The sequence below is a fragment of the Oncorhynchus nerka genome, linkage group LG19 (genome assembly GCF_034236695.1).
Source record: "Oncorhynchus nerka isolate Pitt River linkage group LG19, Oner_Uvic_2.0, whole genome shotgun sequence".
Lineage (NCBI taxonomy): Eukaryota > Metazoa > Chordata > Actinopteri > Salmoniformes > Salmonidae > Oncorhynchus > Oncorhynchus nerka.
This window is the reverse complement of record NC_088414.1, coordinates 50,559,128-50,696,627: the sequence shown is the minus strand read 5'-3', so window position 1 is coordinate 50,696,627 and position 137,500 is coordinate 50,559,128. Positions and strand designations below refer to the sequence as shown.

At 44.6% G+C, this 137,500-nt stretch overlaps 3 protein-coding genes across 4 annotated transcripts in view; 1 reads left to right on the top strand and 2 right to left on the bottom strand.

Moving 5' to 3' along the window:
- Positions 1–17,869, bottom strand: part of LOC115125678 (dixin-A-like) — a 98,696-nt gene extending 80,827 nt beyond the window's left edge. The window contains exons 1-5 of the mRNA XM_065005069.1: positions 17,756–17,869; positions 16,004–16,133; positions 8,389–8,514; positions 7,950–8,163; positions 7,633–7,737 (exon numbers count right to left, since the gene is read on the bottom strand). Coding sequence (XP_064861141.1) covers positions 7,633–7,737; positions 7,950–8,163; positions 8,389–8,514; positions 16,004–16,133; positions 17,756–17,869 — 689 coding nt within the window. The remainder of the gene's footprint in view (positions 1–7,632; positions 7,738–7,949; positions 8,164–8,388; positions 8,515–16,003; positions 16,134–17,755) is intronic.
- A 19,531-nt stretch (positions 17,870–37,400) lies between these two features.
- On the bottom strand, positions 37,401–61,208 carry ufc1 (ubiquitin-fold modifier conjugating enzyme 1). 2 transcript variants are annotated; one of them, XM_065005024.1, is made up of 7 exons: positions 61,071–61,208; positions 60,774–60,902; positions 59,740–59,807; positions 55,285–55,348; positions 49,970–50,046; positions 49,806–49,896; positions 37,401–37,906 (listed from the first exon to the last, which is right to left on the bottom strand). In XM_065005024.1, the coding sequence occupies exons 1-7, from the start codon at positions 61,182–61,184 to the stop codon at positions 37,826–37,828; spliced, it is 624 nt and encodes a 207-aa protein (XP_064861096.1). In that variant the 5' UTR covers positions 61,185–61,208; the 3' UTR covers positions 37,401–37,825. The 2 variants fall into 2 exon arrangements, with proteins under 2 accessions (XP_064861096.1, XP_064861097.1); XM_065005025.1 differs by having other exon boundaries at positions 61,010–61,100.
- On the top strand, positions 61,138–102,536 carry si:dkey-71l1.1 (uncharacterized protein LOC569883 homolog). The gene is made up of 8 exons (XM_065005023.1): positions 61,138–61,261; positions 64,633–64,826; positions 74,588–74,655; positions 74,918–75,010; positions 87,750–87,851; positions 88,177–88,282; positions 88,415–88,537; positions 102,217–102,536. Exons 2-8 carry the CDS (start codon positions 64,646–64,648, stop codon positions 102,222–102,224), a joined length of 681 nt encoding a protein of 226 aa, XP_064861095.1. The 5' UTR covers positions 61,138–61,261; positions 64,633–64,645; the 3' UTR covers positions 102,225–102,536.
- Positions 102,537–137,500: the final 34,964 nt, after the last annotated feature.

Sequence of the window (137,500 nt, the reverse complement as noted above, 5' to 3'; positions counted from 1 at the left end):
AGATAGCCAGGGGTACACTCCTACACTCAGACATCATTACATATAGCCAGGGGAACACTCCAACACTCAGACATCATTACATATAGCCAGGGGAACACTCCAACACTCAGACATCATTACAGATAGCCAGGGGAACACTCCAACATCATTACAGATAGCCAGGGGAACACTCCAACACTCAGACATCATTACAGATAGCCAGGGGAACACTCCAACACTCAGACATCATTACAGATAGCCAGGGGAACGCAATAACACTCAGACATCATTACAGATAGCCAGGGGAACACTCCAACACTCAGACATCATTACAGATAGCCAGGGGAACACTCAGACATCATTACAGAGAGCCAGGGGAACACTCCAACACTCAGACATCATTACAGATAGCCAGGGGAACACAATAACACTCAGGCATCATTACAGATAGCCAGGGGTACACTCCAACACTCAGACATCATTACAGATAGCCAGGGGAACACTCCAACACTCAGACATCATTACAGATAGCCAGGGGAACACTCCAACACTCAGACATCATTACAGATAGCCAGGGTACACTCCTACATTACATATCAGACATCATTACATATAGCCAGGGGAACACTCCAACACTCACATCATTACTCAGACATCATTACAGATAGCCAGGGAACACTCCAACACTCAGACATCATTACAGATAGCCAGGGGCAACACTCAGGGGAACACTCCAACATCATTACAGATAGCCAGGGGAACACTCCAACACTCAGACACTCAGGCATCATTACAGATAGCCAGGGGTACACAATAACACACAAATATCATTACAGATAGCCAGGGGAACACTCCAACACTCAGATATCATTACAGATAGCCAGGGGAACACAATAACACTCAGACATCATTACAGATAGCCAGGGGAACACTCCAACACTCAGACATCATTACAGATAGCCAGGGGAACACTCCAACACTCAGACATCATTACAGATAGCCAGGGGAACACTCCAACACTCAGACATCATTACAGATAGCCAGGGGAACACTCCAACACTCAGACATCATTACAGATAGCCAGGGGAACACAATAACACTCAGACATCATTACAGATAGCCAGGGGTACACCATAACACTCAGACATCATTACAGATAGCCAGGGGAACACTCCAACACTCAGACATCATTACAGATAGCCAGGGGAACACTCCAAAACTCAGACATCATTACAGATAGCCAGGGGAACACTCCAACACTCAGACATCATTACAGATAGCCAGGGTAACACCCCAACACTCATATATCATTACAGATAGCCAGGGGAACACTACAACACTCAGACATCACTACAGATAGCCAGGGGAACACAATAACACTCAGACATCATTACAGATAGCCAGGGGAACACAATAACACTCAGACATCATTACAGATAGCCAGGGGAACACTCCAACACTCAGGCATCATTACAGATAGCCAGGGGTACACTCCAACACTCAGACATCATTACAGATAGCCAGGGGAACACTCCAACACTCAGACATCATTACAGATAGCCAGGGGAACACTCCAACACTCAGACATCATTACAGATAGCCAGGGGTACACTCCTACACTCAGACATCATTACATATAGCCAGGGGAACACTCCAACACTCAGACATCATTACATATAGCCAGGGGAACACTCCAACACTCAGACATCATTACAGATAGCCAGGGGAACACTCCAACATCATTACAGATAGCCAGGGGAACACTCCAACACTCAGACATCATTACAGGTAGCCAGGGGAACACTCCAACACTCAGACATCACTACAGATAGCCAGGGGAACACAATAACACTCAGACATCATTACAGATAGCCAGGGGAACACCCCAACACTCAGATATCATTACAGATAGCCAGGGCAACACTCCAACATCATTTACAGATAGCCAGGGGAACACTCCAACACTCAGACACTCAGGCATCATTACAGATAGCCAGGGGTACACAATAACACACAAATATCATTACAGATAGCCAGGGGAACACTCCAACACTCAGATATCATTACAGATAGCCAGGGGAACACAATAACACTCAGACATCATTACAGATAGCCAGGGGAACACTCCAACACTCAGACATCATTACAGATAGCCAGGGGAACACTCCAACACTCAGACATCATTACAGATAGCCAGGGGAACACTCCAACACTCAGACATCATTACAGATAGCCAGGGGAACACTCCAACACTCAGACATCATTACAGATAGCCAGGGGAACACAATAACACTCAGACATCATTACAGATAGCCAGGGGTACACCATAACACTCAGACATCATTACAGATAGCCAGGGGAACACTCCAACGCTCAGACATCATTACAGATAGCCAGGGGAACACTCCAAAACTCAGACATCATTACAGATAGCCAGGGGAACACTCCAACACTCAGACATCATTACAGATAGCCAGGGTAACACCCCAACACTCATATATCATTACAGATAGCCAGGGGAACACTACAACACTCAGACATCACTACAGATAGCCATGGGAACACAATAACACTCAGACATCATTACAGATAGCCAGGGGAACACTCCAACACTCAGATATCATGACAGATAGCCAGGGGAAGACTCCAACATCATTTACAGATAGCCAGGGGAACACTCCAACACTCAGACACTCAGGCATCATTACAGATAGCCAGGGGTACACAATAACACTCAGATATCATTACAGATAGCCAGGGGAACACTCCAACACTCAGATATCATTACAGATAGCCAGGGGAACACAATAACACTCAGACATCATTACAGATAGCCAGGGGAACACTCCAACACTCAGACATCATTACATATAGCCAGGGGAACACTCCAACACTCAGACATCATTACAGATAGCCAGGGGAACACTCCAACATCATTACAGATAGCCAGGGGAACACTCCAACACTCAGACATCATTACAGGTAGCCAGGGGAACACTCCAACACTCAGACATCACTACAGATAGCCAGGGGAACACAATAACACTCAGACATCATTACAGATAGCCAGGGGAACACTCCAACACTCAGACACTCAGGCATCATTACAGATAGCCAGGGCAACACTCAAACATCATTTACAGATAGCCAGGGGAACACTCCAACACTCAGATATCATTACAGATAGCCAGAACACAATAACACTCAGACATCATTACAGATAGCCAGGGGAACACTCCAACACTCAGACATCATTACAGATAGCCAGGGTAACACCCCAACACTCAGATATCATTACAGATAGCCAGGGGAAGACTACAACACTCAGACATCATTACAGATAGCCAGGGGAACACTCCAACACTCAGACATCATTACAGTAGCCAGGGAACACTCCAACACTCAGATATCATTACAGATAGCCAGGGGAAGACAACAACACTCAGACATCATTACAGATAGCCAGGGAACACTCCAACACTCAGATATCATTACAGATAGCCAGGGGAACACTCCAACATCATTTACAGATAGCCAGGGGAACACTCCAACACTCAGACACTCAGGCATCATTACAGATAGCCAGGGGTACACAATAACACTCAGATGTCATTACAGATAGCCAGGGGAACACTCCAACACTCAGATATCATTACAGATAGCCAGGGGAACACACCAACACTCAGACATCATTTACAGATAGCCAGGGGAACACTCCAACACTCAGACATCACTCAGAACACTCCAACACTCAGACATCATTACAGATAGCCAACACTCAGACATCATTACACAATCCAACACTCAGACATCATTACAGATAGCCAGGGGAACACTCCAACACTCAGACATCATTACAGATAGCCAGGGGAACACTCCAACACTCAGACATCATTACAGATAGCCAGGGGAACACTCCAACACTCAGACATTATTACAGATAGCCAGGGGAACACCCCAACACTCAGATATCATTACAGATAGCCAGGGGAACACTCCAACACTCAGACATCATTACAGATAGCCAGGGGAACACTCCAACACTCAGACATCATTACAGATAGCCAGGGGAACACTCCAACACTCAGATATCATTACAGATAGCCAGGGGAACACTCCAACACTCAAACATCATTACAGATAGCCAGGGGAACGCAATAACACTCAGACATCATTACAGATAGCCAGGGGAACACTCCAACATCATTACAGATAGCCAGGGGTACACTCCAACACTCAGACATCATTACAGAGAGCCAGGGGAACACTCCAACACTCAGACATCATTACAGATAGCCAGGGGAACACTCCAACACTCAGACATCATTACAGATAGCCAGGGGAACACTCCAACACTCAGACATCATTACAGATAGCCAGGGGAACACTCCAACACTCAGACATCATTACAGATAGCCAGGGGAACACTCCAACACTCAGACATCATTACAGATAGCCAGGGGTACACCATAACACTCAGACATCATTACAGATAGCCAGGGGAACACTCCAACACTCAGACATCATTACAGATAGCCAGGGGAACACTCCAACACTCAGACATCATTACAGATAGCCAGGGGAACACCCCAACACTCAGATATCATTACAGATAGCCAGGGGAACACTCCAACACTCAGACATCATTACAGATAGCCAGGGGAACACTCCAACACTCAGACATCATTACAGATAGCCAGGGGAACACTCCAACACTCAGATATCATTACAGATAGCCAGGGGAACACTCCAACACTCAAACATCATTACAGATAGCCAGGGGAACGCAATAACACTCAGACATCATTACAGATAGCCAGGGGAACACTCCAACATCATTACAGATAGCCAGGGGTACACTCCAACACTCAGACATCATTACAGAGAGCCAGGGGAACACTCCAACACTCAGACATCATTACAGATAGCCAGGGGAACACAATAACACTCAGACATCATTACAGATAGCCAGGGGAACACTCCAACACTCAGACATCATTACAGATAGCCAGGGGAACACTCCAACACTCAGACATCATTACAGATAGCCAGGGGTACACTCCTACACTCAGACATCATTACATATAGCCAGGGGAACACTCCAACACTCAGACATCATTACAGATAGCCAGGGGAAAACTCCAACACTCAGACATCATTTACAAACGCTGCATGTGTGTTTAGTGAGTCCTCCAGATCAGAGGCTGTAGTTATGACCAGGGATGTTCTCTGTTTAGTGAGTCCTCCAGATCAGAGGCAGTAGGGATGACCAGGGATGTTCTCTGTTTAGTGAGTCCGCCAGATCAGAGGCAGTCGGGATGACCAGGGATGTTCTCTGTTTAGTGAGTCCTCCAGATCAGAGGCAGTAGGGATGACCAGGGATGTTCTCTGTTTAGTGAGTCCTCCAGATCAGAGGCAGTAGGGATGACCAGGGATGTTCTCTCTTTAGTGAGTCCGCCAGATCAGAGGCAGTCGGGATGACCAGGGATGTTCTCTGTTTAGTGAGTCCTCCAGATCAGAGGCAGTAGGGATGACCAGGGAGGTTCTCTGTTTAGTGTGTGAATTTGACCATTTTCCTGACCTGCTAAGCATTGAAAATGTAACAAGTACTTTGGGTGTCAGGGAAAATGTTTTGAGTAAAAAGTACATTATTTTCTTTAGGAATGAATTGAAGTAAAAGTAAAAACTGTCAAAAATATAAATAGTAAAATACTGATACCCCCCAAAAATATGTTTTACTGAAGTACTTTACACCACTGGCCATTAGGGTGTCCACCCACGGTGTTCAGAATAACAGAAATCACATTTAGATTATGGTAATTCATATTAACAGAACATTTAGATTATGGTAATTCATATTAACAGAACATTTAGATTATGGTAATTCATATTAACAGAACATTTAGATTATGGTAATTCATACTAACAGAACATTTAGATTATGGTAATTCATACTAACAGAACATTTAGATTATGGTAATTCACATTAACAGAACATTTAGATTATGGTAATTCATATTAACAGAACATTTAGATTATGGTAATTCATATTAACAGAACAGTTAGATTATGGTAATTCATATTAACAGAACAGTTAGATTATGGTAATTCATATTAACAGAACAGTTAGATTATGGTAATTCATACTAACAGAACATTTAGATTATGGTAATTCATACTAACAGAACATTTAGATTATGGTAATTCATATTAACAGAACATTTAGATTATGGTAATTCACATTAACAGAACATTTAGATTATGGTAATTCATATTAACAGAACATTTAGATTATGGTAATTCATATTAACAGAACATTTAGATTATGGTAATTCATATTAACACAACATGCACATCAAGGATCCATTCTTTTTTTCTTTCCTCATAATTCTGATGAAGATGTTAGAATTTCCTCAGCCAACAAGATGAGTAACGAACAGCTAAATCGCTAGCCTGTCAATCTACTATAGAATAACTAGATGAGTAACAGACAGCTAAATCACTAGCCTGTCAATCTACTATAGAATAACTAGATGAGTAACAGACAGCTAAATCACTAGCCTGTCAATCTACTATAGAATAACTAGATGAGTAACAGACAGCTAAATCACTAGCCTGTCAATCTACTATAGAATAACTAGATTAGTAACAGACAGCTAAATCACTAGCCTGTCAATCTACTATAGAATAACTAGATGAGTAACAGACAGCTAACTCACTAGCCTGTCAATCTACTATAGAATAACTAGATTAGTAACAGACAGCTAAATCACTAGCCTGTCAATCTACTATAGAATAACTAGATGAGTAACAGACAGCTAAATCACTAGCCTGTCAATCTACTATAGAATAACTAGATGAGTAACAGACAGCTAAATCACTAGCCTGTCAATCTACTATAGAATAACTAGATGAGTAACAGACAGCTAAATCACTAGCCTGTCAATCTACTATAGAATAACTAGATGAGTAACAGACAGCTAAATCACTAGCCTGTCAATCTACTATAGAATAACTAGATGAGTAACAGACAGCTAAATCACTAGCCTGTCAATCTACTATAGAATAACTAGATGAGTAACAGACAGCTAAATCACTAGCCTGTCAATCTACTATAGAATAACTAGATGAGTAACAGACAGCTAAATCACTAGCCTGTCAATCTACTATAGAATAACTAGATGAGTAACAGACAGCTAAATCACTAGCCTGTCAATCTACTATAGAATAACTAGATGAGTAACAGACAGCTAAATCACTAGCCTGTCAATCTACTATAGAATAACTAGATGAGTAACAGACAGCTAAATCACTAGCCTGTCAATCTACTATAGAATAACTAGATGAGTAACAGACAGCTAAATCACTAGCCTGTCAATCTACTATAGAATAACTAGATGAGTAACAGACAGCTAAATCACTAGCCTGTCAATCTACTATAGAATAACTAGATGAGTAACAGACAGCTAAATGAGGGGGATAGGAGTGTGTGGGGGAGGATGTGTGGGGGAGGATGTGTGGGGGGGAGGATGTGTGGGGGGGTAGGAGTGTGTGGGGGGGATAGGAGTGTGTGGGGGGTATGAGTGGGGGGGAGGATGTGTGGGGGGGTATGATTGTGTGGGGGGATATGAGTGGGGGGGGTATGAGTGTTACCTGCTTGGTGTTGTGTCAGGATCGTCTGGCGGTCGTCTCTCGTACTGCTGGACCAGAGCACGAACACACACACCTCCATCCTCATCTACAAGCATACCCCAACCACTGGAGAGACATTACACACACACACAATTATACATGCATGCACACACACACTGAATAGAGGAGTGTGTGTGTGTACCTGTGGAGGTGTGTGTACCTGTGGAGGTGTGTGTGTGTATACTTGTGGAGGTGTGTGTACCTGTGGAGGTGTGTGTATGTACCTGTGGAGGTGTGTGTACCTGTGGAGGTGTGTGTGTGGAGGTTGTGTGTGGTACCTAGCTGTTCCCTCTGCGTCGTGTCGTGCGGCTGCCAATGCTGTTGCTGCGCTCTGCGCCATGGCAACTGTGGAGAGTGTCCTGTGGTTGGCTGCGGCTCCCGCCATGCTCCATCCACCCCTGGACGCTGCTCTCTGATTGGCTGATGGTTTGAAGTGGGCGGCTAGAGCCAGAATCAACCTCATCACTGACTTCAGATCACCTTCTACTATATCTACACACACAGGAGAAAGAGAGGTTATGTGAGAACTGTGGGACAGGTGTCGGTGTGTGTGTCGGTGTGTGTGTCGGTGTGTGTGTTACCCCAGGCAGAGGTGTGAGGTCTGTCGGTTTGTGACTGTGTTTTAGTGTGTTTTGTGTGTGTGTTAGTGTGTGTGTTAATGTGTTAATGTGTGTGTGTTAATGTGTTAATGTGTGTGCGTGTGTGTGTGTGTGTTACCCCGAGCAGAGGTGTGAGGCATGCGTATGCGTCTGGAGGTGATGAAGTTGAGGACTCGCTCCACGTTCTCCCTGCTCTCCTCTCGGTCCCTGGGAGCCTGATGTACCCCCTCCAACTCCTCCCCCGCTGCAGGGGGAGACGGGGTGGAGACGGGAGGAGACGGGGGGACGGGGGGAGACGGGGGGACAGGGGGAGACAGGGGGAGACAGGGGGGGCGGGGGAGACGGGGACGGACGGGGGGAGACAGGGGGAGACGGGGGGGACGGGGGGAGACGGGGGGGGAGACAGGGGGAGACGGGGGAGATTCCACAACGGTAATCATACTGGTAAATGGTATTCCCCCCAGAAGTAAAACAAGTGGCAAACTTTCACAAGATAATTTAACTTCTGGGTAAGTGAGATGATCATTTATTGAAAGTGCATTTCCTGTCTCAACACAAAACAAATTAAAAAGGAGAAAATAAAAACAAACATACTATAATTTAAACAGTTTAATATCAGATGATGAATTTCAGAAATAACAGCTATTGTTTGTATTGTGTGGTGTAGTATAGTGTGGTGTAGTGTAGTGTAGTATGGTGTAGTGTGGTGTAGTGTAGTGTAGTATGGTGTAGTGTGGTGTAGTGTAGTGTGGTGTGGTGTAGTGTGGTGTGGTGTGGTGTAGTGTGGTGTAGTATAGTGTGGTGTAGTGTAGTGTGGTGTGGTGTAGTGTGGTGTAGTGTGGTGTGGTGTAGTGTAGTGTGGTGTGGTGTAGTGTAGTATAGTATAGTGTGGTGTAGTGTAGTGTGGTGTGGTGTAGTGTAGTGTAGTATAGTGTGGTGTAGTGTAGTGTGGTGTGGTGTAGTGTGGTGTGGTGTGGTGTAGTATAGTGTGGTGTAGTGTAGTGTGGTGTGGTGTAGTATAGTGTGGTGTAGTGTGGTGTAGTGTGTTGTAGTATAGTATAGTGTGGTGTAGTGTAGTGTGGTGTGGTGTAGTATAGTGTGGTGTAGTGTGGTGTAGTGTAGTGTAGTGTGGTGTAGTGTAGTGTAGTGTAGTGTGGTGTAGTATAGTGTGGTGTAGTATGGTGTGGTGTAGTGTGGTGTAGTATGGTGTAGTATAGTGTGGTGTAGTGTAGTGTGGTGCAGTATAGTGTGGTGTAGTGTGGTGTAGTATAGTGTAGTATAGTGTGGTGTAGTGTGGTGTAGTATAGTGTGGTGTAGTGTGGTGTAGTATAGTGTGGTGTAGTGTGGTGTAGTATAGTGTGGTGTAGTATAGTGTAGTATAGTGTGGTGTAGTGTGGTGTAGTATAGTGTGGTGTAGTATAGTGTAGTATAGTGTGGTGTAGTGTGGTGTAGTATAGTGTGGTGTAGTGTGGTGTAGTATAGTGTGGTGTAGTGTAGTGTAGTATAGTGTGGTGTAGTGTAGTGTGGTGCAGTATAGTGTGGTGTAGTGTGGTGTAGTATAGTGTAGTATAGTGTGGTGTAGTGTGGTGTAGTATAGTGTGGTGTAGTGTGGTGTAGTATAGTGTGGTGTAGTGTGGTGTAGTATAGTGTAGTATAGTGTGGTGTAGTGTGGTGTAGTATAGTGTAGTGTAGTGTGGTGTAGTGTGGTGTAGTATGGTGTGGTGTAGTGTAGTATAGTATGGTGTGGTGTAGTGTAGTGTAGTATAGTATAGTATGGTGTGGTGTAGTGTAGTGTAGTGTAGTGTGGTGTAGTGTGGTGTAGTGTAGTGTGGTGTAGTGTAGTATAGTATAGTGTAGTGTAGTGTAGTGTAGTGTAGCGTAGTATGGTGTAGTGTGGTGTAGTGTAGTATAGTATAGTGTGGTGTAGTGTGGTGTAGTGTAGTGTAGTGTGGTGTAGTGTAGTATAGTATAGTATGGTGTGGTGTAGTGTAGTGTAGTGTAGTGTAGTGTAGTATGGTGTAGTGTAGTGTGGTGTGGTGTAGTGTGGTGTAGTGTGGTGCAGTGTGGTGTGGTGTAGTGTAGTGTAGTGTAGTGTAGTATAGTATAGTGTGGTGTAGTGTGGTGTAGTGTGGTGTAGTGTGGTGTAGTGTGGTGCAGTGTGGTGTAGTGTAGTGTAGTATAGTATAGTGTGGTGTAGTTTAGTGTAGTGTAGTGTAGTATAGTATAGTGTGGTGTAGTGTAGTATAGTGTGGTGTAGTATAGTGTAGTATAGTGTGGTGTGGTGTAGTATAGTATAGTGTGGTGTAGTGTAGTATAGTGTGGTGTAGTATAGTGTAGTATAGTATAGTGTGGTGTAGTGTAGTGTGGTGTGGTGTAGTGTAGTATAGTGTGGTGTAGTGTAGTGTAGTATAGTATAGTGTGGTGTAGTGTAGTGTGGTGTGGTGTAGTATAGTATAGTGTGGTGTAGTGTAGTATAGTATAGTGTGGTGTAGTGTAGTGTAGTATAGTGTGGTGTAGTGTAGTGTAGTGTAGTATAGTGTAGTGTAGTGTAGTATAGTATAGTGTGGTGTAGTGTAGTATAGTGTGGTGTAGTATAGTGTAGTATAGTATAGTGTGGTGTAGTGTAGTGTGGTGTGGTGTAGTATAGTATAGTGTGGTGTAGTGTAGTACAGTATAGTGTGGTATAGTGTAGTGTAGTGTAGTGTAGTATAGTGTATAGTATAGTATAGTGTGGTGTAGTGTAGTGTAGTGTAGTGTAGTGTAGTGTAGTGTAGTGTGGTGTATAGTGTAGTGTGGTGTGGTGTGGTGTAGTGTAGTGTAGTATAGTAGTGTGGTGTAGTGTAGTGTATAGTATAGTGTAGTGTAGTGTAGTATAGTGTGGTGTAGTGTAGTATAGTGTGGTGTAGTAGTGTAGTGTGTAGTATAGTGTGGTGTATAGTGTGGTGTAGTGTAGTGTAGTATAGTATAGTATAGTGTGGTGTAGTGTAGTGTAGTGTAGTGTAGTATAGTATAGTGTGGTGTAGTGTAGTATAGTGTGGTGTAGTATAGTGTAGTATAGTATAGTGTGGTGTAGTGTAGTGTGGTGTAGTATAGTATAGTGTGGTGTAGTGTAGTATAGTGTGGTGTAGTATAGTATAGTGTGGTGTAGTGTAGTGTGGTGTGGTGTAGTGTAGTATAGTATAGTGTGGTGTAGTGTAGTGTAGTATAGTATAGTGTGGTGTAGTGTAGTGTAGTGTAGTGTAGTATAGTGTGGTGTAGTGTGGTGTAGTATAGTGTGGTGTAGTGTAGTGTAGTGTAGTATAGTGTAGTATAGTATAGTGTGGTGTAGTGTAGTGTAGTATAGTATAGTGTGGTGTAGTATAGTATAGTGTGGTGTAGTATAGTGTAGTATAGTATAGTGTGGTGTAGTGTAGTATAGTATAGTGTGGTGTAGTGTAGTGTAGTGTAGTATAGTATAGTGTGGTGTAGTGTAGTATAGTGTGGTGTAGTGTGGTGTAGTGTGGTGTAGTGTAGTGTAGTGTGGTGTAGTATAGTATAGTGTGGTGTAGTGTAGTATAGTGTGGTGTAGTATAGTGTAGTATAGTATAGTGTGGTGTAGTGTAGTGTGGTGTAGTATAGTATAGTGTGGTGTAGTGTAGTGTAGTATAGTATAGTGTGGTGTAGTGTAGTGTAGTGTAGTATAGTATAGTGTGGTGTAGTGTAGTACAGTGTGGTGTAGTATAGTGTAGTATAGTATAGTGTGGTGTAGTGTAGTGTGGTGTGGTGTAGTGTGGTGTAGTATAGTGTGGTGTAGTGTAGTGTAGTGTGGTGTAGTGTGGTGTAGTGTAGTGTGGTGTAGTGTAGTGTAGTGTAGTGTAGTATGGTGTAGTGTGGTGTAGTGTAGTGTGGTGTGGTGTAGTGTGGTGTGGTGTGGTGTAGTGTAGTGTAGTATGGTATAGTGTGGTGTAGTGTAGTGTGGTGTGGTGTAGTATAGTATAGTGTGGTGTAGTGTAGTATAGTGTGGTGTAGTATAGTGTAGTATAGTATAGTGTGGTGTAGTGTAGTGTAGTGTAGTGTAGTAGTATAGTGTGGTGTAGTGTAGTGTAGTATAGTATAGTGTGGTGTAGTGTAGTGTAGTATAGTATAGTGTGGTGTAGTGTAGTATAGTGTGGTGTAGTATAGTGTAGTATAGTATAGTGTGGTGTAGTGTAGTGTGGTGTGGTGTAGTGTGGTGTAGTATAGTGTGGTGTAGTGTAGTGTAGTGTGGTGTAGTGTGGTGTAGTGTAGTGTGGTGTAGTGTAGTGTAGTGTAGTGTAGTATGGTGTAGTGTAGGTGGTGTAGTGTGGTGTGGTGTAGTGTAGTGTGTGTGTGGTGTAGTGTAGTGTAGTATGTATAGTGTGGTGTAGTGTAGTATAGTGTAGTATAGTATAGTGTAGTGTAGTATAGTGTGTAGTGTAGTGTAGTATGTGGTGTAGTGTGGTGTGTGGTGTAGTGTGGTGTGGTGGTGTGTGTGGTGTGGTGTGGTGTAGTATGGTGTGGTGTAGTGTGGTGTAGTGTATAGTGTAGTGTAGTGTAGTATGGTGTAGTGTGGTGTAGTGTAGTGTGGTGTGGTGTAGTGTGGTGTAGTGTGGTAGTGTAGTGTAGTGTAGTGTAGTGTAGTGTAGTATAGTGTGGTGTAGTGTGTGTAGTGTAGTGTAGTGTAGTGTAGTATAGTGTAGTGTGGTGTAGTGTGGTGTGGTGTAGTGTGGTGTAGTGTAGTGTGGTGTGGTGTAGTGTAGTGTAGTGTGGTGTAGTGTGGTGTGGTGTAGTGTAGTGTGGTGTAGTGTGGTGTGTTGTAGTATGGTGTAGTGTAGTGTGGTGTGGTGTAGTGTAGTGTGGTGTAGTGTGGTGTAGTGTGGTGTGTTGTAGTGTGGTGTAGTGTAGTGTAGTGTAGTGTGGTGTGGTGTAGTGTAGTGTGGTGTAGTGTGGTGTGTTGTAGTATGGTGTAGTGTGGTGTAGTGTGGTGTGGTGTAGTGTGGTGTGTTGTAGTATAGTGTAGTGTGGTGTAGTGTGGTGTGGTGTGGTGTAGTGTGGTGTGTTGTAGTATAGTGTGGTGTAGTGTAGTGTGGTGTGGTGTAGTGTGGTGTAGTGTAGTGTGGTGTGGTGTAGTGTAGTGTGGTGTGGTGTAGTGTAGTGTAGTGTGGTGTGGTGTGGTGTAGTGTAGTGTGGTGTAGTGTGGTGTAGTGTGGTGTGTTGTAGTATGGTGTAGTGTAGTGTGGTGTGGTGTAGTGTAGTGTGGTGTAGTGTGGTGTAGTGTGGTGTGTTGTAGTGTGGTGTAGTGTGGTGTAGTGTGGTGTGGTGTAGTGTGGTGTGGTGTGGTGTAGTATGGTGTAGTGTGGTGTGGTGTAGTGTAGTGTAGTGTGGTGTGGTGTGGTGTAGTGTAGTGTGGTGTAGTGTGGTGTGGTGTGGTGTAGTGTAGTGTGGTGTGGTGGGGTGTGGTGTGGTGTAGTGTAGTATGGTGTAGTGTAGTGTAGTGTAGTGTGGTGGGGTGTAGTGTGGTGTAGTGTAGTATGGTGTGGTGTGGTGGGGTGTGGTGTAGTGTAGTGTGGTGTGGTGTGGTGGGGTGTGGTGTAGTGTAGTATGGTGTAGTGTAGTGTAGTGTGGTGGGGTGTAGTGTGGTGTAGTGTGGTGTAGTGTGGTGTAGTGTGGTGTAGTGTGGTGGGGTGTAGTGTGGTGTAGTGTGGTGTAGTGTAGTATGGTGTAGTGTGGTGTGGTGTAGTGTGGTGTGGTGTAGTGTAGTATAGTGTAGTATAGTGTGGTGTAGTGTGGTGTGGTGTGGTGTAGTGTAGTGTGGTGTGGTAGGGTGTGGTGTGGTGTAGTGTAGTGTAGTGTGGTGTAGTGTGGTGGGGTGTAGTGTGGTGTGTAGTGTGGTGTGGTGTAGTGTGGTGTAGTGTGGTGGGGTGTAGTGTGGTGTGGTGTAGTGTGGTGTAGTGTGGTGTGGTGTAGTGTGGTGTGGTGTGGTGTAGTGTGGTGGGGTGTAGTGTGGTGTAGTGTGGTGTAGTGTGGTGTAGTGTGGTGGGGTGTAGTGTGGTGTAGTGTGGTGTAGTGTGGTGTGGTGTGGTGTAGTGTGGTGTGGTGTAGTGTGGTGTGGTGTAGTGTAGTATGGTGTAGTGTGGTGTGGTGTAGTGTGGTGTAGTGTAGTGTGTTGTAGTATGGTCTAGTGTAGTGTGGTGTGGTGTAGTTTGGTGTAGTGTGGTGTGGTGTGGTGTAGTGTAGTATGGTGTAGTGTGGTGTAGTGTAGTGTGGTGGGGTGTAGTGTGGTGTAGTATGGTGTGGTGTAGTTTAGTATAGTGTGGTGTAGTATGGTGTTGTGTGGTCTGCAGTGGTGGGTGCGGTGATGTGTGGTGTGTGTATTGTGGTAGGTGTGGTGTGTTTGTGTTGTGGTAGGTGTGGTGGTGTGTGTTCTGGTAGGTGTGATGTGTGTGTTGTGGTGTGTGATATGTTAGGTGTGGTGTTATGGTAGATGTGTGCTGTGGTGATGTGTGTGTTGTGGTAGGTGTGGTGGTGTGTGTTGTGGTGGTGTGTGTGTTGTGGTAGGTGTGGTGGTGTGTGTTGTGGTGTGTGTGTGTTGTGGTAGGTGTGATGTGTGTTGTGGTAGGTGTGGTGTGTGTTGTGGTGGTGTGTGTGTTGTGGTGGTGTGTGTCTTGTGGTAGGTATGACGTGTGTGTTGTGGTAGGTGTGACGTGTGTGTTGTGGTAGGTGTGATGTGTGTGTTGTGGTAGGTAGGGGTGTGTGTGTGTGTGTGTGTGTGTGTGTGTGCGTGTGTGTGTGTGTGTGTGTGTGTGTGTGTGTGTGTGTGTGTGTGTGTGTGTGTGTGTGTTGTGGTGGTGTGTGTATTGTGGTAAGTGTGGTGGTGTGTGCTGAGGTAGGTGTGATGTGTGTGTTGTGATGTGTGTGTTGTGGTGTGTGTGTTGTGATGTGTGTCTTGTGGTAGGTATGACGTGTGTGTTGTGGTAGGTGTGACGTGTGTGTTGTGGTAGGTGTGATGTGTGTGTTGTGGTAGGTAGGGGGTGTGTGTGTGTGTGTGTGTGTGTGTGTGTGTGTGTGCGTGTGTGTGTGTGTGTGTGTGTGTGTGTGTGTGTGTGTGTGTGTGTGTGTGTGTGTGTGTGTGTGTGTGTGTGTGTGGTGGTGTGTGCTGAGGTAGGTGTGATGTGTGTGTTGTGATGTGTGTGTTGTGATGTGTGTGTTGTGATGTGTATGTTGTGGTAGATGTGTTGTGGTGTGTGTTGTGGTGGTGTGTGTTTTGGTGTTGGTGGTGTGTGTTGTGGTAGGTGTGGTAGGTGTGTGTGTGTGTGTGTGTGTGTGTGTGTGTGTGTGTGTGTGTGTGTGTGTGTGTGTGTGTGTGTGTGTGTATGTGTGTGTGTGTGTGTTGTGGTGGTGTGTGTGTGTTGTGGTAGGTTTGGTGGTGTGTGTTGTGGTGGTGTGTGTGTGTGTTGTGGTAGGTGTGGTGGTGTGTGTTTTGGCGGTGTGTGCTGTGGTAGGTGTGATGTGTGTGTTGTGGTAGGTGTGATGTGTGTGTTGTGGTAGGTGTGGTGTGTGTGTTGTGGTGGTGTGTGTGTTGTGGTAGGTGTGATGTGTGTGTTGTGGTAGTTGTGACGTGTGTGTTGTGGTAGGTATGATGTGCGTGTTGTGGTAGGTGTGATGTGTGTGTGCGTGTATGTGTGTGTGTGTGTATGTGTGTGTGTGTGTGTGTGTGTGTGTGTGTGAGTACTAACCCACTATCTCCACCAGGTGTGATAACACCACTCCATCCTGCAGGTCTACTCTGAGGTCTGTGATGGGCTTCAGGCCTGGTCGCCTCTTCAACTGGCTGTTCACCCACAACACATAGGTTGATAGCTGCTGCTACACACACACACACACACACACACACACACACACACACACACACACACACACACACACACACACCCAAAAACACAGCTTCAAAATATGTTTAAAGTTGTAATTTTGACTTCATATCATGTTGATATTATAGATAGTAATTCCTTACATCCAGAGCTCTATCAATACATTTGACAGTATTATGGTTAGTGTTGGGGTAAGACCCAGGGATCCACACTAGTCTGGTGATGTAACAATATAAAACAACTATTGAGTTACCTTGAAGTAGAGCTGTGACGATAAACCCACCACTTACTATGAAGTAGAGCTGGGACGATAAACCCACCACTTACTATGAAGTAGAGCTGGGACGATAAACCCACCACTTACTATGAAGTAGAGCTGGGAAGATAAACCCACCACTTACTATGAAGTAGAGCTGAGAAGATAAACCCACCACTTACTATGAAGTAGAGCTGGGAAGATAAACCCACCACTTACTATGAAGTAGAGCTGGGAAGATAAACCCACTACTTACTATGAAGTAGAGCTGGGAAGATAAACCCACCACTTACTATGAAGTAGAGCTGGGAAGATAAACCCACCACTGACTATGAAGTAGAGCTGGGAAGATAAACCCACCACTGACTATGAAGTAGAGCTGGGAAGATAAACCCACCACACAGACCAAACCCACTACTTACCATGAAGTAGAGCTGGGAAGATAAACCCACCACTTACTATGAAGTAGAGCTGGGAAGATAAACCCACCACTGACTATGAAGTAGAGCTGGGAAGATAAACCCACCACTTACTATGAAGTAGAGCTGGGACGATAAACCCACCACACAGACCAAACCAAACATTTATTGTGGACATCTTTCTGATATCATTCATTACGATAAATAACCTATAGGGCCCTTCTAGAGAAATGTGAAATTTGAAATGAAATTGAAATACATTTTGTAATATGGGTGATTGTTAATTGGGACAATTGATAGCTACAACGCTTCATGTAGTAGTAGTTTTTTTTTTCAACTGCGGTGACCATTAATGTCATAAACGTATCGTTCATCGTTATTGTGATAATTCAGTCAATTTACAGTGGAGGGCTCTACAGTGGGACCATTTAACTCCCTTATTGTTTCTAAATATTTTGCTGTGCTAACAGCCATTTTCATTTAGAAGCAGCAGAGCGCCTAGAAGAATGAAGGATTCCAGCTGTATTACCTGAAATAGGTTCACTGTGCTCCTTAATGTCTTTAGAAGCAGCAGAGTGCCTAGAATAATGAAGGATTCCAGCTGTATTACCTGAAATAGGTTCACTGTGCTCCTTAATGTCTTTAGAAGCAGCAGAGTGCCTAGAAGAATGAAGGATTCCAGCTGTATTACCTGAAATAGGTTCACTGTGCTCCTTAATGTCTTTGTTTGTGCCTACTTTTTCAATGTGCTTAAGATTAAGATGGCGTCCGAAGGCCATGGCTGACGTTTTCCATTCTCCCAACCAATTGTGCTATTTTTGATATTTTGATCATTTTTTTGGCATTTTGTGTAACTTCTTTTTGAACTTATTGTGTACATAATGTTGCTGCTACCGTCTCTTATGACCGAAAATAACTCCTGGACATCAGAAAAGTGATTACTCCCCGCAGACTGGAAGTAACTTTTTCCTTTAACGAGTCCGAAAAGAAGGGTATCCTGCTTTCACTGGAACAGGCCCAGATCCATGCCTTTCCCTGGAACAGGCCCAGATCCATGCCTTTCCCTGGAACAGGCCCAGATCCATGCCTTTCCCTGGAACAGGCCCAGATCCATGCCTTTCATTGGAACAGGCCCAGATCCATGCCTTTCACTGGAACAGGCCCAGATCCACGCCTTTCACTGGAACAGGCCCAGATCCATGACTTTCACTGGAACAGGCCCAGATCCATGCCTTTCACTGGAACAGGCCCAGATCCATGCCTTTCACTGGAACAGGCCCAGATCCATGACTTTCACTGGAACAGGCCCAGATCCACGCCTTTCACTGGAACAGGCCCAGATCCATGCCTTTCACTGGAACAGGCCCACATCCATGCTTTTCACTGGAACAGGCCCAGATCCATGCCTTTCACTGGAACAGGCCCAGATCCACGCCTTTTGCGTGAAGAAAAGACGCCGGAAAAGGGGACGCAGATCGGGGATCCTTCTGAGAAGCCGGAGGCGAGCAAGTAAACAACCAATACCTTCTATTCTACTTGCTAACGTGAAATCGTTAGAAAATAAAATGTAAACCTAATATTAAGATTATCCTACCAACGGGACATTATGTTTCACTGAGACGTGGCTGAACGTTCTTGATGATCCGATAAATGGTTGATTTAGGTGCAATCTTACTGGCAGCAATATCCTTGCCTGTGAAGCCCTTTTTGTGCAAAGCAATGATGACGGCACAAGTTTCCTTGCAAGTAATCATGGTTGACAGAGGAAGAACAATGATTCCAAGCACCACCCTCCTTTTGAAGCTTCCAGTCTGTTATTCTAACTCAATCAGCATGACAGAGTGATCTCCAGCCTTGTCCTCGTCAACACTCACACCTGTGTTAACGAGAGAATCCCTGAGATGATGTCAGCTGGTCCTTTTGTGGCAGGGCTGAAATGCAGTGGACATGTTTTTGGGGGATTCAGTTCATTTGCATGGCAAAGAGGGACTTTGCAATTAATTGCAATTCATCTGAACACTCTTCATAACATTCTGGAGTATATGCAAATTGCCTTCATACAAACTGAGGTAGCAGACTTGGTGAAAATATATATATGTGTCATTCTCAAAACGTTTGGCAACGACTGTATAGGGAGGAGGTCAGAGAACTGGCAGTGTGGTGCCAGGACAACATCCTCTCCATCAATGTGAGCAAGACAAAGGAGCTGATCGTGGACTACAGGAAATGGTGGGCCCAACAGGCTCCCAGTAACATTGTAGTGGAGCGGGTTGAGAGTTTCAAGTTCCTTGGTGTCCACATCACCAACGAACTAACATGGTCCAAACATACCAAGACGGTCGTGAAGAGGGCAAGACAAAACCTTTTCCGCCTCAGGAGACTGAAAAGATTTGACATGGGTCCCCAGATCCTCAGAAGGGTCTACAGCTGCACCATCGAGAGCATCCTGACCGGTTGCATCACCGCCTGGTATGGCAACAGCTCGGCATCTGACAGTAAGGTGCTACAGAGGGTAGTGCGAACGGCCCATTACATCACCGGGGCCAAGCGTCCTGCCATCCAGGACCTATATAATAGGCGGTGTCAGAGGAAAGCCCAGAAAATTGTCAGAGAAGCCAGTCACCCAAGTTATAGACTGTTTTCCCTGCTACCAAACGGCAAGTGGTACCGGATCACCAAGTCTAGGACCCCCTCCCCCCCCCACCCCTTGTACACTGCTGCTACTCGCTGTTTGTTTGTTACCAATGCATAGTCACTTTGCCCCCACCTACGGGTACATGTAAAAATGACCTCAACTAGCCTGTACCCCTCCACACTGACTCGGTACCGATGCCCCCTGTATATAGCCTCCACACTGACTCGGTACCGATGCCCCCTGTATATAGCCTCCACATTGACTCGGTACCGATGCCCCCTGTATATAGCCTCCACATTGACTCTGTACCAGTACCCCCTGTATATAGCCTCCACACTGACTCGGTACCGATGCCCCCTGTATATAGCCTCCACATTGACTCTGTACCGATGCCCCCTGTATATAGCCTCCACATTAACTCTGTACCAGTACCCCCTGTCTATAGCCTCCACATTGACTCTGTACTGTAACACCCTGTCTATAGCCTCCATATTGACTCTGTACCGTAATACCCTGTATGTAGCCTCCACATTGACTCTGTACCGGTAGCCCCTGTTTATAGCCTCCACATTGACTCTGTACCGGTACCCCCTGTATATAGCCTCCACATTGACTCTGTACCGGTACCCCCTGTATATAGCCTCCACGTTGACTCTGTACCGTAACACCCTTTATATAGCCTCCACATTGACTCTGTACCCCTGTATATAGCCTCCACATTGACTCTGTACCGGTACCCCCTGTATATAGCCTCCACATTGACTCTGTACCGGTACCCCCTGTATATAGCCTCCACATTGACTCTGTACCGTAACACCCTGTATATAGCCTCCACGTTGACTCTGTACCGGTACCCCCTGTATATAGCCTCCACACTGACTCGGTACCAGTACCCCCTGTATGTAGCCTCCACACTGACTCGGTACCGATGCCCCCTGTATATAGCCTCCACATTGACTCTGTACCGTAACACCCTGTATATAGCCTCCACACTGACTCGGTACCGATGCCCCCTGTATATAGCCTCCACACTGACTCGGTACCGATTCCCCCTGTATATAGCCTCCACACTGACTCTGTACCGGTACCCCCTGTATGTAGCCTCCACACTGACTCTGTACCGGTACCCCCTGTATATAGCCTCCACAATGACTCTGTACCGATGCCCCCTGTATGTAGCCTCCACATTGACTCTGTACCGGTACCCCCTGTATATAGCCTCCACATTGACTCTGTACCGGTACCCCCTGTATATAGCCTCCACACTGACTCTGTAGCCACATTGACTCCGGTACCCCTGTATATAGCCTCCACATTGACTCTGTACCGATGCCCCCTGTATATAGCCTCCACATTGACTCTGTACCGATGCCCCCTGTATATAGCCTCCACACTGACTCGGTACCAGTACCCCCTGTATATAGCCTCCACATTGACTCTGTACCGTAACACCCTGTATATAGCCTCCACATTGACTCTGTACCGTAACACCCTGTATATAGCCTCCACACTGACTCGGTACCGGTACCCCCTGTATATAGCCTCCACACTGACTCGGTACCAGTACCCCCTGTATATAGCCTCCACACTGACTCGGTACCAGTACCCCCTGTATATAGCCTCCACACTGACTCGGTACCAGTACCCCCTGTATGTAGCCTCCACACTGACTCTGTACTGTAACACCCTGTATATAGCCTCCACATTGACTCTGTACCGATACCCCCTGTATATAGCCTCCACACTGACTCGGTACCAGTACCCCCTGTATATAGCCTCCACACTGACTCGGTACCAGTACCCCCTGTATGTAGCCTCCACACTGACTCTGTACTGTAACACCCTGTATATAGCCTCCACATTGACTCTGTACCGATACCCCCTGTATATAGCCTCCACACTGACTCGGTACCAGTACCCCCTGTATATAGCCTCCACATTGACTCTGTACCGTAACACATTGTATATAGTAACACCCTGTATATAGCCTCCACATTGACTCTGTACCGGTACCCCCTGTATATAGCCTCCACACTGACTCGGTACCAGTACCCCCTGTATGTAGCCTCCACACTGACTCGGTACCAATGCCCCCTGTATATAGCCTCCACATTGACTCTGTACCGGTACCCCCTGTATATAGCTTCCACACTGACTCGGTACCAGTACCCCCTGTATATAGCCTCCACATTGACTCTGTACCGTAACACCCTGTATATAGCCTCCACATTGACTCTGTACCGGTACCCCCTGTATATAGCCTCCACACTGACTCGGTACCAGTACCCCCTGTATGTAGCCTCCACACTGACTCGGTACCGATGCCCCCTGTATATAGCCTCCACATTGACTCTGTACCGTAACACCCTGTATATAGCCTCCACATTGGCTCTGTACCGTAACACATTGTATATACCCTCCACATTGACTCTGTACCGTAACACCCTGTATATAGCCTCCACATTGACTCTGTACCGGTACCCCCTGTATATAGCCTCCACACTGACTCGGTACCGATGCCCCCTGTATATAGCCTCCACACTGACTCGGTACCGATGCCCCCTGTATATAGCCTCCACACTGACTCTGTATACCGGTACCCCCTGTATGTAGCCTCCACACTGACTCTGTACCGGTACCCCCTGTATATAGCCTCCACACTGACTCTGTACCGATGCCCCCTGTATATAGCCTCCACATTGACTCGGTACCAGTACCCCCTGTATATAGCCTCCACACTGACTCGGTACCGATGCCCCCTGTATATAGCCTCCACACTGACTCGGTACCAGTACCCCCTGTATATAGCCTCCACATTGACTCTGTACCCCCGTATATAGCCTCCCCCCCTGTATATAGCCTCCACATTGACTCTGTACCTGTATATAGTGACTCTGTACCCCTGTATATAGCCTCCACACTGACTCGGTACCAGTACCCCCTGTATGTAGCCTCCACACTGACTCTGTACTGTAACACCCTGTATATAGCCTCCACATTGACTCGGTACCAGTACCCCCTGTATATAGCCTCCACACTGACTCTGTACCGTAACACCCTGTATATAGCCTCCACATTGACTCTGTACCGTAACACCCTGTATATAGCCTCCACATTGACTCGGTACCAATGCCCCCTGTATATAGCCTCCACATTGACTCTGTACCGGTACCCCCTGTATATAGCTTCCACACTGACTCGGTACCAGTACCCCCTGTATATAGCCTCCACATTGACTCTGTACCGTAACACCCTGTATATAGCCTAAGTCTACTAATGATAATGGCATGGTGGTTCTATACTAAGTCCACTAATGATAATGACATGGTGGTTCTATACTAAGTCTACTAATGATAATGACATGGTGGTTCTATACTAAGTCTACTAATGATAATGGCATGGTGGTTCTATACTAAGTCTACTAATGATAATGACATGGTGGTTCTATACTACTAATGATAATGACATGGTGGTTCTATACTAAGTCTACTAATGATAATGACATGGTGGTTCTATACTAAGTCTACTAATGATAATGACATGGTGGTTCTATACTAAGTCTACTAATGATAATGGCATGGTGGTTCTATACTAAGTCCACTAATGATAATGACATGGTGGTTCTATACTAAGTCTACTAATGATAATGACATGGTGGTGCTATACTAAGTCTACTAATGATAATGACATGGTGGTTCTATACTACTAATGATAACGACATGGTGGTTCTATACTAAGTCTACTAATGATAATGACATGGTGGTTCTATACTAAGTCTACTAATGATAATGGCATGGTGGTTCTATAATAAGTCTACTAATGATAATGACATGGTGGTTCTATACTAAGTCTACTAATGATAATGGCATGGTGGTTCTATACTAAGTCTACTAATGATAATGACATGGTGGTTCTATACTACTAATGATAATGACATGGTGGTTCTATACTACTAATGATAATGATGTGGTTCTATACTAAGTCTACTAATGATAATGGCATGGTGGTTCTATACTAAGTCCACTAATGATAATGACATGGTGGTTCTATACTAAGTCTACTAATGATAATGACGTGGTGGTTCTATACTAAGTCTACTAATGATAATGGCATGGTGGTTCTATACTAAGTCCACTAATGATAATGGCATGGTGGTTCTATACTAAGTCTACTAATGATAATGGCATGGTGGTTCTATACTAAGTCTACTAATGATAATGACATGGTGGTTCTATACTACTAATGATAATGATGTGGTTCTATACTAAGTCTACTAATGATAATGACATGGTGGTTCTTTACTAAGTCTACTAATGATAATGACATGGTGGTTCTATACTAAGTCTACTAATGATAATGACATGGTGGTTCTATACTAAGTCTACTAATGATAATGACATGGTGGTTCTATACTACTAATAATAATGACATGGTGGTTCTATACTACTAATGATAATGACATGGTGGTTCTATACTACTAATGATAATGACATGGTGGTTCTATACTAATTCTACTAATGATAATGGCACGGTGGTTCTATACTAAGTCCACTAATGATAATGACATGGTGGTTCTATACTAAGTCTACTAATGATAATGACATGGTGGTTCTATACTACTAATGATAATGACATGGTGGTTCTATACTAAGTCTACTAATGATAATGACATGGTGGTTCTATACTAAGTCTACTAATGATAATGACATAGTGGTTCTATAATGAGTCTACTAATGATAATGACATGGTGGTTCTATACTAAGTCTACTAATGATAATGACATGGTGGTTCTATACTAAGTCTACTAATGATAATGACATGGTGGTTCTATACTAAGTATACTAATGATAATGACATGGTGGTTCTATACTAAGTATACTAATGATAATGACATGGTGGTTCTATACTACTAATGATAATGACATGGTGGTTCTATACTAAGTCTACTAATGATAATGACATGGTGGTTCTATACTAAGTCTACTAATGATAATGACATGGTGGTTCTATACTAAGTCGATTAATGATAATGATGTGGTTCTATACTACTAATGATAATGACATGGTGGTTCTATACTACTAATGATAATGACATGGTGGTTCTATACTAAGTCCACTAATGATAATGACATGGTGGTTCTATACTAAGTCTACTAATGATAATGACATGGTGGTTCTATACTAAGTCCACTAATGATAATGACATGGTGGTTCTATACTAAGTCTACTAATGATAATGACATGGTGGTTCTATACTAAGTATACTAATGATAATGACATGGTGGTTCTATACTACTAATGATAATGACATGGTGGTTCTATACTAAGTCTACTAATGATAATGACATGGTGTTTCTATACTAAGTCTACTAATGATAATGACATGGTGGTGCTATACTAAGTCTACTAATGATAATGACATAGTGGTTCTATACTAAGTCTACTAATGATAATGACATGGTGGTTCTATACTACTAATGATAATGACATGGTGGTTCTATACTACTAATGATAATGACATGGTGGTTCTATACTAAGTCCACTAATGATAATGACATGGTGGTGCTATACTAAGTCTACTAATGATAATGACATGGTGGTTCTATACTAAGTCTACTAATGATAATGACATGGTGGTGCTATACTAAGTCTACTAATGATAATGACATAGTGGTTCTATAATGAGTCTACTAATGATAATGACATGGTGGTTCTATACTACTAATGATAATGGCATGGTGGTGCTATACTAAGTCTACTAATGATAATGACATGGTGGTTCTATACTAAGTCTACTAATGATAATGACATGGTGGTTCTATACTAAGTATACTAATGATAATGACATGGTGGTTCTATACTACTAATGATAATGACATGGTGGTTCTATACTAAGTCTACTAATGATAATGACATGGTGGTTCTATACTAAGTCGATTAATGATAATGACATAGTGGTTCTATACTAAGTCTACTAATGATAATGACATTGTGGTTCTATACTAAGTCTACTAATGATAATGACACAGTGGTAATATACTAAGTCTACTAATGATAATGACATGGGGGTTCTATACTAAGTCTACTAATGATAATGACACAGTGGTTATATACTAAGTCTACTAATGATAATGACATGGGGTATGGTGGTTCTATACTAAGTCTACTAATGATAATGACATAGTGGTTCTATACTAAGTCTACTAATGATAATGACATGGTGGTTCTATACTAAGTCTACTAATGATAATGACACAGTGGTTCTATACTAAGTCTACTAATGATAATGACATGGGGGTTCTATACTACTAATGATAATGACATGATGGTTCTATACTAAGTCTACTAATGATAATGACATGGTGGTTCTATACTACTAATGATAATGACATGGTGGTTCTATACTACTAATGATAATGACATGGTGGTTCTATACTAAGTCCACTAATGATAATGACATGGTGGTGCTATACTAAGTCTACTAATGATAATGACATGGTGGTTCTATACTAAGTCTACTAATGATAATGACATGGTGGTGCTATACTAAGTCTACTAATGATAATGACATAGTGGTTCTATAATGAGTCTACTAATGATAATGACATGGTGGTTCTATACTACTAATGATAATGGCATGGTGGTGCTATACTAAGTCTACTAATGATAATGACATGGTGGTTCTATACTAAGTCTACTAATGATAATGACATGGTGGTTCTATACTAAGTATACTAATGATAATGACATGGTGGTTCTATACTACTAATGATAATGACATGGTGGTTCTATACTAAGTCTACTAATGATAATGACATGGTGGTTCTATACTAAGTCGATTAATGATAATGACATAGTGGTTCTATACTAAGTCTACTAATGATAATGACATTGTGGTTCTATACTAAGTCTACTAATGATAATGACACAGTGGTTATATACTAAGTCTACTAATGATAATGACATGGGGGTTCTATACTAAGTCTACTAATGATAATGACACAGTGGTTATATACTAAGTCTACTAATGATAATGACATGGGGTATAGTGGTTCTATACTAAGTCTACTAATGATAATGACATGGTGGTTCTATACTAAGTCTACTAATGATAATGACATGGTGGTTCTATACTAAGTCTACTAATGATAATGACACAGTGGTTCTATACTAAGTCTACTAATGATAATGACATGGGGGTTCTATACTACTAATGATAATGACATGATGGTTCTATACTAAGTCTACTAATGATAATGACATGGTGGTTCTATACTAAGTCTACTAATGATAATGACATGGTGGTTCTATACTAAGTCTACTAATGATAATGACATGGTGGTTCTATACTAAGTCTACTAATGATAATGACATAGTGGTTCTATACTAAGTCTACTAATGATAATGACATGGTGGTTCTATACTAAGTCTACTAATGATAATGACATAGTGGTTCTATACTAAGTCTACTAATGATAATGACATAGTGGTTCTATACTAAGTCTACTAATGATAATGACATGGTGGTTCTATACTACTAATGATAACGACATGGTGGTTCTATACTAAGTCTACTAATGATAATGACATGGTGGTGCTATACTAAGTCTACTAATGATAATGACATGGTGGTTCTATACTACTAATGATAATGACATGGTGGTTCTATACTACTAATGATAATGACATGATGGTTCTATACTAAGTCTACTAATGATAATGACATGGTGGTTCTATACTAAGTCTACTAATGATAATGACATGGTGGTTCTATACTAAGTCTACTAATGATAATGACATGGTGGTTCTATACTAAGTCTACTAATGATAATGACATAGTGGTTCTATACTAAGTCTACTAATGATAATGACATGGTGGTGTCTACTAATGATTCATAGTGGTTCTAAGTCTACTAATGATAATGACATAGTGGTTCTATACTAAGTCTACTAATGATAATGACATGGTGGTTCTATACTACTAATGATAACGACATGGTGGTTCTATACTAAGTCTACTAATGATAATGACATGGTGGTGCTATACTAAGTCTACTAATGATAATGACATGGTGGTTCTATACTACTAATGATAATGACATGGTGGTTCTATACTACTAATGATAATGACATGATGGTTCTATACTAAGTCTACTAATGATAATGACATGGTGGTTCTATACTACTAATGATAATGACATGGTGGTTCTATACTAAGTCTACTAATGATAATGACATGGTGGTTCTATACTAAGTCTACTAATGATAATGACATGGTGGTTCTATACTAAGTCTACTAATGATAATGACATGGTGGTTCTATACTAAGTCTACTAATGATAATGACACAGTGGTTATATACTAAGTCTACTAATGATAATGACATGGTGGTTCTATACTAAGTCTACTAATGATAATGACATGGTGGTTCTATACTAAGTCTACTAATGATAATGACATGGTGGTTCTATACTAAGTCTACTAATGATAATGACATGGTGGTTCTATACTACTAATGATAATGACATGGTGGTTCTATACTACTAATGATAATGACATGGTGGTTCTATACTAAGTCTACTAATGATAATGACATGGTGGTTCTATACTAAGTCTACTAATGATAATGACATGGTGGTTCTATACTACTAATGATAATGACATGGTGGTTCTATACTACTAATGATAATGACATGGTGGTTCTATACTAAGTCTACTAATGATAATGACATGGTGGTTCTATACTAAGTCTACTAATGATAATGACATGGTGGTTCTATACTACTAATGATAATGACATGGTGGTTCTATACTACTAATGATAATGACATAGTGGTTCTATACTAAGTCTACTAATGATAATGACATGGTGGTTCTATACTACTAATGATAATGACATGGTGGTTCTATACTACTAATGATAATGACATGGTGGTTCTATACTAAGTCTACTAATGATAATGACATGGTGGTTCTATACTAAGTCTACTAATGATAATGACATGGTGGTTCTATACTACTAATGATAATGACATGGTGGTTCTATACTACTAATGATAATGACATGGTGGTTCTATACTACTAATGATAATGACATGGTGGTTCTATACTAAGTCTACTAATGATAATGACATGGTGGTTCTATACTACTAATGATAATGACATAGTGGTTCTATACTAAGTCTACTAATGATAATGACATGGTGGTTCTATACTAAGTCTACTAATGATAATGACATGGTGGTTCTATACTAAGTATACTAATGATAATGACATGGTGGTTCTATACTACTAATGATAATGACATGGTGGTTCTATACTAAGTCTACTAATGATAATGACATGGTGGTTCTATACTAAGTCGATTAATGATAATGACATAGTGGTTCTATACTAAGTCTACTAATGATAATGACATTGTGGTTCTATACTAAGTCTACTAATGATAATGACACAGTGGTTATATACTAAGTCTACTAATGATAATGACATGGGGGTTCTATACTAAGTCTACTAATGATAATGACACAGTGGTTATATACTAAGTCTACTAATGATAATGACATGGGGTATAGTGGTTCTATACTAAGTCTACTAATGATAATGACATAGTGGTTCTATACTAAGTCTACTAATGATAATGACATGGTGGTTCTATACTAAGTCTACTAATGATAATGACACAGTGGTTCTATACTAAGTCTACTAATGATAATGACATGGGGGTTCTATACTAAGTCTACTAATGATAATGACATAGTGGTTCTATACTAAGTCTACTAATGATAATGACATGGGGGTTCTATACTACTAATGATAATGACATGGTGGTTCTATACTAAGTCTACTAATGATAATGACATGGTGGTTCTATACTAAGTCTACTAATGATAATGACATAGTGGTTCTATACTAAGTCTACTAATGATAATGACATGGGGGTTCTATACTACTAATGATAATGACATGATGGTTCTATACTAAGTCTACTAATGATAATGACATGGTGGTTCTATACTAAGTCTACTAATGATAATGACATGGTGGTTCTATACTAAGTCTACTAATGATAATGACACAGTGGTTATATACTAAGTCTACTAATGATAATGACATGGTGGTTCTATACTAAGTCTACTAATGATAATGACATGGTGGTTCTATACTAAGTCTACTAATGATAATGACATGGTGGTTCTATACTAAGTCTACTAATGATAATGACATGGTGGTTCTATACTACTAATGATAATGACATGGTGGTTCTATACTACTAATGATAATGACATGGTGGTTCTATACTAAGTCTACTAATGATAATGACATGGTGGTTCTATACTAAGTCTACTAATGATAATGACATGGTGGTTCTATACTAAGTCTACTAATGATAATGACATGGTGGTTCTATACTACTAATGATAATGACATAGTGGTTCTATACTAAGTCTACTAATGATAATGACATGGTGGTTCTATACTACTAATGATAATGACATGGTGGTTCTATACTACTAATGATAATGACATGGTGGTTCTATACTAAGTCTACTAATGATAATGACATGGTGGTTCTATACTACTAATGATAATGACATGGTGGTTCTATACTACTAATGATAATGACATGGTGGTTCTATACTAAGTCTACTAATGATAATGACATGGTGGTTCTATACTAAGTCTACTAATGATAATGACATGGTGGTTCTATACTACTAATGATAATGACATGGTGGTTACTAATGATATGACATGGTGGTTCTATACTACTAATGATAATGACATGGTGGTTCTATACTAAGTCTACTAATGATAATGACATGGTGGTTCTATACTACTAATGATAATGACATAGTGGTTCTATACTAAGTCTACTAATGATAATGACATGGTGGTTCTATACTACTAATGATAATGACATAGTGGTTCTATACTAAGTCTACTAATGATAATGACATGGTGGTTCTATACTAAGCCTACTAATGATAATGACATGGTGGTTCTATACTAAGTCTACTAATGATAATGACATGGTGGTTCTATACTAAGTCTACTAATGATAATGACATGGTGGTTCTATACTAAGTCTACTAATGATAATGACATGGTGGTTCTATACTAAGTCTACTAATGATAATGACATGGTGGTTCTATACTAAGCCTACTACTATTAAAAACTAACAATCTATATTGATGACAATTTGAAACAGTGTCAACAACACTAAATAAATGATAAATAATACCAGAGAAGCTGTTCTGACAAAACAAAAAGGAAAGCCTTTATTTCAGCAAAGACTAAAAAACAGCCGCATTTGTGAACTTGTTTATCCAACATGTTGTGGTTGTGTGAGTCTTGGTGCTCAGGGAATCAGTAGGCTATTAAACAAACACTCAAACAGGCAACAGAAGCAGGATCTGTCTTATTTCTGTAGAAAAAATACAGATGCTTTATAAACCCATTTTAACAGTTAGACTATTGATTCTAGACCTAATTAAGTTATGGTTTCCTCTCTCGTCACTTTTCTTAGACAATTTAAGGAAATGGCTGTTTCCTCGCCTCCTAACTCCACTGCTGCCTCATTGTTGGGCGGCAGGGTAGCCTAGTGGTTAGAGCGTTGGACTCGTAACCGGAAGGTTGCAAGTTCAAACCCCCGAGCTGACAAGGTACAAATCTGTCATTCTGCCCCTGAACAGGCAGTTAACCCCACTGTTCCTAGGCCGTCATTGAAAATAAGAATTTGTTCTTAACTGACTCGCCTGGTTAAATAAAGGTAAAATAAAAAAATTGTTCTCAACACCAATATACTGGTTCACTATTATGCAACATGGTCTAGGACAGGGGTACTCAAGTCTTACCCTACGAGGTCCAGAGCCTGCTGGTTTTCTGTTATACCTGATAAATGCACAATTAAAAAATGCAGTGGAACTGGCTTCGAGGTCCAGATTTGAGTTTGAGGGGTCTAGGAAAAGGTACCAATTCAACAGTCCACTGATGTGTTTCAGAACCATGGACAGCGACCACTATCCAACGCTGGCTAAAATCATATTTATTAATGATTCACCATTGTTGTTACGTAATGTAACATGTTAATATAACCATATACCATTTCAATAGCACGTCTTAGACTGATGGACTGTGCCATCCCCACGGCCTCTACAATGGATCAGTCCACTCAGACAGGAGCCAATCAGAAAGGTGTCTTAGACTGATGGACTGTGCCATCCCCACGGCCTCCACAATGGATCAGTCCACTCAGACAGGAGCCAATCAGACAGGTGTCTTAGACTGATGGACTGTGCCATCCCCACGGCCTCCACAATGGAGTAGTCCACTCAGACAGGAGCCAATCAGACAGGTGTCTTAGACTGATGGACTGTGCCATCCCCACGGCCTCCAGAATGGAGTAGTCCACTCAGACAGGAGCCAATCAGAAAGGTGTCTTAGACTGATGGACTGTGCCATCCCCACGGCCTCCACAATGGATCAGTCCACTCAGACAGGAGCCAATCAGACAGGTGTCTTAGACTGATGGACTGTGCCATCCCCACGGCCTCCACAATGGAGTAGTCCACTCAGACAGGAGCCAATCAGACAGGTGTCTTAGACTGATGGACTGTGCCATCCCCCACGGCCTCTACAATGGAGTAGTCCACTCAGACAGGAGCCAATCAGACAGGTGTCTTAGACTGATGGACTGTGCCATCCCCACGGCCTCTACAATGGATCAGTCCACTCAGACAGGAGCCAATCAGACAGGTGTCTTAGACTGATGGACTGTGCCATCCCCACGGCCTCTACAATGGATTAGTCCACTCAGACAGGAGCCAATCAGACAGGTGTCTTAGACTGATGGACTGTGCCATCCCCACGGCCTCTACAATGGATTAGTCCACTCAGACAGGAGCCAATCAGACAGGTGTCTTAGACTGATGGACTGTGCCATCCCCACGGCCTCTACAATGGATTAGTCCACTCAGACAGGAGCCAATCAGACAGGTGTCTTAGACTGATGGACTGTGCCATCCCCACGGCCTCTACAATGGATTAGTCCACTCAGACAGGAGCCAATCAGACAGGTGTCTTAGACTGATGGACTGTGCCATCCCCACGGCCTCTACAATGGATTAGTCCACTCAGACAGGAGCCAATCAGACAGGTGTCTTAGACTGATGGACTGTGCCATCCCCACGGCCTCTACAATGGAGTAGTCCACTCAGACAGGAGCCAATCAGAAAGGTGTCTTAGACTGATGGACTGTGCCATCCCCACGGCCTCTACAATGGAGTAGTCCACTCAGACAGGAGCCAATCAGAAAGGTGTCTTAGACTGATGGACTGTGCCATCCCCACGGCCTCTACAATGGATCAGTCCACTCAGACAGGAGCCAATCAGACAGGTGTCTTAGACTGATGGACTGTGCCATCCCCACGGCCTCTACAATGGATTAGTCCACTCAGACAGACATGTATTATTTATTTTTTGCTACTGCTTGACTAAAGAAATCTAGGTCGACCAACAGCCTATCAACCAAACAATCAACCAGTTGATTAAATGGGGTCAGCCCTCAGCCTTTGTTAACAAGAAATCTAAGTTGGGCCAGTCTGAACCGTTGGTTTGGTGTTGATAGATTGAAACAGTGTTATTCAAACTTTTTCAGCAGGGACCCCATTTCCCCCTAATCATTTCTGGGGACCCAATTTTTTCCCAAATAATTTATTGCACTCCCACCCCAAATCTAATGACAAGCTTGACATCGGTCATGTAGATTTTTACATCAACAAATAACGTTAACTTTCAATTCATTGCATTTTCATCTCTTATCAAAATGAAAATAAAACAAATGCATTTACTCATTAACATTTTCTTTCAAATGATCTTTCTCAACAACCTTTTTATATTGTCCTATACAGTAATATGTACAGTTGACATTTTGGCGACCCCACTGCAGTTCCCAGGGTCGCGACACTTTGAATACCACTGCTTTAGTCTCATCAGGCTAACTTCTGAACCCTGAAAACAGACCCAGAACTAAACCTCTACTGATCTACTAAACCAACCAGCTAAACTAACTAACTAACTAACTAACTAACTACTTAACAAGCTAGAGGAGAGTAACTTAGCTAAGAAAGAGCCCAAATAATCTTACAGACAGAAACAAGCACACACGACTCTCCCAGCACGGTAGTGGTATCTAGGTTGTAACGGTACCTCGTTGAAGCCCTCCTGGAGAACAGCGTCCAGCCGGATGCCTTTAGAGAGAGACGCCTTCATCCTTCCTTCTGCAACCGGACACAACGCACACACCCGAACCGGGCGACAGGCCGGCCGTTATGTTAAACTACCGCTAGAGAACATACAAAGCAAGTGTACCAGATGAGGAAGCTGCACTGGGTAAAGTTAACGGTTAGCTATCTGAGACATCGTAAATTTACATCTCCCGTGGGAAAACGTGAGAACAACATTAGCCTCTCGCTTCCAGCATTCTCTCTGCTCCTGAAACGGGACACAGAGAGAACCACTGCGCAGGCGCATCCCTCCGCGTCCCTGTCGCCATGGTTACAGCGGGCGGATCCTGAGATCAGTCTCGGCTGAAGTCCAAATACGTCACTTCCTCCCTCGGCCCCTAGAAAACGGATGCTGTTTGTCCAAAATCACAAACGTTGCCCCCTCGGCCCTTGATGTGGCTAGTGAAGTATTTTGATATTATGGGGTTGGTATGACCCACAATTCAATGCAAACTGTCGTCAAGTGTCAAACTCCGGTGGCCTGGAAAGTGTCTAACTAAATCAACACAGCTGCATTTTTGGTATGTGAGATAAAAAAAAATCTTTTTTTTCTTTCTTTTTTTTTATTAACAACAAATCAATACATAAAGCACATGAGGGAACACAAGCATACATAGATTACAAACAATGGACAATCGAGCTAGGGGGTACAATTTCACATTACAATTACACAAGGACCTTAAGGGACATGCATATACTTACAATTCTAACAGCTTTTTTGTTAGTAGAGCATTTAACCGTCTTAAAATACAGTTCAATTTCTTTTTGTAGGATACGAAAATGTGGTTTTCTGTTTGTAAATTTACATTTGTGTATATGAAATTTGGCCAAAAGAATAATGAAATTAATTACATAAAAATGATTCCGCTTATTTCTATTGTATGTAAAGAATCCAAACAGTACATCTCTCCACAATAGTGTAAAATCTTCATAAATGTGTTCAATTATAAACCTACTGATGTCTTGCCACAGTTTTCTTACATGCATACAATGCCAAAAAAGATGCACAACTGTTTCTGGGTGGTCATTACAAAAGGAGCAATTTGAGTTGATGTTTTCCTTAAACTTCTTCATATAGTGGTTGGCAGGATAGTATTTATGAATAATTTTAAAGGAAACTTCCTTAATTTTGTTAACAAGTAGGTATGTTTGTGGCAACATCCAAACTTTTTTCCAACAGATATTATCAATAAAAGGTATGTGAGATAATGGCTGCGTTTCAAACACATAAAAGACACACCCTCCTCCACTTACCCTCACATTGTGGCCTTGAGGGAATCCCCGCAGCCATCTAATCAAACAATTAGCCAACAAGGGAAGTTGGAAATGTAAGCTCCTCAGCCCTGGTTTGTGATCGAGTGTATAATTATTTTCACTCCAGGGCCTGAAACGCCCCATAATTCAATTTGCAATGATTGTACATCCGCTAAGAAAGTCAGCCAAAACGTAAAACCAACAACAATATGGAGAAGTCAACATACAAGTTTATGTAAAATCGAATGTAAATAAGTTAGAAATGTTGCTACTAATGGACATGGCAAAAACACATAACCTAAAAGTAATTCTGTTTTTGTTTGGGTAGCTATTGGAAACGTTAGCTAGCGAATACAAATTTCCCTGACATCACACATTGTAATTTTCAATTTACCTGATATAGTCGGATGGCTAGTATTTCATGTCGGATGCATTGCCTTCTAGCCAAGATATGAAATGCAATAATAATTGACTGTAATACATATAAAGCATAAACAACAGCTACAGGTGGTTTCATGATGACTGAAAACACAATCGTGGGACAAATGAGTGATGAATTTCTGGGCAAGGGCGATCCATTGAAAATCATGAATTCTTCCCTCGCCCTACACTCATCACACCTTGTGATATGTGATTTGAAGTGTCCACTTAATTTGAGGGCTGAGGGTGTGTCTTTTACATGTTTGGAATGCAGCCAAAATTATGAAGCTAAATTACCAAACTATAAAACTAGCTAGCCAGATATTGGTAACTAGCTAGCTACCTGACACTTCACAAAATAGATGGCATCGTGAGGATGGAAAATGATGTGGATATATTGAAGAAACATCTCACGACATCAGACAGGAAGTTAACGCTTGGTGGCAAATGAGTCTTCCAAATGGACAATGACCCCAAGCATACTTCCAAAGCTGTGGCAAAATGGCTTAATGACAACCAAGTCAAGGTATTGGAGTTGCCATCACAAAGCCCTTACCTCAATCCTTTATAAAATTTGTGGGCAGAACTGAAAAAGTGTGTGCGAGCAAGGAGGCCTACAAACCTGACTCAGTTACAACAGCTCTGTCAGGAGGAATGGGCCAAAATTCACCCAACTTATTGTGGGAAGCTTGTGGAAGGCTACCTGAAACATTTGACCCAAGTTAAACAATTTAAAGTCAATGATCCCAAAAACAAATTGAGTGTATGTAAACTTCTGACCTACTGGGAATGTGATGAAATAAATCACTCTACTATTATTCTGACATTTCACATTCTTAAAATAAAGTGGTGAGCCCAACAACTTTTTTGTAGGATTACATTTCAGGAATTGTGAAAAACGGAGTTTAAATGTATTTGGCTAAGGTGTATGTCAACTACGACTTCAACTGTAAATATGAGATGAGTAATGCCAGATATGTAAACATTAAGTGACTAAAATACCGTAGAATAGAATACAGTACATATGAGATGAGTAATGCCATTAATAAAGTGACTAGTGTTCCATTCCTTAAAGTAGCCAGTGATTCCTAGTCTATGCCTATAGGCAGCAGCCTCTGATGTGCTGGCTAATGGTGGCTGTTTAACAGTCTGATGGCATTGAGATAAAAGCTGTTTTTCAGACTCCCGGTCCCAGCTTTGATGGGTAGACCGCACCACACTCTGGAGAGCCTTGTGATTGCGGGCAGTGCAGTTGCTGTACCAGGCTGTGATACAGCCCGACAGGATGCTCTCAATTGTGCATCTGTAAAAGTTTGTGAGGGTTTTAGGTGACAAGCCAAATTTCTTCAGCCTGAGGTTGAAGAGGTTCTGTTGGGCCTTCTTCACCACATTGTCTGTGTAGGTGGACTATTTCAGTGATGTATACACTGAGGAACTTGAAGCTTTCCACCTTCTCAACTGCTGTCCAGTCGATGTGGATAGGGGGGTGCACCCTCTGCTGTTTCCTGAAGTCCACGATCATCTCCTTTGTTTTGTTGACATTGAGTGAGAGGTTGTTTTCCAGGCACCACACTACCAGAGACCTCACCTCTCTGTAGGCTGCCTTGTCATCGTTGGTAATCAAGCCTACTACTGTATTGTCATCTGCAAACTTGATTGAATTGGAGGCGTGCATAGCCATGCAGTCATGGGTGAACAAGGAGTACAGGAGGGGGCTAAGCACGCACCCTTGTGGGGCCCCATCAAAACACAGACATAAAACACATGACAGGTATCAAATCAGAACACATGACAGGTATCAAATCAGAACACATAAAACACATGACAGGTATCAAATCAGAACACATAAAACACATGACAGGTATCAAATCAGAACACATAAAACACATGACAGGTATCAAATCAGAACACATAAAACACATGACAGGTATCAAATCAGAACACATAAAACACATGACAGGTATCAAATCAGAACACATAAAACACATGACAGGTATCAGACATGTTTTATTACAGGAGACACAGGAGCAACATTCTGTCAACTCAAACACTGAAGTTTGCTTCTCAGCCATGTGACTAAATATCGTAAAACACCCGTTTTCTAGTGGAATCTAGGCTGAGATTCAATCCAACATGGTGTTATCCTGTTTTCTAGAGGAATCTAGGCTGTGATTCAATCCAACATGGTGTTATAGTGCGACATTTAAAAGGTCATTTCTGATTGAGCCGACAACTGCAGAGTTTAACTTGAATGTGAACGCAGGAACATTGCCTTTTAAAGCAACAGAAGAGTGAGTGGTCACATGTCGGTAGCCACATCATTAGTCTGTTTTCTGGTTCTCAGAACAAACAGCAGCATCACCTTCACTGGGACCACACCAGTAAACATGTTCCCAAAGAGGGAAGGGGGGGTCTCAGCTTCCCTGCTGCTCTCTGTGTGTGATCAGTCCTTTAGAGATCAGGTCTGGAATCTCCACCGCCAACCACGGACCCAACTACACACACAGAGAGAGAGGTCGTCAGTTAGGTTGTTAGTTACTGGACATAGAGCTGTGAAGAAGTAAGTATGCCCCTTGAAAGTTGAGTCTGTGTGTCTCTGTGTGCTACAGTTCTCTGTGTGTGTGTGTCTCTGTGCTATAGTTCTGTGTGTGTGTGTCTCTGTGTTATAGTTCTGTATGTGTGTGTCTGTGCTGTAGTTCTGTGTGTGTGTGTGTGTGTGTGTGTCTCTGTGCTGTAGTTCTGTGTGTGTGTGTGTGTCTCTGTGCTATAGTTCTGTGTGTGTGTGTGTGGGTCTCTGTGCTGTAGTTCTGTGTGTGTGGGTCTCTGTGCTGTAGTTCTGTGCTGTAGTTCTGTGTGTGTGGGTCTCTGTGCTGTAGTTCTGAGTGTGTGTGTATGTGTGTCTCTGTGCTGTAGTTCTGTGTGTGTGTGGGTCTCTGTGCTGTAGTTCTGTGTGTGTGGGTCTCTGTGCTGTAGTTCTGTGTGTGTGTGGTCTCTGTGCTGTAGTTCTGTGTGTGTGTGTGTGTCTCTGTGCTGTAGTTCTGTGTGTGTGTGTGTGTCTCTGTGCTGTAGTTCTGTGTGTGTGTTTGTGTCTCTGTGCTGTAGTTCTGTGTGTGTGTGTGTGTGTGTGTGTGTGTCTCTGTGCTGTAGTTGTGTGTGTGTGTGTGTGTGTGTGTGTGTCTCTGTGCTGTAGTTCTGAGTGTGTGTGTATGTGTGTCTCTGTGCTGTAATTCTGTGTGTGTGTGGGTCTCTGTGCTGTAGTTCTGTGTGTGTGGGTCTCTGTGCTGTAGTTCTGTGTGTGTGGGTCTCTGTGCTGTAGTTCTGTGTGTGTGTGTGTGTCTCTGTGCTGTAGTTCTGTGTGTGTGTGTGTGTGTCTCTGTGCTGTAGTTCTGTGTGTGTGTGGGTCTCTATGCTGTAGTTCTGAGTGTATGTGTGTGTGTGTGTGTTATAGTTCTGAGGGTCTCTGTGTTATACAATACAGTGTTACTCCAAGCAGTTTAGTCACTTCAACTTGCTCAATTTCCATATTATTCATTATGAGATGTAGTTGAAGTTTAGTGAATGATTTGTCCCAAATACAATGCTTTTAGTTTTTGAAATATTTAGGACTAACTTATTTAATTGTAATTTTTCAGTGTTATATGTTAACTTTCTGTCAATAGTATTGACATGAAGATCGAATATCCATATGTCCAAAAACAACCTTATAGGGGGTGTACATATTTCCTCACAGCGCTGTGAATAGTCCAGTCAGTAGTACAGCCTAGTAACACAGAGCTATAACACAGAGCTATAACACAGAGAGACACAGAGCTATAACACAGACACACACAGAGCTATATCACAGAGCTATAACACAGAGCTATAACACAGAGCTATAACACAGAGCTATAACACAGAGCTATAACACAGAGCTATAACACAGAGCTATAACACAGAGCTATAACACAGAGCTATAACACAGAACTATAACACAGAGCTATAACACAGAGCTATAACACAGAGCTATAACACAGAGCTATAACACAGAGAGACACAGAGCTATAACACAGAGCTATAACACAGAGCTATACCACAGAGCTATACCACAGAACTATAACACAGAGCTATAACACAGAACTATAACACAGAGCTATAACACAGAACTATAACACAGAGCTATAACACAGAACTATAACACAGAGCTATAACACACAGAGCTATAACACAGAGCTATAACACACAGAGCTATAACACACAGAGCTATAACACAGAGCTATAACACAGAGCTATAACACAGAGCTATAACACAGAGCTATAACACAGAGCTATAACACAGAGCTATAACACAGAGCTATACCACAGAGCTATAACACAGAGCTATAACACAGAGCTATAACACAGAGCTATAACACAGAACTATAACACACAGAGCTATAACACAGAGCTATAACACAGAGCTATAACACAGAGCTATAACACAGAACTATACCACAGAGCTATAACACAGAGCTATAACACAGAGCTATAACACAGACACACACAGAGCTATAACACAGAGCTATAACACAGAGCTATAACACATAACTATAACACACAACTATAACACAGAGCTATAACACAGAGCTATAACACAGAGCTATAACACAGAGCTATAACACAGAGCTATAACACAGAGACACAGAGCTATAACACAGAGCTATAACACAGACACACACACAACTATAACACAGAGCTATAACACAGAGCTATAACACATAACTATAACACAGAGCTATAACACAGAGCTATAACACAGAGCTATAACACAGAGCTATAACACACAACTATAACACAGAGCTATAACACAGAGCTATAACACAGAGCTATAACACAGAGCTATAACACAGAGCTATAACACAGAGCTATAACACAGACACACACAGAGCTATAACACAGAGAGACACAGAGCTATAACACAGAGCTATAACACAGACACACACACAGCTATAACACAGAGCTATAACACAGAGAGACACAGAACTATAACACAGAGCTATAACACAGAGCTATAACACAGAGCTATAACACAGACACACACACAACTATAACACAGAGCTATAACACATAACTATAACACAGAGCTATAACACAGAGAGACACAGAGCTATAACACAGACACACACAGAGCTATAACACAGAGAGACACAGAGCTATAACACAGAGCTATAACACAGAGCTATAACACAGAACTATAACACAGAGCTATAACACAGAGCTATAACACAGAGAGACACAGAGCTATAACACAGACACACACAGAGCTATAACACAGAGAGACACAGAGCTATAACACAGAGCTATAACACAGAGCTATAACACAGACACACACACAGCTATAACACAGAGCTATAACACAGAGCTATAACACAGAGCTATACCACAGAACTATAACACAGAACTATACCACAGAACTATACCACAGAGCTATAACACAGAACTATAACACAGAACTATAACACACAGAGCTATAACACAGAGCTATAACACAGAGCTATAACACAGAGCTATAACACAGAACTATACCACAGAGCTATAACACAGAGCTATAACACAGACACACACATAGCTATAACACAGAGCTATAACACACAACTATAACACAGAGCTATAACACAGAGCTATAACACAGAGCTATAACACAGAGCTATAACACAGACACACACACAACTATAACACAGAGCTATAACACAGAGCTATAACACATAACTATAACACAGAGCTATAACACAGAGCTATAACACAGAGAGACACAGAGCTATAACAGACACACACAGAGCTATAACACAGAGAGACACAGAGCTATAACACAGAGCTATAACACAGAGCTATAACACAGACACACACACAGCTATAACACAGAGCTATAACACAGAGCTACACAGAGCTATAACACAGAGCTATAACACAGAGCTATAACACAGAGCTATAACACAGAGCTATAACACAGAGCTATAACACAGACACACACACAACTATAACACAGAGCTATAACACACAACTATAACACAGAGCTATAACACAGAGACACAGAACTATAACACAGAGCTATAACACACAGAGCTATAACACAGAACTATAACACAGAGCTATAACACAGAGCTATAACACAGAGCTATAACACAGAGAGACACAGAGCTATAACACAGACACACACAGAGCTATAACACAGAGAGACACAGAGCTATAACACAGAGCTATAACACAGAGCTATAACACAGACACACACACAGCTATAACACAGAGCTATAACACAGAGCTATAACACAGAGATACACAGAGCTATAACACAGAGCTATAACACAGAGCTATAACACAGAGCTATAACACAGAGCTATAACACAGAGCTATAACACAGAGAGACACAGAGCTATAACACAGAGAGACACAGAGCTATAACACAGAGCTATAACACAGAGCTATAACACAGAGCTATAACACAGACACACACACAACTATAACACAGAGCTATAACACAGAGACACAGAACTATAACACAGAGCTATAACACAGAGACACATAACTATAACACAGAGCTATAACACAGAGCTATAACACAGAGCTATAACACAGAGACACAGAACTATAACACAGAGCTATAACACACAGAACTATAACACAGAACTATACCACAGAGCTATAACACAGAACTATACCACAGAACTATAACACAGAACTATACCACAGAGCTATAACACAGAACTATACCACAGAACTATAACACAGAACTATAACACAGACACACACAGAGCTATAACACAGAGACACAGAACTATAACACAGAGCTATAACACAGAGACACAGAACTATAACACAGAGCTATAACACAGAACTATAACACAGAGCTATAACACAGACACACACAGAGCTATAACACAGAGCTATAACACAGAACTATAACACAGAGATACACAGAACTATAACACAGAGCTATAACACAGAGCTATAACACAGAGCTATAACACAGAGCTATAACACAGACACACACACAACTATAACACAGAGCTATAACACACAACTATAACACAGAGCTATAACACAGAGACACAGAACTATAACACAGAGCTATAACACAGAGCTATAACACAGAGACACATAACTATAACACAGAGCTATAACACAGAGCTATAACACAGAGCTATAACACAGAGACACAGAACTATAACACAGAGCTATAACACACAGAACTATAACACAGAACTATACCACAGAGCTATAACACAGAACTATACCACAGAACTATAACACATAACTATACCACAGAGCTATAACACAGAACTATACCACAGAACTATAACACAGAACTATAACACAGACACACACAGAGCTATAACACAGAGACACAGAACTATAACACAGAGCTATAACACAGAGACACAGAACTATAACACAGAGCTATAACACAGACACACACAGAGCTATAACACAGAGCTATAACACAGAGCTATAACACAGAGCTATAACACAGAGCTATAACACACAACTATAACACAGAGCTATAACACAGACACACACAGAGCTATAACACAGAGCTATAACACAGAGCTATAACACAGAGCTATACCACAGAACTATAACACAGAGCTATAACACAGAACTATAACACAGAGCTATAACACAGAACTATAACACAGAGCTATAACACAGAACTATAACACAGAGCTATAACACACAGAGCTATAACACAGAGCTATAACACACAGAGCTATAACACAGAGCTATAACACAGAGCTATAACACAGAGCTATAACACAGAGCTATAACACAGAGCTATAACACAGAGCTATACCACAGAGCTATAACACAGAGCTATAACACAGAGCTATAACACAGAGCTATAACACAGAGAACTATATAACACAGAGCTATAACACAGAGCTATAACACAGAGCTATACTATATAACACAGAGCTATAACACAGAGCTATAACACAGAGCTATAACACAGACACACACAGAGCTATAACACAGAGCTATAACACAGAGCTATAACACATAACTATAACACACAACTATAACACAGAGCTATAACAGAGCTATAACACAGAGCTATAACACAGAGCTATAACACAGAGCTATAACACAGAGACACAGAGCTATAACACAGAGCTATAACACAGACACACACACAACTATAACACAGAGCTATAACACAGAGCTATAACACATAACTATAACACAGAGCTATAACACAGAGCTATAACACAGAGCTATAACACACAACTATAACACAGAGCTATAACACAGAGCTATAACACAGAGCTATAACACAGAGCTATAACACAGAGCTATAACACAGAGAGACACAGAGCTATAACACAGACACACACAGAGCTATAACACAGAGAGACACAGAGCTATAACACAGAGCTATAACACAGACACACACACAGCTATAACACAGAGCTATAACACAGAGAGACACAGAACTATAACACAGAGCTATAACACAGAGCTATAACACAGAGCTATAACACAGACACACACACAACTATAACACAGAGCTATAACACATAACTATAACACAGAGCTATAACACAGAGAGACACAGAGCTATAACACAGACACACACAGAGCTATAACACAGAGAGACACAGAGCTATAACACAGAGCTATAACACAGAGCTATAACACAGAACTATAACACAGAGCTATAACACAGAGCTATAACACAGAGAGACACAGAGCTATAACACAGACACACACAGAGCTATAACACAGAGAGACACAGAGCTATAACACAGAGCTATAACACAGAGCTATAACACAGACACACACACAGCTATAACACAGAGCTATAACACAGAGCTATAACACAGAGCTATAACACAGAGCTATACACAGAACTATAACACAGAACTATACCTATAACACAGAACTATACCACAGAGCTATAACACAGAACTATAACACAGAACTATAACACACAGAGCTATAACACAGAGCTATAACACAGAGCTATAACACAGAGCTATAACACAGAACTATACCACAGAGCTATAACACAGAGCTATAACACAGACACACACATAGCTATAACACAGAGCTATAACACACAACTATAACACAGAGCTATAACACAGAGCTATAACACAGAGCTATAACACAGAGCTATAACACAGAGCTATAACACAGACACACACACAACTATAACACAGAGCTATAACACAGAGCTATAACACATAACTATAACACAGAGCTATAACACAGAGCTACACAGAGCTATAACACAGAGAGACACAGAGCTATAACAGACACACACAGAGCTATAACACAGAGAGACACAGAGCTATAACACAGAGCTATAACACAGAGCTATAACACAGACACACACACAGCTATAACACAGAGCTATAACACAGAGCTATAACACAGAGATACACAGAGCTATAACACAGAGCTATAACACAGAGCTATAACACAGAGCTATAACACAGACACACACACAACTATAACACAGAGCTATAACACACAACTATAACACAGAGCTATAACACAGAGACACAGAACTATAACACAGAGCTATAACACACAGAGCTATAACACAGAACTATAACACAGAGCTATAACACAGAGCTATAACACAGAGCTATAACACAGAGAGACACAGAGCTATAACACAGACACACACAGAGCTATAACACAGAGAGACACAGAGCTATAACACAGAGCTATAACACAGAGCTATAACACAGACACACACACAGCTATAACACAGAGCTATAACACAGAGCTATAACACAGAGATACACAGAGCTATAACACAGAGCTATAACACAGAGCTATAACACAGAGCTATAACACAGAACTATAACACAGAGCTATAACACAGAACTATAACACAGAGCTATAACACAGAGCTATAACACACAACTATAACACAGAGCTATAACACAGAGCTATAACACAGAGCTATAACACAGAGCTATAACACAGAGCTATAACACAGAGCTATAACACAGAGCTATAACACAGAGAGACACAGAGCTATAACACAGACACACACAGAGCTATAACACAGAGAGACACAGAGCTATAACACAGAGCTATAACACAGACACACACACAGCTATAACACAGAGCTATAACACAGAGAGACACAGAGCTATAACACAGAGCTATAACACAGAGCTATAACACAGACACACACACAGCTATAACACAGAGCTATAACACAGAGCTATAACACAGAGATACACAGAGCTATAACACAGAGCTATAACACAGAGCTATAACACAGAGCTATAACACAGAGCTATAACACAGAACTATAACACAGAGCTATAACACAGAGCTATAACACAGAGCTATAACACACAACTATAACACAGAGCTATAACACAGAGCTATAACACAGAGCTATAACACAGAGCTATAACACAGAGCTATAACACAGAGAGACACAGAGCTATAACACAGACACACACAGAGCTATAACACAGAGAGACACAGAGCTATAACACAGAGCTATAACACAGACACACACACAGCTATAACACAGAGCTATAACACAGAGAGACACAGAACTATAACACAGAGCTATAACACAGAGCTATAACACAGAGCTATAACACAGACACACACACAACTATAACACAGAGCTATAACACATAACTATAACACAGAGCTATAACACAGAGAGACACAGAGCTATAACACAGACACACACAGAGCTATAACACAGAGAGACACAGAGCTATAACACAGAGCTATAACACAGAGCTATAACACAGAACTATAACACAGAGCTATAACACAGAGCTATAACACAGAGAGACACAGAGCTATAACACAGACACACACAGAGCTATAACACAGAGAGACACAGAGCTATAACACAGAGCTATAACACAGAGCTATAACACAGACACACACACAGCTATAACACAGAGCTATAACACAGAGCTATAACACAGAGCTATAACACAGAGCTATACCACAGAACTATAACACAGAACTATACCACAGAACTATACCACAGAGCTATAACACAGAACTATAACACAGAACTATAACACACAGAGCTATAACACAGAGCTATAACACAGAGCTATAACACAGAGCTATAACACAGAACTATACCACAGAGCTATAACACAGAGCTATAACACAGACACACACATAGCTATAACACAGAGCTATAACACACAACTATAACACAGAGCTATAACACAGAGCTATAACACAGAGCTATAACACAGAGCTATAACACAGAGCTATAACACAGACACACACACAACTATAACACAGAGCTATAACACAGAGCTATAACACATAACTATAACACAGAGCTATAACACAGAGCTATAACACAGAGAGACACAGAGCTATAACAGACACACACAGAGCTATAACACAGAGAGACACAGACTATAACACAGAGCTATAACACAGAGCTATAACACAGAGCTATAACACAGACATAACACAGAACTACACAGCTATAACACAGAGCTATAACACAGAGCTATAACACAGAGATACACAGAGCTATAACACAGAGCTATAACACAGAGCTATAACACAGAGCTATAACACAGACACACACACAACTATAACACAGAGCTATAACACACAACTATAACACAGAGCTATAACACAGAGACACAGAACTATAACACAGAGCTATAAGCTATAACACAGAGCTATAACACAGAACTATAACACAGAGCTATAACACAGAGCTATAACACAGAGCTATAACACAGAGAGACACAGAGCTATAACACAGACACACACAGAGCTATAACACAGAGAGACACAGAGCTATAACACAGAGCTATAACACAGAGCTATAACACAGACACACACACAGCTATAACACAGAGCTATAACACAGAGCTATAACACAGAGATACACAGAGCTATAACACAGAGCTATAACACAGAGCTATAACACAGAGCTATAACACAGAGCTATAACACAGAGAGACACAGAGCTATAACACAGAGCTATAACACAGAGCTATAACACAGAGCTATAACACAGAGCTATAACACAGACACACACACAACTATAACACAGAGCTATAACACAGAGACACAGAACTATAACACAGAGCTATAACACAGAGACACATAACTATAACACAGAGCTATAACACAGAGCTATAACACAGAGCTATAACACAGAGCTATAACACAGAGACACAGAACTATAACACAGAGCTATAACACACAGAACTATAACACAGAACTATACCACAGAGCTATAACACAGAACTATACCACAGAACTATAACACAGAACTATACCACAGAGCTATAACACAGAACTATACCACAGAACTATAACACAGAACTATAACACAGACACACACAGAGCTATAACACAGAGACACAGAACTATAACACAGAGCTATAACACAGAGACACAGAACTATAACACAGAGCTATAACACAGAACTATAACACAGAGCTATAACACAGACACACACAGAGCTATAACACAGAGCTATAACACAGAACTATAACACAGAGATACACAGAACTATAACACAGAGCTATAACACAGAGCTATAACACAGAGCTATAACACAGACACACACACAACTATAACACAGAGCTATAACACACAACTATAACACAGAGCTATAACACAGAGACACAGAACTATAACACAGAGCTATAACACAGAGCTATAACACAGAGACACATAACTATAACACAGAGCTATAACACAGAGCTATAACACAGAGCTATAACACAGAGACACAGAACTATAACACAGAGCTATAACACACAGAACTATAACACAGAACTATACCACAGAGCTATAACACAGAACTATACCACAGAACTATAACACAGAACTATACCACAGAGCTATAACACAGAACTATACCACAGAACTATAACACAGAACTATAACACAGACACACACAGAGCTATAACACAGAGACACAGAACTATAACACAGAGCTATAACACAGAGACACAGAACTATAACACAGAGCTATAACACAGACACACACAGAGCTATAACACAGAGCTATAACACAGAGCTATAACACAGAGCTATAACACACAACTATAACACACAACTATAACACAGAGCTATAACACAGAGCTATAACACAGACACACACAGAGCTATAACACAGAGCTATAACACAGAGCTATAACACAGAGCTATAACACAGAGCTATAACACAGAACTATAACACAGAGCTATAACACATAACTATAACACACAACTATAACACAGAGCTATAACACAGAGCTATAACACAGAGCTATAACACAGAACTATAACACAGAGCTATAACACAGAGCTATAACACAGAGCTATAACACAGAACTATAACACAGAACTATAACACAGAGCTATAACACAGAGCTATAACACAGAGCTATAACACAGAACTATAACACAGAGCTATAACACACAACTATAACACACAACTATAACACAGAACTATAACACAGAGCTATAACACAGAGCTATAACACAGACACACACAGAGCTATAACACAGAGCTATAACACAGAGCTATAACACAGAACTATAACACAGAACTATAACACAGAGCTATAACACACAACTATAACACAGAGCTATAACACAGAGCTATAACACAGAGCTATAACACACAACTATAACACAGAGCTATAACACAGAGCTATAACACAGAGCTATAACACAGAGCTATAACACAGAACTATAACACAGAGCTATAACACACAACTATAACACAGAGCTATAACACAGAGCTATAACACAGACACACACAGAGCTATAACACAGAGCTATAACACAGAGCTATAACACAGAACTATAACACAGAACTATAACACAGAACTATAACACAGAACTATAACACAGAGCTATAACACACAACTATAACACAGAGCTATAACACAGAGCTATAACACAGAACTATAACACAGAGCTATAACACAGAGCTATAACACAGAGCTATAACACAGAGCTATAACACAGAGCTATAACACAGAGCTATAACACAGAGCTATAACACAGAGCTATAACACAGAGCTATAACACAGAGCTATAACACAGAGCTATAACACAGAGCTATAACACAGAGCTATAACACAGAGCTATAACACAGAGACACAGAGCTATAACACAGAGCTATAACACAGAGACACAGAGCTATAACACAGAGCTATAACACAGAGCTATAACACAGAGCTATAACACAGAGCTATAACACAGAGACACAGAGCTATAACACAGAACTATAAAACACAGACAACTTTTCAGGGGGTGTACTTACTTCCTCACAGCTCTATGAATAGTACAGTTAGTAGTACAGCCTAGTCTAGTGTAACAGAACTCACACACACACTCACACACACACACACACACACACACACACACACACATCAGACAAACATACACACACACAGCACGTACCCCCAGGGCCATCAGGTGAGCCAATCCAAACTTCGGTACGTTTCGCGCCCACAGGGGTTTGAAGTGGTCCGTCAGACAAATCTTCCCCCCCCTGCAACAAGACAGGAACCATGTCACCCTGCAACACCCTTCATCACAGTGGGCCGTCTGTGTGTGTTTCTTACCTGTACATTTTGGCCGTTTTCCCGTCCAGCTCTGGGATGGCGACCTCAGGGGCGGTGGACGGGTACGTTACAGGAATCTGACCAGTCAGGAGAGACAGGAGTGTGTCAGGGCTATAGGATGGTGTGTGTTCAGGCTGGTGTGTGTACAGGCTGGTGTGTGTCAGGGCTATAGGATGGTGTGTGTTCAGGATGGTGTGTGTTCAGGCTGGTGTGTGTCAGGGCTATAGGCTGGTGTGTGTTCAGGCTGGTGTGTGTTCAGGCTGGTGTGTGTCAGGGCTATAGGATGGTGTGTGTTCAGGGCTATAGGATGGTGTGTGTCAGGGCTATAGGATGGTGTGTGTTCAGGATGGTGTGTGTCAGGGCTATAGGATGGTGTGTGTTCAGGATGGTGTGTGTTCAGGATGGTGTGTGTCAGGGCTATAGGATGGTGTGTGTTCAGGATGGTGTGTGTTCAGGCTGGTGTGTGTCAGGGCTATAGGCTGGTGTGTGTTCAGGCTGGTGTGTGTTCAGGCTGGTGTGTGTCAGGGCTATAGGATGGTGTGTGTTCAGGGCTATAGGATGGTGTGTGTCAGGGCTATAGGATGGTGTGTGTTCAGGATGGTGTGTGTCAGGGCTATAGGATGGTGTGTGTTCAGGATGGTGTGTGTTCAGGATGGTGTGTGTCAGGGCTATAGGATGGTGTGTGTTCAGGATGGTGTGTGTTCAGGCTGGTGTGTGTTCAGGGCTATAGGATGGTGTGTGTCAGGGTTATAGGATGGTGTGTGTCAGGGCTATAGGATGGTGTGTGTTCAGGATGGTGTGTGTTCAGGATGGTGTGTGTCAGGGCTATAGGATGGTGTGTGTTCAGGCTGGTGTGTGTCAGGGCTATAGGATGGTGTGTGTTCAGGGCTATAGGATGGTGTGTGTTCAGGATGGTGTGTATCAGGGCTATAGGATGGTGTGTGTCAGGGCTATAGGATGGTGTGTGTTCAGGATGGTGTGTGTCAGGGCTATAGGATGGTGTGTGTCAGGGCTATAGGATGGTGTGTGTCAGGGCTATAGGATAGTGTGTGTCAGGGCTATAGGATGGTGTGTGTTCAGGCTGGTGTGTGTTCAGGATGGTGTGTGTCAGGGCTATAGGATGGTGTGTGTCAGGGCTATAGGCTGGTGTGTGTCGGGGCTATAGGATGGTGTGTGTTCAGGATAGTGTGTGTCAGGGCTATAGGATGGTGTGTGTTCAGGTTGGTGTGTGTCAGGGCTATAGGATGGTGTGTATCAGGGCTATAGGATGGTGTGTGTCAGGGCTATAGGCTGGTGTGTGTTCAGGCTGGTGTGTGTCAGGGCTATAGGATGGTGTGTGTTCAGGCTGGTGTGTGTCAGGGCTATAGGATGGTGTGTGTTCAGGCTGGTGTGTGTACAGGCTGGTGTGTGTACAGGCTGGTGTGTGTCAGGGCTATAGGATGGTGTGTGTTCAGGATGGTGTGTGTTCAGGCTGGTGTGTGTTCAGGCTGGTGTGTGTTCAGGATGGTGTGTGTTCAGGATGGTGTGTGTCAGGGCTATAGGATGGTGTGTGTTCAGGGCTATAGGATGGTGTGTGTCAGGGCTATAGGATGGTGTGTGTTCAGGATGGTGTGTGTCAGGGCTATAGGATGGTGTGTGTTCAGGGCTATAGGATGGTGTGTGTCAGGGCTATAGGATGGTGTGTGTTCAGGATGGTGTGTGTCAGGGCTATAGGATGGTGTGTGTCAGGACTATAGGATGGTGTGTGTTCAGGATGGTGTGTGTCAGGGCTATAGGATGGTGTGTGTTCAGGATGGTGTGTGTCAGGGCTATAGGATGGTGTGTGTTCAGGATGGTGTGTGTCAGGGCTATAGGATGGTGTGTGTCAGGGCTATAGGATGGTGTGTGTCAGGGCTATAGGATGGTGTGTGTCAGGGCTATAGGATAGTGTGTGTCAGGGCTATAGGATGGTGTGTGTTCAGGCTGGTGTGTGTCAGGGCTATAGGCTGGTGTGTGTTCAGGATGGTGTGTGTCGGGGCTATAGGATAGTGTGTGTCAGGGCTATAGGATGGTGTGTGTTCAGGCTGGTGTGTGTCAGGGCTATAGGATGGTGTGTGTTCAGGCTGGTGTGTGTCAGGGCTATAGGATGGTGTGTGTTCAGGTTGGTGTGTATCAGGGCTATAGGATGGTGTGTGTCAGGGCTATAGGCTGGTGTGTGTTTAGGCTGGTGTGTGTTCAGGATGGTGTGTGTCAGGGCTATAGGATGGTGTGTGTTCAGGCTGGTGTGTGTTCAGGCTGGTGTGTGTCAGGGCTATAGGATGGTGTGTATCAGGGCTATAGGATGGTGTGTGTTCAGGCTGGTGTGTGTCAGGGCTATAGGATAGTGTGTGTTCAGGATGGTGTGTGTCAGGGCTATAGGATGGTGTGTGTCAGGGCTATAGGCTGGTGTGTGTTCAGGCTGGACTATAACAAGGCAGTAGGGCTATAACAAGGCAGTAGGGCTATAACAAGGCAGTAGGACTATAACAAGGCAGTAGGGCTATAACAAGGCAGTAGGGCTATAACAAGGCAGTAGGGCTATAACAAGGCAGTAGGGTTATAACAAGGCAGTAGGGCTATAACAAGGCAGTAGGGCTATAACAAGGCAGCAGGGCTATAACAAGGCAGCAGGGCTATAACAAGTCAGTAGGGCTATAACAAGGCAGTAGGGCTATAACAAGGAGGTAGGGCTATAACAAGTCAGTAGGACTATAACAAGGCAGTAGGGCTATAACAAGGAGGTAGGGCTATAACAAGGCAGTAGGGCTATAACAAGGCAGTAGGACTATAACAAGGCAGTAGGGCTATAACAAGGCAGTAGGGCTATAACAAGGCAGTAGGACTATAACAAGGCAGTAGGGCTATAACAAGGCAGTAGGGCTATAACAAGGCAGCAATGCACACAAGGCAGTAGGGCTATAACAAGGCAGTAGGGCTATAACAAGGCAGTAGGACTATAACAAGGCAGTAGGGCTATAACAAGGCAGTAGGGCTATAACAAGGCAGTAGGGCTATAACAAGGCAGTAGGACTATAACAAGGCAGTAGGGCTATAACAAGGCAGCAATGCACACAAGGCAGTAGGCTACATGCAAATGTTCGTTCCATAGGGAAACCACGGTTGTCAAAAGAGCACTACGCATGCGAGCGGTTTCATGAGACAGATGAAATGATCCGTTAGAAATGTAGACAGAGGAGATAAACTAGCATGGGTTGGTATTATGACTAGAATTGTTCCTTTGGCTTCTGAACAATGAAAGAAAGTCGATAACCAATAGAACACGAAGGAAAAGGGCTACTGGTTTCAATGGTATATAGAAGTCTTTATTAAATAATAGACTACTGGTTTCAATGGTATATAGAAGTCTTTATTAAATAATAGACTACTGGTTTCAATGGTATATAGAAGTCTTTATTAATTAATAGACTACTGGTTTCAATGGTATATAGAAGTCTTTATTAATTAATAGACTACTGGTTTCAATGGTATATAGAAGTCTTTATTAAATAATAGACTACTGGTTTCAATGGTATATAGAAGTCTTTATTAATTAATAGACTACTGGTTTCAATGGTATATAGAAGTCTTTATTAAATATTAGACTACTGGTTTCAATGGTATATAGAAGTCTTTATTAAATAATAGGCTACTGCTGCTCCAGTTTCAACTGTTCTGCCTTATTATTATTCGACCATGCTGGTCATTTATGAACATTTGAACATCTTGGCCATGTTCTGTTATAATCTCCACCCGGCACAGCCAGAAGAGGACTGGCCACCCCTTATAGCCTGGTTCCTCTCTAGGTTTCTTCCTAGGTTTTGGCCTTTCTAGGGAGTTTTTCCTAGTCACCGTGCTTCTACACCTGCATTGCTTGCTGTTTGGGGTTTTAGGCTGGGTTTCTGTACAGCACTTTGAGATATCAGCTGATGTACGAAGGGCTATATAAATACATTTGATTTGATTTGATTTGGTTTCAATGGTATATATAAGTCTTTATTAAATATTAGACTACTGGTTTCAATGGTATATATAAGTCTTTATTAAATAATAGACTACTGGTTTCAATGGTATATAGAAGTCTTTATTAATTAATAGACTACTGGTTTCAATGGTATATAGAAGTCTTAATTAATAGGCTACTGGTTTCAATGGTATATAGAAGTCTTTATTAAATAATAGACTACTGGTTTCAATGGTATATAGAAGTCTTTATATAATAATTGCCTGCCTGTTTGGTCTGGTTCTGGCTACTTTGAAGCAAGGTGAGACATGCCTCATAATATGTAGTAAAACGCTCAGGTTTCAAACCATTTGTTTTTTAAAACGGTCTCCTGCTCATTGCAATGTGGGGTGTGACGTGCTGATGAAGCCTGGCTCGTTGAATTGCTGTTTTTAAATCATGCTTTGCATTTAGCCTGTTTCACTCCAGCAGCAACCCCCAGGTGATTGATGACCTGTAGCAGCAGCTCTCACTGACTAGTACTTCAGGCTAAAATGGTACTTCAGGCTAAAATGGTACTTCAGGCTAAAATGGTACTTCAGGCTAAAATGGTACTTCAGGCTAAAATGACCTGTAGCAGCAGCTCTCAGTACTTCAGGCTAAAATGACCTGTAGCAGCAGCTCTCAGTACTTCAGGCTAAAATGACCTGTAGCAGCAGCTCTCAGTACTTCAGGCTAAAATGACCTGTAGCAGCAGCTCTCAGTACTTCAGGCTAAAATGACCTGTAGCAGCAGCTCTCAGTACTTCAGGCTAAAATGACCTGTAGCAGCAGCTCTCAGTACTTCAGGCTAAAATGACCTGTAGCAGCAGCTCTCAGTACTTCAGGCTAAAATGACCTGTAGCAGCAGCTCTCAGTACTTCAGGCTAAAATGACCTGTAGCAGCAGCTCTCAGTACTTCAGGCTAAAATGGTACTTCAGGCTAAAATGGTACTTCAGGCTAAAATGGTACTTCAGGCTAAAATGGTACTTCAGGCTAAAATGGTACTTCAGGCTAAAATGGTACTTCAGGCTAAAATGGTACTTCAGGCTAAAATGGTACTTCAGGCTAAAATGGTACTTCAGGCTAAAATGGTACTTCAGGCTAAAATGGTACTTCAGGCTAAAATGGTACTTCAGGCTAAAATGGTACTTCAGGCTAAAATGGTACTTCAGGCTAAAATGGTACTTCAGGCTAAAATGCATTATTTTGCAAAAGGGATTATTATTATTTTTCGAACAATTTGATTGATCTGCTTTATTTTTTTGCCCAAAAGCCGGCTAACTGAAACCTTGGTGTGGTGCGTGTGTGTACTTACATCAAACTCCATGTCGAACTCGTACTTCAGAAGGTCATGAATGTACCAGCACTTCCCAAACCACCTGGCAACAACACCACCCAAAATTGGTCAGACGACAACGACACAGGATTGGTCAGACGACAACGACACAGGATTGGTCAGACGACAACGACACAGGATTGGTCAGACGACAACGACACAGGATTGGTCAGACGACAACGACACAGGATTGGTCAGACGACAACGACACAGGATTGGTCAGACGACAACGACACAGGATTGGTCAGACGACAACGACACAGGATTGGTCAGACGACAACGACACAGGATTGGTCAGACGACAACGACACGGGATTGGTCAGACGACAACGACACAGGATTGGTCAGACGACAACGACACGGGATTGGTCAGACGACAACGACACAGGATTGGTCAGACGACAACGACACGGGATTGGTCAGACGACAACGACACAGGATTGGTCAGACGACAACGACACAGAGGTTTGACTGAAATGACGGACTAAAACTAAACTAAAACAAATTGTCGACTCGTAATAACTAAAACTAACAAAGGATTAAATGACTAAATTGTAACTAAGACTAAAAGTGTGTGTGTGTTAGTGTTGCACGGTAAACCGAAACATTGGTACTTTTCCGATACTAGAAAATAAAAAACGGTTCTGGACTAGAATTTGTTTTATTTTTCGAAACTTCTGTTAAATGGGTCTCACGTCGTATACTGATTGAGAGGGTCAAGTCTAGCAGTGCAGCCGATGTCCCCTAGCATGAACACCACCTCTTCCCTGATCAACTTTCTCATTGCTAGAGCTAACTCTTAAGCCTGTCCTCAGGAAGAACCACTGCACTGGGAGTCTGGGCTGAGTTGTTAGCTCTCTGGCCTGTCCTGAGGAAGAACCACTGCACTGAGTCTGGGCTGAGTTGTTAACTCTCTGGCCTGTCCTGAGGAGGAACCACTGCACTGGGAGTCTGGGCTGCATCATGTTAGCTCACTAGCCTGTCCTGAGGAGGAACCACTGCACTGGGAGTCTGGGCTGCATCATGTTAGCTCACTAGCCTGTCCTGAGGAAGAACCACTGCACTGGGAGTCTGGGCTGCATCATGTTAGCTCACTAGCCTGTCCTGAGGAAGAACCACTGCACTGAGTCTGGGCTGAGTTGTTAACTCTCTGGCCTGTCCTGAGGAACCACTGCACTGGGAGTCTGGGCTGCATCATGTTAGCTCACTAGCCTGTCCTGAGGAGGAACCACTGCACTGGGAGTCTGGGCTGCATCATGTTAGCTCACTAGCCTGTCCTGAGGAAGAACCACTGCACTGGGAGTCTGGGCTGCATCATGTTAGCTCACTAGCCTGTCCTGAGGAAGAACCACTGCACTGGGAGTCTGGGCTGCATCATGTTAGCTCACTAGCCTGTCCTGAGGAAGAACCACTGCACTGGGAGTCTGGGCTGCATCATGTTAGCTCACTAGCCTGTCCTGAGGAAGAACCACTGCACTGGGAGTCTGGGCTGCATCATGTTAGCTCACTAGCCTGTCCTGAGGAAGAACCACTGCACTGGGAGTCTGGGCTGCATCATGTTAGCTCACTAGCCTGTCCTGAGGAAGAACCACTGCACTGGGAGTCTGGGCTGCATCATGTTAGCTCACTAGCCTGTCCTGAGGAAGAACCACTGCACTGGGAGTCTGGGCTGCATCATGTTAGCTCACTAGCCTGTCCTGAGGAAGAACCACTGCACTGAGTCTGGGCTGAGTTGTTAGCTCCCTAGCCTGTCCTGAGGAGGAACCACTGCACTGAGTCTGGGCTGAGTTGTTAGCTCACTAGCCTGTCCTGAGGAAGAACCACTGCTCTGAGTCTGGGCTGAGTTGTTAGCTCACTAGCTTGTTCTGAGGAAGAACCACTGTTATCTTCTGTGCAGCATGAGTGGAGAGCTAACATGCTTGAATAATGCAACACATCATGTAGAAATGTTGAGACTGTAAATTACCGTTCGCAACACAATGTCCATCCATACAGGCTTCAACACTTTACAATGCAAGAAGATACCGGTAGCTTCCAGCTTTGCAGGCTAACTTCCCTTTCTAGTATACAGCTGATGCTAACATCAATTTACTAACCTAGAACTTTGTTTTGGACCATAACGCAAAATAATGCTGATTTTCACAACTTTGTTCTACATGACCAAAAGTATGTGGACACCTGCTCGTCAAACATCTCCTTCCAAAATTATGAGCGTCAATATGGAGTTAGTCCCCACCTTTGCTGCTGTAACAGCCTCCACTCTTCTGGGAAGGCTTTCCACTAGATGTTGGAACATTGCTGCTATAACAACCTCCACTCTTCTGGGAAGCCTTTCCACTAGATGTTGGAACATTGCTGCTATAACAACCTCCACTCTTCTGGGAAGCCTTTCCACTAGATGTTGGAACATTGCTGCTATAACAACCTCCTCTCTTCTGGGAAGGCTTTCCACTGGATGTTGGAACATTGCTGCTATAACAACCTCCACTCTTCTGGGAAGGCTTTCCACTAGATGTTGGAACATTGCTGCTATAACAGCCTCCACTCTTCTGGGAAGGCTTTCCACTAGATGTTGAAACAATGCTGCTATAACAGCCTCCACTCTTCTGGGAAGGCTTTCCACTAGATGTTGGAACATTGCTGCTATAACAACCTCCACTCTTCTGGGAAGGCTTTCCACTAGATGTTGGAACATTGCTGCTATAACAGCCTCCACTCTTCTGGGAAGGCTTTCCACTAGATGTTGGAACATTGCTGCTATAACAGCCTCCACTCTTCTGGGAAGGCTTTCCACTAGATGTTGGAACATTGCTGCAGGGACTTGCTTCCATTCAGCCACAAGGGCATTAGTGAGGTCGGTTTGGATGGTTCTTCAACACCATCCAAACCATTTCTGTATGGACCTTGCTTGTGCATGGAGGCATTGTCATGCTGAAACAAGACCGGGCCTTCCCAAACTGTTGCCAAAGTCTAGAATGCTGTAGCATTAAGATTTCCCTTAACTGGAACTAAGGGGCCCGAAGCATGAAAAACAGCCCCAGACCATTATTTCTCCTCCACCAAACTTTACAGTTGGCACCATGCAATCGGGCAGGTAGTGTTCTCCTGGCATCCACTAAACCCAGATTCATCTGTCGGACTGCCAGATGGTGAAGCGTGATTCATCACTCCAGAGAACGTGTTTCCACTGCCCCAGAGTCCAATGGCGGTGAGTTTTACTCCAGTCCAGCTGACGCATGACATTGCGCTTAGTGATCTTAGGCTTGTGTGTGGCTGCTCGGCCATGGAAACCCATTACATGAAGCTCCCAACCAACAGTTATTGTGCTCATTATGTGAGCTTGTGTGGCCTACAACCTTGTGGCTGAGCTGTTCTTGCTCCTAGATGTTCCCACTTCACAATAACAGCACTTACAGTTGACTGGGGCAGCACTAGCAGTGCGGAAATTTTAGGAACTGACTTTTTGGAAAGGTGGCACCCTATGAAGGTGCCACGTTGACAGTCAATGAACTCTTCAGTACGGGCCATTTTACAGGCAATGTTTGTCTATGGAGATTGCGTGGCTGTGTGCTCAATTTTATACACCAGTCAGCAATGGGTGTGGCTGAAATAGAAACCACTAATTTGAAGGGGTGTCCACATATACTTTTGGCCACGTAGTGTCTCTGCCTCACGTCTCCTTCTTCACCGAACCAACGGACTCCGTTTGCAAAGCTGTGAACGAAGTCATTACTGCTGCACTTTTAGAAAAGATATTGCTTCTTCCAAATGGAGGGGAAACAGATTGTTTTTCCTTCTGTAGCCTTGTGAAATGAGCCAAAACAAGCTCAATAACTCAATTAACGTCCAAACTCCTATTGAATATGCATTCACCTGTATTGTGAATAGACCTAGGCTACATCTTGATTTACCCAGTTTATCAATAGACTTACCATTCAAATAAATGATTACCATTAATGTAATTAGATTGTTTTGACCAAAGTCAAATGAATTGTTTGATTGATTGATGCATACTTTTTTTTTTAAATGTCAAAGGTAATGATATTGAACTCTACAGATCTGTCTGGATCAAGTCCTACGCTGTGACTTTGGCTAATAAGCCTTCTTTATTTGTCTTGGTATCGTGATGGTATTGAGTATCGTGATGGTATCGAGTATCGTGATGGGTATCGTGATGGTATCGAGTATCGTGATGGTATCGTTGTGGTATCGAGTATCGCAATGGTATCGAGTATCGTGATGGTATCGTTGTGGTATCGAGTATCGTGATGGTATTGTTGTGGTATCGAGTATCGTGATGGTATCGTTGTGGTATCGAGTATCGTGATGGTATCGTTGTGGTATCGAGTATCGTGATGGAGTATTTTGATATTAAACCTAGTAACAAAGTAAAAATGCTGGTATCGTGACAACACCAGTGTTTGTGTGTCAGACCTGGTTCCCTCCTTGTTGGACTCCAGGCGGAACCAGTCGTTGTCTGCTGTCTTGTTGTTCTCCACATACTGTCAACAACAAACAACATATTGTAAACACCAACCAAACAGCAGGATTCATATAGTGTGGGAAAAATAATGCCTTCAAGGTATGTAGGTAGGTAGGCTAGCTATAGCTCCGTCTTCAGTAGGCAGGCTAGCTATAGCTCTGTCTTCAGTAGGCAGGCTAGCTATAGCTCTGTCTTCAGTAGGCAGGCTAGCTATAGCTCTGTCTTCAGCAGGTAGGCTAGCTATAGCTCTGTCTTCAGCAGGTAGGCTAGCTATAGCTCTGTCTTCAGCAGGTAGGCTAGCTATAGCTCTGTCTTCAGCAGGTAGGCTAGCTATAGCTCTGTCTTCAGTAGGCAGGCTAGCTATAGCTCTTTCTTCAGTAGGCAGGCTAGCTATAGCTCTGTCTTCAGCAGGCAGGCTAGCTATAGCTCTGTCTTCAGTAGGCAGGCTAGCTATAGCTATGTCTTCAGTAGGCAGGCTAGCTATAGCTATGTCTTCAGTAGGCAGGCTAGCTATAGCTCTGTCTTCAGTAGGCAGGCTAGCTATAGCTCTGTCTTCAGTAGGCAGGCTAGCTATAGCTCTGTCTTCAGCAGGCAGGCTAGCTATAGCTCTGTCTTCAGTAGGCAGGCTAGCTATAGCTCTGTCTTCAGTAGGCAGGCTAGCTATAGCTCTGTCTTCAGTAGGCAGGCTAGCTATAGCTCTGTCTTCAGTAGGCATAGCTGTAAATCATAGCAGCTGGTTAGTTAGTAGCTGGGTGGATAGCAGCTGGTTAGTTAGTCGCTGGTTAGTTAACAGCTGGTTAGTTAACAGCTGGTTAGTTAACAGCTGGTTAGTTAACAGCTGGTTAGTTAGCAGCTGGTTAGTTAGCAGCTGGGTGGATAGCTCAGCTCCGGCGGGTGACACGTCGTTAGTTAGCTAGAAACTCTCCTGTTCGGCTTCCGGGTTTCTGTTTCACCGGCCCCTGTCCGTGTCCCGTCCCGGTCCTACCTTGATGAGGGCCAGGTACTCCTCTCGGAGCCGCTGCACCCAGAGCTCCTTGTCCCGGGGACCGGAGTTGGTCTTGAGCAGCGGGATCTCCGACACCGCCCTCCGAGTCGCGTCGTCCGCCATCGCGCTCTGGAAGGGAGAAAAATGACAGATTGGAAATAACACCAGTCCAGTGCTCAGAAAAATACTATTTGATGTATATACAATAACGAGACCGTCCAAAATAACCCCGTTACCACTGTTTAAAACACAAATCTGGGTGTTTCTGAGCTGTAAATAAAAACACGTCGTCGGTACCAAAACTACTTGTTCCGTGTTTTTAGAGGGAAGTATGTGGCTGCGGACATTCTGGGGAATGAAGTTGCGGTTGCACATCTTTTGGAGGTGGACCTCGGCACTCAGCATCTTCATCCCCCACCCAAAACCTTCATCTGTTTCGGCACCTTTTGTTTCTCTACTCTCCGTTCCTCCGGTTCGTCGCATCGGACGTAAGTAGGACCGCAGAGAGAGAGATGGTGTGTGTTTATATGACAGCCTCGCTACAAGCTACTATACTTTCACAGTACTGGTAAGGTCACAGGAGCTGCTCCGGCAGGAGGAGCCTTCAGAGCAGAACCTCTAGTCCAGGGGTATTTACATCTTACCCTAGGAGGTCCGAGCTACTGCTAGTTTTCTATTCTAATTCATTACAATCACTTGTTGCACCACGTCTAAATAAATCCTGAAAACGGGAGCTGGCTTTGACGTTAAGATTTTAATTTAAGAGCTGTTGTCTACTGGATGCCTGCTCTATAATACCACCTATATTATTAATTTAAGAGCTGTTGTCTACTGGATGCCTGCTCTCTACCCTATAATACCACCTATATTATTAATTTAAGAGCTGTAGTCTACCTGATGCCTGCTCTATAATACCACCTATATTATGAATTTAAGAGCTGTTGTCTACTGGATGCCTGCTCTATAATACCACCTATATTATGAATTTAAGAGCTGTTGTCTACTGGATGCCTGCTCTCTACCCTATAATACCACCTATATTATGAATTTAAGAGCTGTAGTCTACTGGATGCCTGCTCTATAATACCACCTATATTATTAATTTAAGAGCTGTTGTCTACTGGATGCCTGCTCTCTACCCTATAATACCACCTATATTATGAATTTAAGAGCTGTAGTCTACTGGATGCCTGCTCTATAATAACACATATATTATGAATTTAAGAGCTGTTGTCTACTGGATGCCTGCTCTATAATACCACCTATATTATTAATTTAAGAGCTGTTGTCTACTGGATGCCTGCTCTATAATACCACCTATATTATGAATTTAAGAGCTGTTGTCTACTGGATGCCTGCTCTATAATACCACCTATATTATTAATTTAAGAGCTGTTGTCTACTGGATGCCTGCTCTCTACCCTATAATACCACCTATATTATTAATTTAAGAGCTGTAGTCTACTGGATGCCTGCTCTATAATAACACATATATTATGAATTTAAGAGCTGTTGTCTACTGGATGCCTGCTCTCTACCCTATAATACCACCTATATTATGAATTTAAGAGCTGTGGTCTACTGGATGCCTGCTCTATAATACCACCTATATTATGAATTTAAGAGCTGTAGTCTACTGGATGCCTGCTCTATAATACCACCTATATTATGAATTTAAGAGCTGTTGTCTACTGGATGCCTGCTCTCTACCCTATAATACCACCTATATTATTAATTTAAGAGCTGTAGTCTACTGGATGCCTGCTCTATAATACCACATATATTATGAATTTAAGAGCTGTTGTCTACTGGATGCCTGCTCTATAATACCACCTATATTATTAATTTAAGAGCTGTTGTCTACTGGATGCCTGCTCTATAATACCACCTATATTATGAATTTAAGAGCTGTTGTCTACTGGATGCCTGCTCTCTACCCTATAATACCACAATACCACCTATATTATGAATTTAAGAGCTGTAGTCTACTGGATGCCTGCTCTATAATACCACCTATATTATGAATTTAAGAGCTGTAGTCTACTGGATGCCTGCTCTATAATACCACCTATATTATGAATTTAAGAGCTGTTGTCTACTGGATGCCTGCTCTATAATACCACCTATATTATTAATTTAAGAGCTGTTGTCTACTGGATGCCTGCTCTACCCTATAATACCACCTATATTATTAATTTAAGAGCTGTAGTCTACTGGATGCCTGCTCTATAATACCACATATATTATGAATTTAAGAGCTGTTGTCTACTGGATGCCTGCTCTCTACCCTATAATACCACCTATATTATGAATTTAAGAGCTGTAGTCTACTGGATGCCTGCTCTATAATACCACCTATATTATGAATTTAAGAGCTGTAGTCTACTGGATGCCTGCTCTATAATACCACCTATATTATGAATTTAAGAGCTGTTGTCTACTGGATGCCTGCTCTCTACCCTATAATACCACCTATATTATTAATTTAAGAGCTGTAGTCTACTGGATGCCTGCTCTATAATACCACATATATTATGAATTTAAGAGCTGTTGTCTACTGGATGCCTGCTCTATAATACCACCTATATTATTAATTTAAGAGCTGTTGTCTACTGGATGCCTGCTCTATAATACCACCTATATTATGAATTTAAGAGCTGTTGTCTACTGGATGCCTGCTCTCTACCCTATAATACCACCTATATTATGAATTTAAGAGCTGTAGTCTACTGGATGCCTGCTCTATAATACCACCTATATTATGAATTTAAGAGCTGTAGTCTACTGGATGCCTGCTCTATAATACCACCTATATTATGAATTTAAGAGCTGTTGTCTACTGGATGCCTGCTCTATAATACCACCTATATTATGAATTTAAGAGCTGTTGTCTACTGGATGCCTGCTCTCTAATACCACCTATATTATGCCATACTGACATTACCTGCTCATGTATGTGGCTATATAATACAACTTCTATAAGAAATGCATGAGTTTTGTATAAATGCTTGTTCTAAGTGCATGATGTTTTACCCAGTCTAAATGTTCTATAATAAAAGGCTCTATCTGGTCAAGTCCACGTCTGCAGTGACCGTGCAACGTGTACAGTGCTTCAGCCTCTGCAGATGTCAGGCCATTTATACTTCTTGGCTTCGAGGAGCAGTGCAGAGCTGTTGAGTAGACCTGTTGTGAAGGAAGTTGCCAAGGAAGTGAGATTGTGTTTATACAGGATCTCCCACTCCCACCTTCCTTCGACCAATCATGTCAATGCAGAGCTATACGGAGCCCTCCGCATTGTTACAACATTTGCACCGTGATGCGGTACGGAGCTGAATTTGGCCTCTGCGTGCCTCTTGGTGGATCCACAATTGCGTCACACCCTCTATACGAAGCCCACAACCACATTTTCGGATCAAGCATAAATTGGCTTTTACTGCTCAGTAATAGGCCAGTGTTGATGCCGTGGGGAGGGCAGTGGCTGTCTGTTTATACAGGTTAGATAAAGACCTGAGGTTGTGTGTGTGTCATGGTGTGTGTGTTATCGCTGGACGTGTTTAACTATACTTGTGGGGACCACAAGAACATTAAACTAACAAACATTTGACCAACTGGGGACATTTTGTTCGTCCCCACAGGGTCAAATGCAATTTCTAGGTGGTTTAGGGTTAAGGTTAGAATTAGTGTTCGAGTTAGGAGCTAGGGTTAGTTTTAGTGTTAAGGGTACAGGTTAGGGAAAATAGGATTTTGAATGGGAGTGAATTGTGTGTCCCCACAAGGTTACTTGTACAATACTGTGTGTGTGTGTGTGTGTGTGTGTGTGTGTGTGTGTGTGTGTGTGTGTGTGTGTGTGTGTGTGTAGGTGTGGAGCCCTCATGGGCAGTGTTCTGGCCTTAGCTGGTGCGGGCCGTCAGAACTGGCCTTTCTCCTCGGACACACCCCCTACCCAGTGGGACACGCCCCTTCCTCACTGGGATACGCCCCCTCGCTGGGAGAGGAGGGACGGACGCCTCCCCAACCCCGGGAGCTTCCATGCCCTGCATCACTCGTGCAAGGGTAATATTACTACTACTATACTACTAGTACTACTACTACTACTGTTATTACCACTACTATACTACTAGTACTACTACTATACCGTAACTACTATACTATTACTATTACTACTACTGTACTATTACTACTATACTGCTATTACTACTGCTATACTATAACTACTAATACTACTATTATTAACCACTACTATACTAGTACTACTATACTGCTATTCCTACTACTATACTACTAGTACTACTACTATACCGTAACTACTACACTATTACTATTACTACTACTGTACTATTACTACTATACTGCTATTACTACTGCTATACTTTTACTACTACTACTACTACTACTACTATTATTACCACTACTATACTATTACTACTATACTGCTATTAGTACTGCTATACTATAACTACTACTACTACTACTATTATTACCACTACTATACTATGACTACTATACTGCTATTACACTACTATACAATAACTACTAATACTACTAATACTACTATTATTAACCACTACTATACTAGTACTACTATACTGCTATTACTACTACTAGTACTACTACTATACCGTAACTACTACACTAGTACTATTACTACTACTGTACTATACTGCTATTACTACTGCTATACTTTTACTACTACTACTAGTACTATTATTACCACTACTATACTATTACTACTATACTGCTATTACTACTGCTATACTATAACTACTACTACTACTACTACTATTATTACCACTACTATACGATAACTACTAATACTACTAATACTACTATTATTAACCACTACTATACTAGTACTACTATACTGCTATTACTACTACTAGTACTACTACTATACCGTAACTACTACACTATTACTATTACTACTACTGTACTATACTGCTATTACTACTGCTATACTTTTACTACTACTACTAGTACTATTATTACCACTACTATACTATTACTACTATACTGCTATTACTACTGCTATACTATAACTACTACTACTACTACTACTATTATTACCACTACTATACGATAACTACTAATACTACTAATACTACTATTATTAACCACTACTATACTAGTACTACTATACTGCTATTACTACTACTATACTACTAGTACTACTACTATACCGTAACTACTACACTATTACTATTACTACTATACTGCTATTACTACTGCTATACTATAACTACTACTACTACTACTACTACTATTACCACTACTATACTATTACTACTATACTGCTATTACTACTGCTATACTATAACTACTACTACTACTACTACTACTATTATTACCACTACTATACTGCGATTACTACTGCTATACGATAACTACTAATACTACTAATACTATTATTAACCACTACTATACTATTACTACTATACTCCTAGTACTACCACTACTAATATACTACTATTATTACTACTGCTATCACCACTACTATACTATAACTACTATTACTACTATTATTACTACTGCTATTACCACGACTACACTATAACTACTATTACTACTATTATTACTACTGCTATCACCACTACTATACTAGAACTACTATTACTACTACTGCTATCACCACTACTATACTATAACTACTATTACTACTATTATTACTACTATACTATAACTACTATTACTACTATTATTACTACTATACTATAACTACTATTACTACTATTATTACTACTATACTATAACTACTATTACTACTATTATTACTACTATACTATAACTACTATTACTACTATTATTACTACTATACTATAACTACTATTACTACTATTATTACTACTGCTATTACCACGACTACACTATAACTACTATTACTACTATTATTACTACTGCTATCACCACTACTATACTATAACTACTATTACTACTATTATTACTACTGCTATTACCACGACTACACTATAACTACTATTACTACTATTATTACTACTGCTATCACCACTACTATACTAGAACTACTATTACTACTACTGCTATCACCACTACTATACTATAACTACTATTACTACTATTATTACTACTATACTATAACTACTATTACTACTATTATTACTACTATACTATAACTACTATTACTACTATTATTACTACTATACTATAACTACTATTACTACTATACTATAACTACTATTACTACTATTATTACTACTATACTATAACTACTATTACTACTATTATTACTACTATACTATAACTACTATTACTACTATTATTACTACTGCTATTACCACGACTACACTATAACTACTATTACTACTATTATTACTACTGCTATCACCACTACTATACTATAACTACTATTACTACAATTATTACTACTGCTATTACCACGACTACACTATAACTACTATTACTACTATTATTACTACTGCTATTACCACGACTACACTATAACTACTATTACTACTATTACTACTACTGCTATCACCACTACTATACTATAACTACTATTACTACTACTGCTATCACCACTACTATACTATAACTACTATTACTACTATTATTACTACTGCTATCACCACTACTATACTATAACTACTATTACTACTATTATTACTACTGCTATCACCACTACTATACTATAACTACTATTACTACTACTGCTATCACCACTACTATACTATAACTACTATTACTACTATTATTACTACTGCTATCATGACTACTATACTATAACTACTATTACTGCTATCATGACTACTATACTATAACTAATATTACTACTATTATTACTACTATACTATAACTACTATTACTACTATTATTACTACTGCTATCACCACTACTATACTATAACTACTATTACTACTATTATTACTACTGCTATCACCACTACTATACTATAACTACTATTACTACAATTATTACTACTGCTATTACCACGACTACACTATAACTACTATTACTACTATTATTACTACTGCTATTACCACGACTACACTATAACTACTATTACTACTATTACTACTACTGCTATCACCACTACTATACTATAACTACTATTACTACTACTGCTATCACCACTACTATACTATAACTACTATTACTACTATTATTACTACTGCTATCACCACTACTATACTATAACTACTATTACTACTATTATTACTACTGCTATCATGACTACTATACTATAACTACTATTACTGCTATAACTAATATTACTACTATTATTACTACTATACTATAACTACTATTACTACTATTATTACTACTGCTATCACAACTACTATTACTACTATTATTACTACTGCTATCACCACTACTATACTATAACTACTATTACTACTACTATTACTACTGCTATCATGACTACTATACTATAACTACTATTACTACTACTATTACTACTGCTATCACCACTACTATACTATAACTACTATTACTACTATTATTACTACTGCTATCACGACTACTATACTATAACTACTATTACTACTTTTATTACTACTGCTATCACGACTACTATACTATAACTACTATTACTACTATTATTACTACTGCTATCACCACTACTATACTATAACTACTATTATTACTATTATTACTACTATACTATAACTACTATTACTACTATTATTATTACTACTGCTATCACCACTACTATACTATAACTACTATTACTACTATTATTACTACTATACTAGAACTACTATTACTACTATTATTACTACTGCTATCACCACTACTATACTAGAACTACTATTACTACTATTATTACTACTGCTATCACCACTACTATACTAGAACTACTACTACTACTATTATTACTACTGCTATCACCACTACTATACTATAACTACTATTATTACTATTATTACTACTATACTAGAACTACTATTACTACTATTATTACTACTGCTATCACCACTACTATACTAGAACTACTACTACTACTACTATTACTACTGCTATCACCACTACTATAATATAACTACTATTACTACTATTATTACTACTGCTATCACCACTACTATACTATAACTACTATTACTACTATTATTACTACTGCTATCACCACTACTATACTATAACTACTATTACTACTATTATTACTACTGCTATCACCACTACTATACTATAACTACTATTACTACTATTATTACTACTGCTATCACCACTACAATACTATAACTACTACTACTACTATTATTACTACTATACTATAACTACTACTATTATTACTACTATACTATAACTACTACTATTATTACTACTATACTATAACTACTACTATTATTACTACTATACTATAACTACTACTATTATTACTACTATACTGTAACTACTATACTAGAACTACTACTACTACTATTATTACTACTATACTATAACTACTACTATTATTACTACTATACTATTACTACTATTATTACTACTATACTATAACTACTACTATTATTACTACTATACTATAACTACTACTATTATTACTACTATACTATAACTACTACTATTATTACTACTATACTATAACTACTACTATTATTACTACTATACTATAACTACTACTATTATTACTACTATACTAGAACTACTACTATTATTACTACTACTATACTAGAACTACTACTATTATTATTACTATACTATAACTACTACTATACTATTACTACTATTATTACTACTACTATTATTACTACTATACTATAACTACTACTTTTATTACTACTATACTATAACTACTACTATTATTACTACTATACTATAACTACTACTACTACTACTATTACTACTGCTATCACCACTACTATACTATAACTACTATTACTACTATTATTACTACTGCTATCACCACTACTATACTATAACTACTATTACTACAATTATTACTACTGCTATCACCACTACTACTACTACTACTACTACTACTATTATTATTACTGCTATACTAGAACTACTACTATTATTACTACTATACTATAACTACTACTACTACTATTATTACTACTATACTATAACTACTACTACTACTATACTATAACTACTACTATTATTACTACTATACTATTATTACTACTATACTATAACTACTACTATTATTACTACTATACTATTACTACTACTATCATTACTACTATACTATTACTACTACTATTACACTACTAGTACTACTACTATACCGTAACTACTACACTATTACTACTACTGTACTATTACTACTATACTGCTATTACTACTGCTATACTATAACTACTACTACTACTACTACTATTATTACTACTATACTATAACTACTACTACTATTACTACTACTACTATAACTACTACTACTACTATTATTACTACTATACTATAACTACTACTATTATTACTACTATACTATTACTACTACTATTATTACTACTATACTATTACTACTATTATTACTACTATACTATAACTACTACTATTATTACTACTATTATTACTACTATACTAGAACTACTACTACTATTATTATTACTACTATACTAGAACTACTACTACTACTACTACTACTGCTACTATTATTACTACTACTACTACTACTACTATTATTACTACTATACTAGAACTACTACTATTACTATTATTACTACTATACTAGAACTACTACTACTACTACTACTATTATTATTACTACTATACTATAACTACTACTTTTATTACTACTATACTATAACTACTACTATTATTACTACTATACTATAACTACTACTATTATTACTACTAATACTACTATTATTACTACTACTATACTATTATTACTACTACTATACTAGAACTACTACTATTATTATTACTATACTATAACTACTACTATACTATTACTACTATTATTACTACTACTATTATTACTACTATACTATAACTACTACTTTTATTACTACTATACTATAACTACTACTATTATTACTACTATACTATAACTACTACTACTACTACTATTACTACTGCTATCACCACTACTATACTATAACTACTATTACTACTATTATTACTACTGCTATCACCACTACTATACTATAACTACTATTACTACAATTATTACTACTGCTATCACCACTACTACTACTACTACTACTACTACTATTATTATTACTGCTATACTAGAACTACTACTATTATTACTACTATACTATAACTACTACTACTACTATTATTACTACTATACTATAACTACTACTACTACTATACTATAACTACTACTATTATTACTACTATACTATTATTACTACTATACTATAACTACTACTATTATTACTACTATACTATTACTACTACTATCATTACTACTATACTATTACTACTACTAGTACTACTACTATACCGTAACTACTACACTATTACTACTACTGTACTATTACTACTATACTGCTATTACTACTGCTATACTATAACTACTACTACTACTACTACTATTATTACTACTATACTATAACTACTACTACTATTACTACTACTACTATAACTACTACTACTACTATTATTACTACTATACTATAACTACTACTATTATTACTACTATACTATAACTACTACTATTATTACTACTATACTATTACTACTACTATTATTACTACTATACTATTACTACTATTATTACTACTATACTATAACTACTACTATTATTACTACTATTATTACTACTATACTAGAACTACTACTACTATTATTATTACTACTATACTAGAACTACTACTACTACTACTACTGCTACTATTATTACTACTACTACTACTACTACTATTATTACTACTATACTAGAACTACTACTATTACTATTATTACTACTATACTAGAACTACTACTACTACTACTACTACTATTATTATTACTACTATACTATAACTACTACTTTTATTACTACTATACTATAACTACTACTACTACTACTATTATTATTATTACTATACTATAACTACTACTATTATTATTATTACTATACTATAACTACTACTATTATTATTACTACTATACTATAACTACTACTATTATTATTATTACTATACTATAACTACTACTACTACTACTACTATTATTATTATTACTATACTATAACTACTACTACTACTACTACTATTATTACCACTACGATACTATTACTATTACCACTACTATACTACACCTACTATGCTATTATTACTACTGCTACTATACTATTACTACTTCTATACTATTACTACTATACTATTGCTACTACTATTATTACTATTCTATTACCACTACTATACTATTACTACCACTATTATACTACTGCTGCTACTACTACTACTACTACTACTACTACTAAAACTACTACCACTATACAACTACGACCACTACTATACTACTACTACCACTAATATACTACTACTACTACTACTACTACTATTCTACTACTACTATATTACTGCTACTATTCTACTACTTGTCACGAACGATTCATAGTCACTTCCAACGATTCATAGTCACTTCCAACGATTCATAGTCACTTCCAACGATTCATAGTCACTCCCAACGATTCATAGTCACTTCCCACAATTCATAGTCACTTCCCACAATTCATAGTCACTTCCCACAATTCATAGTCACTTCCCACGATTCATAGTCACTTCCCACGATTCATAGTCACTTCCAACGATTCATAGTCACTTCCAACGATTCATAGTCACTTCCCACGATTCATAGTCACTTCCCACGATTCATAGTCACTTCCCACGATTCATAGTCACTTCCCACGATTCATAGTCACTTCCAACGATTCATAGTCACTTCCCACGATTCATAGTCACTTCCCACAATTCATAGTCACTTCCAACGATTCATAGTCACTTCCAACAATTCATAGTGACTTCCAACGATTCATAGTCACTTCCAACGATTCATAGTCACTTCCAACGATTCATAGTCACTTCCCACGATTCATAGTCACTTCCAACGATTCATAGTCACTTCCCACGATTCATAGACACTTCCCACGATTCATAGTCACTTCCAAAGATTCATAGTCACTTCCAACGATTCATAGTCACTTCCAACGAAACAGAATTTCACTAATTTCAATCATTTAAGCTTGTAGTGTTCAGCGATCTTCAACAGCTGTTCTTAAGTACATAATTCTAACAGGTCCTCTGATGGAAAGCGAATTAACTTGTATACATGAGACACATAGTCATAAGTAAATAATCTTGCTCAACCCCTCTGCTGAGCACATCACACCACAACCAGAGAAATGACAATCACCCTGAGCACCACAGAAGAGAGATGAGATACGGAGCTTCCCCAAAACCTACAATAACACAACCCTAGTCTTCGTGCAGATTTGCGGTGGGTATTTACGCACTGTAGCCCGCTGGCAAGGAAATAGAACTCCCCAGCATGCTGGCAAATTCCACCAAGCCACGGATGTGCCCCCGAGACAACTGCTCAGGCCACAGACACCACACAAAAATAACAAACATTTAACCATGCCCAACATGTCCAAAATTGAAACACGTCGCTAAGCCTATCAGGGGAAAAAAGCTATAGCTCCAGGTAGCAAGTTCCACTACCCTACACAAATCTCCTACCGAGGTAGACAGCCGATTTACTCACCTCCTCAGACTGACTTCCCAACAGAAAGTAGAACAAGAGTTTCCAGGCTGGGCAGGGCCTGGAAACTAACCATTATCTTTCTCCAACGCAGCACACAAACCAAACAACAAAGGCAACCAATACTGGGCATATCAAACTCAAACACAATATGCAAACCAAACACGTACCTCCACGGTCTCCCAAACCAATAGTTCAAAGATCCCGGATGAGCCCCCACTTGTCACGAACCGGCTCAAAGCCTGTAACAACGGGAGACAACGTGGAGATAAGGAGTAACAAAATATATATTTATTAACTAAGGAAAATATACAATGGTGTGTGTAATCAGTAGTGTAAGTGAGTGTTTTGCATGAATGTGATAATGCAGGGTGTTGAAAGGTGCCAAAGCAAACAAACAAAAGGCAAGAACCACAACACAATCTACAAAGGTGTCTGCATGGAGAGAGTCTCCTCCATGAATGTGGAAGAGGTCTATTTATCCTAGGACACACCTGACCCAGGTGTGTCTGCATGGAGAGAGTCTCCTCCATGAATGTGGAAGAGGTCTATTTATCCTGGGAGACAACGGGCCCAGGTGTTCCCCATGTAGCTGACGACCCTCCCAAATCCGCCCACCGGCATCCTAATAAGGAAACAAGAACAAAGAGAGAATACGGCAGACAGAGTGGGAGGGTCGTCACAATATTCTACTACTACTAGTATACAACTACTACCACTACTATACTACTACTACCACTACTATACTACTACTACCGCTACTATACTACTACTACCACTACTATACTACTACTACCACTACTATACAACTACTACCACTACTATACTACTACTACTACTACTATTCAACTACTGTTGCTACTATACTACTACTACCACTACTATACTACTACTACCACTACTATACTACTACTACCACTACTATACAACTACTACCACTACTATACTACTACTGTTGCTACTATACTTTTACTATTGCTATTACTACTATGCCATAACTACTATGAGTACTACTCTTACTACTACTATACAGCTACTACCACTACTATACTACTACTACTACTACTACTACTATACTACTACTATACAGCTACTACCACTACTATTTATATTATACTTTTAAATTATTACTACTATACCATAACTACTGTTAATACTACTACTACTAACACCATGCTGCAGAGACCATGTGTCCTAATCTCTCTGTCTCTCTCTAGATGTGTTCCCACAGCAGATTGAAGGAGTAAAGATGATGGTCAACAAAACCCTTAGCAGCTTCTTCAAAGTTAGTAGTACATAATAATACATGGGATTGAATACAACACAAACACACACTTCTCACCCCATTTTTATGATTTTGATTCTCTGTGTAATTAATTGGATCGTCTGTGCGTGTGTGTGTGTGTCTGTGTGTGCGTGTGTCTGTGTGTGTGCGTGTGTCTGTGTGCGTGTGTGTGTGTGCGTGTGTCTGTGTGTGTGTGTGCCTGTGTGCACGTGTCTGTGTGTGCGTGTGTCTGTGTGTGTGTGTGTTTGTCTGTCTGTGCCAGGCCAGTCATACCTTCCACCTCAGTGCAGTGAGTCCGTCTCAGTACCGCTTCCATGTGGAGCACCGTCAGTCTGACAGTCACGGCAAAGATACGGTTAGTCACCTAACTACCTGTCTACCTACCTGTCTACCTGTCCTCTGAACTACCTATCTACTTGTCTACCTGTCTACCTACCTGTCTACCTGTCCTCTGAACTACCTACCTACTTGTCTACCTGTCTACCTACCTGTCTACCTACTTGTCTACCTGTCTACATACCTGTCTACCTACTTGTCTACCTGTCTACCTACTTGTCTACCTACCTGTCTACCTGTCCTCTGAACTACCTATCTACTTGTCTACCTGTCTACCTACCTGTCTACCTGTCCTCTGAACTATCTACCTACTTGTCTACCTGTCTACCTACCTGTCTACCTACCTGTCTACATACCTGTCTACCTACTTGTCTACCTGTCTACCTACTTGTCTACCTACCTGTCTACCTACTTGTCTACCTGTCTACATACCTGTCTACCTACCTGTCTACCTACTTGTCTACCTGTCTACCTACCTGTCTATCTACCTGTCTACCTGTCTACATACCTGTCTACCTACTTGTCTACCTGTCTACCAACCTGTCTACCAACCTGTCTACCTACCTGTCTACCAACCTGTCTACCTACCTGTCTACCAACCAGTCTACCTACCTGTCTACCTACCTGTCTACCTACTTGTCTACCTGTCTACCAACCTGTCTACCAACCTGTCTACCAACCTGTCTACCTACTTGTCTACCTGTCTGTCTACCTGTCTACCTACCTGTCTACCTACTTGTCTATCTACCTGTCTACCTACTTGTCTACCAACCTGTCTAACTACTTGTCTACCTGTCTACCTACTAGTCTACCTGTCTACCTACTTGTCTACCTACTTGTCTACCTACTTGTCTACCTACCTGTCTACCTACCTGTCTACCTACCTGTCTACCTGTCTACAACAATGTTGTTGTTGTTTTGGCTCTGTACTGCAGCACTTTGGATTTGAAATGATCAAATCAAATTTTATTAGTCAAATGCGCTGAATACAACAGGTGTAGACTTTTCAGTGAAATGCTTACTTACGAGCCCCTAACCAACAATGCAGTTAAAAAAAAAAATGGAATAAGAAATCAAAGTAACAAGTAATTAAAGAGCATCATTAAAATAACAATAGCGAGACTAGTTACAGGGGGTACCGGTACAGAGTCAACGTGTGGGGGCACCGGTTAGTTGAGGTAGTGTGTACATTTAGGTATAGTTATTAAAGTGACTATTCATAGATAACAACAGAGAATAGCAGCTCTGTAAAATAGGGGGGGAGGGGCAATGCAAATAGTCTGGGTAGTCAGTTGATTAGGTGTTAAGGAGTCTTATGGCTTGGGGGTAGAAGCTGTTTAGAAGCCTCTTTGACCTAGGCGCTCCGGTACTGCTTGCTGTGCGGTAGCAGAGAAAACAGCCTATGACTAGGGTGGCTGGAGTCTATGACAATTTTTAGGGCGTTCCTCTGACACCGCCTGGTATAGAGGTCCTGGATGGCAGGAAGCTTGGTCCCAGTGATGTACTGGGCCGTACGCACTACCCTCTGTAGTGCCTTGTGGTCGGAGGCCGAGCAGTTGCCATACCAGGCAATTATGTAACCAGTCAGGATGCCCTCGATGGTGCAGCTGTACAACCTTTTGAGGATCTCAGGACCCATGCCAAATCTTTTCAGTCTCCTGAGGTCTCCTGAGGCGGATTAGCTTTTGTCGTGCCGTCTTAATGACTGTCTTGCTGTGCTTGCACCATGTTAGTTTGTTGGTGATGTGGACACCAAGGAATTTGAAGCTCTCAATCTGCTCCACTGCAGCTCTGTCGATGAGAATGGGGGCGTGCTCAGTCCCCCTTTTCTTGTAGTCCACAATCATCTTCTTTGTCTTGGTCATGTTGAGGGAGAGGTTGTTGTCCTGGCACCACATGGCCAGGTCTCTGACCTCCTCCCTATATGCTGTCTCGTCGTTGAGGGAGAGGTTGTTGTCCTGGCACCACATGGCCAGGTCTCTGACCTCCTCCCTATATGCTGTCTCGTCGTTGTCGTGGGATCCGGCCTACCACTGTTGTGTCATCGGCAAACTTAATGATGGTGTTGGAGTCGTGCCTGGCCGTGCAGTCATGAGTGAACAGGGAGTACAGGAGGGGACTGTCACGCCCTGACCATAGAGAGCTTTTTATTCTCTATGTTGGTTAGGTCAGGGGTGTGACTAGGGTGGGTCATCTAGGTGATTTATATTTCTATGTTGGTCTGGTATGGGTCCCAATCAGAGGCAGCTGTTTATCGTTGGGGATCATATTTTGGCAGCCATTTCCCCTTTGTGTTTTGTGGGATCTTGTCTTGCCTACTTTTGAGCTTCATGTTTCGTTTTACGCTTTATTGTTTTTGTCTTTGAGTTTCTCTTTCTAAAATAAAGAGGATGGAAACATACCACGCTGCATCTTGGTCCACTCCTTATAACGATCAGCGTGGCGGATGTGTTGTTACCTACCCTTACCACCTGGGGACGGCCCGTCAGGAAGTCCAGGATCCAGTTGCAGAGGGAGGTGTTTAGTTCCAGGGTCCTTAGCATATTGATGAGCTTTGAGGGCACTATGGTGTTGAACGCTGAGCTGTAGTCAATGAACAGCATTCTCACATAGGTGTTCCGTTTGTCCAGGTGGGAAAGGGCAGGGTGGAGTGTTGGGGTGGTATGCAAATTAGAGTCGGTGTAGGGTTTCTGGGAAATGGAGTTGATGTGAGCCATGACCAGCCTTTCAAAGCACTTCATGGCTACAGACGTGAGTGCTGCGGGTCGGTAGTCATTTAGGCAGGGTACCTTAGTATTCTTGGGCACAGGCACTATGGTGGTATGCTTAAAACATGTTGGTATTACATACTCGGTCAGGGAGAGGTTGAAAATGTCAGTGAAGACAATTGCCAGTTGGTCAGCGCATGCTCGCAGTACACGTCCTGGTAATCCGTCTGGCCCTATGGCCTTGTGAATGTTGACCTGTTTAAAGGTCTTACTCACATCAGCTGCAGAGAGCGTGATCACACAGTCTTCCGGAACAGCTGGTGCTCTCATGCATGTTTCAGTGTTATTTCAGATCAAATTTTATTTGTCACAAACACATGGTTAGCAGATATTAATGCGAGTGAAGCGAAACGCTTGTGCTTCTAGTTCCGACCATGCAGTAATATCTAACAAGTAATCTAACCTAACGATGAGTCAGTATGTTGGCAGCAGCCACTCAATGTTAGTGATGGCTGTTTAACAGTCTGTTGGCCTTGAGATAGAAGCTGTTTTTCAGTCTCTCGGTTCCCGCTTTGATGCACCTGTACTGACCTCGCCTTCTGGATGATAGCGGGGTGAACAGGCAGTGGCTCGGGTGGTTGTTGTCCTTGATGATCTTTATGGCCTTCCTGTGACATCGGGTGCTGTAGGTGTCCTGGAGGGCAGGTAGTTTGCCCCCGGTGATGCGTTGTGCAGACCTCACTACCCTCTGGAGAGCCTTACGATTGTGGGTGGAGCAGTTGCCGTACCAGGCGGTGATACAGTCCGACAGGATGCTCTCGATTGCGCATCTGTAAAAGATTGTGACTGTTTTTGGTGACAAGCCAAATTTCTTCAGCCTCCGGAGGTTGAAGAGGCGCAGCTGTGCCGCAGAGGAACTTAAAACTTTCCACCTTCTCCACTACTGTCCCGTTGATGTGGATAGGGGCCAGCTCCCTCTGCTGTTTCCTGAAGTCCACGATTATCTCCTTTGTTTTGTTGACAGAGTGTGAGGTGATTTTCCTGACACCACACTCCGAGGGCCTTCACCTCCTCCCTGTAGGCCGTCTCGTCGTTGTTGGTAATCAAGCCTAGCCTTTAGCTCAGTGCGGATGCTACCTGTAATCCATGGCTTCTGGTTGGGGTATGTACGTACAGTCACTGTGGGGGGGACGTCATCGATACATTTATTGATGAAGCCAATGACTGATGTGATGTACTCAATGCCACCGGAGGAAGCTCGGAACATATTCCAGTCTGTAGCTTAGCATCAGCTTCATCTTCTTTTTTATTGATCTAGTTACTGGTGCTTCCTGCTTTCATTGTAGCTTGTAAGCAGGAATCAAGAGGATAGAATTATGGTCAGATTTGCCAAATGGAGGGCGAGGGAGAGCTTTTGTACGCGTCTCTGTGTGTGGAGTAAAGGTGGTCCAGAGGTTTGTTTTTTCCTCTGGTTGCACATTTAACATGCTGATAGAAATGAGGTTAAATGGATTTAAAGTCCCCGGCTCTGGGTGAGCGTTTTCTTAAGTACCAGAGGCTAACATGGTGTTCAGAGGTAACTACCAGAGGCTAACATGGTGTTCAGAGGCTAACATGGTGTTCAGAGGCTAACATGGAGTTCAGAGGCTAACATGGAGTTCAGAGGCTAACATGGTGTTCAGAGGCTAACATGGTGTTCAGAGGGAAGTACCAGAGGCTAACATGGTGTTCAGAGGCTAACATGGTGTTCAGAGGGAAGTACCAGAGGCTAACATGGTGTTCAGAGGCTAACATGTTGTTCAGAGGCTAACATGGTGTTCAGAGGCTAACATGGTGTTCAGAGGGAAGTACCAGAGGCTAACATGGTGTTCAGAGGTAACTACCAGAGGCTAACATGGAGTTCAGAGGCTAACATGGTGTTCAGAAGTAACTACCAGAGGCTAACATGGAGTTCAGAGGGAAGTACCAGAGGCTAACATGGTGTTCAGAGGGAAGTACCAGAGGCTAACATGGTGTTCAGAGGGAAGTACCAGAGGCTAACATGGAGTTCAGAGGCTAACATGGAGTTCAGAGGCTAACATGGTGTTCAGAGGCTAACATGGAGTTCAGAGGGAAGTACCAGAGGCTAACATGGTGTTCAGAGGGAAGTACCAGAGGCTAACATGGAGTTCATAGGCTAACATGGTGTTCAGAGGGAAGTACCAGAGGCTAACATGTTGTTCAGAGGCTAACATGGTGTTCAGAGGCTAACATGATGTTCAGAGGGAAGTACCAGAGGCTAACATGGTGTTCAGAAGTAACTACCAGAGGCTAACATGGAGTTCAGAGGGAAGTACCAGAGGCTAACATGGAGTTCAGAGGGAAGTACCAGAGGCTAACATGGAGTTCATAGGCTAACATGGTGTTCAGAGGGAAGTACCAGAGGCTAACATAGTGTTCAGAGGCTAACATGTTGTTCAGAGGTAACTACCAGAGTCTAACATGGAGTTCAGAGGCTAACATGGACTTCAGAGGCTAACATGGACTTCAGAGGCTAACATGGTGTTCAGAGGCTAACATGTTGTTCAGAGGTAACTACCAGAGTCTAACATGGAGTTCAGAGGCTAACATGGACTTCAGAGGCTAACATGGACTTCAGAGGCTAACATGGTGTTCAGAGGCTAACATGTTGTTCAGAGGGAAGTACCAGAGGCTAACATGGGGTTCAGAGGCTAACATGGAGTTCAGAGGCTAACATGGTGTTCAGAGGCTAACATGTTGTTCAGAGGTAACTACCAGAGGCTAACATGGAGTTCATAGGCTAACATGGTGTTCAGAGGGAAGTACCAGGGGCTAACATGGTGTTCAGAGGCTAACATGTTGTTCAGAGGCTAACATGTTGTTCAGAGGTAACTACCAGAGGCTAACATGGAGTTCAGAGGGAAGTACCAGAGGCTAACATGGAGTTCAGAGGGAAGTACCAGAGGCTAACATGGAGTTCATAGGCTAACATGGTGTTCAGAGGGAAGTACCAGAGGCTAACATAGTGTTCAGAGGCTAACATGTTGTTCAGAGGTAACTACCAGAGTCTAACATGGAGTTCAGAGGCTAACATGGACTTCAGAGGCTAACATGGACTTCAGAGGCTAACATGGTGTTCAGAGGCTAACATGTTGTTCAGAGGTAACTACCAGAGTCTAACATGGAGTTCAGAGGCTAACATGGACTTCAGAGGCTAACATGGACTTCAGAGGCTAACATGGTGTTCAGAGGCTAACATGTTGTTCAGAGGGAAGTACCAGAGGCTAACATGGGGTTCAGAGGCTAACATGGAGTTCAGAGGCTAACATGGTGTTCAGAGGCTAACATGTTGTTCAGAGGTAACTACCAGAGGCTAACATGGAGTTCATAGGCTAACATGGTGTTCAGAGGGAAGTACCAGGGGCTAACATGGTGTTCAGAGGCTAACATGTTGTTCAGAGGCTAACATGTTGTTCAGAGGTAACTACCAGAGGCTAACATGGAGTTCAGAGGCTAACATGTTGTTCAGAGGTAACTACCAGAGGCTAACATGGTGTTCAGAGGCTAACATGTTGTTCAGAGGTAACTACCAGAGGCTAACATGGAGTTCAGAGGCTAACATGTTGTTCAGAGGGAAGTACCAGAGGCTAACATGGTGTTCAGAGGCTAACATGTTGTTCAGAGGTAACTACCAGAGGCTAACATGGTGTTCAGAGGCTAACATGTTGTTCAGAGGTAACTACCAGAGGCTAACATGGAGTTCAGAGGCTAACATGTTGTTCAGAGGTAACTACCAGAGGCTAACATGGAGTTCAGAGGCTAACATGTTGTTCAGAGGGAAGTACCAGAGGCTAACATGGTGTTCAGAGGCTAACATGTTGTTCAGAGGTAACTACCAGAGGCTAACATGGAGTTCAGAGGCTAACATGTTGTTCAGAGGGAAGTACCAGAGGCTAACATGGAGTTCAGAGGCTAACATGGAGTTCAGAGGCTAACATGGAGTTCAGAGGCTAACATGGTGTTCAGAGGCTAACATGGAGTTCAGAGGCTAACATGGTGTTCAGAGGCTAACATGGAGTTCAGAGGGAAGTACCAGAGGCTAACATGGAGTTCAGAGGGAAGTACCAGAGGGTAACATGGTGTTCAGAGGGAATTACCAGAGGCTAACATGGAGTTCATAGGCTAACATGGTGTTCAGAGGGAAGTACCAGAGGCTAACATGTTGTTCAGAGGCTAACATGTTGTTCAGAGGCTAACATGTTGTTCAGAGGCTAACATGATGTTCAGAGGGAAGTACCAGAGGCTAACATGGTGTTCAGAAGTAACTACCAGAGGCTAACATGGAGTTCAGAGGGAAGTACCAGAGGCTAACAGTTGGAGTTCAGTTCAGAGGGGAAGTACCAGAGGCTAACATGGGTGTTCAGAGGCTAACATGTTGTTCAGAGGAACTACCAGAGGCTAACATGGAGTTCAGAGGCTAACATGTTGTTCAGAGGAAGTACCAGAGGCTAACATGGAGTTCAGAGGGGAAGTACCAGAGGCTAACATGGAGTTCAGAGGTAAGTACCAGAGGCTAACAAGTTCAGAGGCTAACATGGTGTTCAGAGGCTAACATGGTTCAGAGGCTTCAGAGGCTAACATGGAGTTCAGAGGGGAAGTACCAGAGGCTAACATGTTCAGAGGAAGTACCAGAGGCTAACATGGTGTTCAGAGGGAAGTTCAGAGGCTAACATGGAGTTCATAGGCTAACATGGTGTTCAGTTCAGAGGCTAACATAGTGTTCAGAGGCTAACATGTTGTTCAGAGGGTAACTACCAGAGGCTAACATGGAGTTCAGAGGCTAACATGTTCAGAGGCTAACATGGACTTCAGAGGCTAACATGGTGTTCAGAGGCTAACATGTTGTTCAGAGGAAGTACCAAGCTAACATGGGGTTCAGAGGCTAACATGGGGGTTCAGAGGCTAACATGGAGTTCCAGAGGCTAACATGGAAGTACCAGAGGCTAACATGTTGTTCAGAGGTAACTACCAGAGGCTAACATGGTGTTCAGAGGCTAACATGTTGTTCAGAGGTAACTACCAGAGGCTAACATGGAGTTCAGAGGCTAACATGTTGTTCAGAGGGGAAGTACCAGGGCTAACATGGTGTTCAGAGGCTAACATGTTGTTCAGAGGTAACTACCAGAGGCTAACATGGTGTTCAGAGGCTAACATGTTGTTCAGAGGTAACTACCAGAGGCTAACATGGAGTTCAGAGGCTAACATGTTGTTCAGAGGTAACTACCAGAGGCTAACATGGTGTTCAGAGGCTAACATGTTGTTCAGAGGTACCAGAGGCTAACATGGTGTTCAGAGGCTAACACCAGAGGCTAACATGGTGTTCAGAGGCTAACATGTTGTTCAGAGGAAGTACCAGAGGCTAACATGGTGTTCAGAGGCTAACATGTTGTTCAGAGGCTAACATGGTGTTCAGAGGCTAACATGGAGTTCAGAGAGGCTAACATGGTGTTCAGAGGCTAACATGGAGTTCAGAGGCTAACATGGTGTTCAGAGGCTAACATGGAGTTCAGAGGGAAGTACCAGAGGCTAACATGGTGTTCAGAGGGGCAGAGGGTAACATGGTGTTCAGAGGGAAGTACCAGAGGCTAACATGGTGTTCAGAGGCTAACATGTTGTTCAGAGGGAAGTACCAGAGGCTAACATGGTGTTCAGAGGAGAGGCTAACATGTTGTTCAGAGGCTAACATGATGTTCAGAGGGAAGTACCAGAGGCTAACATGGTGTTCAGAAGTAACTACCAGAGGCTAACATGGAGTTCAGAGTACCAGAGGCTAACATGAGTTCAGAGGGAAGTACCAGAGGCTAACATGGTGTTCAGGGGGAAGTACCAGAGGCTAACCAGAGGCTAACATGGTGTTCAGAGGGAAGTACCAGAGGCTAACAACAGAGGAAGTACCAGAGGCTAACATGGTGTTCAGAGGCTAACATACCAGAGGCTAACATGGAGTTCATAGGCTAACATGGTGTTCAGAGGGAAGTACTTCAGAGGCTAACATGGTGTTCAGAGGCTAACATGTTTGTTCAGAGGTAACTACCAGAGGCTAACATGGTGTTCAGAGGCTAACATGGACTTCAGAGGCTAACATGGACTTCAGAGGCTAACATGGTGTTCAGAGGCTAACATGTTGTTCAGAGGGAAGTACCAGAGGCTAACATGGGGTTCAGAGGCTAACATGGGGTTCAGAGGCTAACATGGAGTTCAGAGGCTAACATGGTGTTCAGAGGCTAACATGTTGTTCAGAGGTAACTACCAGAGGCTAACATGGAGTTCATAGGCTAACATGGTGTTCAGAGGGAAGTACCAGGGGCTAACAGATGTTGTTCAGAGGCTAACATGTTGAACTACCAGAGGCTAACATGGAGTTCAGAGGCTAACATGTTGTTCAGAGGTAACTACCAGAGGCTAACATGGTGTTCAGAGGCTAACATGTTGTTCAGAGGTAACTACCAGAGGCTAACATGGAGTTCAGAGGCTAACATGTTGTTCAGAGGGAAGTACCAGAGGCTAACATGGTGTTCAGAGGCTAACATGTTGTTCAGAGGTAACTACCAGAGGCTAACATGGAGTTCAGAGGCTAACATGTTGTTCAGAGGTAACTACCAGAGGCTAACATGGAGTTCAGAGGCTAACATGTTGTTCAGAGGGAAGTACCAGAGGCTAACATGGTGTTCAGAGGCTAACATGTTGTTCAGAGGGAAGTACCAGAGGCTAACATGGTGTTCAGAGGCTAACATGTTGTTCAGAGGCTAACATGTTGTTCAGAGGGAAGTACCAGAGGCTAACATGGGGTTCAGAGGCTAACATGGATTACAGAGGCTAACATGGTGTTCAGAGGCTAACATGTTGTTCAGAGGGAAGTACCAGAGGCTAACATGTTGTTCAGAGGCTAACATGTTGTTCAGAGGCTAACATGGAGTTCAGAGGCTAACATGGTGTTCAGAGGCTAACATGGAGTTCAGAGGCTAACATGGTGTTCAGAGGCTAACATGGAGTTCAGAGGGAAGTACCAGAGGGTAACATGGTGTTCAGAGGGAAGTACCAGAGGCTAACATTGAGTTCATAGGCTAACATGGTGTTCAGAGGGAAGTACCAGAGGCTAACATGTTGTTCAGAGGCTAACATGTTGTTCAGAGGCTAACATGGTGTTCAGAGGCTAACATGATGTTCAGAGGGAAGTACCAGAGGCTAACATGGTGTTCAGAAGTAACTACCAGAGGCTAACATGGAGTTCAGAGGGAAGTACCAGAGGCTAACATGGAGTTCAGAGGGAAGTACCAGAGGCTAACATGGTGTTCAGAGGGAAGTACCAGAGGCTAACATGGAGTTCATAGGCTAACATGGTGTTCAGAGGGAAGTACCAGAGGCTAACATAGTGTTCAGAGGCTAACATGTTGTTCAGAGGTAACTACCAGAGGCTAACATGGAGTTCAGAGGCTAACATGGACTTCAGAGGCTAACATGGACTTCAGAGGCTAACATGGTGTTCAGAGGCTAACATGTTGTTCAGAGGGAAGTACTAGAGGCTAACATGGGGTTCAGAGGCTAACATGGGGTTCAGAGGCTAACATGGAGTTCAGAGGCTAACATGGTGGTCAGAGGCTAACATGTTGTTCAGAGGTAACTACCAGAGGCTAACATGGAGTTCATAGGCTAACATGGTGTTCAGAGGGAAGTACCAGGGGCTAACATGGTGTTCAGAGGCTAACATGTTGTTCAGAGGTAACTACCAGAGGCTAACATGGAGTTCAGAGGCTAACATGTTGTTCAGAGGTAACTACCAGAGGCTAACATGGTGTTCAGAGGCTAACATGTTGTTCAGAGGTAACTACCAGAGGCTAACATGGAGTTCAGAGGCTAACATGTTGTTCAGAGGGAAGTACCAGAGGCTAACATGGTGTTCAGAGGCTAACATGTTGTTCAGAGGTAACTACCAGAGGCTAACATGGAGTTCAGAGGCTAACATGTTGTTCAGAGGTAACTACCAGAGGCTAACACAGAGTTCACAGGCTAACATGTTGTTCAGAGGGAAGTACCAGAGGCTAACATGGTGTTCAGAGGCTAACATGTTGTTCAGAGGGAAGTACCAGAGGCTAACATGGTGTTCAGAGGCTAACATGTTGTTCAGAGGCTAACATGTTGTTCAGAGGGAAGTACCAGAGGCTAACATGGGGTTCAGAGGCTAACATGGAGTACAGAGGCTAACATGATGTTCAGAGGCTAACATGTTGTTCAGAGGTAACTACCAGAGGCTAACATGGAGTTCAGAGGCTAACATGTTGTTCAGAGGTAACTACCAGAGGCTAACATGGTGTTCAGAGGCTAACATGGTGTTCAGAGGGAAGTACCAGGGGCTAACATGGTGTTCAGAGGCTAACATGTTGTTCAGAGGCTAACATGTTGTTCACAGTAACTACCAGAGGCTAACATGGAGTTCAGAGGCTAACATGTTGTTCAGAGGACTACCACAGGCTAACATGGTGTTCACAGGCTAACATGTTGTTCAGAGGTAACTACCAGAGGCTAACATGGAGTTCAGAGGCTAACATGTTGTTCAGAGGGAAGTACCAGAGGCTAACATGGTGTTCAGAGGCTAACATGTTGTTCAGAGGTAACTACCAGAGGCTAACATGGTGTTCAGAGGCTAACATGTTGTTCAGACACAGACTACCAGAGGCTAACATGGAGTTCACAGGCTAACATGTTGTTCAGAGGTAACTACCAGAGGCTAACACAGAGTTCACAGACTAACACAGTTGTTCAGAGGGACTAGACCAGAGGCTAACACAGGTGTTCAGAGGCTAACATGTTGTTCAGAGGGAAGTACCAGAGGCTAACATGTTGTTCAGAGGCTAACATGTTGTTCAGAGGCTAACATGTTGTTCAGAGGGAAGTACCAGAGGCTAACATGGGGTTCAGAGGCTAACATGGTGTTGTCAATAAATGTCATTAGTAGCATATTCAATGTGCAGGCTATTCTATTTTGCTCTAGTATACTTCAATAAGATGTGGGGATTGATTGGTTTATTTATTGTGGAAACAGATGACTCCTGAGGATAACACATTAAAGTGATTCCACTTGATCCACCGTGGTACCTGATGGATTACACACAGACTAGGCACAGACTAGACACAGACTACACACAGACTAGACACAGACTAGACACAGACTAGGCACAGACTAGACACAGACTACACACAGACTACACACAGACTAGACACAGACTAGACACAGACTAGGCACAGACTAGACACAGACTAGACACAGACTAGACACAGACTACACACAGACTAGACACAGACTAGACACAGACTAGACACAGACTACACACAGACTAGACACAGACTAGACACAGACTAGACACAGACTAGACACAGACTAGACACAGACTACACACAGACTAGACACAGACTAGACACAGACTAGACACAGACTACACACAGACTAGACACAGACTAGACACAGATTACACACAGACTAGACACAGACTACACACAGACTAGACACAGACTAGACACAGACTACACACAGACTAGAAACAGACTAGACACAGACTAGACACAGACTAGACACAGACTACACACAGACTAGACACAGACTAGACACAGACTAGACACAGACTACACACAGACTACACACAGACTACACACAGACTAGACACAGAGTAGACACAGACTAGACACAGACTAGACACAGACTAGACACAGACTAGACACAGACTAGACACAGACTACACACAGACTAGACACAGACTAGACACAGACTAGACACAGACTACACACAGACTACACACAGACTAGACACAGACTAGACACAGACTACACACAGACTACACACAGACTAGACACAGACTAGACACAGACTAGACACAGACTACACACAGACTACACACAGACTACACACAGCAAAGCAACATCCCTACAGTACAAAACAGCTTAGAAAAACAAAGAAAGAAAGAAATGTTAGTATTACCACAAACTTTCCATTTTCAGGACTCCCCCGTGCTGATCGGTGAGATGGACTCCTCCGGCAGTCTGAATGCTCATTCGCTGCTGCATCTTAGCGAGCGAATCAGGGCCAAGGCTGTGTTTCAGGTGGGTGGTTCAGATCTACCAGTAGGCCATCATTGTAAATAAAACATTTGCTTAGTTAAATGTTAAATAAAATCAAATAAATTGAAAAAATGAATAAACCCCAGTGCTAGACTGGCTTGTTTCAATGCGTACTCCTAGAACTCCAAGAACAGTTGCCCGTGGTTACACAGCCAGTCAGACCCAGGTCCTCCAGTCTCTAAGACGTCTTAGTTGCATGTAAAACAAATTAACAAAGTCTCAGGAATACTTTACATAGCGTGTGTGTGTGTGTGCGTGTGTGTGTGTTTGTGTGCGTGTGTTTTTGTGTGTGTGTGTGTGTGTATAGACCCAGCAGGCTCAGTTCATGACGTGGCAGTTTGAAACGGAGTACAGAGGAAGTGACTTCACAGCTGCTGTTACCATGGCGAACCCTGATGTCCTACGGGAGTCAGGTAGCTGAGTGTATTTCTATGATAATGTGTATCTCATCATAATATATATGATAATGTCTGTCTCATATATATGATAATGTGTGTGTGTGTGTGTGTGCGTGTGTCTGTGTGTGTGTGTGTGTGTGTGTGTAGTGATCCTGGTTGCCCACTTCCTCCAGAGTGTGTGTTCAGGACTGGTGTTGGGAGGAGAGCTGGTCTACCACAGAGGAAGACATGAAGAGGGAGGCATTCTCACCCTGGCTGGGCAGTACTCAGGTATTATATATATATATACATTATATAATATATATATATAGACATTATATAATATATATATATAGACATTATATAATATATATATATAGGCAGTCTCCACACACTGCTTTATTATACACTGTCGTTAAAAGGTTGGGGTCACTTACAAATGTCCTTGTTTTCCATGAAAACATACATGAAAAAAGTTGCAAAATTAATAGGAAATAGTCAAGACACAAGGCTATAAATAATGATTTTTAATTGAAATAATTGTGTCCTTCAAACTTTGCTTTCGTCTGAAGCACCTCCCATTTGGCTTCTAGTTGCAATTTGTTGAGGTAATCAGCTATGCTTTGCAGACCTTTGGCATGGCTTCTAGTTGTCAATGTGTTGAGGTAATCTGAAGAGATTTCACCCCCATGCTTCCTGAAGCACCTCCCACAAGTTGGATTGGCTTGATGGCTTCTAGTTGTCAATGTGTTGAGGTAATCTGAAGAGATTTCACCCCATGCTTCCTGAAGCACCTCCCACAAGTTGGATTGGCTTGATGGCTTCTAGTTGTCAATTGGCTTGATGTTGAGTTGGTAATCTGAAGAGATTTCACCCCATGCTAGTTTCCTGAAGCACCTCCCACAAGTTGGATTGGCTTGATGGCTTCTAGTTGTCAATCTGTTGAGGTAATCTGAAGAGATTTCACCCCATGCTTCCTGAAGCACCTCCCACAAGTTGGAGTTGGAGTTGTCAATGTGTTGATGGGCACCTCTTACGTACCCTACGGTCAAGATTTCACCCCTGCTCCCACAACTTGATGGCTCAATAGGGTTGAGATCTGGTGACTGTGCTGGACACTCCATTGTTGAGACAGAATTTCACCCCATGCTTCCTGCACCTCCCACAAGTTGGATTGCTTCTTCTAGTTGTCAATGTGTTAAATCTAGTTCTTGCATAGTTTGGATTGGCTTGATGCTTTGGGTCTGAAAGCTGTCCTGTTGTAGGAGGAAACTGGCTCCAATTAAGCACCGTCCACAGGGTATGGCATGGTGTTGCAAAATGGAGTGGTAGCCTTCCTTTTACCCCGTACAAATCTCCCACTTTACCACCACCAAAGCAGCCCCAGACCATCACATTGCCTCCACCATGCTTGACAGATGGCGTTAAACACTCCTCCAGCATCTTTTCATTTTCTCTGCATCTCACGAATGTTCTTTGTGATCCGAACACCTCAAACTTAGAATGGAAGACCCAGAGTTACAGGAATGGAAGACCCAGAGTTACAGGAATGGAAGACCCAGAGTTACAGGAATGGAAGACCCAGAGTTACAGGAATGGAAGACCCAGAGTTACAGGAATGGAAGACCTAGAGTTACAGGAATGGAAGACCTAGAGTTACAGGAATGGAAGACCTAGAGTTACAGGAATGGAAGACCCAGAGTTACAGGAATGGAAGACCCAGAATTACAGGAATAGAAGACCCAGAAGACCCAGAGTTACCTCTGCTGCAGAGGATAAGTTCATTAGAGTTACCAGCCTCAGACTGCAGCCCAAACAAATGCTTCAGAGTAACAGACAGTAACAGTTCCAGTACCAGACACATCAACTGTTCAGAGGAGAATCAGGCCTTCATTGTGAAATGCTGCAAAGAAAACACTACTAAAAGACACCAGTAAGAAGAAGAGACTTGCTTGGGCAAAGAAACACAAGCAATGGACATTAGAAGTACAGTGAGTCAGAGAGAGTCAGCACGTCATCAACACACACAGTACAAGACTAGAGACTTGGTTTGTTTTACTTTAACAAACTACCTAGTTAGCTAATAAAAGTTCACAATAGTTTTCCTTTTCATATCTGGTTCCTGGGACGCAGTTAGTGTTAACGCTGGGTCGCTAATATATGTCCAGGGATCCGTGCTCAAACAAGGTGGTAATACATTGGCAAAGCAGCTATCCTAGCTGCTAGCTATGAAGCTAGACAGCCTTGGCTACTATTGCTGGATACCAAGCACGCTAAACGGTTAGCCCTTGTGGCTAGGGCCGCACTTCTAGTTGTCTTGGTTTTAGGACTAGCCATTTCCAGAGTTTTCTACTGCCGGCATCTCTCATTTCACAGAGTGAATAGCGGGCTCGTCCTACTGTTAGTACAGTCATGCCTCCGAAAAAAGACAAGGATCACATCTCTGCTGGGCATCACATCTCTGCTGGGCATCACATCTCTGCCGGGCATCACATCTCTGCCGGGCATCACATCTCTGCCGGGCATCACATCTCTGCTGGGCATCACATCTCTGCTGAGCATCACATCTCTGCAGGGCATCACATCTCTGCCGGGCATCACATCTCTGCCGGTACGTCTTGGAGAAGCAGAACGTGTTCTATAAGGAAATGATACTTCAGCAGGAAAATAACTTTAAAAGCTTCATACAAAACGATCATGGAGTCCAACAAACGGCTGGATGACCTGACTAAAGATGTACAAGATTTTTAAACAAGCCTTCTGTTCACACAGAAGGATGTGGGTGTATTGAAGACCACACAGGATGCACTTCCCAGAAACGGTTCCTCTATACGGAATGAAATCCCCACAGTCAGGGAGGACCTCCAGCACATCTCTGGGAAGGCAGAATGAAATCTCCACAGTCAGTGGGGGCCTCCACAACATGTCTGGGAAGGCAGAATGAAATCACCACAGTCAGGGAGGGCCTCCAGAACATCTCTGGGAAGGCAGAATGAAATCACCACAGTCAGGGAGGGCCTCCACAATATCTCTGGGAAGGCAGAATGAAATCACCACAGTCAGGGAGGGCCTCCACAACATCTCTGGGAAGGCAGAATGAAATCCCCACAGTCAGGGAGGGCCTCCACAACATCTCTGGGAAGGCAGAATGAAATCCCCACAGTCAGGGAGGCTGATTACCTGGATGGACAATCGAGGAGAAATAATCTTGTAATAGATGGTATCCAGGAGAGCCAAAGTGAGACATGGGCTGAATCAGAGGACAAAGTTCAAAAGCTGTTTTCTGAGGAGCTACAACTGGATCAACAGGTAGAGCTGGAATGTGCTCACCGGTCTGGGAAACCAGGGGTCACTAGGGGTGAGAATGGAACCAGACACCGGTCTGGGAAACCAGGGGTCACTAGGGGTGAGAATGGAACCAGACACCGGTCTGGGAAACCAGGGGTCACTAGGGGTGAGAATGGAACCAGACACCGGTCTGGGAAACCAGGGGTCACTAGGGGTGAGAATGGAACCAGACACCGGTCTGGGAAACCAGGGGTCACTAGGGGTGAGAATGGAACCAGACCCAGGCCAATTGTAGTGAAATTCCGCAGGTTCAAGGATCATCTTTCAGTCCTTGAAAAAGCCAGATGCCTTAAAGGGTCTTTCATCTTCATCAATGAGGATTTATCAGATTCAGTCCGTCAAATAAGAAAGGAACTAATACCAGATATGAAGGCTGCAAGAGAACGAGGTGACATTACCAGATATGGAGGCTGCAAGAGAACGAGGTGACATTACCAGATATGGAGGCTGCAAGAGAACGAGGTGACATTATCAGATATGGAGGCTGCAGGAGAACGAGGTGACATTATCAGATATGAAGGCTGCAGGAGAACGAGGTGACATTATCAGATATGAAGGCTGCAGGAGAACGAGGTGACATTATCAGATATGAAGGCTGCAAGAGAACGAGGTGACATTATCAGATATGAAGGCTGCAGGAGAACGAGGTGACATTATCAGATATGAAGGCTGCAGGAGAACGAGGTGACATTATCAGATATGAAGGCTGCAAGAGAACGAGGTGACATTATCAGATATGAAGGCTGCAAGAGAACGAGGTGACATTATCAGATATGAAGGCTGCAAGAGAACGAGGTGACATTATCAGATATGAAGGCTGCAAGAGAACGAGGTGACATTATCAGATATGAAGGCTGCAGGAGAACGAGGTGACATTATCAGATATGAAGGCTGCAAGAGAACGAGGTGACATTATCAGATATGAAGGCTGCAAGAGAACGAGGTGACATTATCAGATATGAAGGAGCAGGAGAACGAGGTGACATTATCAGATATGAAGGCTGCAAGAGAACGAGGTGACATTACCAGATATGAAGGCTGCAAGAGAATGAGGTGACATTATCAGATATGAAGGTAAAACCCAGATGCAGACCACATCGGATAACCAATAGTTTAATAGTCCCACAGGGTCAGGCAGGGTCAGGTCAGGGTCAGGCAGAGGTCAATAGTCCAGAGAAGTAGGGGAAAGGTACAGGACAGCAGGCCAGGCAAGGGTCAAAACCAGGAGGGCAAGAAAGAGAGACTGGGGGAAAGCAGGCGCTGAGACAAACCGCTGGTAGGCTAGAACAAACAAGACGAACTGGAAACAGACAAACAGACAACACAGGTATAAATACACAGGGGATAATGGGGAAGATGGGCTACACCTGGAGGCAGGTGGAGACAATAACGAAGACAGGTGAAACAGATCAGGGTGTGACAGACATAGCATACCTGAGGTATGACAAACTGATTGTTCACCCTCCCTCCCAAGGAGTTAGGAGGAGTGACAGACACAAGTCAATCCAGCCGCACGCACGCACGCACACACACACACACACACACACACACACACACACACACACACACACACACACACACACACACAGACTGAGTATCTCTCTCTCACATTCCAACTGCTGATTCATGTTTGGACGTATAAATACTGTTATTCTAGCAGAGAAAGGTCTGTTCATTGCTCACTTGAATATATGCAGTTTTATTAAGGAACAAAATTCATGAAATACACTGTCTGGTGCAGTCAAACAATATTCATGTATTGGCAATATCAGAGACTCCCTTGGACTCTTCTATTGAGGGAGCTGAGATCTCTATACCTTTATACAATATGTTCAGGAGGGACAGAAATAGATATGGGGGTGGAGTTGCAGTTTTTTTATTTATTTAACCTTTATTTAACCAGGTAGGCAAGTTGAGAACAAGTTCTCATTTACAATTGCGACCTGGCCAAGATAAAGCAAAGCAGTTCGACACATACAACGACACAGAGTTACACATGGAGTAAAACAAACATACAGTCAATAATACAGTATAAACAAGTCTATATACAATGTGAGCAAATGAGGTGAGAAGGGAGGTAAAGGCAAAAAAGGCCATGGTGGCAAAGTAAATACAGTATAGCAAGTAAAACACTGGAATGGTAGTTTTGCAATGGAAGAATGTGCAAAGTAGAAATAAAAATAATGGGGTGCAAAGGAGCAAAATAAATTAATTAATTAAATACAGTTGGGAAAGAGGTAGTTGTTTGGGCTAAATTATAGGTGGGCTATGTACAGGTGCAGTAATCTGTGAGCTGCTCTGACAGTTGGTGCTTAAAGAGCGGGCGATCATCTGGAGCAAGCGGTCGCATCCGCGCTTCGGTCTGCTTCGGTCTGCAGGTTGTATAACTTTTCATTACATTTCATTATAGTACAACGGTTTGATTTGTCTAATCTTAGCAATATCTTCATAGCTAGCTACATTGCCGTCTTTGTATCAAAGATAATTGCGTAATTATCGTATTTCGTCGTCCTCCTATCTGCCCAGCAGCTAGCCAGCTAGCAAACGTTCACCGTCTACCGTAGCACTGTAGTAACTATCACACTCAACTGAACGACTTGATTAGTGTAGTGTTAGCTAGCTACATAGTTGTCTTTGCTGTCTTCGTATCCAAGATAATTGTGTAGTTTAGAGTGTGTAGTCTTAGAGTGATAATTGCGTAATTATCGTATTTCGTCGTCCTCCTATCTGCCCAGCAGCTAGCCAGCTAGCAAACGTTCACCGTAGCACTGTAGTAACTATCACACTCAACTGAACGACTTGATTAGTGTAGTGTTAGCTAGCTACATAGACATAGTTGTCTTTGCTGTCTTCGTATCCAAGATAATTGTGTAGTTTAGAGTGTGTAGTCTTAGAGTGATTATCTTAATTTACCGAGGTTAGCTAGCCAGCTATTTGTCGTCCTTAACGTAGGAGTCACTCCTAGCTAGCCAACAGCTAGCCAACGTCTACTGAATAGAACTTTCGCATTCCGGTCGCATTCCGCTTCGCTCCACAGGTAGTATCACATTTTCATTTCATTTCATTACAGTCCCAACAGTGTGATTTGTTTGATCGTAGCTAGCTACATAGCTAGCTACATAGCCGTCTTTGTTTCAAAGATAATTGTGTAGTCTAGAGCGATTTTCTAGGTTAGCTAGCCAGCTATTGTCGTTCTTTTAACGCAACGTAACGTAATCAACACTGCTAGCTAGCCAGCTAGCCACCGAATAGCAGCATTGTAGAAACTTTACACTCAACGGAACGACTTGATTAGTGTAGTGTCAACAACGCAGCCACTGCCAGCTAGCCTACAAAGTCAACAACGCAGCCACTGCCAGCTAGCCTACCTCAGCAGTACTGTATCATTTTAATCATTTTAGTCAATTAGATTCTTGCTACGTAAGCTTAACTTTCTGAACATTCGAGACGTGTAGTCCACTTGTCATTCCAATCTCCTTTGCATTAGCGTAGCCTCTTCTCTAGCCTGTCAACTCTCTGCACAGACCATACAAACGCTCCACACCGCGTGGCCGCGGCCACCCTAATCTGGTGGTCCCAGCGCGCGCACGACCCACGTGGAGTTCCAGGTCTCCGGTAGCCTCTGGAACTGCCGATCTGCGGCCAACAAGGCAGAGTTCATCTCAGCCTATGCCTCCCTCCAGTCCCTCGACTTCTTGGCACTGACGGAAACATGGATCACCACAGACAACACCGCTACTCCTACTGCTCTCTCTTCGTCCGCCCACGTGTTCTCGCACACCCCGAGAGCTTCTGGTCAGCGGGGTGGTGGCACCGGGATCCTCATCTCTCCCAAGTGGTCATTCTCTCTTTCTCCCCTTACCCATCTGTCTATCGCCTCCTTTGAATTCCATGCTGTCACAGTTACCAGCCCTTTCAAGCTTAACATCCTTATCATTTATCGCCCTCCAGGTTCCCTCGGAGAGTTCATCAATGAGCTTGATGCCTTGATAAGCTCCTTTCCTGAGGACGGCTCACCTCTCACAGTTCTGGCGACTTTAACCTCCCCACGTCTACCTTTGACTCATTCCTCTCTGCCTCCTTCTTTCCACTCCTCTCCTCTTTTGACCTCACCCTCTCACCTTCCCCCTACTCACAAAGCAGGCAATACGCTCGACCTCATCTTTACTAGATGCTGTTCTTCCACTAACCTCATTGCAACTCCCTCCAAGTCTCCGACCACTACCTTGTATCCTTTTCCCTCTCGCTCTCATCCAACACTTCCCACACTGCCCCTACTCGGATGGTATCGCGCCGTCCCAACCTTCGCTCTCTCTCCCCCGCTTCTCTCTCCTCTTCCATCCTATCATCTCTTCCCTCTGCTCAAACCTTCTCCAACCTATCTCCTGATTCTGCCTCCTCAACCCCTCCTCTCCTCCCTTTCTGCATCCTTTGACTCTCTATGTCCCCTATCCTCCAGGCCGGCTCGGTCCTCCCCTCCCGCTCCGTGGCTCGACGACTCATTGCGAGCTCACAGAACAGGGCTCCGGGCAGCCGAGGCGGAAATGGAGAAAACTCGCCTCCCTGCGGACCTGGCATCCTTTCACTCCCTCCTCTCTACATTTTCCTCCTCTGTCTCTGCTGCTAAAGCCACTTTCTACCACTCTAAATTCCAAGCATCTGCCTCTAACCCTAGGAAGCTCTTTGCCACCTTCTCCTCCTCCTGAATCCTCCTCCCCCTCCTCCCCCCTCCTCCCTCTCTGCAGATGACTTCGTCAACCATTTTGAAAAGAAGGTCGACGACATCCGATCCTCGTTGCTAAGTCAAACGACACCGCTAGTTCTGCTCACACTGCCCTACCCTGTGCTCTGACCTCTTTCTCCCCTCTCTCTCCAGATGACATCTCGCGTCTTGTGACGGCCGGCCGCCCAACAACCTGCCCGCTTGACCCTATCCCCTCCTCTCTTCTCCAGACCATTTCCGGTGACCTTCTCCCTTACCTCACCTCGCTCATCAACTCATCCCTGACCGCTGGCTACGTCCCTCCCGTCTTCAAGAGAGCGAGAGTTGCACCCCTTCTGAAAAAACCTACACTCGATCCCTCCGATGTCAACAACTACAGACCAGTATCCCTTCTTTCTTTTCTCTCCAAAACTCTTGAACGTGCCGTCCTTGGCCAGCTCTCCCGCTATCTCTCTCAGAATGACCTTCTTGATCCAAATCAGTCAGGTTTCAAGACTAGTCATTCAACTGAGACTGCTCTTCTCTGTATCACGGAGGCACTCCGCACTGCTAAAGCTAACTCTCTCTCCTCTGCTCTCATCCTTCTAGACCTATCGGCTGCCTTCGATACTGTGAACCATCAGATCCTCCTCTCCACCCTCTCCGAGTTGGGCATCTCCGGCGCGGCCCATGCTTGGATTGCGTCCTACCTGACAGGTCGCTCCTACCAGGTGGCGTGGCGAGAATCTGTCTCCTCACCACGCGCTCTCACCACTGGTGTCCCCCAGGGCTCTGTTCTAGGCCCTCTCCTATTCTCGCTATACACCAAGTCACTTGGCTCTGTCATAACCTCACATGGTCTCTCCTATCATTGCTATGCAGACGACACACAATTAATCTTCTCCTTTCCCCCCTCTGATGACCAGGTGGCGAATCGCATCTCTGCATGTCTGGCAGACATATCAGTGTGGATGACGGATCATCACCTCAAGCTGAACCTCGGCAAGACGGAGCTGCTCTTCCTCCCGGGGAAGGACTGCCCGTTCCATGATCTCGCCATCACGGTTGACAACTCCATCGTGTCCTCCTCCCAGAGCGCTAAGAACCTTGGCGTGATCCTGGACAACACCCTGTCGTTTCTCAACTAACATCAAGGCGGTGGCCCGTTCCTGTAGGTTCATGCTCTACAACATCCGCAGAGTACGACCCTGCCTCACACAGGAAGCGGCGCAGGTCCTAATCCAGGCACTTGTCATCTCCCGTCTGGATTACTGCAACTCGCTGTTGGCTGGGCTCCCTGCCTGTGCCATTAAACCCCTACAACTCATCCAGAACGCCGCAGCCCGTCTGGTGTTCAACCTTCCCAAGTTCTCTCACGTCACCCCGCTCCTCCGCTCTCTCCACTGGCTTCCAGTTGAAGCTCGCATCCGCTACAAGACCATGGTGCTTGCCTACGGAGCTGTGAGGGGAACGGCACCTCAGTACCTCCAGGCTCTGATCAGGCCCTACACCCAAACAAGGGCACTGCGTTCATCCACCTCTGGCCTGCTCGCCTCCCTACCACTGAGGAAGTACAGTTCCCGCTCAGCCCAGTCAAAACTGTTCGCTGCTCTGGCCCCCCAATGGTGGAACAAACTCCCTCACGACGTCAGGACAGCGGAGTCAATCACCACCTTCCGGAGACACCTGAAACCCCACCTCTTTAAGGAATACCTAGGATAGGATAAAGTAATCCTTCTCACCCCCCCCCCTTAAAAGACTTAGATGCACTATTGTAAAGTGGCTGTTCCACTGGATGTCATAAGGTGAAAGCACCAATTTGTAAGTCGCTCTGGATAAGAGCGTCTGCTAAATGACTTAAATGTAAATGTAAATGTAAAGCTAGTGAGGGAGATAAGTGTTTCCAGTTTCAGAGATTTTTGTAGTTCGTTCCAGTCATTGGCAGCAGAGAACTGGAAGGAGAGGCGGCCAAAGAAAGAATTGGTTTTGGGGGTGACTAGAGAGATATACCTGCTGGAGCGTGTGCTACAGGTGGGAGATGCTATGGTGACCAGCGAGCTGAGATAAGGGGGACTTTACCTAGCAGGGTCTTGTAGATGACATAGAGCCAGTGGTAATCTACCACAGGTCCTACAGAGGGTTCAATCAGGACTTGCTCACTAGGAACACTAAAATACCAGAGGCCCTAAGGTAATCTACCACAGGTCCTACAGAGGGTTCAATCAGGACTCGCTCACTAGGAACACTACAATACCAGAGGCCCTAAGGTAATCTACCACAGGTCCTACAGAGGGTTCAATCAGGACTCGCTCACTAGGAACACTACAATACCAGAGGCCCTAAGGTAATCTACCACAGGTCCTACAGAGGGTTCAATCAGGACTCACTCACTAGGAACACTACAATACCAGAGGCCCTAAGGTAATCTACCGCAGGTCCAATCAGGACTCACTCACTAGGAACACTACAATACCAGAGGCCCTAAGGTAATCTACCACAGGTCCTACAGAGGGTTCAATCAGGACTCACTCACTAGGAACACTACAATACCAGAGGCCCTAAGGTAATCTACCGCAGGTCCAATCAGGACTCACTCACTAGGAACACTACAATACCAGAGGCCCTAAGGTAATCTACCGCAGATCCAATCAGGACTCACTCACTAGGAACACTACAATACCGGAGGCCCTAAGGTAATCTACCACAGGTCCTACAGAGGGTTCAATCAGGACTCGTTTGTGGATGAGAATAAGAATGGGCCAATGGTTAGAAGTGTGCAGTGAGGATGATCCTGAAATGTCATTAAGTTTGTTCCTGAATTTATTTAGGAGTACAGCTGATAAGCCCCTTTAAGAAAATGCACTGTGAGGTCAAACGGTGCCCCGTGGTGGATTGATGATGAGCTGAGAAATGTCATGATGCCATAAAAAGTAGCAGATAAATCTGGCACTCTTTTTGGTAAAGCAAAGTTATTGTAAATTAATACATCTTATGACCAAACTAAACAAAGGAAAGAAGAAGGGATTCTATCAATACAACATTGATGAAGTGAAGGATGATGGGAAAAGCTGTGGAGAACCGTTGAACACTATTATGGTTAGGAATTCAAGCATGTCCACCTCTTTTGTTGAATCAGAGGGTATATTAATTACAAAACCACACGACATCGCAAACTACTTTAATTAATATTTTACAGGAAAAGTGGACAAGTTGAGGAATGCTATGATTCCAACTGATGGCTCCATGTCATTATACCCTTAAAAGATTGTTTGAATTTCATCAAGTAGAAAGGGAAGAGGTAGAAAGGACGCTGTTGTGTCTTTCAGATGACAAGGCACCTGGTACAGATCATCTAGACACCAAATTGCTTAGAGTTACAGCTAACCAAATATCTAGCCCAATCTCTCATATGTTTCATAAGTACTTGATGCCCAGAAGCCTGGATAGAGTCAAAGGTTATTCCACTACCTAAGGATAGAAAATCTGCATTCAATCCCTGATCCTACCACACTTAGAGTACAGTCCAGTTAGATGGTCAATCCCTGGTCCTATCACACTTAGAGTACAGTCCAGTTAGATGGTCAATCCCTGGTCCTATCACACTTAGAGTACTGTCCCTGGTCCTATCACACTTAGAGTACTGTCCCTGGTCCTATCACACTTAGAGTACTGTCCGGTTATATGGTCAATCCCTGATCCTACCACACTTAGAGTACAGTCCAGTTAGATGGTCAATCCCTGGTCCTATCACACTTAGAGTACTGTCCCTGGTCCTATCACACTTAGAGTACTGTCCGGTTATATGGTCAATCCCTGGTCCTATCACACTTAGAGTACTGTCTGGTTAGATGGTCAATCCCTGGTCCTATCACACTTAGAGTACAGTCCGGTTATATGGTCAATCCCTGGTCCTATCACACTTAGAGTACTGTCTGGTTATATGGTCAATCCCTGGTCCTATCACACTTAGAGTACTGTCCCTGGTCCTATCACACTTAGAGTACTGTCCGGTTATATGGTCAATCCCTGGTCCTATCACACTTAGAGTACTGTCTGGTTATATGGTCAATCCCTGGTCCTATCACACTTAGAGTACTGTCTGGTTATATGGTCAATCCCTGGTCCTATCACACTTAGAGTACTGTCTGGTTAGATGGTCAATCCCTGGTCCTATCACACTTAGAGTACTGTCCCTGGTCCTATCACACTTAGAGTACTGTCCAGTTAGATGGTCAATCCCTGGTCCTATCACACTTAGAGTACAGTCCGGTTAGATGGTCAATCCCTGGTCCTATCACACTTAGAGTACTGTCCCTGGTCCTATCACACTTAGAGTACTGTCCAGTTAGATGGTCAATCCCTGGTCCTATCACACTTAGAGTACTGTCTGGTTATATGGTCATCTGCAGCAATGAAAGATATATAAAAAAGCTCCAAATGCCTCAAAACAGGGCTGCCAGATTAACTCTTCATTGTTCTAAACATCTAATGTGATAGACCATATGACTGGACAGGAAATAGAAAGAACATCTAATGGGATATGACCAATGACTGGTCCTATCAACTTAGAGAACATCTAATGTGATATGACCAATCCCTGGACATCAAATAAAGTACTGTCTAATTGATAGACCATATCCCTGGTCCTAAATAGAAAGAACTGTCTAATGTGATATGACCAATGACTGGTCCTAGGAAATAGAAAGTACATCTAATGTGATAGACCATATCCCTGGACTAGGAAATAGAAATAACATCTAATGTGATAGACCATATGACTGGACAGGAAGATGGTCAAGTATCCATCTAATGTGATAGACCATCTGCAGCTGGACAAATGCCTCAAAACAGGGCTGCCAGATTAAATTGTTCTAAACATCTAATGTGATAGACCATGTGACTGGACAGGAAATAGAAAGAACATCTAATGTGATAGACCATATGACTGGACAGGAAATAGAAAGAACATCTAATGTGATAGACCATATGACTGGACAGGAAATAGAAAGAACATCTAATGTGATAGACCATATGACTGGACAGGAAATAGAAATAACATCTAATGTGATAGACCATATGACTGGACAGGAAGTAGAAAGTACATCTAATGTGATAGACCATATGACTGGACAGGAAATAGAAAGAACATCTAATGTGATAGACCATGTGACTGGACAGGAAATAGAAAGTACATCTAATGTGATAGACCATATGACTGGACAGGAAATAGACCATATGACTGGACAGGAAGTAGAAAGAACATCTAATGTGATAGACCATATGACTGGACAGGAAATAGAAAGAACATCTAATGTGATAGACCATATGACTGGACAGGAAGTAGAAAGAACATCTAATGTGATAGACCATATGACTGGACAGGAAGTAGAAAGAACATCTAATGTGATAGACCATATGACTGGACAGGAAGTAGAAAGTATCAACTGAATGTTAAATGTGTCCTGTCAGGTATTTTAATGATCAGTATTGTCTACTTGTTGAATGTTTGTGAAGACTTGATTGTGGTTGTTTGTAATGTCTTGTTAATTGGTGTTGGACCCCAGGAAGATCAGCTAGCGTTACGGCGTTAGCTAATGGGGATCCTAATAAAATAATAAATATTAGACTGGTGGAAATCTGTCCTTTGGTCTGATGAGTCCAAGTTTGAGATGTTTGGTTCCAACCACTATGTCTTTGTGAGGCGCAGAGTAGGTGAACATATGATCTCCACATGTGTGGTTCCCACCGTGAAGCATGGAAGAGGAAGTTTGATGGTGTGGGGTGCTTTGCTGGTGACACTGTTAGTGATTTATTTAGAATTCAAGGCACACTTAAGCAGTATGGTTACCATAGCATTCTGCAGAAATACACCGTCCCATCTGGTTTGCGCTTAGTGGGACTATCATTTGTTTTTCAACAGGACAATGACCCAACACACCTCCAGGCTGTGTAAGGGCTATTTGACCAAGAAGGAGAGTGATGGAGTGCTGCATCAGATGACATGGCCTCCGCAATCACCCATCCTCAACCCAATTGAGATGGTTTGGGATGAGTTGGACCGCAGAGTGAAGGAAAAGCAGCCAACTAGTGCTCAGCATGTGGGAACTCCTTCAAACTGTTGGAAAAGTATTCCAGGTGAAGCTGGTGAGAGAATGCCAGAGTGTGCAAGGCTGTCGTCAAGGCAAATGGTGGCTATTTTGAAGAATCTGAAATATAAAATATATTTTGATTTGTTTAACACATTTTGGTTGCAACATGATTCAATATGTGTTAATTCATAGTTTTGATGTCTTCACTATTATTCTACAATGTAAAAAATAAAGTAGGTGTGTCCAAACTTTTGACAGGTACTGTATATACACATTATATATATACACATTATATATATACACTATATATATATATATATATACACATTATATATACACACATTATATATACACACGTTATATATACACGTTATGTAATATGTACGTTATGTATGCACGTTAATATGTACGCACGTTATGTATGCGTTATATAACACGTTAATATGTACGTTAATAATAATGGCGCATTAATATATGCACGTTATATATGCACGTTATATATATACGTTATGTATGCACGTTAATATAATAATGCACGTTATAATATGCGCACGTTAATAATATACGCGTATGTATACTTGCGTTGTATGTGCACGTTATGTGTATACGTTATATACGCATTATATATGCGTTAATAATACGCACGTTAATAATATGTGCGTTATATACACGTTATATATATGCACGTTAATAATATGCACGTTAATATATAATACGCATTGTTAATATGCGTTATGTATGCGTTATAACGTAATATGCACGTTAATAATAATGCACGTTAATAATAATACACGTTAATAATGCACGTTAATAATATGCACGTTATTATATAATAATAATACGCACGTTAATAATAATATACTTGCACGTTATGTAATATACACGTTAATAATATATGCGTTATGTACGTTATGTATGTGCGTTAATATGCACACGTTATATATATGCGTTATACGCACGTTGTATAACGTTTAATAATACATACACGTTATAATAATATGCGTTGTGTAATATGCGCACGTTATATATACACGTTAATATACACGTGTATCAATATGCACGTTATGTGTGCACGTTAATAATATGCACGTTTAATAATACACGTTATTAATGTATGCACGTTATCAATATGCACGTTAATAATAATATGCACGCACGTTAATAATAATATGCACGTTATGTATATATATTAAAGGCGTTATATATACACGTTAATATGTGCACGTTATATATGCGCGTTATGTATATGCGCGTTATGTATGCGCGTTAATATGTATGCGTTATATATGCGCGTGTAATAATATGTGCGCGTTATATATGCGCGCGTTAATAATATATGCGCGTTAATAATGCGCGCGTTATATATGCGCTGCATTATAGTAATATGCGCGTTAATATGTATGCGTCATTAATGTAATATGCGCGTTATGTATGCGCGTTAATAATATGCGCGTTATGTAATAATATGCGCGTTATATGTGCGCGTATAATATGCGCGCGTTAATAATATGCGCGTTAATAGTATGTGCGTGTAATATGTGCGCGTTATATGTGCGCGTTATACGTATATGCGCGTTAATAATATGCGCGTAGTATGTGCGCGTTAATATATATGCGTTAATATGCGCGCGTTAATAATATGCGCGTTAATGTATATGCGTTGTAATAATACGCGCATTATATGCGCGTTATATGTGCGCGTTATATAATATGGGCGTATATATGCGTTGTAATAATAATGCGCGTTAATATGCGTTAATACGCACGTTAATAATAATATGCGTTATATATATGCGTTAATAATATGGGATTGTATATATGCGTTATAATAATACGCGCGTTAATATATGCACACGTTAATAATATATGCGTTATAATATGCGTTATTAATATGCACGTTATAATAATATGCGTTAATATTAATATGCACGTTATGTATGCGTTGTATGCGTTTATGTTATGTGCGTTATCGTAATAATACACGCGTTAATAATAATATGCGTTAATAATACGCGTTTGTATGTGCACGTTGTAATATGCGCACGTTATGTAATGCGTTATATGTATACGCACGTTATTAATATGCACGTTTATGCTAATGCCGTTAATATGCACGTTATTAATATGCACGTTATTAATATGCGCACGTTATATATGCACGTTATTATACACGTTAATATACACGTTATATATACACACACATTATGCGCATTATTATATATACGCGCGTTAATGTATGCGCACGTTATATAATGCGCGTTATATATATGCGCGTTATTAATATGCGCGTTATGTATATGCGCGTTAATATATATGCACGTGTAATATGCGCGTATAATATACGCGTTATATACATATATGCGCGTTAATAATATGCGCGTTATATATATGCGCGTTAATATGTATGCGTTATATATGCGCGTTATGTATGCGCGTTATGTGCGCGTTAATAATGTATGCGCGTTAATATGTATGCGCGTTATATATGTACGCATTAATAGTATATGCGCGTTATGATATGCGCGCGTTGATATATGCGCGTTAGTATATGCGCATGTATGTAATAATATGCGCATGTAGTAATATATGCGCGTTAATAATATGCGCGTTATGTATGTGCGTTGTATATGTGCGCGTTATATATGCGTTATGCGCGTGTATGTATGCGTTATATATGCGTTATATATATGCGCGTATATATATGCACGTTATATATGCGCGTTAATAATAATATGCGCGTTATATATATGCGTTAATAGCGCATTATATGCGCGTTATATATGCGCGTTATATATATGCGCGTTGTATATATGCGCGTTATATATATGCGCGTTATGTAATAATATGCGCGTGTAATAATATATGCGCGTTAATATGCGCACGTTATATAATATGCGCGTTATATATGCGCACGTTATGTAATACGCGTGTATATGATATATGCGCGTTATATATATGCACGTTATATATGCGTTATGATAATATGCGCGTTAATAATATGCGCGTTATATATATGCGCGTGTAATATGCACGTTATATGCACGTGTATATGCGCGCGTTATATATGCGCGTTATGTGCACGCGCATTATGTATGCGCGTTAATAATATGCGCGTTAATATATGCGCGTTATATATGCGCATTATATGTACGCGTTATATATGCGCACGTTAATAATATGCGCGCGTAATATATGCGCGTTATATATGTGCGCGTTAATAATATATACGCATTATATATGCGCATTAATAATATACGCGCGTGTAATATGCGCATTAATAATATGCGCACGTTAATAATATACGCGCGTTATAATATGCGCGTTAATAATATGCGCGTTAATAACGTTAAATATGCGCGCGTAATAATATGTGCACGTTAATAATAATAACGCGCGTTAATATATACGTTAATATATGCGCGTTATGTATTGCGCGCGTTATATGCGCGCATTATAATAATACACACGTTAATATATGCGCATTAATATATATACACGTTAATATATACGCACATTATAATATACACATTATATATGCGCGTTATGTACGCACGTTATGTATATACACGTTATATATACACGTATATATACGCGTATATATACGCACATTTTAATATATGCGCGCACGATTATGTGCGTGTAATAATATGCGCGCGTTATATATGCGCGTGTAATATGCGCGTTAATAATAATAATAATACACGTTATGCGCGTTAATAATAATACACGTTAATATGCGCGTAATATGTCTGGTGTGTAATATGCGCACGTTAATAATATACACACGTTAATATGCGCGCGTTATATATGCGCGTTAATAATACGCACGTTATATATGCGCGTTATATGCGCGCGTTAATATGCGCGTGCAATAATAATAAATGCGCGTTATATGCGCACGTTATGTATATGCACGTTAATAATATGCGCGCATATGCGCGCGTGTATATGCGCGTTATGCGCGCGTAATATATGCGCGTAATATGCGCGCGTTAATAATATGCGCGCGGTATATATGCGCGCGCGTTGTAACGTATGCGCGTTATGCACGTTACGTTGTATGCGCGTTTATGTGCACGTTATGTATACGTTATGCACGTTATGTATATACACGTGTAATAATATGCGCGCGTTAATATGTGCGCGCGTTATATACACATTATATGCGCGCGTTATATGCGCGCGTTATATGCGCGCGTAATGTATGCGCGCGCGTTAATATGTGCGCGTTATATGTGCGCGTTAATAATATGTGCGCGCATTATGCATTGTAATAATACGTTATGTATGCGCGTTATGTATGTGCTTTGTAATATGCGCACGTTAATAATATGCACGTTATGTAATATGCGCACGTTAATAATATGCACGTTAATAATATGTTATACGTTATATGTGCACGTTATGTATGCACGTTATGTACACGTTATGTATACACGTTAAATATGCGCACGTTATTAATAATACGTTATGTGCACGTTAATATGTATATGCGTTATGTACACGTTATACGTTATATATGCACACGTTAATATGTGCACGTTGTATATGCGCACGTTGTATGCGCACATTATATATATACATTATATATATACGCGTTATGTATAATGCATTGTTAATATACGCACGTTATGTATAATACGCACACGTTATATACACACGTTATATATACGTTATTAATATGCACGTTATGTATACAATTATGCGTTATACGTTAATGCGTTATGCGTAATGCGTTAATATGCGCACGTTTATATATATGCACGTTATGTATGCACGTTATGTATACACGTTTAATATGTCACGTTATGTATGCACGTTATGCACGTTATTATATACGTATAATATGCACGTTATATATACACATTATATATATACGTTTATATACGTTATATACGCACGTTATGTATATACACATTATACGTTACACATTATAATATATACACGTTATGTATATGTACGTTAATAATAATATGCGTTAATAACGTGTATGTACACACGTTATATGTACACGTTATATATGCATTATATATACACATTATATACATTATATGCGCACGTTATATAATACACACACGTTATGTACACGTTATAATATACACGTTAATAATAATATACACGTTATACATATACACGTTATTATACGCACGTTATGTGCACGTTATATATGCACGTTAATATATATACGTTATGTATACACGTTAATATGCGTTATATATATACACGTTATATATGCGTTAATATGCACGTTATATATATGCATTATGTGTAAAACAATAATAATATACATTAATAATAATACGTATACATACACTATATATACACATTATATATATGCACGTTATGCATATGTACGTTAATATACGCACGTTAATATGTATGCACGTTATATGCGTTATGTATACACGTTGTGTATACACACGTTGTGTGTGTGCGTTAATAATAATACGTTAATGTTGTGCGCGTTATGTATGTGCGCGTTATGTGTGCGCGTTAATAATATGCGCATTTTAATATGTGCGCGTTATTATGCACGTTAATATGCGCACGCGTGTATGCGCGTTTGTATGCGCACGTTATATGCGCGCGTTATATTAATATGTGCGTTAATAATATACGTAATGTATGTGCACGTTAATATATGCGTTGTAATATGCACGTTAATAATACGCACGTTAATTATGCACGTTATGTATGCGCGTATATATGTATGCACGTTAATTATGCGCGTTAATATATGCGCGTTAATAATATGCGTTAATAATAATATGCACGTTTATGTACACGTTAATATGCGCGCGTTAATAATATGCGCGTTATAATATGCGCGCGTTTATAATACTGCGTTAATAATATGCGCGTTATGCGTATGCGCGCGTTGTATATGCACGTTAATAATATGCACGTTATGCATTATATGCGCGCGTTATATCGTATGTAATATGCTGCGTTATGTATGCGCGTTAATAATATGTGCGCGTTATATATGCGCGTATATGTATGCGTATAATATGCGCGTTATATGCGCGTTGTAATATGTGCGCGTATAATATGTATGCGCTTGTGTATATGCGACGTTAATAATATGTGCGTTATATGCACGTTATGTATGCATTATATATGCGTTAATATATGCGCGTTATATGTATGCGCGTTAATATATATGCGCGTGTAATATATGCGCGTTAATATGTGCGCGTTATATGCGCGTGTAATATATGCGCGTTAATCATATGTATGTGCGTTAATATGTATGCGTTAATAATATGCGTTATATGCGTTAATAATATGCGCGCGTTAATAATATGCGCGTTGTTAATATGTGCGCGTTATGTATGCGCGTTGTATATGTGCGCGTTATATATATGCGCGTTAATATATGTGCGTTATGTAATATGTGCGCGTTATATGCGCACGTTAATAATATATGCACGTTAATAATATACGTTAATGTAATATGCGTTTAATATATGCGCACGTTATGTATGCACGTTTATGTATGCGTTAATAATATCTTTGCGTTAATATATATGCGCGTTATATATGCACGTTATATATATATGCGTTATGCATATGCACGTTATGTGCACGTTATAATATATACGTTAATAATATATGCACGTTAATACGTATACGTTAATAATATGTGCACGTTATGTGTAATATGCACGTTATGCGCACGTTATGTCTCCAATATGTGCGTTATGTATATGCACGTTATGGATACGTTATGCACGTTATATGCACGTTATGTATATATGCGCACGTTAATATGTGCACGTTATGTAATATGCGTTATATATATGCACGTTATTACGTTATGTGCACGTTATGTACGTTGTATGTGCACGTTATAATAATATGCGTTTAATAATACGTTATATACACGTTATGTACTTTTACGTTAATATGCACGTTAATAATATGCTTGCGTTAATAATATGCACGTTAACGTTAATAATAATACGTTAATATGCACGTTAATATGCACGTTATGTATGCACGTTATCAATATGTACGTTATCAATATCAATAATACGTTAATAATAATAATACACGTTAATAATACGTTATGTGCGCGTTGTTATGTGTGCGTTGTGTATGTACACGTTATGTATGCGCACGTTATTATTATGCACGTTATACGCGTTATGCGTTAATAATGTATGCGCACGTTATGTATATGCACGTTGTAATATGCACGTTATGCGTTGTAATAATATGCACGTTATGTATGCGCACGTTATGTGCACGTTGTATGTGTGCACGTTATGCGTTATGCACGTTATGTGCACGTTAATAATATGCACGTTTAATAATATAATACGTTAATATGCGTTAATATAATACGATTATGTATACGCACGTTATGTACGTTGCACGTTATGTATATGCACGTTATCATATGCACGTTAATATATACGTATGTATGTGCACGTTAATATATGCGTTGTATATGCGCGTTATATATATGCGCGTTAATATACGCGTTAATATGCGCGTTGTAATAATATGCGCGTTGTATATGCACGTTGTAATATGCGCGTTAATAATATAGCGTTATATGTGCGCGTTATGTATGCGCGTTATGTATGCGCGTTATATATGCACGTTAATATGTGCGCGTTAATAATAATATGTGCGTTAATAATATGCGCGTTATATGTGCGCGTTAATAATAATGCGCGTTATATATGCGCGTTATGTATATGCGTTATATATATGCGCGTTATGTATGCGTTGTATGCGCACGTTATGTATATGCGCGTTATAGTATGCGCGTTAATGTATGCGCGTGTTAATAATATGCGCGTTATGTATGCATTAATATGCGTTAATACGTGTATATATGCGTTAATAATATGCGCGTTAATAATATGCGCGTTATGTATGCGCGTTATATATGATATGCGCGTTGATAATATGCGATTATGTTATGTAATATGCACGTTATGTATGCACGTTATATGCACGTTATGTATGCGTTATGTATGCACGTTATGCATGCGCGTTATAATATGCACACGTTAATAATATGCACGTTAATGTATGCACGTTATGTAATATGCGTTATGTATGCGTTATGGAATAATACGTTAATATGTACGTTATGTGCACGTTAATATGTATGCGTTATACACGTTAATAATATGCACGTTAATAGTCTGATTAATAATATACGTTAATATACACGTTAATATGCACGTTAATATGTGCACGTTATGTATGCGTTAATAATAATAACACGTTAATAATACACGTTAATAATATATGCATTAATATGCACGTTATTATGTAACGCACGTTAATAATAATGCACGTTATGTACGTTGTAATATGCGTTATTAATACGTTAATATGCACGTTGTGTGTATGCGCGTTTATGCGTTACGTTATGCGCACGTTAATATGCACGTTATATACGTTAATAATAATATGCGTTATATACACATTAATAATACGTTATATATACACGTTATATGCGTTAATAGTAATTATATGCACGTTATATATATACATTATATTACACATTATATATACACGTTATATATACATTTAATATGTGCACGTTGGCATACACACATTAATATATGCACGTTATATATACACGTTTATGTGCACGTTAATAATACACGTTATGTACACACATTATGTACGTTGTATGTAATACGTTAATAATATGCACGTTATATATGCGCATTTATGTATACGTTAATAATATGCACGTTATGTGCGTTATACACACGTTATATAATAACACGTTTTACACATTAATAATGCACGTTATATATACACGTTAATATGTACACGTTAATAATATGCACATTTAATAATAATAACGCACGTTTTTTATATGCGTTAATAATATGCGTTATGTTATGCGTTATGCACGTGTAATGCGTTACATAATAATATACGTTATTATGTATGCACGTTATGTAATATGCACGTTATGTATGTGCGCGTTATGCACGTAATATGCGTTTAATATATACGTTAATAATATGTACACGTTATATATACGTTAATAATATATACGTTATAATATGCACGTTAATAATACGTTAATAACGTTATATACACGTTATAATATACACATTATATATACACATTAATATATACGTTAATATATGCATTAATAATATATACGTTTAATATACGTTAATATGCGCATTATACGTTATACAGTTAATAATATACACGTTATGTATATACGTTAATAATAATGCGCACGTTAATATATATGCATTATGTAATATGCACGTTAATATGTACACCGTTATAATATACGTTATGTATATGCACGTTATGCGCGTTGTAATAATATGCACGTTATATATACGTTATATACGTTACGTTAATATGCGTTATAATAATACGTTAATAATAATACTTGCACGTTATTAATATACTGCGTTATATATATACGTTATATATACATTATATATATACACACATTATATATATGCACATTATATATACACATTTTTATATATACATTTTTATATATATACACATTATATATATACACACAGTATATTCTCTGTGATTCTACGTCAGAATGTCTAATCTAATATATTCTCTGTGATTCTACGTCAGACGGTATGATCTAGTTTATGCTGTGTTATTCTACGTCAGACGGTATGATCTAGTTTATGCTGTGTTATTCTACGTCAGACGGTATGATCTAGTTTATGCTGTGTGATTCTACGTCAGACGGTATGATCTAGTTTATGCTGTGTTATTCTCGTCAGACGGTATGATCTAGTTTATGCTGTGTTATTCTACGTCAGACGGTATGATCTCTAGTTTATGCTGTGTTATTCTACGTCAGACGGTATGATCTAGTAGATTCTGTGTTATTCTACATCAGACAGTCTGATCTAGTAGATTCTTTGTGATTCTACGTCAGGTCCTAATTAGGTGGCGACACTGAATGCTGGGAAAGGAGCTCACGCCAGCTACTACCATAGAGCTAACAAACAGGTACACATTGACAAACACAATACACTCACACACACACACTAAAACACTCAACACACCACTACACCAGACCCACTACACCAGACCTAACAACACTACACTCCACCAGACCCACACCAGACCCCACTACACGAGGACCAGACCCCACTACACCAGACCCACTACACCAGACCAGACCCCATTACACCAGACCAGACTACATGGACCAGACCCCACAGACAGTTGCTACGCAGACCAGACCCACTACGCGGACCAGACCCCACTGCACCAGACCAGACCCCACTACCCACCAGACCCCACCACCAGACCAGACCTCACTGACAGACCAGACCCACTACACCAGACCCCCACTACACCCAGACCCCACTACACCAGACCAGACCCACTACAGACCAGACCCCACTACCCAGACCAGACCTCCTGCCAGACCCACTACACCAGACCAGACCCACTACACCAGACCCAGACCCCACTACCAGACCAGACCCCACTACACCAGACCAGACCCCACTACACCAGACCCCACTACCAGACCAGACCAGACCCACTACACCAGACCAGACCCACTACACCAGACCAGACCCTGCACCCAGACCCCACTACACCAACCAGACCCCACTATACCAGACCAGACCCACTACACCAGACCAGACCTCACTACCCAGACCCCACTACACCAGACCAGACCCCCCACTACACCAGACCAGACCCCACTACCAGACCAGACCCCACTACAGACCCCACTACACCAGACCAGACCCCACTACACCAGACCAGACCCCACTACACCAGACCAGACCTCACCCAGACACCAGACCCACTACACCAGACCAGACCCCACTACACCAGACCAGACCCACTACACTGGACCAGACCCCACTACACCAGACCAGACCCACTACCAGACCAGACCCCACTACACCCAGACCCCACTACACCAGACCCACTACACCAGACCCCACCAGACCAGACCCCACTACACAGACCAGACCCCCTACACCAGACCAGACCCCACTACCAGACCAGACCCCACTACACTAGACCAGACCCCACTACACCAGACCAGACCCCACTACACCAGACCAGACCCCACTACACCAGACCAGACCCCACTACACCAGACCAGACCCACTACCAGACCAGACCCCACTACACAGACCAGACCCACTACACCAGACCAGACCCCACTACACCAGACCCCACTACCAGACCAGACCCCACACCGACCAGACCCACTACACCAGACCAGACCCACTACACCAGACCAGACCCACTACACAGACCAGACCCCACTACGCAGACCAGACCCCACTACACCAGACCAGACCCACTACACCAGACCAGACCCCACTACACCAGACCAGACCCACTACACCAGACCAGACCCACTACACCAGACCCCACTACACCAGACCAGACCCCACTACCAGACCAGACCCCACTACACCAGACCAGACCCACTACACCAGACCAGACCCCACAGACCAGACCCACTACACCAGACCAGACCCACTACACCAGACCCACTACCAGACCCCACTACACCAGACCAGACCCCACTACACCAGACCAGACCCCCTACACCAGACCAGACCCCACTACACCAGACCAGACCCCACTACACCAGACCAGACCCACTACACCAGACAGACCCCACTACACCAGACCCCACTACACCAGACCAGACCCCACTACACCAGACCCACCAGACCCCATTACACCAGACCAGACCCCACTACCAGACCCCACTACACCAGACCAGACCCACTACACCAGACCAGACCCTACACCAGACCAGACCCCACTACCAGACCCCACTGGACCAGACCCACTACACCAGACCAGACCCCCCACTACACCAGACCAGACCCCACTACACCAGACCAGACCCCATTACACCAGACCAGACCCACTACACCAGACCAGACCCCACTACACCAGACCAGACCCCACTACACCAGACCAGACCCACTACACCAGACCAGACCCCACTACACCAGACCAGACCCCACTACACCCAGACCCCACTACACCAGACCAGACCCCACTACACCAGACCAGACCCCACTACACCAGACCAGACCCACTACACAGACCCACTACACCAGACCAGACCCCACTACACCAGACCAGACCCACTCAGACCAGACCCCCTACCAGACCAGACCCCACTACACCCAGACCAGACCCCACTACAGACAGACCCCACTACACCGGACCCAGACCCACTACAGACCAGACCCCAGACCCACTACACCAGACCAGACCAGACCCCACTACACCAGACCAGACCCCACTACACCAGACCAGACCCCACTACACCAGACCAGACCCCACTACACCAGACCCACTACACCAGACCCCACTACACCAGACCAGACCCACTACACCAGACCCCACTACAGACCAGACCCCACTACACCAGACCAGACCCCTACACCAGACCCCACTACACCAGACCAGACCCACTACACCAGACCAGACCCCACTACGGACCAGACCCAGACCCCACTACACCAGACCAGACCCCACTACACCAGACTAGACCCCACTACACCAGACCCCACTACACCAGACCAGACCCCACTAGACCAGACCCCACTACACAGACCCACTCCAGACCAGACCCCACTACACCAGACCAGACCCCACTACACAGACCCACTACCCACTACACCAGACCAGACCCCACTACACCAGACCAGACCCCACTACACCAGACCAGACCCCACTACACCAGACCCCCACTACACCAGACCAGACTACTACGCAGACCAGACCCCACTACACCAGACCCCACTACACCAGACCAGACCCCACTACACCAGACCAGACCCCACTACACCCAGACCCCCACTACACCAGACCAGACCCACTACACCAGACCAGACCCCACTACACAGACCAGACCCACTACACCCAGACAGACCCACTACACCAGACCAGACCCCACTACACCGGACCCCACCGCGGACCAGACCCACTACACCAGACCAGACCCACTACACCAGACCAGACCCCCTACAGGCCCAGACCAGACCCACTACGGACCAGACCCACTACACCAGACCAGACCCCACTACACAGACCCACTACCAGACCAGACCCCACTACACCAGACCCAGACCCCACTACACAGACCAGACCCCACTACACCAGACCAGACCAGACCCAGACTAGACCCAGACCAGACCCCACTACACCAGACCGCTACCAGAATAGACCCCCACACCAGACCAGACCCACTACACCAGACCCACTACACCAGACCAGACCCACTGCACCGGACCAGACCCCACTACACCAGACCCACTACACAGACCAGACCCACTACACCAGACTAGACCCAGACCAGACCGGACCAGACCCACCAGACCAGACCCCACTACGCGGACCAGACCAGACCCCACTACACCAGACCCACTACACCAGACCAGACCCCACTACACCAGACCCACTACACCAGACCAGACCCCACTACACCAGACCAGACCCCACTACACCAGACCAGACCCCACTACACCAGACCCACTACACCAGACCAGACCCCACTACACCAGACCCCACTACACCAGACCAGACCCCACTACACCAGACCAGACCCACTACACCAGACCCACTACACCAGACCAGACCCGATACACTGGACCAGACCCACTACGCAGACCAGACCCCACTACACCAGACTAGACCCCACTGGACCAGACCCACTACACCAGACCCCACTACACCGGACTAGACCCCACTACCCAGACCCCACTACACCAGACCAGACCCCTGCACCCGGACCCCACTACACCCAGACCCCACTGCGCGGACCAGACTGCAGACCCCACTAGACCAGACCCACTACAACAGACCAGACCCCACTACACCAGACCCACTACACCAGACCGGACCTACGCAGACCAGTTTACACCAGACCAGACCCACTACGGACCAGACCCACTACACCAGACCAGACCCACTACACCAGACCAGACCCACTACACCAGACCCCACTACCAGACCCCACTACACCCAGACCCCACTACACCAGACCAGACCGTTTACACCCAGACCAGACCCCACTACACCAGACCAGACCCACATCAGACCAGACCCCACTACACCAGACCAGACCCCACTGACCAGAGACCAGACCCCACTACACCAGACCAGACCCCTACACCAAACTAGACCCACTACCCAGACCCACTACACCAGACCAGACCCACTACACCCATGGACCAGACAGACCCCAGACCAGACCCCACTACACCAGACCAGACCCACTACGCAGACTAGACCCCACTACACCCAGACCCCACTACACCAGACCCCCAGACCAGACCCCCTACACCAGACCAGACCCCACTACACCAGACCCACTGCAGACCCCACTACAACAGACCAGACCCCACTACACCAGACACCACTACACCAGACCAGACCCCATTACACCAGACCAGACCCCACTACAGCCAGACCAGACCCACTACACCAGACCCCACTACACCAGACCAGACCCACTACACCAGACCAGACCCCCTACACCAGACCAGACCCACTACACCAGACCCCACTACCCAGACCAGACCCCACTACACCAGACCAGACCCCGGACCCAGACCAGACCCACTACACCAGACCAGACCCACTACACCCAGACCCACTGCGCGGACCGGACCCCACTGCGGACTGGACCCCACACACCGGACCCCCCACTACACGGACCAGACCCCTGCACCGGACTGGACCCCACTACGCGGACCAGACCGGACCCACTGCACCGACCGGACCCCACTTCACCGGACCGGACCCCACTACACCGGACCAGACCCACTGCACGGACCCAGACCCAGACCAGACCCCACTACACCAGACCCCACTACACCGGACCAGACCCCACTACACCCAGACCCCTACTAGACCAGACCCACTACACCCAGACCAGACCCCACTACACCAGACCAGACCCCACTAGACCCCAGACCAGACCCCACTACACCAGACCAGACCCCACTACACCAGACCAGACCCCCACTACACCAGACCCACTACACCAGACCAGACCCCCTACACCAGACCCCACTACACCAGACCAGACCCCACTACCAGACCAGACCCACTACACCCAGACCAGACCCCACTACACCAGACCCCACTACACCAGACCAGACCCCACTACACCAGACCAGACCCCACTACACCAGACCCCACTACACCAGACCAGACCCCACTACACCAGACCAGACCCCACCAGACCAGACCCACTACACCAGACCAGACCCACTACACCAGACCAGACCCCACTACACCAGACCCCACTACACCAGACCAGACCCCACTACACCAGACCCACCCCAGACCCCCACTACGCAGACCAGACCCACTACACAGACCCCACTACACCAGACCCCACACCAGACCAGACCAGACAGACCAGACCCACTGCGACCAGACCCCACTACAGACACCCAGACCCCAGACCCACTAGACCAGACCCCACTACCAGACCCCCGCAGACCAGACCCACTACACCAGACCAGACCCCACTACACCAGACCAGACCCCACTACACCCAGACCAGACCCACTACCAGACCCCACACCAGACCAGACCCACTACACCAGACCAGACCCCACTACACCAGACCAGACCCCACTACACCAGACCAGACCCCACTCTGACCAGACCCCACTACACCAGACCAGACCCCCTACACCAGACCCCACCAGACCAGACCCCACTACACCAGACCAGACCCACTACACCAGACCCCACTACCCAGACCCCACTACACCAGACCAGACCCACTACAGACCAGACCCCCCACCAGACCAGACCCCCTACACCAGACCAGACCCCACTACACCCAGACCCCACTACACCAGACCAGACCCCACTACACCAGACCCACTACACCAGACCAGACCCACCAGACCAGACCCCACTACACCAGACCAGACCCCATTACACCAGACCAGACCCCACTACACCAGACCAGACCCCATTACACCAGACCAGACCCCACTACACCAGACCAGACCAGACCCACTACACCAGACCAGACCCCACTACACCCAGACCAGACCCACTACACCCAGACCCACACTACACCAGACCAGACCCCACTACAGACCAGACCCCACTACACCAGACCAGACCCCACTACAGACCAGACCAGACCCCCCACTACACCAGACCAGACCCCACTACACCAGACCCCACTACACCAGACCAGACCCGCTACCAGACCAGACCCCACTACACCAGACCAGACCCCCTACACCAGACCAGACCCCTACATTACCAGACCAGACCCCACTACACCAGACCAGACCCCACTACACCAGACCAGACCCCACTACACAGACCAGACCCCACTACACCAGACCAGACCCCACTACACCAGACCAGACCCCACTACACCAGACCAGACCCACTACACACCAGACCCCACCCAGACCCACTACACCAGACCCCACTACACCAGACCAGACCCCACTACACAGACCCACAGACCAGACCCCACTACACCAGACCAGACCCCACTACACCAGACCAGACCCCACTACACCAGACCAGACCCCACTACACCAGACCAGACCCCTACACCAGACCAGACCCCACTACACCAGACCCCACTACACCAGACCAGACCCCCACTACACACCAGACCAGACCCCACTACACCAGACCAGACCCCACTACACCAGACCAGACCCCACTACACCAGACCAGACCCCACTACACCAGACCAGACCCCACTACACCAGACCAGACCCACTGCACCAGACCAGACCCACTACACCAGACCAGACCCCACTACACCAGACCAGACCCACTACACCAGACCAGACCCCACTACACCAGACCACCGGACCCACCGGACCAGACCCCACTACACCAGACCAGACCCCTACACCAGACCGGACCCCACTACCCAGACCAGACCCACTACACCAGACCAGACCCACTACACCAGACCCAGACCCCACTACACCGGACCAGACCCCACTACACCAGACCAGACCCCACTACACCAGACCAGACCCTACACCAGACCAGACCCCACTACACCAGACCAGACCCCACTACACCAGACCAGACCCACTACACCAGACCAGACCCCACTACACCAGACCCCACTACACCAGACCAGACCCCACTACACCAGACCAGACCCCACTACACCAGACCAGACCCCTACACCAGACCAGACCCACTACACCAGACCAGACCCCACTACACCAGACCAGACCCCACTACACCAGACCAGACCCCACTACACCAGACCCCACTACACCAGACCAGACCCCACTTACCAGACCCACTACACCAGACCAGACCCTACTACACCAGACCAGACCCCCCACTACACAGACCAGACCCCACTACACCAGACCAGACCCCACTACACCAGACCAGACCCCACTACCACCAGGACCCCACTACACCAGACCAGACCCCATTACACCAGACCCAGACCCCACTACACCAGACCAGACCCTACTACACCAGACCAGACCCACTACACCAGACCAGACCAGACCCCACTACACCAGACCAGACCCCACTACACCAGACCCCACTACACCAGACCCCCACTACAGACCAGACCAGACCCCACTACCAGACCAGACCCCACTACACCAGACCAGACCCACTACACAGACCAGACCCACTACCAGACCCCACTACACCAGACCAGACCCCACTACACCAGACCAGACCCCACACCCAGACCAGACCCCACTACACCAGACCCCACTACACCAGACCAGACCCCACTACACCAGACCAGACCCACTACACCAGACCAGACCCCACTACACAGACCAGACCCTACACCAGACCAGACCCCACTACACCAGACCAGACCCCACTACACCAGACCAGACCCACTACACCCAGACCAGACCCCACTACACCAGACCAGACCCCACTACACCCAGACCCCCACTACACCAGACCAGACCCCACTACACCAGACCAGACCCCACTACACCAGACCCACTACACCAGACCAGACCCACTACACCAGACCAGACCCCACTACACCAGACCCACTACACCAGACCAGACCCCACTACACCAGACCAGACCCCCTACACCAGACCAGACCCCACTACACCAGACCAGACCCACTACACCAGACCAGACCCCACTACACCAGACCAGACCCCACTACACCAGACCCCACTACACCAGACCAGACCCACTACACCAGACCAGACCCACTACACCAGACCAGACCCACTACACCAGACCAGACCCCACTACACCAGACCAGACCCACTACACACAGACCAGACCCCACTACACCAGACCAGACCCCACTACACCAGACCAGACCCCACTACACCAGACCCCACTACACCAGACCAGACCCCCCACGGACCAGACCCCACTACACCAGACCAGACCCCACTACACCAGACCAGACCCCACTAGACCAGACCCCACTACACCAGACCAGACCCCACTACACCAGACCAGACCCACTACACCAGACCAGACCCACTGCACCAGACCAGACCCCACTACACCAGACCCCACTACACCAGACCAGACCCCACTACACCAGACCCCACTACACCAGACCAGACCCCACTACACCAGACCAGACCCCACTACACCAGACCCCAGACCCACTGCACCAGACCCACTACACCAGACCAGACCCACTACACCCAGACCCCACTACACCAGACCAGACCCCACTACACCAGACCAGACCCCACTACCGGACCCCACTACACCAGACCCCCACTACAGACCAGACTAGACCCCACTACACCAGACCAGACCCACTACGCAGACCAGACCCCCTGCACCAGACCCACTGCACCGGACCAGACCCCACTACACCAGACCAGACCCCACTACCGGACCCCCTACACCAGACCCCACTACACCAGACCAGACCCACTACACCAGACCCCCCTGCAGACCAGACCCACTGTGGACCAGACCCCACTACACCAGACCCCCACTACACCAGACCAGACCCCACTACGCGGACCAGACCCACTACACCAGACCCCACTACACCAGACCAGACCCCACTACACCAGACCCCACTACACCAGACCAGACCCCACTACACCAGACCAGACCCCACTGCACCAGACCAGACCCCACTACACCAGACCCCACTACACCAGACCAGACCCCACTACACCAGACCAGACCCACTACACCAGACCAGACCCCACTACACCAGACCAGACCCCACTGCCTAGACCAGACCCACCCGGACCAGACCCACTACACCGGACCCCACACTACAGACCAGACCCCACTACGCAGACCAGACCCACTACACCAGACCAGACCCCACTACACCAGACCAGACCCCTACACCAGACCAGACCCCACTACACCAGACTGACCCCCAGACCCACTACACCAGACCCCACTACACCAGACCAGACCCCACTACACCAGACCAGACCCCACTACACCAGACCAGACCCCACTACACCAGACCAGACCCCACTACCCAGACCCCACTACGCAGACCAGACCCACTACACCAGACCCACTACACCAGACCAGACCCACTACACCAGACCCACTACACCAGACCAGACCCCACTACGCAGACCAGACCCCACTACACCAGACCCCACTACAGACCCCCAGACCAGACCCCACTACACCAGACCCACTACACCAGACCAGACCCCACTACACCAGACCAGACCCACTACAGACCCCACTACACCAGACCAGACCCCACTACCAGACCAGACCCCACTACACCAGACCCCACTACACCAGACCAGACCCCACTACACCAGACCCCACTACACCAGACCAGACCCCACTATGCCAGACCCCACTACACCAGACCAGACCCACTACACCAGACCCCACACACCAGACCCCCACTACCAGACCAGACCCACTACACCAGACCAGACCCCACTACACCAGACCAGACCCCACTACACCAGACCCACTACACCAGACCAGACCCCTGCACCAGACCAGACCCCACTGCACCAGACCCACCCCAGACCCCACTACACCAGACCAGACCCCACTGCAGACCAGACCCCACTACACCAGACCAGACCCCACTACACCAGACCAGACCCACTACACCAGACCAGACCCACTACACCAGACCAGACCCACTACACCAGACCAGACCCCCACCAGACCAGACCCACTACACCAGACCAGACCCCACTACACCAGACCCCACTACACCAGACCAGACCCCACTACACAGACCCACTACACCAGACCAGACCCCACTACACCAGACCAGACCCCACTACACCAGACCAGACCCCACTACACCAGACCCACTACACCAGACCAGACCCACTACACCAGACCAGACCCCACAGACCAGACCCCACTACACCAGACCAGACCCCACTACAGACCAGACCCCACTACACCAGACCCCACTACACCAGACCAGACCCCACTACACCAGACCAGACCCACTACACCAGACCCCACTACACCAGACCAGACCCACTACCAGACCAGACCCCACTACGCAGACCAGACCCCACTACACCAGACCCACCCAGACCCCACTACACCAGACCAGACCCCACTACACCAGACCAGACCCCAGACCAGACCCCACTACACCAGACCAGACCCACTACACCAGACCCACTACACCAGACCAGACCCCACTACACCAGACCCCCACTACACCAGACCAGAGACCAGACCCCACTACACCCAGACCCACTACACCAGACCAGACCCACTACACCAGACCAGACCCCACTACACCAGACCCCACTACACAGACCAGACCCCACTACACCAGACCAGACCCCACTACACCAGACCAGACCCCACTACACCAGACCAGACCCCACTACACCAGACTAGACCCCACTACACCAGACCCACTACACCAGACCAGACCCACTACACAGACCAGACCCACTACACCAGACCCCACTACCAGACCAGACCCCACTACACCAGACCCACTACACCAGACCCCACTACACCAGACCCCACTACACCAGACCAGACCCACTACCAGACCAGACCCCACTACACCAGACCAGACCCCACTACCGGACCAGACCCACTACACCAGACCAGACCCCACTACCCAGACCCCACTACACCAGACCCCAGACCCCAGACCAGACCATTACCACCACCCCACCCTACACCAGACCAGACCCACTACACCAGACCAGACCCCACTACACCAGACCAGACCCCACTACGGACCCCCAGACCAGACCCCACTACACCAGACCAGACCCCACTACACCAGACCCCAGACCCACTACACCAGACCGGACCCCCTACAGACCAGACCCCACTACACCAGACCAGACCCACTACACCAGACCAGACCCCACTACACCAGACCCCACACCAGACCAGACCCCACTACACAGACCAGACCCCACTACACCAGACCAGACCCCACTACACCAGACCAGACCCCACTACACCAGACCAGACCCACTACACCAGACCAGACCCACTACACCAGACCAGACCCACTACACCAGACCAGACCCCCCACCACACCAGACCAGACCCCACTACACCAGACCAGACCCCCACCAGACCCACTACACCAGCGGACCAGACCCACTACACCAGACCCGGACCAGACCCACTGCGCGGACCGGACCCACTACGCGGACCGGACCCACTGCACCAGACCAGACCCCACTACGCGGACCGGACCCACTACCAGACCAGACCCACTACACAGACCAGACCCCACTACACCAGACCAGACCCCACTACGCCAGACCAGACCCCCAGACCCCACTACACCCAGACCAGACCAGACCCCACTACACCAGACCAGACCCCACTACACCAGGACCAGACCCCACTACACCAGACCAGACCCCACTACACCAGACCAGACCCCACTACCAGACCAGACCAGACCCCACTACACCAGACCCACTACACCAGACCAGACCCACTACACCAGACCAGACTACACCCAGACCAGACCCCACTACACCAGACCAGACCCCACTACACCAGACCAGACCCCCTACACCAGACCAGACCCACTACACCAGACCAGACCCCACTACACCAGACCAGACCCCACTACACCAGACCAGACCCCACTACACCCAGACCCCACCCACTAGACCAGACCCCACTACACCAGACCAGACCCCACTACACCCAGACCAGACCCACTACACCAGACCAGACCCCACTGCACCAGACCAGACCCCACTACACCAGACCCACTACACCAGACCAGACCCACTGCACCAGACCAGACCCCACTACACCCAGACCAGACCCCACACACCAGACCAGACCCACTACACCAGACCAGACCCCTACGCCAGACCAGACCCCACTACGCCGGACCGGACCCACTAGACCGGAGACCCACTACGACCCCAGACCAGACCCCACTACACCAGACCAGACCCACTACACCAGACCAGACCCTACACCAGACCAGACCCCACTACCAGACCAGACCCACCAGACCAGACCCACTACACCAGACCAGACCCCACTACACCAGACCCCACTACACCAGACCAGACCCCCTACACCAGACCCCACTACACCAGACCAGACCCACTACACCCAGACCCCACTACACCAGACCAGACCCCACACCAGACCAGACCCCACTACAGACCAGACCCCACTACACCAGACCCACTACACCAGACCAGACCCACTACACCAGACCAGACCCACTACCACCAGACCCCACTACACCAGACCAGACCCACTACACCAGACCAGACCCACTACACCAGACCAGACCCCACTACACCAGACCAGACCCACTACACCAGACCAGACCCCACTACCCAGACCACTACACCAGACCAGACCCCACTACAGACCAGACCCCACTACACCAGACCCCACTACACCAGACCAGACCCCACTACACCAGACCAGACCCCACTACACCAGACCAGACCCACTACACCAGACCAGACCCACTACACCCAGACCAGACCCCACTACCCAGACCAGACCCACTACACCAGACCAGACCCCATTACACCAGACCAGACCCCCTACACCAGACCAGACCCCACTACACCAGACCAGACCCCACCAGACCACCACCCAGACCCCACTACACCAGACCAGACCCACTACACCAGACCAGACCCCACTACACCAGACCCCACTACACCAGACCAGACCCATTACACCAGAGACCCACTACACCAGACCAGACCCCACTACACCAGACCAGACCCCTACACCAGACCAGACCCCACTACACCAGACCAGACCCCACTACACCAGACCAGACCCCACTACACCAGACCCCACTACAGACCAGACCCCACTACCCACAGACACTACACCAGACAGACCCACTACACAGACCAGACCAGACCCCACTACACCAGACCAGACCCCACTACACCAGACCAGACCCCACTACGCCCCCAGACCAGACCCCTACACCAGACCAGACCCCACTACACCAGACCCACTACACCAGACCAGACCCGGACTACACCAGACCAGACCCCACAGACCAGACCCACCTACACCAGACCAGACCCCACTACACCAGACCAGACCCCACTACACAGACCAGACCCCACTACACCAGACCAGACCCACTACACCCGGACCAGACCCCGCTACGGACAGCTACCAGACCAGACCCCCTACACCAGACCCCCTACACCAGCAGACCAGACCAGACCCCCTACGCAGACCAGACCCACTACACCAGACCCCACTACACCAGACCAGACCCACTACACCAGACCAGACCCCCTACGGACCAGACCACTACCCAGACTACCAGACCAGACCCCACTACACCAGACCCCACTACCAGACCAGACCCCCCTACACCAGACCAGACCCACTACAGACCAGACCCACTACACCAGACCCACTACACCAGACCCCACTACACCAGACCAGACCCCACTACACAGACCAGACCCACTACACCAGACCAGACCCCCCACTAGACCAGACCAGACCCCACTACACCAGACCAGACCCCACTACACCAGACCAGACCCCCTACACCAGACCCACTAGACCCCAGACCCCACTACACCAGACCAGACCCACTACACCAGACCAGACCCAGACCCCCTACACCAGACCAGACCCCACTACACCAGACCAGACCCCATTACACCAGACCCCACTACACCAGACCAGACCCCACTACAGACCAGACCCAGACCCCACTACACCAGACCAGACCCACTACACCAGACCCCACTACCACCAGACCCCACTACCAGACCAGACCCCACTACACCAGACCAGACCCCACTACGGACCAGACCCCACTACACCAGACCAGACCCACTACACCAGACCAGACCCCACTACACCAGACCAGACCCCACTACACCAGACCAGACCCCACTACACCAGACCAGACCCCCCCACTACACCAGACCCCACTACACCAGACCCCACTACACCAGACCAGACCCCACTACACCAGACCAGACCCCACTACACCAGACCAGACCCCACTACACCAGAGACCCACTACACCAGACCAGACCAGACCAGACCCCACTACCAGACCCCACTAGACCAGACCAGACCCCCTACACCAGACCCACTACACCAGACCCCACTACCAGACCAGACCCCACTACCGGACCCCACCACCAGACCCACTACACGGACCAGACCCCACTAGACCAGACACCAGACCCCCTACACCAGACCAGACCCCACTACACCCAGACCCCACTACGACCAGACCAGACCAGACCCCACTACACCAGACCAGACCCCACAGACCAGACCAGACCCCAGACACTAGACCAGACCCCACTACACCAGACCAGACCCCACTACACCCAGACCAGACCAGACCCCACTACACCAGACCAGACCCCCCCAGACCCCTACTACCAGACCGGACCCCTACACCAGACCCCACTACCCAGACCCCCCCAGACCCCACTACACAGACCCACTACACCCAGACCCCACTACACCAGACCAGACCCCACTACACCAGACCAGACCCCACTACCCAGACCGGACCCCACTACACCAGACCAGACCCCACTACACCAGACCAGACCCCACTACACCAGACCAGACCCACTACACCAGACCAGACCCCACTACACCAGACCAGACCCCACTACACCAGACCAGACCCCACTACACCAGACCAGACCCCACTACAGACCAGACCCCCTACACCAGACCCCACACCCAGACCAGACCCCACTACACCAGACCAGACCCCACTACACCAGACCAGACCCACTACACCAGACCAGACCCCACTACACCCAGACCAGACCCCACTACACCAGACCAGACCCCACTACAGACCAGACCCTACACCAGACCAGACCCCACTACCAGACCCACAGACCAGACCCACTACGCAGACCAGACCCACTACGCCGGACCAGACCCCACTACACCAGACCAGACCCACTACACCAGACCAGACCAGACCCCACTACACCAGACCAGACCCCACTACACCAGACCCCACTACAGACCAGACCCCACTACACCAGACCAGACCCCACTACACCAGACCAGACCCAGACCAGACCCCCCACTACACCAGACCAGACCCCCTACCCAGACCCCACTACACCAGACCAGACCCACTGCAGACCAGACCCACTACACCAGACCAGACCCACTACACCAGACCAGACCCACTACCCGGACCACCAGACCAGACCCCACTACAGACCAGACCCCCACACAGACCACTACGCCGGACCAGACCCCATACACCCCAGACCCCAGACCAGACCCACTGACCAGACCAGACCCAGACCCCACTACACCAGACCAGACCCCACTACACCAGACCAGACCCACTACACCAGACCAGACCCCACACAGACCAGACCAGACCCACTACACCAGACCAGACCCACTACACCAGACCAGACCCCACTACACCAGACCAGACCCACTACACCAGACCAGACCCCACTACACCAGACCAGACCCCACTACACCAGACCAGACCCCACTACACCAGACCAGACCCCACCAGACCAGACCCCACTACACCAGACCAGACCCCACTACACCAGACCCCCTACACCAGACCAGACCCCACTACACCCAGACCCCACTACACCAGACCAGACCCCTACTACAGACCAGACCCCCCAGACACCAGACCAGACCCCACTACACCAGACCAGACCCCACTACACCAGACCAGACCCCACTACAGACCAGACCCACCCCTACACCAGACCCACTACCACCAGACCAGACCCCTACACCAGACCAGACCCCACCCAGACCAGACCCCACTACCAGACCAGACCCCCACTACACCAGACCAGACCCCACTACACCAGACCAGACCCCACTACACCAGACCAGACCCCACTACACCAGACCAGACCCCACTACACCAGACCAGACCCCACATAGTTACACCAGACCAGACCCACTACACCGGACCAGACCCCCTACCCAGACCTACACCAGACCAGACCCCACTGCGGACCAGACCCACTGCACCAGACCAGACCCCTACACCAGACCCCACACCAGACCAGACCCCACTACACCAGACCAGACACTACACCAGACCAGACCCCCCACTGCCCGGACCGGACCCACCAGACCAGACCCACTACACCAGACCAGACCCACTACACCAGACCGGACCCCACTACACCAGACCAGACCCCACTACACAGACCCACTACACCAGACCAGACCCACTACAGACCAGACCCACTACAGACCCCAGACCCACTACACCCCGGACCAGACCCACTACACCCAGACCAGACCCACTACACCCAGACCACTACACCAGACCAGACCCCTACAGACCAGACCAGACCCCACTACACCAGGACCCACTACACAGACCAGACCCCTGCACAGACACCAGACCAGACCCCACTACACCAGACCAGACCCACTACGACCAGACCCCACTACACCAGACCAGACCCCACTACGACCAGACCCACTGACCAGACCCCACTCACCAGACCACCAGACCAGACCCCACTACACCAGACCAGACCAGACCCCACTACACCAGACCCCACTACACCAGACCAGACCCCACTACACCAGACCAGACCCCACTGCACAGACCCACCAGACCAGACCCACTACACCCACCAGACCCACCAGACCCCACTACACAGACCAGACCCCACTACAGACCACTACAGACCCCACTACACCAGACCAGACCCACTACACCAGACCAGACCCCACCTACCAGACCAGACCCCACTACCAGACCGGACCCACTGCAGACCAGACCCACTGCCCGGACCGGACCCACTACCCGGACCCAGACCCCACTACACCAGACCAGACCCCACTACACCAGACCCCACCAGACCAGACCCCACTACACCAGACCAGACCCTGCACCCAGACCAGACCCACTACACCCAGACCCCGGACCCCGGTTTTACTACGCCGGACCAGACCCCACTACACCAGACCAGACCCCACAGACCCCAGACCCCACTACACCAGACCAGACCCCCGCGGACGGACCCAGACCAGACCCACTACACCAGACCAGACCCCACTGGACCACTACCACCGACCCCACTACAGACCAGACCAGACCCACTACACCACCGGACCCCGCTGACCCCACTACACCCAGACCAGACCCCACTACCCAGACCAGACCACTACCAGACCAGACCCACTACACCAGACCAGACCCCACTACACCAGACCAGACCAGACCCCAGACTACACCCCAGACCAGACCCCACTACACCAGACCAGACCCCACTACACCAGACCCCCACTACGGACCAGACCCACTACACAGACCAGACCCCACTACACCAGACCAGACCCACTACCAGACCAGACCCACTACGGACCCCAGACCAGACCCCACTACCAGACCAGACCAGACCAGACCCACTACACCAGACCAGACCCACTACACCAGACCAGACCCCACTGACCCACTACACCAGACCAGACCCCACTACACCAGACCAGACCCCACTACACCAGACCCACTGCGCCAGACCAGACCAGACCCCACTACATGGACCAGACCCACTACACAGACCAGACCCACTACACAGACCAGACCCCACTACACCAGACCAGACCCAGACCAGACCAGACCCCACTACAGACCAGACCCCACTACACCAGACCAGACCCCACTACACCAGACCAGACCCCACTACACCAGACCAGACCCCATTACACCAGACCAGACCCCACTACACCAGACCAGACCAGACCAGACCACTACACAGACCAGACCCCTGCACCGGACTAGACCAGACCCCACTACACCCCAGACCAGACCCCCCACCAGACCCCACTACACCAGACCAGACCCCACTACCCCGGACTACACCAGACCAGACCCCACTACGGACCAGTTGGAGACCAGACCCCACTACACCAGACCCCACTACACCAGACCAGACCCCACTACACCAGACCAGACCCCACTACACCAGACCAGACCCCACTACACCAGACCAGACCCCACTACACCAGACCAGACCCCACTACACCAGACCAGACCCCACTACACCAGACCAGACCCCACTACACCAGACCAGACCAGACCCCACTACACCAGACCAGACCCACTACACCAGACCCCCACTGCAGACCAGACCCCACTACACCAGACCAGACCCACTACACCAGACCAGACCCTGCACCAGACCAGACCCACTACACCAGACCCACTACACCAGACCAGACCCACTACACCAGACCAGACCCCACTACCAGACCAGACCCCACTACACCAGACCAGACCCACTACACCAGACCAGACCCCACTACACCAGACCAGACCCACCAGACACCAGACCAGACCCCACTAGACTAGACCCGGACCAGACCCACTACACCAGACCAGACCCCACTACACCAGACCAGACCCCTACACCAGACCAGACCCACTACACCAGACCAGACCCCACTACACAGACCAGACCCCACTACACCAGACCAGACCCCATTACACCAGACCAGACCCCACTACACCAGACCAGACCCCACTACACCAGACCAGACCCCACTACACCAGACCCCACTACACCAGACCAGACCCCACTACACCAGACCAGACCCCACTACCAGACCCCCAGACCAGACCCCACTACACCAGACCAGACCCCACTACACCAGACCAGACCCCACAGACCCACCAGACCAGACCCCACTACACCAGACCAGACCCCACTACACCAGACCCACTACACCAGACCCCACTACACCAGACCAGACCCCACTACACAGACCCCCCACCAGACCAGACCCACTACCAGACCAGACCCCTACACCCAGACCCCACTACACCAGACCAGACCCCACTACACCAGACCCCCTACACCAGACCAGACCCCACCAGACCAGACCCCACTACACCAGACCAGACCCATTACACCAGACCAGACCCCACTACACCAGACCAGACCCCACTACACCAGACCAGACCCCACTACACCCCAGACCAGACCCCACTACACCAGACCAGACCCCACTACACCAGACCAGACCCACTACACCAGACCAGACCCACTACACCAGACCAGACCCCACTACACCACACCAGACCCACTACACCAGACCAGACCCACTACACCAGACCAGACCCCATTACACCAGACCAGACCCCACTACACCAGACCAGACCCCACTACACCAGACCAGACCCACTACAGACCAGACCCCACTACAGACCAGACCCCACTACACCAGACCAGACCCCACTACACCAGACCAGACCCCACTACACCAGACCCCACTACACCAGACCAGACCCCACTACACCAGACCCCCACTACACCAGACCAGACCCCTACACCAGACCAGACCCCACTACACCAGACCAGACCCCAGACCAGACCCCGGACCAGACCCCACTACACGGACCAGACCCCACTACACCAGACCAGACCCCACAGACCCACCAGACCCCACTACAGACCAGACCAGACCAGACCAGACCCCACTACAGACCCCTACCCAGACCCCCACTACACCAGACCAGACCAGACCCCACTACACCAGACCACCAGACCAGACACTACCAGACCCCACTACACCAGACCCACTACACCAGACCAGACCCCACTACACCAGACCCACTACACCAGACCAGACCCCACTACACCAGACCAGACCCCACTACACCAGACCCCCCACTACACCCAGACCCACTACACCAGACCAGACCCCACTACACCAGACTAGACCAGACCCCACTACACCAGACCAGACCCCACTACACCAGACCAGACCCCACTACACCAGACCCCACTACACCAGACCAGACCCCATTACACCAGACCAGACCCCACTACACCAGACCAGACCCACTCTACACCAGACCAGACCCCACTACACCAGACCAGACCCCACTACACCAGACCCAATACTACACCAGACCAGACCCACTACGGTGGACCAGACCCCTACGCAGACCAGACCCACCGACCAGACCATTACACTACGCGGACCAGACCCCACTACACCAGACCAGACCCCACTACACCAGACCCCACTACACCAGACCAGACCCCACTACACCAGACCCCACTACACCAGACCAGACCCACTACACCAGACCAGACCCCACTACACCAGACCACACTACACCAGACCAGACCCCACTACAGACCAGACCCCAGACCCCACTACACCAGACCAGACCCCACTACACCAGACCCAGACCAGACCCTACACCAGACCAGACCCCACTACACCAGACCAGACAGACCAGACCCCACTACACCAGACCAGACCCACTACACCACACCAGACCCCACTACACCAGACCAGACCCCATTACACCAGACCAGACCCCACTACACCAGACCAGACCCACTACACCAGACCAGACCCCACTACACCAGACCCCCACTACACCAGACCAGACCCCACTACCCAGACCAGACCCCACTACACCAGACCCCACTACACCCAGACCCCACTACACCAGACCAGACCCCACTACACCAGACCCCCCACTACACCAGACCAGACCCCACTACACCAGACCCCAATACACCAGACCAGACCCCACTACACCAGACCAGACCCCACTACACCAGACCAGACCCCACTACACCCAGACCAGACCCCACTACACCAGACCAGACCAGACCCACTACACCAGACCAGACCCACTACACCAGACCAGACCCCACTACACCCAGACCAGACCCCACTACACCAGACCCCACTACACCAGACCAGACCCCACTACACCAGACCAGACCCACTACACCAGACCCCACTACACCAGACCAGACCCCACTACCGGACCAGACCAGACCCCACGCAGACCAGACCCCACTACACCAGACCCCACTACACCAGACCAGACCCACTACACCAGACCAGACCAGACCCCACTACACCAGACCAGACCCCACTACACCCAGACCCCACTACACCAGACCCCACTACACCAGACCAGACCCCACTACACCAGACCAGACCCCACTACACCAGACCAGACCCCACCAGACCCACTACACCAGACCAGACCCCACTACCAGACCAGACCCATTACACCAGACCAGACCCCTACACAGACCAGACCCCACTACAGACCAGACCCCACTACACCAGACCAGACCCACTACACCAGACCAGACCCCATTACACCAGACCAGACCCCACTACACCACCAGACCCACTACACCAGACCAGACCCCACTACACCCAGGACCCCCACTACAGACCAGACCAGACCCCACTACACCAGACCAGACCCCACTACACCAGACCAGACCCACTACACCAGACCCCACCAGTGTGTGTGTGTGTGTGTGTGTGTGTGTGTGTGTGTGTGTGTGTGTGTGTGTGTGTGTGTGTGTGTAGATCAGGTGGGGTAGAGTTTGAGCCAGTACCAGGACCCGGGAGGCAATGGCCTCCTTCCCGGGTACCAGATGGAGCTACCTGAGGCTAACATGGTGTTCAGAGGTACAGTGGGGTGTGGAGGGTGGTGGGGTTAATATGTAAATATCACAGGAGGTTGGTGGTACCTTAATTGGGAGGACGGTCTCGTTGAAATGAGCAGAATGAGTGGAAGGTATCAAATACTTGATGCCATTCCGTTCGTTTTTGTTCCAGACAGTAATTATAAACTGTCACTCCCTCAGCAGCCTCCACTGGCAAAATGTATTCCTGATGACAAATGTTGACTGCAGCCTGTGTGTGTGTGTGTGTGTGTGTGTGTGTGTGTGTGTGTGTGTGTGTGTGTGTGTGTGTGTGTGTGTGTGTGTGTGTGTGTGTGTGTGTGTGTGTGTGTGTGTGTGTGTGTAGGCTGGTTAACAGTAGGTGTATAATTGGAGGAGTACTGGAGAAGAGTCTGTCTCCTCTCCCTGCTACACTGCTGATGGGAGCCTTCGTTAATCACCGCGGTGACAAACTGCAGGTGGGGATGGTGTTGTTGTTTTGGTTATGGCGGTGGTGGTAGTGTGTACTTACTGTAGCGTATCTGTGTGCAGGTGGGGCTGGGAATCAATGGGCTAGACTACAACACCCACAACCCTCTACAGAGGGACTCCCTCACATGCCCCTCCCCCAGCCCTGTGGCCTCGTAGGAAAGCAGCGTTCCTGTTTTTGGAAGGAAGAAAATGGTGCAGCAAGAATTCCCCCCTAGCGACCACATGGCAACTGTTACATCACTTCCCTGTTGAAAAACCTGAACTGGACAGACTCACGAGATGTCAGCTCCACACATAAAGAGCGATAGAGGACTAAATTTAGTATCTGTGACATTATATCATCTGACACAGCATGGGCATTTTCAGTAGTGCATTCTCTTCTTAAACGATTGGCTGATCAATCTTAATGACCCAGTTAAACATGGCTCCAATAGGTTCATCAGGAAGGATCAGCCAATAAAGTTGGAAGTCCCACCCAGTTGACTTATTACAATGGTGGAATCCATCAATCGCGCTGTCCATGCTAATATGGCCTTTTGGCCACTAGAGAGTCTCTATCATTCTCTATGACTCCCCCACACCTCGTAATGCATAATGGGCAGCTCATAGTAATAGCTGGAATCAAACCATGTGTTTGATACCATTCCAATGATTCGTTCAGCCATTACCATTATCTCCCCAAGTAAGGTGCCACCAACCTCCTGTGCTCACCTCCCGTCCCCCATAATGCACCTCACCTCCTATCCCCATAATGCACCTCCTCCCATCCCCCATAGGCACCTGACCCTTCATCACCATAATGCACCTCACCTCCCATCCCCCCATGATGTATCTCACACTCCATCACCCATAATGCACCTTCCTTCCCACATAACATACTCTATGTATACTATATATTGTAATATCATAATATATTTGTACTCTGCGGGACCCTCTAGAGATTAAACTGATGTTGAGACTGGAACCCTCTAGAGATTAAACTGATGTTGAGACTGGGACCCTCTAGAGATTAAATTGATGTTGAGACTGGGACCCTCTAAATTAAACTGATGTTGAGACTGGGACCCTCTAAAAGATTAAACTGATGTTGAGACTGGGACCCTCTAGAGATTAAATTGATGTTGAGACTGGGACCCTCTAGAGATTAAATTGATGTTGAGACTGGGACCCTCTAGAGATCAAACTGATGTTGAGACTGGGACCCTCTAGAGATTAAATTGATGTTGAGACTGGGACCCTCTAGAGATTAAACTGATGTTGAGACTGGGACCCTCTAAAGATGAAACTGATGTTGAGACTGGGACCCTCTGGGATTAAACTGATGTTGAGACTGTGGGGCCCTCTAGAGATAACGCCAGACAGAATGATCTCTAGAGATAACGGCCAGACAGAATGATCTCTAGAGATAACACCCAGACAGAATGATCTCTAGAGATAACGGCCAGACAGAATGATCTCTAGAGATAACGGCCAGACAGGATTGTCTCTAGAGATAACTGCCAGACAGAATTGATCCTGAGATAACGGCCAGACAGAGATGATCTCTAGAGATAACGGCGAACAGAATGATCTCTAGAGATAACGGCCAGACAGAATGATTCTCTAGAGATAACGGCCAGACAGAATGAGTCTCTATAGATAATGGCCAGACAGAAGTGTCTCTAGAGATAACGGCCAGACAAGAATGATCTCTGAAGATAACGACGAACAGAATGATCTGTAGAGATTAACACCCAGACAGAATGGTCTCTAGAATCATGACCCAGACAGGTATCTCTGAGATAACGGCCGAACAGTATGATCTCTGAGATAGGCCAGACAGGATGAGTCTCTAGAGATAAGCATTAGACATAATGATCTCTAGAGATAGCGGCCAGACAGGATGATCTCCTGAGATAGCGACCAGACAGGATGATCTCTGAGATAACGGCCAGACAGGATGATCTCATCCTCCACAAGCCCAGGGAGCAGGAGATATTACTATATTATACACTGAATGTACCAAATATTAAGAACACCTTCCTAATATTGAGTTGCACCCCTATCTCCCCTTTTGACCTCATAAGAGCCTCAATTCGTTGGGGCATGGGCTTAAGGTGTCAAAGCATTCCTGTGGATGCTGTGTGTTGATTCAAATAACTCCCAGTTATGTCAAGTTGGCTGGATATCCTTTAGGTGAGTGGAACATTCTTGATACACACTGGAAACTGTTGAGCTTCAAAAACCCAGCATCTTTGCAATTCTTGAAACAAGTCGGTCGCCTGACACCTACTACCAAACTCTGTTCCAGGCACTTAAATATTTTGTCTTGCCCATTTCACCCTCTGAATGTCTCAGTTGACTCGAGGCTTAAAAATCCTCCTTTAACCTGTCTCCTCCCTTCATTTACATGACTCCTCCCTTCATCTACATGTCTCCTCCCTTCATTTTTGACTCCCCTTCATTTACACTGATTGAAGTGGATTTAACAAGTGACATCACTAATGGATCACTTAGCGTTCACCTGGATTCACCTGGTCACTCTATGTCATGGAAAAGGCAGGTGTTCTTAATGTTTTCTTAATGTTTGTCTACAAATACATCATATATACAACTAAAATCTACTGATACCATGTAAAAACCTCAAAACATTGAGTTACACAAAAGTGATTTCTAAGCAAGCCTAAATATCTTCATTATATTGAGGGATAAATCACTTCAAATGTGTTTGTTTTCTTACCAAGATAAATTGGCTAACCTCATT

Coding starts and splice junctions, on each gene's coding strand:
- ufc1 (XM_065005024.1), bottom strand. CDS start 61,184: ATGAAGATGCTGAGTGCCGAGGTCCACCTCCAAAAGATGTGCAACCGC. Junction 50,047..55,284: donor AGTTCGACATGGAGTTTGAT/GTAAGTACACAC, acceptor CTGACTGGTCAG/ATTCCTGTAACGTACCCGTC. Junction 37,907..49,805: donor CTCACCTGATGGCCCTGGGG/GTACGTGCTGTG, acceptor CTGTGTGTGTAG/TTGGGTCCGTGGTTGGCGGT.
- si:dkey-71l1.1 (XM_065005023.1), top strand. CDS start 64,646: ATGGGCAGTGTTCTGGCCTTAGCTGGTGCGGGCCGTCAGAACTGGCCT. Junction 64,827..74,587: donor CCTGCATCACTCGTGCAAGG/GTAATATTACTA, acceptor GTCTCTCTCTAG/ATGTGTTCCCACAGCAGATT. Junction 74,656..74,917: donor CCCTTAGCAGCTTCTTCAAA/GTTAGTAGTACA, acceptor TGTCTGTGCCAG/GCCAGTCATACCTTCCACCT.